The sequence below is a fragment of the Drosophila navojoa genome, chromosome 4, assembly GCF_054131105.1.
Source record: "Drosophila navojoa isolate 15081-1374.11 chromosome 4, UAZ_NAV_1.0, whole genome shotgun sequence".
NCBI classification, from domain to species: domain Eukaryota; kingdom Metazoa; phylum Arthropoda; class Insecta; order Diptera; family Drosophilidae; genus Drosophila; species Drosophila navojoa.
Window position 1 is genome coordinate 22,330,448 of NC_142892.1, and position 101,522 is coordinate 22,431,969.

The following is a 101,522-nucleotide window of genomic DNA, read 5'->3' on the forward strand; positions in this document are numbered from 1 at the left end:
AATTTTTAATTTCAGCCTGTTGTTTTGTGTCGTAAACGTAGATTACCGGTTTCTTGGCCTCTGAACCGAAACACCCACCTAAAATAAAAATACCCTACATGTGAAAAGGTAAGGATCATGAGGAGACTATTCAGATTTCAGATTATTACATAATTAGAAACTTTATATATTATTCATATGCATATTAATAAATATCTTCGCATTTTCAAGTGGATTACTGTATAAAATATATATATTTACATATAAATATATTAATTTTTTTTTTTTAAATTATATAGGTAATTCTCACAATGTAATTTGTAAGCATTAATAGAATTATATTTATGTATGTATGCGTATGTAGGGTACTCAGCACAACAATATGCCCGAACTTTCCCGGAACTCGATTTGCTTCCGCTTGGCGCTAAAGCAACATGTGTGCATCAGAGCGGCTTTGCTTGAATGTGTGCCTCAATGTTCGTCTATACATGAGCGTATATACATATGTATGCGTTTGCCGGCGCAACCCCTGTTGCTAGGCATTCCAATTTCATTCATAAATGTTAGGCTGGCAACAAGTAATTTACATTTTCTTAGCGCTGGTTGATTGCACAATTCATTTTACAGAAAACTGTTAAAATGAAAGAAAAACGTGAGAGGAACAATAATGGTATCATTTAAGGTCATACAATTTGCAACTATTCATGCCTATTTTTTGTAATTCTTTATTCAAAAATATTGCGCCAATGCTCAGCAGTTCGATAACTAAAACAGTGTTAATAAACAGTATTTTTTGTGCTAACATGGTATTTTTTATGTTTTTGACCGGTAACAGAAATTGAATATAATTTCAGTTCAATAAAAAAAAGGAAAGCCGTTGTAAGAAATTGGAAATTTTCAGTTTTTGTATCGCAATTATCCATTTATAGTGTTTGAATATCGACATTTCAAACATGGCTTAATAACCTAACAGAGTTTGTGAAGTTAACAGAATGCATGCTCTCTCTCTCTCTCTCTGCCTTGCTTCTTCTTTTTCTGTTAGTTTGCTGTTCGCTCTCCATTATCGTTTCACTTCTCGTAGCAGACGGTTGTGCGATTTGGTGCGCGTGTAGATGTGTAAGCATTAAACTAACTTGCTAATCGAAATCGAAATATATTTCAGTGCTTTGCGTTTCATATACCTATTCGTTGTCGTCGGCTTTTTACAATATTGAATAGAAACCCAAAAATAATGTGTATTTATGCAAGTACTAATACACACAAAATGCGCGAAGCAACAATAAAGTGATGTTAAAAGCATTTAAATACAAAAATCAACAGAAAAAATTCTGGAACAAAACGCATACGTCGTAGGTCGTAGTCGGTGTCGGTTGCGGTTGCGGTAGAACGAAATCGAGTTATTTTCATTTACAATTATCTAAATGCAACACTGTGAGCCAGCACTAACATTATGCTGTTGAAAAAGAAGCGATATATGTGCGAAGAGCAGGACGACACTATCGACGTCGTTGCTGTTGTCGAAGCAAGCAACAACAGAAACACCAACGCGAACAACAACAGCAGCAGTAGTTATGGATCCAACATGGCTGAAACACGCGAAGTCCGAATTGAAGAGCAATTAAAAGTGAAAATTGGTATGTAAATCTGTGCAAATCAATGAAATCTTCCGAACAATTACTAAACAAAGCCAATAAGTGCATAAACTAATTGCAATTTACACGCGTTTGATAGTTTGTCGATGTGAAAAGTGTATTGGAATGTGAGTGCGTCGCTATGAGGTGCCCAAGCAAACTTACAACAGTAAAATGAATAGCAGCTTTTTGAAAGAAAAATGTGCAGCAAAGAGAATAATGAATAAGTGATTCCAAAAATCAAATAAGTGCAATAAATTGCTTAGCAAAAACAAAATACAGTAACGAATGCTATTTTTTTGTTGGCTGAAAATGCATTATTGTGTATGAGTGTGAGGCAGCAGCGTGCGGTGCTGTTTTCGCGCACGGCACATTCGTATCATGCCATCTCGCTCTGGCATCACTCGCGTGTGTGTTTTTTGATGCAGCAAGCAACAAACGAACATTTTACATTGTGTTGTTACTGTTGCTGGCAAAGCCAACACGAAGCTAGTTCCGCTGTTTTGTCTACCAGCCGACACTGACTGGCTGTATGTTACGGCATCGCCCCCGCTGCCGCGTGCAGTTGCCCCTTTTTGTGAATGAATTTCGCTTGTGTTGTGTGTGAGTGTGAGTGACGACGCTACAGCTACAGCGCATGTGCCAACACACTTACAAAGGCTCACATGCATACACACACATACATATGCATATTGAGCGATGTGTGGGTTTTTTCATGAATGGAATTCGAATTCGGTGTACTTTTCTCTGGGGCTGCCGCCTACCACACGCACGCACACAAAGATACATGTCATATTACCAACACAAACGCAAATGATGTTTATGAATGATTATCAAGAGCAGCTGGATTGCGATATACGATGCTGATAACCTCGATTTTGCCATTTGATTGCACATCCAAGTCCCGATAATAAAACAAAGTTTCTTCTTTATATCGATTAAAGTTTCCGCCAATATAAAAAAAGGTCAACATTGTCACTGGTTCATGAATGGGGAAGAGTCGCATCTCTATACCTGAGTGTCTCTCTCTGTCACACATACTCTTTACCTCCCTATATCTTCCTGTCTGGTCATAATTGTAACCACTTCAGCATTTGCGACTAGAGGCGACAGATTCTCGTGCTTTTGTTGCGGTTATTTTGTGTACTTGACTGGTTTTACATTTCCTGTATCGCCTTTTTTGTCGCTCTTTTTGGTATCTTCGTCGTGTGAATAGAGAATTATGAAAGCAACAAAAAAATTCAAAAATAAAACCACAGCCACAACGTGAGACACAAACAACAACTACATAAAAAGGGTTACTTCTATTTGTGTGTGTGTGTGTGTGTGTGTGTGTGTGTTTGTTGTGTGGTGGCCTCATTTGCCTGCCGCCTGCCTGTGCTCGTCGCAGTCCGATCGCATTTCACACCTGCACGGAGCCCCAACGCTCTGCAAATAAACATATCTTGATACACATTTATTTATTTTTACCTCTTTTTCATATTACTTGTGGCGCGCTCTACCCGGTGCCGTGTTCGTCGCTTTACATTTTCATTTTCCACCCAAACAAATTCAATCTTTGCGCTTCGTCCATAAGAGGCTTTTGCTATGCTGCTCAGTTCCCCCCTTTTGCCTGCCCCTATCCCATGCCCTTGGGTTCATAAATTATATGCAAAGCTGCTGCAACAACAGCTAACATTGTAGCAGCTTTTGATTTCCGTTTCCCATCACATGAATTTCCTTTCTTGCGTGTGTGTGCACGGTTTCGGCTCGAGTTCTTTTGCCATAAGAGTTTTGCTTTTGCATTTGCTTTGCTCCCCTTTCCACGACTTTTTTGCTGCTGATATTTTTTCCTCTTTTTTGCATGCTTCAATTGTTTTCGCATGTGCTTGTGCTTGTGTCATTGTCGGCTTGAACTTTTTGCTGTCTGTCTTCTCCGTCCCTTTTGCCAGCCGTTTCCTTTCTGCTGCTGCTTGCACCACAAACTCTCAGCTGTCTTTTTCTCCTTTCTGCTTTCGACATTATTCTGCTACCTCAGCAGCTTTTCTGCTGTTTATTATCTTATACTAAAGTCACTAAAGTCGGCGGTTGACGTTTTTGATGAAGTACTGAAAGAAATTTTGCGACAAATATTATATAAATATGAGATATGAAAGGTGAGATTTTTTACACTTAGAACTATAAACATAAATGTACTTACATATGTAATCATATATAGAGGAAGGGGAGGAGCAGGTCAGCTATAAAACACTTGTTGCATCAAACCGATATATAATTATTATCTTAAATTGTATTAAATTAAAACTCCCATTTAAAGTAGTCATGCAATTGTCAGCTGATAATTTAAAATTTGCTTTTATTATGGATTTAACTGAAAAGCGATCGTACCATATAATTACAGTTCAACAGCATAGAGTAAATTAGGGTCACATTGTGACAGAATATTTCTTCTTATAATATGAGCACCGTTACACACCTAATGCAAGTTGAACGTTCCCTTCTTTCCGTTCCATCCATCCGTTCGTTCTTCGTATGCCCGCTTGTCTGGCTCTGTCTTAGCATATTTTTCTTCTCTCAAGTTTCATATTTCCACTTCATTATGCTTTGCATGCTTAATAATACTTCCACTTCGTGCTCAGTTTCAATTACACAAAGTTTCGCTTTTGTTTGTTGCTGGAGCTTTCCATTTTGTTGGCTGTTGCGATTTCTACACCACATCGCGCCAGCACTGACCGAAATTGGCGTAATACTTTTTCCACTTAATTAAAATGTTTAGCGCATAACCTAAATTTCGTTTTTCATGCGATCGCACATGTAAGCACTCTCTCCCCTCCTCATCCACCTATTGAACATTTAGATGCAAAGTTGCAAAGTTGCAGTTTTTTGTCTATAGAGGGCGCATGCAACGCAGCTGCCAGTGACTCATAACTGACTCATTTAACGGGGATGCTAGAGACAAGATACAATCCACGAGACAAGCGCAGCTATGCAATTTATGCTGAAATATTGATGACAATTTACATGACGCGACGCGACGCCCAGCTGACAACTCAGTTGGTGCTGGAAGTGGAGGAGGCGCTGGTGGGCAGGGCTGTGGTATGTGTTGGATTAACATGGGCCACACACGCACTGTGGATTCTGTTGAACTTGAAAAGTCTAACAAGTAGCTGACAGTTTGTTGTAACAGGCATAAATGAGCACGCATGCACGTGTGTGTGTGTAAGTGCGTGTGTGTGTGAGTATGTGTACAACAAGAAATAGTTTTGCCTAAAAAGGCAATTAATTAAAAGCCGGTTGGTTGTTGTTGGGGTCCGAGCAGCAAATCCCAAACTGGTTGCCAACAACCACTTGAACCACTGAGGAGAGAATTGTCCGACTGCCTGGGACTAAGTATTCTAGTCTCTGCTCTGATCTCTGTTGATCTTCGCTGCTTTGTTGACAATTAGTGTGCCTTGTCGTTTGTCGTGTTCCTTTTGTCTTTGTCGGTTGCTTTATTCCCTCTTTTTTCGTTGTTTAATCATTTTTCTAATACATATTTTTGCCTTTATAAGCTGTGTTCGCTTGGCCAAAGAACAATTAAAATGAAATTTTTTCATTAGAAAAACTCTTGAATGTTTAAGTCATGTGCTGTGGTCATATTTAAATACAATCTGGCACTGTTATCTTTTGCTTGGTATCTAAATGAAATGAATTACACTTAAAGTGCTCCAGAGATAAGTAACTTAGTAAATTTAAAAACATGAAGTAAATGTTTTTGGTGATGAGCAAAACTTGACAAAGTCACTGTTAATTGGGAGCTCTAGTTAGTATGTCATCACTAGAATCATTTCATTCATGTTACACCGATGTATATCGATCGATAACTATGGCATAATTGCCTTAGTTCATTTTCCAATTTGCGCCTTTTGGATGATTTATCGAAATGAATTGCAGCATACGTATTTAGAGTGAAGTTATAAAGTTATTTCCATTTTAAATACTTAAAAGTAAATCACATTCTTTAAATATTTAACTAACAGTCGCGATCGCATTTAGCAGTAATTAATTGCAATACTCTTTGTTAGGGAAGTGTCAAGTGTGACCAGCTGCATTGCTTCAGAATTGTTGTTAGCAAAACTTTCAGAATTGCTGCTGCTGCTGTTGTCCTTGTTGCCATTGCTGTTGCTGTTGTACTTGTACTTCCAAAGAACAACAACTGCGTGTAATTAGCGCGTTACTAAAATACTTTTTATTCAGGTCGCCAAGCTATGCACTTTTGTGGCAATGTTGTTCAACTTGTTGCTGCGTCGATTAGCTGCTGCAACAGCTGACAACGTCAACGACTTGAATGCGGCAGCAGCTCATCATGAGATGAGGTTGCAACTGTCGACACAGCTTGAGTGATGAACATTTGTCTTTTACTTTCTTACCCTACAATTGTAATAATAATAGTGGTAATAGTAATGCATTCACCGAGAGTTTAACCCGCTCTCGCTCTGAGTCATTCCCTCTCCTTCCGGCTGCCGTCTTTTATGACTTAACGCTTGACCTCGCCTCGCGTCACTTTGATGTGCTTTGACTTTGCTTGGGGTCAGCCCCGGGTTGATTGTCTTTGGGCTCCGCTCTGCACCCTAAGCACCAAGGCTTTGAACTTCACGCTGGGCTGGCACTTCTTTTTTTTATTTTACCAACCGACATTAATATATAAAAATTAACTCGTGTAATTTGTAATTAAAACTTCAAGTTTGCCTTTATGACGTTCGCTAACCATAACATAAATATAAATTTAATGCTCTCATTTATGTGCGCTTCGGTTGTTGCAAGTGTCGTTTCCGAGGTAGTGTGGGTCTATAGCATGAAAAGCAATAAAGGTAGCTCGGGTCGGAAGTGTCATGGTTATACGGATTTTTACAGCTTTACGATTAGCTCTACTATTCGAGGCGAATTTTTCGAAAGCACTTCAGTTCTATAAAGATCTTAGTAGAATGAAAATATGTAATATGCATATCTAATTTATATAATTAGAGATAGTAAATAATATTTATGTGATGACACGTCAATCTGGTCAAGTAAAGTAACTCGTGTGATATATGTATGAGAGTATACATATATAATATACATAGCTGTTTACGATATTTACAGTGAACCCACGCAACATGGGAACAATTGTTTGTTTGAGCTCGTGTCGCGCTGTATTGTAGGCGTTTCAGCAGTAGTTTACTTGTTATTGTTTCACGAACTTGGCGACACAGCAACCAACTTTGTCATTGTTTTTGCTGTTGCTGCGGCTGTTGTTTATTCAGAGGTTTGGCAAAGTTAATAGGCGTCTATTTTTGGTCACATCCAGAGGCCTCGACGTGCTTTATGTTGTCGGAGCGCTGCTTTAGATGCGAGTCGTGTGTCGCTGTCGTTGTCGTTGTCGTTGTCGAGAGTTGGTGACAAAGTCAGTGACTTGACTGATTGCCAGGCATGGTTAATTGAAGGTTAATGGCGCCAAAAATGAGCATCGCGGGCTGCTTGGCATGCCACAGGAGACCTGTCATAATAATACATTTATAATTAGTTGAAGTTGCACTGATGAAAACTCAAAGGAAAAACAGAAAGTCGCAGCCGTAGTCGTAGTCGTAGTTGTTGCTGTGTGTATTAAATGAAACAGAAGCGAAGCACTCCCATACGTCATTGGAACCAACCGCAACCGCAAGACACAACTAGCAATGACAAGGCAGAAATGCGGTTACTCATTGCCATATTGATTATACTAAGATGCTGACAATGGCTCGGACATGAAACTGATAATGAAAACATGGAATAAGCAACAGAAATCAACGGAACTCTGTCAGAAATGAAAGAGAAGACAGAGGAAATGATTTGTATATACAAATAGAGAATATTGAATTTGCTGCGATTTAATTTGTGTAGTTAGACGACCACGAAAATGTAATTCCCATATATAATCTCTGTGAAGTATAGCTACATCAGTACTATTATTGAAAATAGTTATACAAATTGAAAAGTACGCTGTGGTCTGCCTTGTCAGTTAAATTAAATCTTATGCACCTATTCTTATAAAAAAATAGTACATATAGCACATAACTGCCTTAATTTAATTTATTAGCTAATATTCAGTGTATCTACTTCAGTTAGAGTCAAATCAAATGCAATCTAATGACGATTGGAAGCTTCCATCGCCTATTAGTCGAGTCATACAGGTATAGGCTAGATAGCTGTTGGCAAGATAGGGCGCACGTTTACCGCATGTATCGGGCGACATCAAGTGCTTCATAAAAGAAACATCAAAACGGCGATCAGCGATCGATGGATCAATCGGACGAACGATGACGCTAATGAAAAGCTGTAAACACGCGAGCAGAAGCCAAACAACAGACGAAGCAACAGGCAAGCGGGGCAGGCCAGACCAGACCCGGCCAGGGCAGGCGAAAGAAGAAAAAGAAGAAGATGATCATGTGGATGAGAAACGTAATCAGACCGGAAATCGATCGGCACGTACAGCAAAGCAACACACAAAGACAGACGCAACAGATGAGAGACAGACAGAAAGAGCGTAGAAAGAGAAAGAGAAAGAGAAGACACCGTCACGCGGGGCAAACGAAGCAGTGAGGGAGAGGGTACTTTTCTGTAAATGATTAAAATGTACTCATTTCTTCAAGAACTGGAGAAGAGAGCATCAAATAAAAATTGGAATTGCATATTTGGCTCGTTGCTGAAGTAAACTGGATTGCACGCCGACTAACCAGTTACTTCCTTTGGCTCCAATTAGATTGGAGTGAAACCCTTCTTCTGGTGTAACCAAAAGGAAGTGGTAAACGGAAAAGGAAGTTGTTCGCAGGGCCCAGGGAAATGAACAGGCAGCTAAAATGCGAAACGATATTATGAATGCAACAAGAGGTACTAAGACCTATATCATAGATACACACACACACATGTTGGAGGGCGTACACCTTTGGCTGAAATCTGCATAAAGTGCAAGTAATCTTTGCTCGACAGGAAGCTGACGTTTAGACAAACGGCCAGAGACCCAGACGTCATCATCATCATCACATCAACATCGTTTGGTTTGTCTGTAAATCTCTCATCCGCTGACTCGGCAGTGCGATCAAAATATATATCCACTCTACATATATAGCGCGAGAGAATTTATCTCTATTTCCGTTTCTTTTGCATATTAATTTTGCTGCCTCTTTTTCTCCTTTTCTACACCCTGCCAAAGGGGTATTATAATAATATTTGCTTCTCTAACAAAAGCTTAATCTTATTTCTTCTAGCTATATCTAGGATATATTATAGAAATATTTATAGCTATTATATTATATTATTTATGTATAGCTGCAGATATCTGGATATATGCACATATATATATAGTTCTTGAAAGAGTATTTCATATTCAGTCTCTGTCGTTTTTCTTTGTTTTTAGAATATCCATAGACCGCACAACTTCTTTTTACCCCAGTCCAAAGTATCTCTCGTTTTTCTTTTGTGCACTGCTCTTGAAGTAATCGCCTCATTAATTCGCGGGCGTTTCACGCTGCACTGAATCAATTTGCATATTGTGCAAAAGGAAAAACAGAAAATGGAAAATACACACAGACTTATGTACATGGTGGACAGGGATAGGCAGACAGCCAGAGGCAAGCAGGAAAAGCGTAGGAGAGTTGGCATCAAATGAAATCTACTTACAAAGCCCTTAAATTTAATTTTCCTTTTGCCATTTCGGGGACCTGGAAATTGAAAGCATTTAATGAGTCTGACGAAACACGAGGCGCGCCTTTTTGCGTTAACATGTATACAGTATCATATATACATATAGAGAAAGAGAGTGAGAGAGGAAGGGATATTCCCATCTATGTTTAAAAAGCCGATTCTCTTGCTGCACGAATCGTGGCGTAATTTTCTGTGCGCCTGAATGACATTGATGGGGCACACTCCATGGGCAAATGTCAAAGTTGTTTTTGGCTTACGTTTTCTTTCTCTTCATCATCATGGTCTCGAGCGAAGGGGGAGTGTCGAGTACTCATTTGATGTTTGTGTGTGACTAGCCTTAGATGTTGCCACATGGTACACGTGTAAAACGGGCGCTATTATTAGATTCCTTCATCAAGCCGAACCAATTTTGGGGAAAATCCAAAAAGATATTGCTCTAATCATATGAGCATATAAGCTGATTCATATTACAAAATATCATACATTATGCTAAGCACTTTGTAAGTCTTGTTATCAATGCGTAATTTAATTTTCAATTATCTCGAACCACTCGAGATGAAGAGCGAAGAACTTCATCGTTCCCTGAGTAGTTGAAGTTCAATTTTGTGAACTAGCGCAGATATTTTAGGGAAAAATGTGTAGAAAAAGATGGGAATTACCTAATTCATAGCTTGATTCTTGGTAATAGACAATGAGTAATTTTTTCTATATTTTATATATTATAAGATCTATTTCATGATAACTCTTTTTTAAATGCTATACAGGTAAAGCTTAATTTCCGTTAGATTTTATAAAAACTCGCCATCCATTGAAAGATGATATGACCTATAAACCGATTTCAAGGACGTATAATCGAACGGAAAGCAATTATATTTCGAAATATATGTGTACATATGTGTGTGCCTGTGTGGATTCTCTATAAATTCGTTATCTGTTTAACGCGCTACGTTGGGCCCATAGACTTTCCCTGCGATTAAATAAATTCGGTATAAAACCCAATTATAACGCTTAAATTTAGCCAATGGGGCAGCTCATTCAAATGGAATTTCACTATGTATATCTGCATATGTTAGCAAGTGTTTATATTGTCATATAAACAAGCCAAACATTATATAGAAACATAAATATAAAGCGAGAGGAAGGAAGCAAAACATGCTTTAATAAATTTGGTAAAAATAAAACGTCACAGCGCGCGCGTATAAGTAGACATAGAGTAAAACCGTACAAAATTCGGCAGTTTGTTTGGCTGGCTGCGAGGAACGTGGAATTCCCTCTGCCGACAAAAACAGCGGCGAAAAAATGTGAAAACGACACAAAACAACAAAAACAACAGAAGAAGCAGCAGCAGCAATAGCGCGCGATGCCAATTCATGAATCATGAATGAATGAATGAAACTGTCTGTCTGTCGTGGTGCGGTTAGCAGGCAAGTCAAAAAGAGACGGAGAGAGCGAGCTTGAGTAACGGCAAGCAGCATGAATAGCAGCCGCCGAACGGGAGGGATGAGCAAAGAGTAAAAGTATTTTGTTTTTTTTTTGTCATTTGATTTGTATTTTATTTCATTTCATTTCGTTGTCGCTGCTGCTTTCGTTTGTATTTTTGCATATAAAATCTGACTCTGTATTGTTTTTCTTGTAGCATTTGCGTAGCCGCTGCCATTCATAAAACGAAACTTGGAATGCCAAGACGAAAAAGAAAAACAAAAACAAAGTAAAAGCAATGACGACAACCATCGGCTTCATCGTCTCTTGTTATCAATCGTATTTGTTGGTTTTGTTTTCCTTACGACTAAAGCGTGAGCGCACGAGCGATCGTAAAAAGCAGCGTTATTCTGTCACTAATACACAGGCAGCCAGAGTACGCAAATATATATGCACATATATGTAATTGGTCTCTCTGCCAAAAGAGACATTCGCACACACGCGCACTCACTTAGCTAGTTCACCTAGTCCAGCCGAGCCAGCTGTGTTAATGAGAAGGCCGCAGTGGCACCTTCTCCACTCGCCTCATGGAAAATCAAGAAGAAGAGTCGCACAACACAATATTTTTGCGCATTTGCCTTTGCCATTGCCTTTGCCTTTGCATGCCTACATGCTGCCTAGCACGCACACACATGCATAAATATTCATCATACGCATTATATTTCCGCTCGACTGCCGCTGTTAATTTTTATGCTCTGCACAATGTCAAGAAAGGGTATATTCGCTTATTGCATCAGGTTGTGAAATTTATATTATTACTATAAATTTATTTTTATAAAATGCCATAAATTAAAACGATCAAAAGTGTTGATTTCAAAGTCAAAATTGTAAGTTAACAAGTCGAATGGAATGAATTATTTCTATTATTTTGACACTGCTAACAGAGTATAGCGCAATCGATTGCAAGGTTTTAGATTCATTGAGTATACTTTGCCAATGCCTTCCCGCTGGTCATTGCCTGATTAACTTGGCTTATCAAGGCAATAGCAGCTACAGCGAACTCTTATTATTTACTTTTAACACTCAAAAACAGGGACATGCCGTCTATTCAAGCAGCTGGCATTGTTTTTGCTGTTGTTGCTGCTGCTGCTGCTTGTTTTCGCCCAGGTGGGGCTGCGCATCGATAATGCAATTTATCGGCGCACAGGAAGTCACGTTGGTGTCGGCCTGCCCTTTGGCGGCATCAAAGTGAGCCGACCAAACGCTATGCTGAAAAAGTAGTATTTAAACTGAAATGATTTGTTAAGTGAACGCATAATTAAGCAACTACATGCAATAAGATTTTGCAATATTTTTTCCTCAAGCCGTTAATCGTATTTATATCGATGTTAGATATGATATGATTGAAGCCAAAGCTAATTTATTGCAATACAAAGCTGATTCACTTCACGATAGAGCAGCAAGCATAATGAAGTAACTATCAATGTCGCAATGAGATTTTTTTTTTTTTTATTTGAAGATGTCAATCGTAATCTTATCGATGGTAGATATGATTGAAGCCAAAGCATATTTATTGCGATAGTTAGACAGGAAGCTAATTCACTTAGCATTAGGTTCAGTTCACGGAACAAGTGCGTTCATTTGAAGCTTGAGATTGTGTTATTATTGAAGCTAAAAGTTATAGAGTTTGATATTTAATATATTAAATCTTTGACTTGCAGGTGAAGCAAAAAACCTGAGCAGTCGGAATGCAGCGAACACTAGTTGCAGCACTCAGGGCACTCGAGATGTATACTGCACCATTGCCTTGGACCAGGAGGAAATATGCCGGACGCCCATCAGCGAACGCACTCTGTCGCCTTTTTTTGGCGAGGAGTATCAGTTCAAAATACCGCGACGCTTTCGCTATCTTTCGGTCTATGTGTGGGACCGGGACATGAAGCAGGACAAGCCCATTGGCAAAATAGCCATCAAGCGGGAGGAGCTGCACAAGTACAATCACAAGGATCACTGGTTCTCGCTGCGTCCGGTCGACGCCGACTCGGAGGTGCAGGGCATGGTGCACATACAGGTGGCCTTCGAGGAAAGGCCGCAGTTGCTCACAGAAAGCATCGAATTGGTCCAGCTACAGCATCACTCGCATCATCAGCGCGCCCATCTGAATGACTACAAGGAGAACAACGAACTGAGCAACATTCAACGAGCCGCAGCAGCAGCCGCGAGTGGCGCCAACTCTGCGGGCATGACACTCAAGACTCGGGCGGCAGGTCTCTTTGGACATGTGGCCCATCACCAGCAACACCAACCGCAGCTGCAGGCGCATCTGGCCACATCCTCCACGGATCAGCTGGCCAACTGGAAGAACACGCATTCCAGCAACGTGCGCGTGGCGATTCGTGTGCCGGCGTGCATAGACCTGGCCAAGAAGCAGGGCACCTGTGATCCGTTCGTCATCTGCACGGCCTACTACAGCAACAAGCAGGTGATCACGAAACGTACAAAGCAACGCAAGAAGACCGTCGATCCAGAGTTCGACGAGGTCATGTACTTCGATCTCTCCATTGACTCCGAGGCGGGTAGCACGGGCACAACGAATAGCAACAAGTCTGCGGCGTCGCTGGAGTCGTCCGCAAATAAGGCGTACGCGATTTACCCACTGGGCGGGGCCGATCTCTGCGAGATTGCTGTCACGCTGTGGCATGACGCCCATGGCGCCATGGCCGATAAGGTGTTCCTTGGCGAGGTGCGCCTCCCGATGCTGAACAACCAGCAGCAGCAGGCGGTGCAGCCCTCTGCTTGGTACTATCTGCAACCACGGACTACATCCAGCAGTTGCCGTTCCCTGAGTGCGACACCCCGTTCCTGCGCCACGCCGCCTGGAACGCGACTCAGCGTGGATTCCACCATTGGATCGTTGCGCCTGAACCTAAACTACACAGCAGATCACGTGTTTCCACTGGCCACGTACGATGACTTGCTTAACTTACTACTGGAGTCGGTGGATCAGCGGCCCATCACGCTGTCATCGGTCTACATTCTCGGCGAACTGGTGTCGGGCAAGACGGAGGTGGCCCAGCCCTTGGTGCGCCTCTTCACGCACACGGAGCGCATTGCGCCCATTATCAAGGCCTTGGCTGATCATGAAATTTCGAATCTGACCGATCCGACGACCATTTTCCGTGGCAACACACTCGTCTCCAAGATGATGGATGAGGCCATGAGGCTATCGGGTCTTCATTATCTGCACCAGACGCTACGTCCGGTTCTGTCGCAAATTGTGGCCGAGAAGAAACCATGCGAAATTGATCCCAGCAAGGTGAAGGATCGCTCGGCTGTTGACACCAATCTGCACAATCTCAAGGATTATGTGGAGCGTGTATTCGAGGCTATCACCAAGAGTGCAGAGCGTTGTCCCAAGGTTCTGTGTCAGATCTTTCACGATCTGCGCGAATGCGCAGGCAAACATTTCCCACGCAATCGTGAGGTGCGTTACTCGGTTGTCTCTGGCTTCATATTTCTGAGATTCTTTGCGCCCGCCATACTGGGTCCCAAGCTGTTTGACCTGACCACAGAGCGACTGGTAAGCACATAATTTGACAATTTGTTAATATTCCTGATTTAATTCCGCCCGATTTCTCTGCAGGATGCCCAAACAAATCGCACGCTGACACTCATCTCTAAGACGATACAATCGCTGGGTAATTTGGTCAGTTCACGATCGTCGCAACAACCCTGCAAGGAGGAGTACACCGGCGAGCTATACAAGAAGTTCTGCACAGAGAAGCATGTGGATGCGGTCAAGCACTTTCTGGAGGTCATCTCCACGCCAAACGCCTCTGACACGCCCAGCAAACAGTTGCAATCAATGCCGCAGTTGCCATTAGAACCAGTATTACTAAAGGAGGGGTAAGTTTTATTTGATATTGATTAATTTATACATATGTTTGCATAGTGGAAAACAATTGATAGTTTTCCAATAGATTCAATATCTTGCTATCGATAGTTTTCCATCCTTGCCATTGCTCTCAGTACAAACATATCTCAAAGTTTTGTATACACCACATTTGGTTGAGTTATGCTTTATTTTATTCTAATACCAAAACTTTCTTTGTCTTTCTCTTCTTTTACGCGCGTGCTGCTTTATAAAAAAAACCAAAACAAAAAAAAATAAATAAATAAACAACAATCCATATCATCACATCACGCCCAACAAATTCCCATCACCACACATTACACATCCACAACAAAAAACACACACATATGCACATACATCTAAACCATTTGCACATACAAATAAAAAAAAATACTAACGTCTAGCGAGGGGTAAGAGAAAATTTGCTTTTCATTTTGGAACTACTAAAAATATTGTTTTGTTGTTTGTTACATTTATATTGCAAACAAAAAACTAACAACGAAACATTAAATGCATAACATTTGCTCATTTGTTTTCGTTCTCTTTCTTTCTCTACTTGCTACTTATTTATATATGTGTGTCGTGTATCGCGGTCTGTCTCTGTATCCATCTGGGCGCACAGCATGATGACCAAATATCCGACAAGCCGCAAACGCTTTGGAAGCCAATTTAAGCAACGTTACTTTCGCCTGACAACGCACTCGCTGAGCTATGCCAAGTCGAAGGGCAAACGACCCATCTGTGATATACCGCTTGAGGAAATCGGAAGCGTGGAGCAACTGAAAGACAAGAGCTTTAAAATGCAAAACTGCTTCAAGGTGAGTTGCAACTGCAGATCAGACAATATCGATAACTATCGGCTAATTTAAATATGAATGGGACACGCCTCGTTGCATTTGGCATCACGAGGTGGAAAATGCAGACATGCACATACAGTGACCAGCTGAAATCTTAGACACAAGTTTTTCTTGCCCTCTTGACATACATAGTTCATGCATAGCTAATATACCCAATTGCATGTAAGACAATAATACCGGAAATGCACAATTCTACAAATGAATTTTTATAAATAAATTAGGTGCAGGCAGCCCACACATGCTCAACGCGCTAGTTTCGTTGCAGTATGTGTGTGTGTGAGCAAGGTTGCCATATGTCTTACATATGCATGTATGTACATATGAATGGACCACAGCTATTAATACAATAAGAAACGCTATCGTTTAATTACATATTAGGTTTGTTTTAAAATTAATTAATATACATAGATATGCATATGTTTTTTTTTTTTGCTTTTATTTATTTTTTATATTTTCATTAAAATCTAATCAAAAAGTATATAATTTAAAAATAATTTGATTAATATCATGCGCTGAAATTAGTATTAATTGCAAAGGGCAGCAGTAAAAGCAAACTTTCACTTGTCATTTGAATTTCCATCTAGACGCGTTGGTTGCGTCCATGCAAATGGCAAGCGCGCAATTAAAAATAATTAACATTATTATGAAAATGAGTTGGCAACATTTCCACACTTCTGCACTTCCCCCTCCGGCTGCGGCCAACTATATTTTCCAACTCCAACTCGGAACTCCGACTCAACCGAGCCATTGTTATTCGTCTGCTTCGCCATTTCATTTGTGTTTCGCGGCGACAAAAAGGGAAATTTCCAAACGCTTCAAGAAGTCGAGGGCGCGCTTGAAAGCAAAGAATTCGGTTACGTTGGAGGAGGAACGCGTGGGACTTTTGGCCGTGTGAAACGACAATTGCGACAATTGGTTTCACTGTGGCATTTATATAGGCTGAAAGTGAAAAGAACGCACATAATAATTTGAAAATATGTTCACATCTTCCATTCCACAGATCGTGCACAAAGACCGCCCGCTTATTGTACAAACGACGAACTGCGTGGAGGAGCGCGAATGGTTCGACCTACTGCACAAGATTTGCTTGATGAACTCCATCCGGATGCAATACTTTCATCCCTCGGCATTTATCAGTGGCTACTACAGCTGCTGCGGGCGCTCCGACGAGAATGCGCCGGGCTGCAAGAACGTGTCCGCCAAGGAGATGGACTACTTCCAAATGGATTTGGTCACCGCGCTCGATCCTGCTCTGGATCTGCAGCGCATACACACGCTCATCATGTCCAATATGAATCTGCTGGACGCGCTCCTCGACCCACTCGCCTACCACCAGCACCTGTCCATGCCCCTGCCACAGCACACCCAGCAGCAACAGCAGCAGCAGAACAATCCGCTGGTCCCGCTGGCCAGCGCCCTGCAGCAACAGTCGCCGCATGCATTTGTCGAGTTCAAGAAGACGATCGAGAAGCTACGCGACAAGGCCTACGCGATTGATAGGGATCATCGCGACTACAAGCAGGACATCACACGGCAGCTGAAGTACGGCAGTCGGCAGGCTCCGATCGGCGATGACAACTACTGGCACATGATGCGCGCCGCAGGCCAATTGAATCTGCAACATCATCACCAACAGCAGCACCAGCAACAACAACAGCAGCAGCAACAGCAACAACTGCAGCCGGTGCTGCCGCAGATGCAACATGTGCGCGCTCTGCCAGCGACAACGAACAGCAGCAACAGCAACATTAACGTGAACGCCTACTTTATGCATAATCTGCAGCACCAGCATCAGCGATTGCAGCTTCACCAGCAGCACCATCAACACCACCAACATCAACAGCAGCAACAGCAACAACAACTGCAATATCAGCAGCAACTGCGCAACCAGCGACACAATAACAACAATAATATAAACAACAATAGCTGTGGCAACGCTTCGTCGTCGAGCCCATCGTCGACAGCGTCAAGTGTTGTGGCAGCCCCGCCCAGCAGTGTAGCGAACGCCCCCGTCGCTGTGGCAGCAACAGCTGCGGTGCTGCCAAAGCCAGCGCCGCCGATTTATTAGCGTTCAAGATTATGCGTATTCGCCATACCCAGAGCGATAATATTGACTCGGTGAATGCGCATAATTGCTCTACTATTGCTCTCACCCCACTCCCCCAGCACAAACACACCCCCAAACATTCACAATCACATACACACACACACACTCACACATATATATATATACATAAAGGTACTTCGAAACACTTCCAGCAGCAACAGATGCGTTAAGCGTGTGCTTATTTTAAACTATATTTTTTTTGTACGAATTACAAGTTTAAAGTGTGTAGATCTAAGATTTTTTAATTAACTATTTTTATACACATTTATATACTATGGAGTAACAAACAAGCGAAATCTAAATGTTTAAGCCTATTTATTATTCTTTTGTATTTATACAACACCCACACACACAAATTTTTCTACTTTGATTTTGTGTAACCGAAATATCCATACAAAGAAAACTGATAACTATGTAAGCTGCTAACAACTTAAACGACAACAAAAACAAACTCCCAAATTGCTAAGAATTTTTAATTGCTAACTACTCGTAAGTTGTGTAATAAGTTTAAAAACTTTAATATATATCTAGAAGAAAACGTTGTATATAGCAAAAAGCAAAAGGAAATCGAGATATGATTAAGCCTAAACATACTCTAGCTCTATACTATACATACATATATATATTATATATATTTATATATGCATATATAATACATATACCAGTTATGCTAGGCGTAGATAAATTGCAACTATCTAAATTAGTTAGATACTTAAGATTGGTCTAGGCAACACCCACACATACACTTAACTCACATGCAAGAGAAATTAATTGTAGCGAATTGTGAAAGCCAATGCTACAGACACATACATGCAAACATATGTACATTTACATATACTTACACATTACACATATATATATATATTTAACTGTCATACAGCTAATATTATACATATATTCTTAGGTATATGTATTTGAAGCTCTGGCACACAAAACAAAAGCAAAACAAAAATCAAGCGTTGTTAAGAACAAATTTACTTCCATTTTACATACACATACATATTTATTGAATGCATTTAATTTCTCATGTTAATTTAAACAAAACAAAAACAAAAAGTAAAAAAATGTAAATTGTTAATGCAAAATTATGTTTGTTAGCTTATTAACTTACTTCCACCGATTTGTTTCCAAAGCTCTTCCAATATTGCATAATCGTTATATTTAATAATACATAATTACATTACGTACATAATTCTTTTGTCAATTGCCATATTTAGAATTGTTTTTAATTTCTGCATTGCATAAATGTCTTCCTCTTCACAAACTTTTCGTTTTGTTTATGCATTCCAATTTCTTTGTGCATTTCTTTGTTTTAATGTTGCATAATGTAAATATTCACATAAAAACACTAAGCATACGACATTTAAATCTAAACAAAATTTAAAACCAGAAAACATTTTTTTTTTTTCTAAATTCATTTGCACTTTGATTCATAATTTTGTTATAAGTGCTTAATTTTAGTATAATTTTATTTACTTATACTACGTAGGTTAAGTTGTTGGTACAAAGAATCGAAAATCATATGTTTTAGCGAAAAAATAAAGCGTATCGCCAATGATTATCTTTTGTTTTTTTTTTTAGCATTGCTACTATTATTTGGATTATTTTATTTAGATGCTTTATTTATCACCCCATTCTCGTGCTTTAGGAAATTTTTGGCATCCTGTTGTGATATCTTATACGAAAAGAAACAAAAACAAAAATATAAATAACACACATATATTAACTGTGTGTTAGTTGGTTGATGAGTATATTTGCAATACATTTATTGTACGTTAAAGCTGTTGAGTATTTACATATATATTCGAATTGTGACAATTAACAGAAAAGCAATTTTTTTCAATGACTACAAAGAAAACACGCGGACTCGCAAAAATACATACACATATGTAGCTCTATTTTCTATTATGTTTGATAATAAAATTCACCCGATCACAGTCCGAAGGATACACAATAAACGCAAACAAATGAAAACCCCTAACTTATAAGCCTGAAAGACAAATACTGACAAGTGTTGTGTTTGGTTTCAATACCATGGAACAGACAAAAACGGATAACTTCCCTATTTTTTGTAAGCAAACCTTTTTAAATTAACTTTTACGTATAAATAAATATTTATATAATTATACAGCCGACGGTTCGTATTTTAATACCGATAGTTTTTCATTTGAATTGCGCGCGCATGAGGGCTGCGCTGGTATGTATTTTTTTTAAATGCCGTCGCCTACACGAAAATACATCTGCTTGAGCTTTATTCGCTGTGTGTCCGCGTCGCGCAGTGAATGGTTACACACCGTTATCGCTTGGAAAATGTACAAAAATACTTTTTTAGGATAAAATAAAAATATAGAAAAAGTATTAAATGCTAATGGAGTGTGTGCCGAGTATTTACATACGTGCAGCAACCGAATAATGAAAGCATAGCCTTCCATCATACTGTAATACCCACACTGCTGTTGCTGGCTTAGCAGAGTAAAAATAGGAAAAGGCGGGTAGCGGAAGAAGAAGCAATCAAGTGGCAACAGCGATAACAAAAACAACAACAGCAGCCAGCAGCCGTTGCGGCAGCTCCGCAGGCAAAATGCAGAAAGTTAATTAGCGTGAACAGAATCACCGCTCCGTGGGTGGTCAGTCGCAATTTGTGAGTGTGTGCGCGTGTAGGTCAAGGAGGGTGGGCGCCTGGATGACATGGAGTTCGCTGATCTGATAAAAACACCCAAATTGGATGGGGTATTCTTGCATACTAATGCAACAAATGCAACAGTTGAAGGCACCCTGTGCATTACGGGTCACCATTTACTGCTCAGTGCACGCCAGGAGAGCACACAGGAGCTATGGGTGAGCATCCAGTGAAGCGATTAATTGCTTTTTGCCAGTTAACGGCTAATTGAATTGTGTGAATTTTCCAGCTGCTGCACAAGAACATCGATTGCGTGGAGAAGAAGCCGAGCATGGGCCAGAACATTGTCATGGGCGGCATCATAACACTGAAATGCAAGGATTTGCGAATTATATCTCTCGAGATCAAGTACGCCAAAGACTTCTTCAACGTGGCTGCTTCCTTGGAGGCGCTAAGTGCAATACAAAACGTGGAGCTGGAGTATCCATTCTTCTACAGGCCCATGTACTCAATACTGGAAGATGGCTTCACCATGTTTAGGTTCGTTCCAATGTAATTATTAAACTACGCATAATAACGGTCTTTATCGCAGGCCTGAACTGGAATTTGCACATCTTATCAGCGGCATGAGCATGGGCGGTGCCTCGTCACCAAATGTGGCAAACATAACAATTTGCACGCCTTCCACATCGTCTGTTAGCATCGGGCTTAGCAATATACCCCATCCTCTGCAAAATGGATTCGCATTGGACGCGGCGACTGCATTGGTGGGCAGCTGTAGTGGAAGCGGCAACTTTGTGTCGGCCTGCGAGTGGCGAATCAGTCACGTAAATAGTGACTTCAGCGTCTGTCCCACATATGGCGCCACACTGATTGTACCTAAAGCAATTAGCGATGAACAAATCGCACTCTCCGCTGCATTTCGAGATGGCGGACGTTTCCCATTGCTCAGCTACAGGCATGAGAACGGCGTCAGTTTAATTAGATTGTTGATTTGTTTAAGGACATAATTGAATTAACCTATTTACTCTACTCAGGCCATACTGATGCGCAGCGCACAGCCGATGTCCATACAGGGTATCAAGCGCTGTCGCGCGGACGAGGCGATACTCAACCTTGTGCTGGGCCGAAGTAAAAAGGGCTTCATTGTCGACACGTGGGGCAAGGGCAAGTCGAACACGGAAACTGATCTGCACTACTCGCAGTGGAAGAAGGTGAATCGCTCAATCGGCAATGTCAGCTCACCCGCCTCCATTCTGGACAGTTTTGCGAAACTCATTGAAGCCTGCAACGATATTGGATGTAGTACAGACAAGTGGCTGTCTCGACTGGAGAGCAGCGGCTGGCTAAGCCTGGTGCTCAATTCCTTGAATGCTTCGTGTGTGGTGGCCCAGTGCTTGGATCAGGAGGGCAGTCCTGTGCTGGTGCATGGCGCCAAGGGTCTGGACTCCACCCTGATTGTCACATCGTTGGTGCAAATCATCTTGAATCCAGACTGCCGAACTGTGCGCGGGTTAGTTGTGTCTTACCTTATTTTATATATTATAGCTACAATTATCGATGCATTGCAGCTTGCAAGCACTGATTGAACGTGAGTGGATACAGGCGGGTCATCCTTTCGCAGCGCGACATCGCTACTCCTGCTACACTCCACATCAGTTGAGGAACAAGCACTCGGGCGCCACCTTCGTTCTCTTTCTGGATTGCATCTTTCAACTGTTTACACAGTTTCCGTGCAGCTTTGAGTTCAGCACGCAGCTTCTTATTTTACTCTTCGAGCACAGCTACTTCTCGCAGTATGGCACCTTCTTGTGCAACTCGGAGCGTGAGCGACACGAGCTGCAGGTGCACACAAGGACCACTAGCTTGTGGTCGTACCTCAATCGGCCAGATGTGCTGCAAACCTTACTTAATCCCCTGTATGAGCCGAATTCCAGCGTGATTTGGCCCTCTGTTGCGCCTATCAGCTTGGAACTGTGGAGCGGTGGGTCTTTGTATATTATATAGAATTATTCACTCACATTAATTTGGATTTTATTTAAAGAACTCTATTTGCGCTGGGTGATTGATCAACGCAATTTAGCAACTACCATGACACAAATACAAGAGCTGATAACATGCGAAAAAGAGCTTAGAACCCAGGTGAAAGCTGTAACTTTAAAGATATATATTTGAATTGAATAAAACAATTTGCTATGATTCTATTAGGCATTCAAGCTGCGCAAACAGGCTGTGGAACTATGTCAGGAAGTTGCGGCACAAATACATGATGTGGATAATGCATGAGTGGGTTATCTACCTCATTGCGCAGTTATCTCTGTGTCTCTCTAACCATATTTTATATACTATATATATATATATATATATATATATATATACATACATATATACACTTATTTTTGATACTTTCTGTAGCCATTTTGAATCAATTGTTTAAGCAACTTTTATTTTGGATGAAAGTTCAACACTAATGACTAAGTCTCGAAAAGTTCCATTTATAAACATTGCTGAAACAAAACCAAGAAACAAAGAAAAGAAAAGAAAAAAGATCTGATTTTCGATCAAAACAGAGTATCCGAACATTTTTTCCTAAATGTCCATTGTAATTTATTGAAACGACGGTCTAATCTGTAAATCTGAAGCGCTCTCTCTGGATGTAATTAACAAGCGATCTCCTTTCCCTATGTACTTGAACGAAGCTCTCTTGAAACTATCTTGCACATAAGATTATCAAATGTCTAACAATTTGAGTCAATTTTTGACGCATTTACATGTATGGAATTTTTAGTAAAATAAGTCTTTAAATTTACAATTATTACTTAACGATAAACACAAATCTCCGCTAAGCAGCTGATCAAATGTAAAATTGTTCAATTTGAAAAAATTTGCCTTTTTCGAAAAGTTGGTATTTTGTAAATTTTGATTGAATCGCGTTCATTTAATGCTTTTAAAGCGTTAATAAATGAAGAGAATATGTATACATAAATATATATATATACATATATATTAATAACGTCAAAAGCTTATACTGTCTTTCCCTATTGCATGTGTTAATATAAATATTTGTAGTTAGTATGGTAAAAATATTGTATGTTTCTTTCGAATTGTGATCGTATTTGAAATCATAGAAATTCTTATGTAATTTGTATGAAAATATTTATATATATATATCTATTGTGCGTATTTCGAGTATACTATGCTAATTAACATTTAAGTGCAATAAATGCGTATTATTTTGCCAACTCATCTATTTGATAAATGCATTCTTTTCAAACATCTGGCAAAACTTGCCACCTGCTGCACCTGAAGTCCCAGTTTTAGTATCAACAATTGAAACGCAGTAAATTTGCCGTTTTCTAAAAAGTAAATTAATTTATTTTGACTATACAAAATTGTTTTTCCTATTGTATTCATATTTGTTTTTATATATAGTTTGTTTTCGGTGTTCGTAAAAAAACTCACTTTAAAGAACCCTTAATATGCTCGATTGTTTGTAATTCTGCACAAAAAATAACGAAAATTATGTTTGAAGATGTGTTCATTGTTAAAAAATGCAATAAAAAGATAAGGTGACTTTTAAAGAGAAAAAACGCGATTGGCTTGTACAGTAGAACGAATAAATCCGAGTTCTCTAACAAAGCTGACGGCAATCAATTCTATACACAATTACGCAGCCTCATCTTCCAAGAAGAAGAACTGTCCAGAGCGTTTCTGTTCGGTATCCTTGACCGAATTATTCTTATTGATGCGCGGCCTGAAGTTGTTGGGATCTCGTCGGAAAGTAATGCCCAACAGCTCAAGGAATCGATTCATGCCATTGAGCAGAGATTGGGGCGAGTACGCTGTGGTCTTCACCGAGGGCTGGCCCTCAATAACAATGACACGATCAGCAAGGTATGTAGCCATAATGAAATCGTGCTCCACTACAAAGCCAGTCTTCTTGGCGTGAAGAATGTAACTGCGAATTCGAAAATCGTCTTCAAATAAAATTGAATGGAGTTAAGAAGTAAAATACGTACCGCTTTATCACTTTGGCGGCGACCAAACGTTGCTCAGAATCCAGATATGCAGAGGGTTCGTCGATAAGATATACGTCAGCTGGCTTGCCCAAGCAGAGCACCAGGGCCACACGCTGTAATTCACCACCAGAGAGGTTCTGCACCTCCTGGTCCATGATCTCCTCGATCTTCATGGGCTTCATGACATCCGCAATGAACTGCGGATGCACGTAGGCATCGCGAATCTTCTCGTGCAGCAGATGGCGCACATGATTTTGGAACTTGGGTGAAATCTTTTGCGGCTTGTACGAAATGTTTAGCATGGGCAGCTCTACCTCACCATCCGGCTGCAGATTGCCAGCGAGCATACGAATAAACGTTGTCTTGCCCGTGCCGTTCTCACCAAGCAGTACCAGGATTTCCGAATCACTGAAATGACCCTTCTCTACGGTCAACTCGAATTTGCCCAATGTCTTAACCATCGAGGGGTAAACGTAATGATTCATGCGTTTGATCTCCTCCTCCGTGGCCGACTCGGATACTTTGAAAGTGAGCGACTCCGTACGGAAACGCATGTTCTCCGTTGGCACAAAGCCGTCCAGAAAGATGTTGATACCTTCACGAACCGAAAAAGGCATAGTCACAACACCATAGCAGCCGGGTACGCCATATAGGCAACAGATGAAATCTGACAGATAATCCAGCACAGATAAATCGTGCTCCACAACGATTATGAACCTGTTGAAAAAGATATACTTTAGCATGGTACATGGGCTTCTGTAATTCATTTATATACTTGGTAGGATGCAGCAACGAGCGAACAGTCAAGGCAGCATTTAGACGCTGCTTTACATCCAAATAAGAGGACGGTTCGTCGAACATGAAAATGTCAGCATTCTGTATGCACACCATCGCAATGGCGAATCGTTGAAGCTCTCCACCAGAAAGTTGCGCAATTTCTCTATCCCGAATGTGGGACAGATCCAACATGTCGCAAATCTTCGTTTGCAGATCCCGTTCATCTTTTTTATCGAGCAGGTCGCCAACAGTGCCACGAACCGCTTTCGGAATCTGATCAACATATTGAGGCTTGACCAGGGCTTTAAGGTTATCTTCCAGGATCTTAGTGAAATAGTTCTGCAGCTCGGAGCCCCGGAAGTAGGCCAGGATTTCCGTCCAGTCCGGCGGGTTCGCATATTTTCCCAAGTTTGGTTTCTGCTTGCCAGCAAGAATTTTCAGCGCCGTGGACTTGCCAATACCGTTTTGGCCAACCAAGCCGAGGACTTCACCAGGTCGTGGGATAGGCAGGCGATGGAGCTTGAACGAGTTTTTACTATACCGATGCGTTGTGTGCTTATCCAAATTGCTGGGCAAGTTGATGATTGTAATGGCTTCAAACGGACATTTCTGTAAAGGAATTCGATTAACAGCTGTCGGGCAGGTAAACGCCAAGAGAATGCATACCTTGACACAGATACCGCAACCGATGCACAGCTCCTCGGAAAGTGATGCTATCTTCGACGTGGGCGTCACTTCAATGCACAGTTTGCCCATGCGCACCACCGGACAGGACTTCTTGCACTCCTGCCGACAACGCTTCGGCTTGCACTTGTCATCGCTGACGATGGCAATACGCGTCTGCTTGTCCGTTTCCTCGTTTTCTTTCCTGCGCGACATGCTGGTGGAAGCAAAATGTGATTTGAATTATAAATGTTCAAACTATAATTCGGCTCCGCGCATTGGACACTGTCAACGTTGCAAATGTCAGAAGCAGCCGTCAAAACAAAACTAGTGCAATGCGGGAAGGGGCGACGGACAGGGCAATCAAGTTGCGTGCAGTGAAAGTATAACCTCAAAACAAATGCTTTGTAGCAATATATCGAATAAGCCCTGGCACTTGCCGCGATTTCCAATGTGCCGTGATTATGTTTAAACACAAATTTACTTGTAATTTACCTGCGAACTTGTCTGAAATTTATTTAAAACAAGCAGAACGTCAACGCACGCTCTTGCGTTGTCAGCCAACAAGTTTCAAAGGGAGTGCACGATAGTGATTGTTAATGGTGGGTAAGCTCCAAGAAAACCGATAGCATCGATATATGCAGGTGTAGATAATTTTTGCAATTAAAAACAAGCACCTAATAAATGAACGCTTCTTAAAAAATCGAATGTAACTGTTCTAACAAATAACTAATACAATCAAATTTAACAATCACTTGTTTACTGCTGAAATAAATGAAAAAAGTTGTGTTGTAAGATATCGATACTTTTATTTCATAAAGTTCCACCACCGGAATGGAAAACAATGATGACGTTTACGTTTGACGACCCGACCGTCGTGCATTCGTATATTTCTTAAACATCCGTGAATATTTACACGTTGTAGGTGTATTGTTGGCATTAAAATATTAACAATGGTTGTTGAGGAGCCAAGTCCAAATAATGTAGAGGCTGTGGAGAAAAGTGACAGCAGCACTCTGGTGCCAGAACCAGTGAAAATCTTCACAGTTGAAAGTGAGTCTAAGTACCCCACCACGGGAGCTGCGAAGATAATTAACCTAAAAATGGATGTAAATTGAAAACAATAATTTTTTGGTGCAATTATTGCAGTCCTGCATATGATCAAGGACGCCCAGCAACAACATGGTCTCCGACACGGCGATTATCAACGATATCGTGGATACTGCACACGCCGCATTCGACGTCTACGCAAGGCTTTGAAGTATCCCCAGGGCGACAAACGTCACTTTAAGCGTCGCGATGTAACATTATCCCAACTGACAGGGAAAAAAGCAGACGAGCGGTTCATACACATACCGCTGATAAGTGCGGAGCGTGCCTGGGCCTATGCTATGCAGCTGAAACAAGAGGCCAACACGGAGCCGCGAAAGCGCTTTCATTTGGTAAACAAGCTGCGTCGCGCCTGCTTCTACGCTCTTCAGTTACAGGAGCTGTGCAATGTTAGTAAATCGGCTACTTGTTGATATTAGATTATCGTAAATATTAATATTTATACCACAGACGGAAGCGTTCGATGCGCGCACAAAACTTGAGTGCGAGGCATATGTGGCCTGGATGCATGGTACATTGCACTTTGAGCTGCAGCTATGGAAGTCGGCTGGTGAGCATTTAAAGAGAGCCCAGGTGGTGTACGAGAACCTGGCGAAAGCGCTGCCTGACGACGATCAGGAGCTGTATCGTGCCAAGGTGAATGAGTTTACTCCCAACTTGCGCTATTGTGCGTATAACATTAGCGGTGGTGCCAGCGGCGGCAAGATCGATGAAATCCTAGAGCTGCGAGCTCAGGGCGTGTTGGAGAACTTGGATGTGCTGGTTAGCCAGACGAAATCGGAGAGCAGCGAGGGACTCCAGACGATCGATTGGCGTAGCCGCAAGGTCACCGTCCGTCCCGAAAAGGTACGCCTATTCTTGCTTAGCGCCCAGGAGCTGGACAAAGCACTGGCCAAGACAACGAAACAGGATGCCAAGATTGAGTTGATTGAACGCATATTAATGGATTGCAAGGATGCCATACAGGCAGTGCGGGATGAGATTAAACAGGATCCCAAGCTGCGGTCGCTGACCACAGGTCAAACTGTTTCGGGCGTGCAATACTTGCTGGCATATTTGAGTTACATACGCCACAGCCGTACTCTGCAGCGCAATTTGTGCTTGGTTGATCAGGTAATTACCCACATCCAGCTCTCGTGTCGATCACTTTAAAATAGATTTATGAATTCATTTACCCAGGCCAAGCTGAACTTCGATGATCCCAATCAGCAGCAGGGGCAAGCTCAAACCGAAGGCAAACGCGTACGGCCACAGGATTTGGCGCGTCTGTACGAGATCATCTTACAGAATGTTACCGAAATGCAGCAAATCAGCGGCATGGAGGAGGATACTCAGTATCAGAGCGAGGTGGCCAACCTAGCGCTCACTTTTAAGGCGTTCCGCTGCTATTACATTGCGCTCACTCTGATCGATATGAAGAAGTGGAAGGAGGCAGTGGCGCTGTACGAGCGCGCGTCGAACTACGCCAACGATGCGCTCAAGGGCAAATCCTGCGCTGAATTCGATTTGCAATCGGAGCTCAAGAAAATTGTTGCCTCAATCGATGGTAGCAAGTTTTCGGCTCTTGCATATAGTGTGCTGGAAGATGACAATAGCGAGGATGCGAGTGGAGTCTCCACCAAATCGCAGAAGACAACGAAGCCGCTGTACGAACGTCTCTCGCAATATAAGGAGGATCAATCGCTGCATACCCGGTCGCCTAATGTGTTCAAGCTGACGCCCGACATGGAGCCCATACCCTGCAAGCCCCTGTTCTTCGATCTGGCCATGAACTACTTGGAACTACCATCCCTGGAGGATAAGCTCGAATCGCCCGGAAAGAAGGGCGCCTCCATCACGGGCTTTGTCAAGGGCTTCCTTGGCTGGGGCGGAGGTGGCAATAAATGAGACATTGACTCGTTTGAATAATCAGAAGTCTAGGACCCCTGCTGAAATTCCATGTTTGCTTTTATAGGAACGTGCAACAAGCTTGTGCGTTCATCTGTTTTTTTCTTTTAGATCATGGCTTTTTTATTATAATTACCAACGACCAGCCAACACAGAACACTTATCAACAAAATTCGTTTAAGCTACAATAGTGAGGAATCATTGGTAATAAAGGAAGCAACAAATGCTGCAATTGTCCCTTTTTAACTGCTAAATCTCTTGATCAACTACATCGCACTGAGATAACAATAAGAAAGTGGAGTCAGGGGAATCGCTTGTGTTCGTTTATTGAGATGAAAACAACTTGGCTTAAAGGGTATAATAACTACTAGTGGTGCACCTAATCACACGCCCAGGTAGCCATGCTCGTAGAACTCCAGGGCCAAATCTCTGATGCGCAGATGATACTCGGGCGTCAGCTTCTGCGTACAGTTAATCTCTTTTCCATTCAGGTTCAGCTCACTTATCACATCCAGGTCGGGTATATTGTTGGGATCAAAGGTGACGGCAGGCAATATCCACATGGATATGGCCAAACCGTAGTGCACGTGACGCACGTAGTCCTCGCTGAGGCGTTGCAAGGAAAAGATCTCACAGAGGTCTGCCAGCTGGTTGGCCGCTGGCGTATGACGTAGCTGCTGGCCAAGCTCCTTGCGGAGCGCCTCTGCGTAGGCAGCCAGCAACGTGTCCGTATGCACGTCGCGGAGCTGGCGGTGCGTGCTGGTATATATGAAGTGCAATAGATCAAACACGGGAGAGGTGCGTCGCATGGCTTGCAGATCGAAGAAGATTACCTCCTCGGGCTGTGAGCGAAACATTAGATTGTTTAGCCAGAGGTCGCCGTGGCAGATTACGCTGAGCGGCGTTGCGGCAGCCGCATTGATGCTCTGGTGGAGCTGGCCGAACAGCTTCGGCTGCAGCTGCTCGATGAGACGTATGGGCGCCGAGAGATAGCCGTCCGCATTCGAGGCGTTCAGGCTGTCCAGCGCCTGCTGCACCGATGTGTCCAGTATGCGCGAATAGAAGTCGGCGGCATCCGGGCAGTAGACAATCTCGCTCATGTGCGCGCACTGCTCAGCGAAGTGGGCAGCTTCCAGATGCTGTGCGGCCAGCGAAGCTGCATGCAACTGCGCCAGTTTCTGCAAAATTATTGATGTACATTGGACGCTGTCGAGGAGGCTCCAACATGCTGCCTACCTTCATCACGAGCAGGCAGTGCCGCAAGTCGAGACCGGCCAAGCGGTTCATCATGCGGAAGCCCAGCGCCTTGAGGTCCTGCAGCACGATAATGGGCTCGCCACTCGGACTGCCATCCGTATGCGATGCAATGTGGCACTGCGGAAACAGCGGCTGCTGGCTGTAGCGGCAGAGCAGCGGCACCACATGCTGATACACGTTGATCTCGTTTGTGAACGCCTCGCCGCAACGGTAAAGCTGCCGACGCGAGATGCTCGCAATCTGACGCTTGATGATGACTGAGCAGCTGGCAGTTGCAGTCGCGCTCTCAGCAGCAGCTGAAAGAAGCAAAACAAAACGAAACAAAACAGAATAAATCAAAGCCAGAACACTGCAAAGCACACACACACACAGAGAGAACATCGCTTGCGCCTGTCTCACGCTCTGCCTCTCCCTCTCTCTTTCGCAAGCTGAACAGCTGACTTTTGTTTACGCGGCATAGTAAATTTTATGAATGAAGTTGTTTGCTCTTTGTCAGAAAGTGTGTGCTTTTGTATGGATGTGTGTGTGTGTGTGTGTGTGTGTGTGTGTGTGTGTGTGTGTGTGTGTGTGCTGAGAGAGTCGCTCAGTTGCCTGCTGTGTGCGTGTGAGTTTACGTGTGTATTCGTGTGTGGGCGAGTGTGCGTGTTGACCTTTAGCAAATGTATATTACATATACATATATATGTATATATCTATATTGCATTTAGAATTCGTATAACAAGGTCAGTTGACGTCGCCGCTAAAAGTGTAGCAGCAACAACTACAACAACAACAACAACCACAAGAGCTACGCGAGCAGCAAAATTAATCAATAGGCTGAACGCAGCTTGACTTCAATTTACTGGACGATGAATACAAGTCTGCCCAGCAAATCAGCAGCTTCTTTACCCGCATCATGGATTGTCACCCGCTTCACCAAGGACATGTAGTTGTCGCCGCTGCTGCTGCCCGCGCTGCACGAGATGTGGCCGATGCTGAACTTTGTTAGATTCTTCGATCGAAACAGTTTGCGCAAACACTCGATGTCCTCCACATATTGATTCGCTGCTGTTGTGCCGGCCAGATCAGTGACGCCATTCGGTGCACCTGCCGCCATGGCAGTCGTCGTCATTCTGCCCGCAGCCCAAACGCAACTGATTCGAAGTCTGGAGTGGAGCTGAAGCTAAGTTGTGCGCCCAATTTATTGGTTTGTGCAACTGCAGCATTTTAGAGACATTGCACCACTGGCATGAATTTCCGAATTGGACCAGGTCACTTGATTGCGGCTCATATGTTTATTGTCTTGTGTTATAATTTTTTATATTTATTTTTGCCTATGCCATTGATTTTTGCTAATTTATGTGCACTAATTGAAATTTCTGTTTCAGTTTCAGTTTCAGTTTTATTCTGACTTTCGCACAGACGTGCAAATGCGCTGAAATAAACCGATAGTCGGACCGCACAACGACAACTGAACCACAACGTCAGAACGATTTTCCACTGCATTAAGAATGCACTCACCAACACTCAGACACACACGCACACACACACATGCAGACGCACAGCTCACAAGTGCATTTGCAATAATAGAGAACGAGCGAGTGAGCGATTGCAAAGTTTCTCTTTAATCCTCTATCTCGCTCGCTCTTTCTGTTTCTCTTTCCTGCAGTTCGTTTGAAAGCCGGTAGGCACAGGAGGCAAGGGCCTCGCTCGCTCTCTTACTGTAGTTCGCCGTCGCCGTTGCTGTTGCTGTTGCTGCTGTTGTTGTTGTTCAAGGTGGGGTCAGTGCGAACTTTCGCGCATTTCACGAGAGTGCACTGTGCGTATGCTTAACCTCAGCAATGGCAAAGCGGATATGATGTTGCTCATACGTCGTGTTGTCCATAGTCGTTTGCATTGTGCCAGAATTACGTGCACTTGAAACTGCATGTAAAGGCCTTGGCGCCACTGCGCCAACTGAGTTTTGTGTGTGTGTGTGTGTGTGTGTGTGTGAGCTTGTGTAGACTTAGGTGTTTAAGTAAATAAATCGAAATAATACTTGAAGGTTGCTCAGAAGCCACTCAAAACATAACTGTTATGTGAAAGTGAGCTATTTGTAAATATTTAAAAACTTAAATTGTGTGTAATTTATCATTCATAGCAATCAAATGAGTGTTTTCAGTGCTATAACAAATGCAACACTTTACTCATGAAATTAAGTACTAATTGATGTTCCTAAAAAAAAGTCTCTGGTAGGTGATCCCATTGATGGAAAGATTAATAACTTGTCATGATGAGATAATTAGAGAGAAATGTTGACCTTTGGTAAGTATAAACAGCAAATGTACGAGGATTTGTACTATGACTTTTATCTAGAGCACAAACTTTTTATCTTGCCTAAAATTCTCTTTATTCCATTCCCATATTTTCGTCGATTTCAAAAGTGTAGAGACGAAATCTTCGATTAGACCACCTATAAGGTATATGTAAATTTTGACATTATCAGAGCGAATGATTCAAGATCATAAAAATATAATAAAGTGTAAATATATAACTTGATTCACCACATTACTATCTCATCAAAGCTAAATATATTAAAGAGCACAAAACCATTCGAGAGGTTTCGCTGTTAATCCCATGCAAACAATGCAGCCATATACAGTGGTATTTGAATAATGTCTCTTAAATATGCATCTACAAATCACTATTCATTAAAAATCGAATTGGACAGGGCCAACAAATAAACACCAATTTGTTAGACCACACCCTAGACATGAAGCCGAGCTAAGAGTCAGCCAATGTAATTACCACAAAGAAATATTGAGCCACGCACCTGTGCCGCCTACGCGCTTAAGTTCAAGGCAATCGAAATACTAGCCCAGCCAGAGCCCAGCTGCTCCCGCCGCCACAGCCCCCCGGGTGGAGAGCTGCTTCCGCATCAGCTGACACCAGCGGTTGAATAACCCCAGCGTTGACTGCGAGCAACCACAACAAATTAGGGTCAAACATGTGCAGCTTCACGTTCCGCTCCAGTCGAGACTGAGAAGCTGAGAGATTGAGCTGGTTGAGCATTCAGTTTCAGATTCAGTTTCAGGGTCAAACAACACTTTCAAAACTCGAAATCGCAATCGCAATCGCACTTGGATTTGGATTCCGATTCTAAGCGAATTACACATATAAATAAGAGAAACAATAAATATACCCTGTACACACAACAGACGATAGAGTCGTTTGAGTTGCATTAACTGGTAAAAGCTGATACAAATGCTGAACGTACTCTGTTAAACTCTCTATATTAATTTATAATTATATTATTATATAATGATAATATACGAAGCTGAAATATGGAATATCTCAGAAAAAACACTTAAAAATTAAATTACAACGGTATCACAGTAACAGCTAAACCCCCCACTATTACATTATCCATAAAATAAAAATATTTTGTAATCAAATTAATCCTAAATTTCAGATACTTAAGTCGATATTAGCTCTGTAATTAAATTATGGAAATAGGAAAGCATAATAGAAATAAAAAACATTTAAATTACAAAATCGAATACCCTGTGATGATAGACCAGATGGATATGGGCATAGGAATTAGCGAAATAAAAGAAATAAAAGTAGTTGGAATGGAGATCCGAATGCAAATCCGATTTCCTTGGATATGTGTGCCTGTTGGCTTATTCCTACTCAACTCTTCTCAGTACTTGTCCAGGGTGTCATCCAGTCGAGCAGTATTGCCCTTTGCACTCTGTGCACAGCTGTAAAGCAACCGGCAACAGGCGACCTTTTTTGGCGGGCATTTTGTAGAGCATGAGAAACTTGACGGCAGTCTGAGCAAAAAGCTGACGCATTTAATTGCACAAACTATGGCCTAGGCCTAGGTCGACACGCAATTGTTGCTCTTTCATCCATAATTAATTGAATACAAAATAAATACACCCGTGTGTAGACGCCTTTCCAGCCACTCAAACTTGCAGCGCTCGGCTCACCGCTTTGAGTGTTTCTCGAATGGACTCGGCTCAACGCGCGTTGAGTGAAACTCGTTTGCTGTGGCATTCAACGTGAAACACATAAAAGTACGCCACCTCGTTATTCGAATTTCAGTTACAGTTTCTGTGTCAACTTTGCCAGCCAGTCAACCGTCAACCAGAGCCAGGTGCAGTGTTTGTTCCAATTCCCCCGTGTTGAGTCAAGTGGTGGGCGTCACCAAAGAGATCGAGATTAAGATCACAATCAACGATCTTTGTTGCTGTTGTTGTTGTTGTTGTTGTTGTTGTTGTTGTTGTGTGGGCTGTTAATGTGCAACCTTGACTTTGGCTCTAGTTCTGTTCAAATGCCAAGCTGTGCGCCTCTCGTTCGAATGCCAATTTTGAATTGTGACTAAGACTGTGAAATATTTCAGCCTATGTGGAGCAGACTGACAATTAAGTCGCTGCAGCTGTCCACTGTTATCATTCAGCAAATACAAACATAAGTAAACAAATAGAGAAAAACAAACGTCAATTGCGAAAAGTTCATGGATAAAGCGCCAGTTACTGCCAGTTACTGCTGCTGCAGCAGCAACAGTTGCTGTTGCAGCAGCAACAATTGCTGCCAGCTAGGCCAGAGTCGTGCTCATGCCTGTGTCTAGTCGCTCCACTTGTTGGCGCGATAATTGATTTTTCCGTAAATAATTTATGACGCACGTAACTGACAGTTTCTGCTGAAAGATTACAAATTGCCACTGACCAATGGCCAACGCACCCAAATTATTAGCCCCATAGCCATATCGTTTATTAGCCTTCAATTAAAACAAAATGGAACGGCTCACCTACAATAGGTTCTCCTCTCTTGCAGCGCCTACGATGTGGTCCACCCGCCTGTTTAGTGTGTTCGCCTGCCTAGCCCTCGCCCTGAGCACAGCTCGGGCTCAGTTCTTCTATCACCAGGCACTGGGGCTGCCAGCCAAGGCGGCCTATGAGCCAGAGTCGCCGTACACGGGATACGCCACAGCCGAGGCGCATCCTTCGGTGGTGAAGAACGCACAGTGGGAGTCGGAGCTGCCTCACGAATTATCGAAGAGTGCCCGGTTCTATGATGACCCCGTCATTGCAGCCAATCTGGCGAAGGAGTCCCTGCTCACCCGCAAGGAAATGGCCGTTATCCACCGGGAGGCGGAGAAGATTCCCCGCGAACAGGTCTACAAGCTCTTCAAGAACGCGGGCTACCTGAGTCGCAGATAGATGGGAAAACATGTCCCGTATCTCCCGTGCCTTGTTGTATTCTAGTTCGTACTTTGTTGCTTTGTGTATTATATAATTTTATGTTTGTGAATATAATCAACAATTTTTAATCGTATAAGTCGAGACTCTTGTCAGATAAGGAATTATTAAGGCTATCTCAGCTAAACTGCTAAACGGGCTAAATTGTTGCAACTTTATTTGTTGACCTAGTAAAAAATAAATGTGTTTAAGTTAAAATAATAATATTAAAAATAATACATGTCAAATGAAATTAGATAGCTTGGATGTTGTCAATCATATGGAAATCGAAAATGTTCTTAGATAATTTTAGTTGTTTGATACATTCATCAAGGATTCAGAAACCTTAACAAATTACTTTTGCTTTCTAAGATAAAAGGGTTCGCGAGGTCATCTGCTAGTCGGAAACTTCTGACTAAAACATTTCTGATCACTGTTGGGGTTTTATTGGCATAAGGTGTTGAGCTATAAAGCTTTTTCGAATAGCTTTGAAACAGGTTTTAGGTCATTTTATTACTAAAGGCATACTTTCTTGTTGCTGTTAACTATTTTACACAGTTTCCTACAAACGTGAGTAAACGATTTTAGGTGTTGTGCTTTATTTTGTGCATTTAAATTGTAGAGATGTCAATGCACGAGCATCTGCATTATTACCACTTACCATTTGATGCGCCGCGAGAACCAACACCCACTCAAGGATGCAAAGAAATCGGTATGAATGGCTAATATATCTTAAAAGCCAATATATTGGACGAATTGTGCCTCGAGTATTAATAAAAGTGTGAGCATAAGAGAAAAGTCAATATATTGAGGATTAAACATATTAATAAAAATTCAAATAAAAAAATATAATAGTAATAATAAATTCTTTAAAAAAGCGAATTCTTGGTAATATGCATTTTTATTAATTCCAGATTCTTGTTTATATACATTCTTCTTACATCCTTCTGCTTGAAGGAGTCTAATTTGCTATTTTCAGCACACTAAATATTTGTATATAAGTATACAAATTAGTCTTGATTCAAAACAACTAAATTTTAAATTCCATAAAAAAAAATCATGTTTTTTTTATATTTAAAGCAATTTTACAAGCAGCTATAAGTAGTGGAACAATGATATGGCAGAATGTGCAATAGCTCAATAAAAAAAGTATATGGAGTGGAGGTGCTATATTATATACAGGTTTACAAAAGTGTCTTTGATTATTGTACAAACAGCTCGGCACCGTTACTGGGGAACGTGGCAAAGACGACTTCATTGAAGTCGTTGGGCTGATAGCGCTCCAAGAGATGAGCAGGCAATTGAGCGTAGTACTCGCGCTTGAGTACGTTGACGTAATCTGAAGCAGCCTTTACTGAGTCGCACATGGCCACAATGCAACCGCCCCAGCTGTAAACGGAGTTGAATGCATTTTTGTTATATATTAGATGAGAGATTAGCCAGATTAAAAGATATCAATAATTGCTCACCCCGCGCCCGTAACACGCGCGCTGACGCCTTGCTTGGCAGATAAGGCCACGAGGCGCTCTAAATCCGGATGCGAGCACTCGTAGAGCTCGCGCAGGCTGTGATGGGACTCCTGCATGAGTTGACCCAGCTGCTCAATGTCCTGTTTGCTGGAGCGCCGTTGTAGCTGCTCGCAAATTTGACGAAACTTGACTACTCGACCCGCCTCTATGGATAATAGTTAGACAAATATGTATAAATAGTACATAAATAATTATTGAAATGCATTTAAAACTAACCCTGGATAACATGCAAAGCCCGTTGGCGCAGTTTGAACTGCTGCATGTGCTGGGTGCTGGGTGTTAGGAAGTCTGTTTCCAACTCTTGTTCCGTGATCCCGAGGCCCTCGCAAATGTCCTCGCGTGTGTAAATCGACTTTTTCAACTGCTGATCAATGAGCTTCACATATGCATCATTATCCAAATGACAAGCCTCCTGGAGATCTACGAATCTGATAAGATCCTTCCAGTTGGGCAACTTCTGCGACTTTGCTAGCCAACGCGTAGCCAAGCGACATTCGACGACGCGTTCGTTGTAGTCGGAAGAGGCTGCTTTCCGCTTCTGCACAAGGCTATTGGCGACCACAAAGCAACTTCCGGCGGGCAACGTAACCGGCGTTCCCTTCAGCTTTGGATGGAATTCGATGTGTTGGGCGCAGCCCTGCTTCGCCAGATAGGCAATGGCTTGATCCATGCCACCGCTGTGTGTGCCAATATATTGCTCACAGCTTGCCGAAATCGAGGCCAGCTGCTTGCGGTCCAACGGCATGCCCTGAGCATGTCCTGTAGCCAGTACAGCAGCGCTGACCAAAGCACTGGAACTGGACAGTCCGGCGGCCAAAGGAACGTTGCCACTGAGAGCAATGCGCATACCAATTGGACGCCACTTGTCATTCAGCTCTTCCTGTATGCCTTTAATGCCACACAGAAAGTAGCTGTACCAGCCCGGTCCTCCAGTCTTGGGCAGCTTGATCCTAGCAGTGAAATATATTTAACTCGCAAACAGAAATACATCTGATGTCAATAATTTAACCTACTCAAGGTCACTTAGATCGCAATCAAAGCTTTGAAATTTGCCCTCATCCAGATGATGCAGCTCTAGTTGCGCCCGTTGCTTGTTTGTGCCCACGGCTAGAATAATGCTCTGCTCCACGGCCATGGGCAGCACCGAGTAACCACAGTAGTCGACATGTTCGCCTATTATGTTGACGCTATTGCAGAACACAAACATATAAGGATCGGGGTGTATATTATATAAAAACCGTTGTTATCCTCTTACCGTCCGGGTACACGCACATAGAACTCTGGTTCATCGCCGTATTGCTGCTTGAAAAACCCGCTCAGTGTCATTAGGCGGTCATAGATCTTGGCATCGGGCTGAAGCTTTTGCACTGCGACATGCTCATCTCCCAATTTGGAGTCTGGGACTGTACCATTTCCACTATTTAATGCCATTATTTAACTTGCGATTCGATAGAAAAAATATGTTTTTGTTATACGAATGTGAACGTGTCACAATACCCCGTTAAGCCGTAATAATAATAATACAGGCCCATTAAAAAGAAAATACGTACGTAAACAAAATTAGCTACACACACACTCACTCACATATGTATGTATACATATGTATGTACATGCATATAGGAAAGGTGTGCAAAATGACTGTTATCAGAGCGGCTCTCACCTTATCACAATGTCATCGGATCGATTAAAAATGCAACTATTTGCTAACTGATAAATTCGGAAGTATATTAACGTTGCATCACTCGTTAAATTGGCGCAAATTGCATTAATTAAATTGACCAAAATGACTGCAAAGTGCACGAACTTTTGGCTTACATATTGCACCGGCAAAACCTAACGCGCTCAGAGAGAGAGAGAGAATAGCTAAAGATAACAGCTGATATGAAGGCGTTGCCAGACATAAGATAAATATGTATTGCATTGGCGGGTGTTTTAAGTGTGCTTCAGCTGATATACTTTCTCTTTTTTTCTACAATTCCATTAACCGAAAGTACTTTTTGTACACATACCAACTGTTATTATCAGGCTTTCAGAAGCGAAGAACACTTGTATTGTTTTTACGTTATCAAACGAGCAACTTAATTGTTGTAGTTGATTGTGTGCGAACGCTACGACCGCTAATGGGCAACTGAGAGCCCAAGCCAGTCCAGTTTCCGTTTTGTTTAGGCAGATATCAAAATAGTATGCGTTGCGTCTCGTTGGTGCGACGTCTTCTAGAGTTTTGTTTACATTAGCTGTTCGTTATCAGCCTGAATTCCATATAGGTCATGCTCACTGTAGCCCTGCTGTATGGCTAAACTTTTTAAATAAGACATTTAGATGAGCTTTAAGAAACAGGTTTGTCAGATAATGTAAATTTATTCACAACGTATGTATTTATACGCAAGAAAATATTCAAAACGGAATCATCAAAATTCGTGCAATGGTGTATCCAATTATGCTCTCTTGTATTTTGTTTAGATTAATATTTTTGTGTTTATTATGATCACTAACTATGGCTAGTGCTATGATAGATTGTGAATTTAAAGTTTTTTTGAGCCGCCGATATAGTCGATATGTTACTATCGAGCAATTTATTCGATAGTCATAAAAATACTTATATCCGCCATTATTATTATTAACAAAAAATACTATAAGTATCAAATAACTATGATATTTAAGCACGTATTGATAGCTTTCAAGGACTAGTAAAAAAATATCGATAAGGATTAGGCAACAGCTGCTCTGTTATATTTATATGGAGGTACTATATAGTTACTGTGGTTAACATAAAATAAATTGTTACAAAGTCACCAGTTTACCTGTTTCAAGGTGCAAAGTTAATCTTCGCGCAAAGAAATAATGCTATTTAAAACAACGTTTAAATAAAGCTTATGCGTTTATGCAGTCAATAATTGAATAATTTGTGAATGATTGAAAACTCAGTATTTTTCGTTGACACTCAAATTATATGCACTGTTAATAACATATCAGCAAATGTTAAAGTCTTCTGGCGCCTAACAGAAGCGAAAACATAACGAAAAAAAATACAAAGATTTTAATATATCATCTTCAAGTACTTGACAGACAATCCGTAAGCAATGTCAAGCTTACAACGTACAATGCTTAAGTCCAAATTGCCACCCACCATTCCGGGTGGCCGGATTGGCCGAGCGTAAGTTTTTTCCGCTAATTATAAGCGTGTGGGCGGAGGATGAAGGACATGACATCTAAATTATATGCCATTGCAGAGATTCATTTAAAAAATCACGAATCAGGGACTACAAGCCATGCATGTGGAACGAATTCTTCGCCGAGAAAGAAGACGTCGTCGTGGACGAGCATCGAATGTTTCGAGTCTACCGTACAAAAAAACCCGAGAAACCAGGCCCCGTATTGTTGTTATTGCACGGAGGGGGCTATTCCGCGCTTACTTGGGCGCACTTTTGTGTATGTATTGTGCGCTGTACATGTGAGCAATTATCATATCCCATCACTATCCGTTTTACCTTCTAGTCGGAAGTAACAAGCATGATACACTGTCAGTGTCTCTGCGTCGACCTTCGAGGACACGGCGACAGCAAAGTGGATGATGAGGACGACTTGTCGGCAGACACGCTATCACAGTAAGTGTTAGCCTGTTGCTTCTCTGACTGTGTGTGTTACATGTAGTTTAGTGGATGCCTAAGTGCTTTGCTCTGTATGTACTTATAGGGACATTGGTGATCTAATCACAAAACTCTATCCCGAGGAAGTACCGCAAATCTATGTGGTTGGTCACTCAATGGGCGGAGCCATTGCTGTGCATTTTGCTCATATGGCATTGGTGCCGACTCTGATTGGCATCACCGTAATCGATGTCGTTGAGGGCACAGCTATGGAAGCTTTGGCTAGCATGCAAAGCTTTCTGCGCTCGCGTCCTAAGTATTTTCAGAGTATACCGAATGCCATTGAGTGGTGCATTCGGAGTGGACAGGTGAGGAATGTGGACAGTGCCAAAGTCTCAATGCCTGGACAGATAATTAAGTGAGTGACGTCATTGCGAAGAGAGCTTTTATTTATAATTGATTTTCCGTTTTAGCTGCACAACGAATAAATTGGCAACGAATGATCTTCCCCTGCCAGAGGAGGTGCTAGAGGAAGCGCATCACACGAGCATGTTTCCCAATGCATTTAGCATTTCTGAAGATGAAGAGGTAGGCAATGCCGGGGAAGAAGGAGCTGAAAGTGTTGACTTCAAGAAGCCCACGACAACTAAAGCTGCAACAGATGCGGCCAAGAAGTATGTACATATTTGAATGGTAACTTAGCAAAGCAAGGCCCACATTTTTAATACTTGTAGCTATACCTGGCGTATCGATCTGGCTAAATCGGAAAAGTATTGGGTCGGCTGGTTTTCGGGTCTCAGCGACAAGTTCCTTAACTTACGTCTACCTAAGCAATTGCTCTTGGCCAGCATTGATGGCCTCGATCGCACACTAACCGTTGGCCAAATGCAGGGACGCTTTCAAATGCAAGTTTTGGCACGCTGCGGTCACGCCGTACACGAGGACCGTCCACACGAGGTTGCTGAGGTCATCAGCGGCTATTTGATACGCAATCGCTTTGCCGAGGCCGCCGGCGAGTTTCGATGCCACATGCCCTCCTGTTAAACATCAATCTTGTACAATTGTAGCACAAAATGTCTATTTTTAAATGGAGCATTACAGACGTGTATACATATATATATATATTAACTTACGCAAGGAAGCATAAGGAATAGGAACAAGAAATACACTAGCCGTATTATCTATATATAAACATATACTCCACTAATTTATTCGATTACTTACAACAGATTCATACGTATGTATTTTCAATCGTTATAGTATTCGCTCATTTAGCCAAACGCTCGATTACAGAAACTCGTAATTTCATTGAATTGCGCTTCTTAAATTCTTAAGCTGTGTGAGTTTTTGTCTGTATCAAAAATGTGCCACGATTCAATTTGAACTTATACAAACGATTATATTATATCAAGTAAATAATTTTAATAAAATTATAAAATTATTACAACATACGCCCTAAAACTATGCTCTTTAGTTAATTAAGTAGAAAAGATTAATGTGCTCAACGGTTCGCTCAATTTACTTGTAAAACTATTTCTACACGTTAAACATTCAACATATTTTGCTTCTCAAGTTAATTCTAGTCGACAAAGCGATAGCCTCCATCGGCCTTCATTTTCATCTTGGTCTCCAAGCTGCGGATGCGATGTAAGCGCTCGGAGATTTGGTCGTGTATCTCCGGACGATATTTTTTACCCTGTCCCAGAGCCTCCATTTCGGCCAGCCATTCGGCACGTTCATTGATTTGATCCAGTACTGGGATGACATTATATATGAAGTGAGAGATTTAAATCGAAAAAAAAAACTGAGCCGGACTCACGTTCATTGATTAGATCATTCTCGGTAACCAAACGATCCTCACGTGTACGTCGTAGCGGCTTGATAGCCGGATCCGGCAGCTCAATGCCAGCCATGGTGAATTGCAGCCTTGACTTGGCCTTATCGCTGACCATGCGATTGTCCACTTTGGGGCGAAAGTAGGACCTCTCATAGGCGCCGCTACTCTCAATCTGGCGCAGATTCTTGCGCTTGGCGTTGCGAGCACGTTCCAGTATGGCCAGGGTCTCCTTGTCGATGTCGTTGCTGGTATTCGGACGAGGAGGCTTAGGCAGGGGCAGTGGCTCACCACTACGCAAGCTTTGATCGATCTGCTTGCGCATAATCATGGACATCTTCGACTCCTTCATGAGCACTGCAACGCAAACGGGGCAAGCTAAATGGCATCCCAGGAATCCTTTTATACTTACGCTTAAGTAAATCAGCAGTTTCCTTGCTGTACTCCACTTTGGGAACATGGAAGGCACCGCTGCCGCCAGGGGCAATGCGTTCACTTGGCCACATGGGCAACTGCTCATTGTCCTTGTCTTTGTCAGTTATATGCCCTCCTTTGGGCAACGGCATCTCCGGCTGCGGCTGATGCTGCTGTTGGTGCCTGAGCAAGCCCGCAGTCAGCCCATCGAGTTGTACGTTATTATAGCGATGCCTGTGCATATTGTTAATAGTTCAAATTTTGCTCTCTATAAATTTTAGTTTTTATCTATAATATGTATGTATAAATAATATGTTTCGATTCCTTTTCAACAGTTGTGTGTGCCCGATATGTCAGTGGAAAGGTCTCGCACGTTAACTTCAAACAACCTGAACACGCATGGCAACCTTTGTTGTTAGGCAACCAAGTGGGGGTATCACACACACACACACAAAAACACTCAGTAAAAATAAGCAGTTAGTTTTTGAAATAATTTATTTAAAATAAATAAATATATATATATATATATATGCTTGTTTGTATATGTGTATTGGTAATAGGTACACTCTGAATGTTCACATTTGATAATTCGTTCTATGTCTGCGCCGGACCTCTATCTTCCTTGACTCGATTTATTAACTATTTATTAACTTGACTTTATGCACAATATTTTTAATAGTTGAACTTTTACTTATTAAACCGTTTTATTTTTTTTTTTTTGTTTTTTTTTTTTTGTATTTTGAACTTTGCTATGGCTATCAATTTTGTTTATATATAATATGTTCAAGCTTCAACAGAACATTTTCTTTTATTTTTTTGGTTGATGTGTTTATGTTTGTGTGTGTGTGTGTGGGTGGGTGTATTGTGTGGATGTTGTATTTTATAATTGAAATAAAAATCAATTTGTTTTGTATTTGTTTGTCAAGCATCAGCCATATATATATATATATATATACAATCCTGCAATTCTCATGCATTTCGTTCAGTTTTCACACACAATTTTTAATTTAAGCTAACAATTTGTTTAAATGTTCTTATAATTTTCTATGGCCTACAGCGGTCCATTCTCGTTTTTTAGACTTAGCTTAAGCTTAGTTACAAAGCATTCTCGATCGACATTTGACAAATATGCATATATACATATATCAACATATAAAGCGATTATCAAAACAATTTAAAATAACATAACATAATCGATTGCCATCATTACCGTAATATACAGCACAATGTTTACAATTGAACAATTCAGTAAGCCTAAAAGCAAAACAAAACATATTTAATATTTGTATATATGCATACATACATACATATACGCAATATATGCAACACAATGCCCAACAACATGTGTATGTTTTTGGCTTACATTCTTACTACTTATACAAAATACAGTATGTGTTGCATTAGCTTACTTAATATGCTCCTAAACCACTTTTGCGTTTCATTACAACTCGAACTTAAGAAAATTTCTTTAAGTGTTTACAATTACAGTTTACAGTTTTGTTTTCAGCAATTATGTTCCTTTAAATTTAAAATAAATATGTGTATATATTTGTTTATATATTTTGTTTGTATATATTTATATATATATCTATAGTTCATTATGTGACTTTCAGCAAGCAACGTTTTTGATTCGCGTATGTTGTGTGTCTCGTGTGTAGCTTCAAACGTGTTTCATTATTCCAGCTTTTCTAGTTTTTACATAGTTGCGAATATAATAATCTTAGTCAGTCTCATGGTCACGATGCAGAGTTCAATATATAATTTATTAACATATGCATGCACATATATATGAATAATTATATTTATACATATATATTGTATGCGATTTCGTCGTCGACGTCTGTATTAGCGGGTGCAGCCGTCAAAATAGCGTAAAGTGTTGATCAAATTTGGCCAAATTTTCCTATAGAGAGAAAGTTGTTGTTGTTGGCTTTGGATGCTGGTTTTTGCTTGGGTTGTTGCTGTTTGCGATTAGTTGGAACTACATTTTGACATATTCAACTTAAATATTAATAACATTGGCAGCGTTTACAACTGCGCCTCTGAGTCGTTTCTGAAGCTGTGCTCTAGCTGCGCCAATGGCTTTTGAGGAGGGGAATTATCTGCCAGCTAGACCCTGTCAGTTTAGAACGGCCAGCCGTTTTACTTTGGTTGCAGTAGCTCCAGACTTACACAGCGGTCGCTTCATTTAACAAACAAATTCAAACACATACACACACGCACAAATACCCTAACATTAGATACAGAAGATAAACTTAATATTTAAACAAACTTTTCAATATCTTACAGAACTAAAAACGATTACAAAACACGGTAAAACATTTTCGGCTACAATATACACACAGACTCGCACACACACGCTCACACAAACAAACAGACAGACACAACAATTTAACATTGAGTTTAAAAAACATTTCAAACACATTAATTGCCAACAGCCTAATTCATTGCCTGCTCAGTCATTTGGCGGCAGAGCGTCTCCAGCTGCTCCAAGCTCTTAAAGTCATTCAATTTGTAATCATGCGGCGGCATATTGAAGCCTTCCTTAAGCGAGGCCATGCTTAAGTTAATAAGCTGCGGCTGAGACAGGCAGTGATCTCTATTGTTGTTGTTGTTATTGTTATTAGTAAAATTATTATTGTTATTGTTATTATTATTGTTGTTGCATATTGCGCTACAGGCAACGACGTCATCGCCACAACCATCACCGGGACACAAACAGCCGCCATTACCTACGGCAGCGGCGGCAGCAGCAGCCGCCAGCAGTTGCAATTGCTGATGATTAATCGAATTGTTGTTCAATAAATTATTGTTGTTGTTATTATTGTTGTTGCTGCTGTTATTGTTATTGCTATTATTATTGTTGCTGCTGATTAATATTTGCGGTGGCTGCTGCTGTTGCTGCTGCTGCTGGCTGGATTCAGTTTGATTCGCATTACTAACCATTACCACAGCGGCCATCGTTTTCTTTGGCTGCTGCTCCACAGTTGAAATTAAATTGGACCCAGTGGTGAGGCCATTCAAGCTGGGCTTGCGCTGCTGCTGCTGCTGTTGCTGCAGATTGTCATTGTTGTTGTTGCTGTTGGTAAGAATCCCTTGGCCGGGCTTAAAGATCATTTGCTGAGGCTGCTGCGGCCCGCCTGCGACGACAATTAGATTATTCAGCGAGCGTCTGTGATGAGGCGGCGGCGTCTGCTGCGGCAACGCTGGAAAATGTTGGGCATGCTGCTGCAACATCTGCTGCATTTGCTGTGCATGCTGAGAATGATGCTTCGGCGGTGGTTGTTGCTGCTGCTGCTGCTGTTGTTGTTGTTGCTGGGGATTATTCATAAAGTTGGGATACGAGGAGCTCTTGTACTGCTGCGTCTGATACCCGCCGTTATAGTCAAATTGCTGCTGTTGTTGCTGTTGTTGTTGTTGTTGTTGTTGTTGTTGTTGCTGCTGCTGCTGCTGATGATGCTGAATGGGATGCTGCAAACAGTTCAGCGAAAAGTTCAGCATATCATTTGAGTTCTTGCGATGATTGATGCGATCGTTACTGCCATTTTTGGGATCACATTTACGACCCTTGCCGTTCCACCTAAGCAGACAGGATAATGTATATTAGATGGGTATTACAGGATAGATTATGCGTTTTACCTGGGCTTATTCATATTACTGGTTGTGGCACTCGTTGTCTTCACATGATGAAGCTTGGGCACCATGGACATCTTGATCTTGGACAACTTAAACTTGAGCTCCTTCAATTGATTGGCATGATTCACAAATGCCTCGTTGTGTATGGAACGGTCCAGTATCCACATGAATACTCCCAGTGTTTCCTCATCCGGTACGCAGTAGGGATCCTGTTGCAATGCATTGCTAACCAAGTCGATCACTTTAAGGAAACGCAACCCAATGTTGTCCTCGCCAGAATTCGATTCCAGTGGCTTCATGGGCGTCAGCACAATGTTGGTGAGCTCCTCGATAGCGGTGCTTATCTTCATCTGACCCGTGTGCAGCTCCTGCTCCACCCTGCTGAGAATGTGCGAGCGCTCCTTCAGCTTCTCAATGCACAGCGCCAACTTGTGAGACGCGCCCTTTGTCACACCCACACTCTGTAGAAACTCCTCGCTAATTTGCAGCATCTCCTCGTAGGTCATATTCTTGAACAGCTCAATGTACTTGTGCAGCCGGAGCGACTTCAGCCACAGGCCGATTCCAGACATTCCCACATTGCGCGTCTGGAACTTAATGTAGCTGGGCTTGAAGTCATCGAGGCGGGTGTCCGAGGTGCTGTTCGGCAGTGTACTGTTGGCGCGATGATGCTCAATGGACAGCGAGAAGCTGCGCGGTTTGTTCGCAAACTGAGCCAAATTCTCCGTCGAGTTGGAGCAGTTGTCGTTAACCGTAATCACAGACGAGTTCGATGAGTTTGACGAGCAGCTGGAGATCGTTTGAGTGGTCAGGCTGTTGGAGCGCCGTGTCTTCAGCGCTGCAATCTTGCTGTCCAGGCTCCAGCGATTGACATCACCAAACTGATCGCCCACATATCCCATTAGTATGGAGGAGTATGCCAGCTGGTGCGGGGGAGGCGGCGGAGGTGGCTGCAGCAGCTGCGGAAGAATTGCAGCAGCTTGCGAAGGAGTCTGCCAATAAAGATGTATACAAATATTCTATTAGCTTTCGAGTTGATAAATATCGAATATCTGTTCGAGATATACTTTGTATTTATTCTAATTATATTTTGTTAGTCATTGTTAGGAAGTGTGTTCATTATTTTCGACCTTTAAACGCAGGTGTTGCGAATATTAGTTCTGCTCTCTTAAGTCCGAGCTGTTCACCTACCTGTTGTTGGCTAATGCTGGCGCTGCATACGCCGCTTGTCTCGGCAGTTCCGTTGCCAACGTCGTCACTGTGCAGTGGCTCAAAGTCAAGGATTTCGGTGCCATTCTTGCTGAAGGAGGTGTCATGGTCTTCGTTGCCGCCAAGGCCAATGATGGAGCCCGCCGCGGCGCCAGCAACTACGCCATTGACCAGGGACGAGTTGCTGCCCAGGGAGAGCCCTAAGCTATTCTGACTAGATGCTAATTCGTTCAGTGTAATACCATTTAAATTATCACAGAGTGGATTGATCGAGCCACAGGAGCCGCTCACGCTGCCCCGCCATTCCCCAGGTTGCCTGGGCAGCTGTTTGCTGTGGTGTCTGCTGGGCGGCGCAATCGTTTGCCAATCCACGTTGCGCGTCAAGTTGCCCAGCGATGAGGAGGACGACGAGGAGCTGTCCGAAATGGTGCCCGTGGCCATTTGCAGCTGCAGCTGAAGCGGATCAGGCTGCACAAAGAAACTGCTGCGCTTGTTCGCCTGTATGTAGTCCTCGAGGTGACGAAGCCACACATTCAGCGAGCGTCGATCATCGCTGCCGATGGCGGGATGTATAAGCATATAGGAGAAGATCTGCTGCACCAGCTCCGTGGGCACCAGCTGCTGAGCGGTGTCCTTCACAGCAAGCGGTATCAGCATCATGTAGGTCTGTTTGGCCTCCTCGTTCCCCGGTTTCAGCAGTGGCAACATGTTGAGCACCTCATGCAGGATATCCTCCTTGCGTGCGCACAATTTGCGCTCATCGCCGCTCAGCTGGGCGGCATTTGTGCTGCTGGTTATCTGAAAGTCGCTGCCATAGCAGTGCATCGAGTCCTTGTCCGACGAGGAGGACGACATGCCCTCAGCTAAATCATTGGGCTGACACGCTTTGTACGCACTCAACAGATTCTGCAAGTAGGCTGGATTATTCGCATTGATGTCAATGACGACGCTGTTCAGAGTCGACTGGCAGGTGCCCAGATTCTGTGTCAGATTGTTGTCTATGGAATACTGTAGAAACTTGAGGCTGGGATAGCGCAGTCGCTTCAGCAGTGCATACATGACCACTGTGCGCTCACAATCGTTCCACTTCTCGAACAGATTCGTCACTGTCGTCACCTGCTCGCAGAATAAAGCATTGCTTGCCGCTACAGTTGCCGTTGCCGTTGTCGCTGTCGATGTTGCAGTTGCTGGGGTTGTGCCGCTGTTGTTAGCAGCATTGGTATCAATTTGGTTGCTGTTGCTAGGATTTGGACTTGGGTTTATGTTGGGATTTGAAGCGGCGGCCGTGCTTAGGCCGCAACTTGTCGTTGCTGCGAGTTGTTGCTCCTGCAGTTGTTGTTGTGTGGCTGTGACACCTGATTGCAATTCATTTAATGCATTTTGAGGGTCAGCGCTGCTGTTGCTGTTGCTGCTGCTGCCAGTGGGCAGCGCGTTGTCTGTTCCTGCTGTGTACTTCATATCGTTGTATCTGCACTTCTTCAATTACTCAATTAATATTATCGTGTTGATCTCTTAGTTAATATTACAATCAGTTTTAGTTTAAAGTGTGTTGCTTATTTCGTTCAGTTGCCAGTACTGTAATGGGAAAAGAAAATCGTAATACGTAAGTGAAGGTATATGAATTTATGCACCTTTAAATAAATATACACATATAAACAAAACATCATGAAATAAATTATAAAAATTTAAATACAAATCTACTAGTTTATTATTATTGATTAGATCAATTAAATGCAAAAATGAAAGCGATTATGTATATATTTATATATATTTCATTTAAATAAATTGGTATATACATATACATACATATTTCATTTTTATATTTTTTATTTAGATACAAAATCAAAAAAATATATACAAAATATTAATATTTATATATATAGAATAGTATTGAAATAGAAGCTCCGATCAAATTCTCTACAAAAATAATAAGGAGAGCATGGGATTAATGTGATTTGGAGCCACGTGATCAGCACAAATCACGTCACCAATGGAAGCAATTTTTACCCCTCTTTAGCTGGTGCTATTGCTGTTTTTGCTCCCATTTCGGGCGATAATAGATGTCAAGCGACTATGTCGACGCCGACGACGACGACGCCGCCGACAACATTCAAAGTTAATCAAATCAATTTTTTGCTAATTTATTAAATTTACAAATGCGGCGACAATAACAAGAAATTGCAACCTGACAAATACACGACGGCGAAAATAAAAATTATGATTAAATGTGAAAAAGGAAAAAATTAGCATTCATTGTAGCCCGTTCCGAACGACCGTTTGCCCGTCCGTCTGTCCGTCAATTGGACGTCGGGCGGCACCTTCGGGGTGGCTCTTATCAGAAAAATAAATAAATAAATAACGAGTTTGGTACATAACACCTTTGCTTGGAGCTTCGCGGCGGTGATGGTGGCGTTCGCAGCGGCGATAAATCAATAATAATACTAGACATCAAATTTTTCAAAATCATTATTTACCTATTAGGTTAAAGCGTGTCTAGCTTTAATATAAAGGCGCGCGGGAGGACGGAGGCGAGCGGCCACGGAAAGATTTAGAATAAGTGTGGTTAGGGCAGGGCTTTTGTGATTTACACTTTTCATTTAATTTTGTTGCGCTTTATTTTATTTCATTTGTATTTTCTTCTTTTATACGTTGTGCTCATTTCGAACGGGTATAATAAAGCTTGTTACAGTAGATGTTGTAGTTGTTTCGCTAGCGACTTTCTTCGATTTTTTCTTTTCATTGCTGTTGTTGTAGTTGTTGTGTACTGTTACAATTTTAAAGCTCTCTCGGCAATGCAGCTGTGTCAATGTACATACCTACATGTATGAATATGCTCGCTATGTATGTGTGCACATGAGCAAGCATTAAAACATAACGGTCTCAATTACAGTATTAAAGAGCGGTCAAGTGGAATTTACTGTTTTTTTTTTTTTTTACTTTTATTTTTATTAATTTTTTTTTAAGGTGGGATTTCACATTTTTGTTTAATTGCAGCACACGATTACTTGTGTATGATATTAAAGCTAAATCAAACCTAATAAATACACATACATACATATGTATATATGTATATTATTACATGCCGCGCTGCCATGTAACGGTATCTAGGCATGCCTTGCTAAGTAACAGTTTCAAAGTTTGAGGTTATGTGTCAGTACCATAGTTGCTGTATATTGCACAGGCACCCACAATTAGTCAAAGTTCAATAAACGATACATATTTACAGAAATAAAATACACACACAGGCACATGAATCAACAATACTGTGGTACTCACAATTGTGCGGTGTTTCATATGTAGCCAGCAGCGATCGCATTCGCTTAGCATTTTCTTTTCGCGTATTTGTGTGTTTTGCATGCACAATATAAATTTGATTATCTGCACTCGAATAAACACAAACAGAAATGAGGATTTAACGAAACGAAGCCAGGCAGGCGGCACGGCCTATAATTGATGCAGCGGGCACGCTATGGGGAGCAGCACTGAGGATGGCAATGGCTGCGGACAACCCTAGAGGCAAAACCAGAGCATCAGCAGCAGCCGAGAGAATGACGTTGATTGGCGCTGGCGCTGAAGCTGACGCTGGCGTCAGTGGCGTCAGCTTATGTAGCTGGCGTTTTTAAAAATGGTGGAGCCTATAAAACTAAGTCTCAGCCACAGCAGCGCAAAGCGGGCCGAACGTGCGCGCCTTTTTCTGACAGCCGAAGGAACATGCAATGCTGCTACTGCAGCTTCTGCTGTCGCTCTACGCCGACAGCGGGGGAGAGCTTCGCAATATATTGTAAACACTTACACATACATCTACATATGTACGTAAATGCTCACCCGTCTGAGTGTGCTAGTGAATGTGTTTGTATGCCTGCGAATGTAGCGGAATGCAAGCGACAATATGTCGCGCGCTACAAAACGACCTACCGACCCCAAAGCAAAGCGCGCTCACACACACAACCATACGCAATACGGAAACAGCCAGAATATACAAGTAAAAATTGCGGCAAATTACATGAGATTACAAAGCAGCAACAGCAAAGGCAGGCAGGCATTTGCACTCTTCTTTTGCTTCTTCTTCGCATTGCCTCTGCTTCTGTTGTTGTTGTGTTTGCTTTCGGTAGTCAGAGCGCAGCACAATTGTTTTCATGTCGCTTCTTTTCAATTGCACACACTTTCCGTTCCGTTTTGGGCAAGTGCTTCTGTCGACCATCCACACATAAGCGACAAACACGCTCGCTGTTTTGTTTTGCTGCTGCGACAACCAGCTGCCCCCAAAATCACGCCCCACCCACCCATTCATAGACAAAACTTTAACAACACAATAACATAGTCATAGACTATACACTGCGCTCTGCGCTTGTGCCAAAATCGTTCTATTTTTCAATTACCTTTTGCTTTCTATTCGCTTGCTAGCGCTGCAAACCTTGAAATTATTTTCACACAGTTTTGATCGTTCCAATATATGAAATACGAGCATATTTCGTTAATTTGATATGCATATGCTATCGGATCACGCATCCATTAATTTTTGTATAATTTTCACCTTGACTTGGCTTTGTTATTCTCTGATTTTCAACGTCTTGCAAAATCATACTACATCGCCTTTTTTAGCTGACTCTGGCATCACCACGACATATTTGCGCGTGCACGCAACACATTTTGAGATGAAACGAAATAAAACTGTACACAACTGTATCCGCTCGCAGTTGTAGGCATTATTTTTGTGCAAATTTTTACTATATTTTTACAGTTAATTAATTATTTATTCCCGCAAACGCGACGACGTTCTCGCTCGTAGAAAGTGCTGCTGGACATGGAGATGACAAATAAACTTAAGACGGCTCGGAGCGAACTGGTTCACAAGAACTATCTCGCAAACTGATTTCTAATTCGATATACATAACATCTGGTATCATCGCATATCTCGTTAACTTTTTAAAATTTACTTATAATGTAATAATTAAGAAAAATGTGTAATGATGGCATTCTTAAGTAACTGCAATTAAAAAATGTTGGTAATTACTAAACCAACAGCACCATGCTATCGATGATAAATTCATCGTTATTTCTTCATAATAATGTTGCCACCTTGTTAGAATATTTCTTCAGCTCAACTTGTTCACATAAAATTTACAGTGGCAAAGGAAAATGAAAAATAGTTATTGGAAAATTGAGTGCTACTGCAAGCTGAAAATGCAATGCACATTAAAATAAAAAGCTTAAGCTGTAGATTGTTCAATTGCTGCGCAATATAACCCATCGAAATCACATTACAATAAGGAAAACAGCATTTTAGCTACTCCTATCTAGAAAAAAGTAACAAAACCACATAACATATTTGTATACAAAATGTTTGCACAAACGGAGTCATATAAAAACAACTTTTTGGAACACACAAAAGCTGCGAGGGAGGAGCGCGCCCTTGAGAAGAGGCGGGAAGAGGCTGCAATTTTGTTGCAAGCTACTCTTAAAGGATTCGCTGCCCGCAGAAAATATCAGAAATGCATAATGTAAGAATATACCCATATAAAAATATTTTTAATTTAAGCACATTCTTAAAATCACAGCAACGACTTCGACACCTTATTTATGAGTGGTCATGGGGGCGAACAGGAGGAAAAGGATACAGAGCTGCAGCCCGCTCTTAATGTATATCCTGTGCTGCGTCGCTATCTAACACAAATCAAATTGGATAAAAACGATGGGCGTATGCGAGAACGCCTGGAACGCATTTGCCGCTATATGATCCGCGCAATGGAAGCTGACAATCCAAAAATATCCTATGCCGCGTTGTGCTTGCACAAGGATCGCAGTTTACCGTGGATAGGACACATAAAACAGCTATTGGACAATTGCATGCAGTTGCTGCCAGAGCTGAAGCCAGAGAATCATGCAGACAGTATATCGCTTGCTCTGTTCTTACACACTCTTATTGTGTTCACTGCGCCCAAGTCTTGGGCTATATTGCGAAATGCCCAATTTGAGCGGCTGCAGCCAGCTATGCAGAAGATCTGTTGTAACATACAGGGACACTTGGTGCATCAGGGATTCTATAAGACCATGCGCGTAAGTATATCCGAAATGTAAGCGCCTAGATATAGCTACGATAAAGCCTTAATTTGCCGTAGCTCAATTATAATATATAATCATTAATTGCTATTCCCACATTTGCAGATTATACTGCTTAAAGGAACCGCACGCGAAGAATTGTCCGTCAAACCAGTGACGCTTGTGGCCATAATCACGCTCTGTCTGCGGCCGTTGATAGATGGAGATTTCAGTCGCAATTTGCTTTCACAATTTCTAAGCGAAATACTTTCAGTGCCAGCGTTAATTTATCACTTGCATCAGAGCGTTCCGCAGTGCGTTGAGCAGTTCAGCTCGTTGTCGTTGCTAAAGCGTGCTGTTGGCATATCGGAGGACTTGCAGTGGTTCGAGGAGTTCGCTTCGAGCATGTCGGGCACCAAAACGCTGGCTTTTTTGGGCAACATTGTAAATTTGTTCAATATAGAAAATTTAGCAGAGGCCAAGAAATTAGCCTATCCGTTGCTGACTGTGAGTAGAAATGGCTTCAATTTAGTATATTTGATTTGTTAATATATTTCTGCTATTGTTGTAGGAGACCGCCACATCGCTGCTGGAACTAATACCTAATACAGTGACCACGAAGGGCGTGTTCACCCAGTGGCACGAGCTGCTAGGCTGGCACACACCCTGCGCAGAGCCGGCTCAAAATCAGAATGTGGCACTCATTAAGAAACAGTTCCACATGCTGTGGGATCATCGATGCATTAAGTTGTTGCTGGGAGACTTGCTAAAGGGAATCAACGAAAACTACGAACGAATCGAGTTTCACTCACCGCAGCAGCCATCAACAAGCAATTTGCTGCGTCGAGCGCTCGAACGCAGCTCCACAAGGGGCAGTGGCCTTTTGGCCACAGCCGCTGGCAAGCAACCGAAGGCACAATGGCGTAAACTGCACAATAGCGATGTCGTTCAGGTGTCGCGTATTTGTGCAATGTATTATGCAGCATTAAGCACACTCTCCCAGATGAAGTTGGATATTCTGACGGGTATTTGCTATAATGACAATGTTTTGTACGACATTTGGTTATTGCTAACCTCAGTGGGACCCAACTGCGGCATGAAGGAATATCTGGACCTTTTGCGATGCGAGACATCGACACAAAAGCCACAGATAGCCATGCTGATGCTCTTTTGTGACTGCATGACGCACTATGTGACGTGAGTTTTATGAATGATTATAAATTATAATTGCGGCTAATTTAACATTCTTTGCATAACAGCATTCTGGACGAGTATGAGATGTATACCGAGCAGAATCCCTTTCGGCTTAATGACTACGTTATGCTTACGTATTTTCTAAATAATATACTATACAAGCTGATCAATGATAATATTATGGGTATGGCTAGAGGAACTTCTTTTAAAGTGTTACTCTATTAATTCGATATCTTTTAAAAGGCTCCAGAAACGTTGTAAATAATCCCGTATTTGTTTCGCTTCACACACTGTTGCTTTGTCTATATCGTCGTGACTGTCGACGGCCCTTCACCCCCGCCAATCACTGGCTCATACCGGAGATCAAGCCGTCGACTTTCATTAATGATCTGGAGAAGGCCAAGCGTAACGCAATGCTATTGCTGGCCAAAATGCCCCACATCATACCGCACGAAGATCGCGTCAAGCTGTTCAGAAAGTTCGTGCAGAATGAGAAAGCTGTGATGGGACTGACGGAGAGTGCGTGTGCTTCGCCGCGATCAGCGCTGATTGTCATACACCGGGAGCGGATTGTTGAGGATGGCTATCGTCAGCTGGCCGCTCAGCCGACACATGCACTGAAGGGGGTGATTCGAGTACGCTTTATCAATCAGCAGGGCCTGCACGAAGCGGGCATTGATCAGGATGGCGTTTTCAAAGAGTTCCTGGAGGAAACAATAAAGAAAGTATTTGATCCGTCATTGAATTTATTCAAAACCACCTCGGATCAGCGGCTATATCCATCGCCAATATCGTATGTGCAAGACAATCATTTGCAGCTGTTCGAATTTGTGGGCCGAATGCTTGGCAAGGCGGTTTACGAGGGCATCGTCGTGGATGTGCCATTCGCTTCGTTCTTTCTTTCCCAGCTGCTGGGCCAAACCCAGCAAGCCCTCTACTCTTGCATGGACGAGCTGCCCTCGCTCGACAACGAGCTCTATCGCAGCCTTACCTTTATTAAGCACTACAAGCAGGATGTGGCCGACCTAAACTTGACTTTCTCTGTGGATCAGGATGTCATGGGGAAGATAGTCACACACGAACTGCATCCGGGTGGCAAGGCACGTGTTGTCAACGATCACAACAAGCTGGTCTACATCCACTACATGGCCTATTTCCATATGAACACCCAAATTCGGGAACAAACACAGGCATTCAATCGTGGCTTTCGCAGCATTGTCAACCCCGAGTGGTTGTCGCTATTTTCTCCGCCGGAACTACAGCGTCTGATTTCGGGCGATACAGTGCCGTTGGATCTGAAAGATTTGCGTAAGCATACGCAGTATTACGGAGGCTTTCATGACTCCCATCGCGTTGTCGGCTGGCTGTGGGATATATTGGCCAAAGACTTCACGGAGGAGGAGCGCAAACTATTCCTTAAGGTACGCTAAACCATATATGTTTGTGAAAATTTGTTATAAACAATCACCTTTACAGTTCGTTACGAGTTGCTCCAAGCCTCCACTGTTGGGCTTTGCACACCTTGAGCCGCCGTTTTCCATACGTTGCGTTGAGGTGGGCGATGATGAGGATACGGGAGACACCATTGGAAGCGTTATACGTGGCTTCTTCACGATACGTAAGAAGGATCCGCTCAATAGGCTGCCTACCTCTTCTACGTGCTTCAATCTGCTGAAGCTGCCCAACTATCAGAAGAAGTCAACGCTGCGGGACAAACTGCGCTATGCCGTCAGCAGCAACACTGGCTTTGAGCTATCCTAAAGCTGCTTCTGGAGGTGGAGCTACATATCAGTTATGTATTGGAGACTACAGGTTGGAGTCATGGGTGTTATATCTATTATTATCTATTGTATTCTCATTGTTCGCGGTCCGAGATTCTTGCTGAAATGTTGTTAAATATTTATTCTAATCGAAAGGCCCTACTTTTTATATTTTTATCAACATTTTTTATGTTGAATTTTTATACCTGTAAGTTTCTTGCAATTGCGTAAGTGTACATGTATGTGAGTTTCTGTATGTGCTTGAGCATATGTTGGTATTTTATAAAACATACATAAAAAAAAGAAACAAAATAATGCAATTCAATTATAAAATATATATGTATATCTGTATATGTATATGTTTAAACTTATAGCTGTGATAAACAACAAATTATAGTAAACTAACGACAAATACACAAAACAACAGAATACGAAACTGAATTAATAACATGGAATACATAAATCATATAGCTAAATATAAATTACGATAAGATTTAAGAGTTATACCGTATAAAACGTGGCTTGAGTGTGATGAATTCGCATATTTTATAAGTTATGTGTATGTAAAACATTTAAAACCAAAATCCAAAGCAACAGCAACAATAAATCTATATGTCTGATTCATGTGCAAAACGTAAGCTTCGCTCTGATGTTTATCTTAGGGCGCTAAGCGCATTGCGAAACAAAATATGGTAAATTGAAAGCCAAGGGGCAGCAATTAGTGAATGAATGCTCAAATTTCCCTGGATTTTCCCGGGAGCAGGCAATGAAAACCGAGAATGAAATCGTTGCGCGACGACGCTAATGACGCAAATCCGTCTGGCCCGTGACTACTGTACAGGAACACTAATTGCCTGAGTCAGAGCTAGAGATAGGAAGTGCACTTAGTGCGGAAATGCTGAGCCTGGCTTCTGCAAAGCTAGTCAAATGACCGGATATTCAGCTGGCTAATGACTCGGACTGCGGATTTCTTCGTTGGATAACAGAAGGAGTTTCGGTTTCCATTTACAGTCATCTATTTTATGCATATTGATAGACAGTTTTATATCGGACAGGACCTCAGATGTTCCGGTTGACCGTTGCGGTTTTTTGTCTGCTCGTTTGTTTTTTTTTTTTTTTTTTTTTGTATAGAGTCTAGACAATAAAAATAAATTGTAGAGCCGACCCACAAACATACAATAATCTTAACAATAATATCCAAAATGCCCGATAGACAGTCGGAAACAGTCGGCGGTCGGTTGTTAGCTGTCGCTCATCGTTCGGCCATAAAGTGCGCATCTTTTGTGCCTATTGTTCGCAGCAGCAGCAGCAGCAGCAACAACGACAACAACAACATCAGAGCAGCAGCATCCCTTGGCACAAAGTGTGATCATTTTTATGACTCGCCTGTGAGATGATGCCGACAATGACGCCGTCGTCGTCATTTTTGTCATCCCACTGTTCCCAGGACAAGTGGCAATGCACACAGCAAAAGGTGACTGCGACTGCGACTGCGACTGCGACTGCGACTGCCAGTCAAGTGGATGTGGCGGCTGTCGCTCGGCCCTGGCGCCAGTTTGATGTTCCACAACAAATTGTTGCGCCCCTTTGCAGCCATGCTAAAGTACCGTTTAACATTTGATTACGGCAGCTTATCGCCAGGCCCATCTCTTTGCTTTCGCTCGTAGCAAACGGTAGCGAGACACAAGCGGTATCTTGTACGCTGATCCACGATAAGGCTTACAGACTAACTGATATCCTCTTCAGCCAGCTGGGAGATATATGATGAGTCGATTGTGATTTCAAGTCAAAGTCGAAACAGATAAATGTTGGAAATAAGCACTTTAAACTTTCATTTTGAATTCAAGGATTTAAATAATAATAAAAAAGACTATACTATATATAGTATTGTAGGTAATAAATTAAAATTACGTAAAGTAATAATATAGTTTAATTACTGAAACTGTTCAAGTTAAATATCATCATTATATATCAAATGCATTTGAAGTAATTTATTTACAGTGTTTGTTTAGTAAGCTATATAAATGTTGATAACAAAAATATAATAACAAAAATTATATTATATCAAATTGAATTAAGTTTTGTTAGTTATAACAAAAAAAAAGTATCTTATCTGTAAAGTTATATCAAATATGACTTTGATTGATTATTGCGTTCGTTCGTTTTAAAAATTTGTTTCATTCAAATTAGAGTTGAAGAATGTAACAATGTAAACTTTCCAAAATATTAAGCCTATTCATTTGAATGCTACTATTGTATATCTTGTCGATTATTTTCACGAAATATATTAACTGTTACAGATGTAGACAGTCTACAAATATGTGTTGGCTTTATTTTAGGCACAGTAAATTCATACCAATAATACCAAAAAAAGAAAAATCATTTAACTATTTCGAGTTTAGAAAATTCATATTACGCTTTTCACTATTAGCTATTTTGGGCTAATAGGCCATTTTTAGTGGAGCAAATGTAAAAGATTTCCATTTTTATTACCATTAAAATCCGAACGTTTAGTTCAAAGAGATTCCCCCAAATGCAATCAATGTTATCAACAACAATATGGGCGCCCATCATTTAGCTCCGCCGGTGAAGAACTCGCTTAAAATGGCGCAATCATTGACCCGAGCGAGACAGCATGCTATGCGTCAGCAGCAGCGACCAATGAGCGCTCCGTAGATGAGAGAGCGCAAACTGGAAGTGGCCTGAGCGGAGAAACAGGTCGTGCCGCTACCTGATACGACGGCGAAGACAGAAAAGTGAACTGACTGGATTCTGCTGGAATCGAGTTGTGAGCGAACGAATTTCAGAGCGCAACAGTTACAATCTGAACGGCGAGACGAGCAGTTCGTGAGTGAGCGAGCAGACGAAGAACAAGAAAAAAGAACTGATCGAGATTTCGACTTAACTCAGATTGAAACGCGCTTTGACAGTGAACAATAAACAAGTCGTAAACATTACTAATTGTCAAATACTGTGATTACAATTAAAAATATGTTGGCTCTGCCGAACATTGCGGATCTGCGCATGCAGCAGCAGATTGCACACGAGCTTTATCGCCAACAAATTATGCAACGTCTGCCAGGTAGGTTTGAGTGGTTTGAGTGTGCTTTGCCGACGGCTTTAACGTCTATCTTACCATCTTCCTGTCCATTGCAGATCCACTCTGCGGCCTTTTGCCCAATTTCGGCTCACATTTCGTGGCGCCTGCAGTGGCGCAGCCCTCGCTGCCTGGCGTGGAAGCGAAGCTCGAGAACAACGAATTGTGGCAGCAGTTCCATCACATTGGCACCGAAATGATCATCACAAAGAGTGGCAGGTATGTTGAGTTATAATTTGCTTAGCGTATCTTTGCGCCCGCTTATCTCAGACTCACAGCTGTGGCATGCAGAGCAGCGAGATAAGCCCTCGAATGAGATCACTTACCATGTTACTAACCGCCATTGTAATTGCTTCACTTTATCCAGACGTATGTTTCCCTCGATGCGTGTCTCCCTCAGCGGGCTGGAGGAGGAGGCCAACTATTGCGTACTGCTGGAGATGGTGCCCATTGGCGACTGTCGCTACAAGTTCTCCGGTTCCCAATGGGTGCCAGCTGGCGGTGCCGAGCCCCAGAGTCCACAACGCATGTTCCTACACCCGGACAGCCCCGCAACGGGCAAGCATTGGCAATCCCAGGCTTTGCTGTTCAGCAAAGTCAAGCTAACCAACAATACGCTGGACAACAATGGACATGTAGGTGTAGTCTTTGCATATAATCACCTCTCAGCCACTTATCGCAATATATTCGCTTATCTACATACAGATTGTCTTGGCCAGCATGCACAAGTATCAGCCACGACTGCATGTGATTCGCACAGCCGATCTGACCCAGATACCCTGGGCCCCGCAGCAGGCCTACGTTTTCCCCGAAACTGAGTTTATAGCCGTCACAGCGTATCAGGTATGTAGTCTTGGGCCTCAATTCATCAATTGATCAATTACTAACCTTCTTCTTTTCGCCCCTCAGAACGATCGCATCACAAAGCTCAAAATCGACAACAATCCCTTTGCCAAGGGCTTCCGCGAGACGGGCCAGTCACGCTGCAAGCGCAAGCTAAACGACTCCCCCTCTGCGCCTGCACATGCAGACGGAACAGGAACCGTCAACAACATGGAGCTCACAGCCTCGCCGTCGGCCAAACGGCCGCGTCTTCCCGAAGAGCTCTCCCTGCTGCAGCCACGGCAACAGCCGCCAGCAAACGGGCTGCTGATGCCGCGCCATTATCTGCTGGATACTCTGGAGGCCAATTTCTATCTGTCAGCGCCGCCGCCGCCCCTGCCGTGCATTGATTATGCCAGACACATCGCCAGCTATCCAAGTTGGGCCTATTCGCCGCCATCGCCCGATTCGTCGCGTGCCTCCTCCTCCTCGTCTGGCTGTGATTCCGCCGCCGAGCCAGAGACCGATACCTTTGTAGATGTGGTGGGCACCACGACAAGCGCACCAGAGCCCGACCTGGAATCCGAATCGATTAGCCGAATCACTGGTATGGCCAACGTAGCCGTTTCAGCTGCTGCTGCTGCTGCTGCTGCCGCCGTTGCTGTCGCTGCGGTGCCGAGGCCCAAACGGAGCAGCTTCAGCATCTTGGACATATTAGGAGTGAGCGTCTCGTCTTAGCTGTGGAGCTGCTGCCGCTGCTCCCATTTCAGTCGTTCAGCTGTTTAGTTGTCGCTCCTAAGTGCCTTATACATTTAATTAGCGTTTAGTTGCTTAGTCCGTAGGTTGTATTGTGATATTTTGCAGTTAATTAAGATTTCCAGGTATTTGCCATCAGTATTTATCCTAAGTATTTATTATGCAATTTTAATTGTTTGAATGATTTCGTAATGGATTTATTGTCTTTGGCATTTTAATGCGAGTAAATAAAGATTTTTTATAAGAATTTCAGAAAAGGCCTTTCTTATTGAAGCATTAAAAAGGGCCAAGTCGATCTTGATGCGAAACGCGAGACGCGGGGTGAACATGAAAAAGTTGTTAATCTTGTTGGAACAACGAGAGAAATAATTTTACTCAACTGCTGTGGGTAGAGAATATACCTATATAAACAGTAGTTACTTGTAAGGTGTCAGGTGGGCTATAATTGTACCATTAAATTGTTATGGCTTATGACGTGTTCAAGCAGACATCTATCAATAGAATAAGTATGTATATTTAGATGTACATATTTATGTATGTATTTTTCACACTGATCACATTATTCAATCATTCTGTTGAAAATGATGAGCCCACTGAGCTGGGGCACATGCAAAATTATTATTAATAATAAAATATTTAGAAATTATCAAGAGATCTTAGAATATTCAATTGCTATATTTTCTATGAATAGTCACTGACCATAGAACAGTCTAAGGCTTTTCTATGTTCATACATATGTATGTGTTCTCTTAGTGATATTTATTTACAAAACTCTATCACTATAACTATGAGAAGAAGAGTTGTCATAATGAACAATTAAATTCAGATTTATAACAATATTATAATAGTCTTTATGTTACTATTATTAATAACAATTATAATAAAGTATTATAAAAATAATATAATAATTCCTGTTAGCTTATGAACCGTTTAATATTGATTTTTTAATCAAGCCACTGACCAAACAGCTTAGTATTTGCAAAGAGTACTTGCCTGTAAAATTTGATGAACTGCGCCCATACAACAAAACAAACATGGAAATACAGATAAAAGAGTATGTAAAAATCGGTGTGTCGCATAATTTTACATGAGCCATTTTTATCTGATGCCCCATTATCTCTCTTGACCTTGCATATGAATACTAATTCTTCTTCTTCCCTTTATGTATATGCATATGTATTTATTTTGAAATTATTTGGTGTGCTTCCATTTTGTTCACTTTTTGTAATTGCGTCTTCTATCTTTCGCGTGCTGGCCACAAAAACCAGTTCTAACTCCACAAGCTCACGCTGGCTCACAGAGAGGGCTGCACAATTCGCTCTCCCGTTTCCCTGCGCCAGCAATAGCAACAACAACAACGAGCGCAGCAGAAGAAGAAGCACAGCTACAACGCCGACGACATGAGCTTATCAGCAGATCAGAGAGAGCCGCATCTTAAATGCTGGCGCCAGCGCCAGTGCCAGTGCCAGTGCGCTGATTGAGCGCGACGATCGGCAGGTAATCCTGGCGAGCAGTTGGCCGCAAGGTAAGAGCAAATGTAATTGATGTTTTCACGTTGTAGTTGTTTGCCATTTACATGCAAAATTGTTCGAGTCGTTGCCTCACACATGCAACTTGTTGCGCTGGCCAACGGAAATGCGGCGGCCCCTTTGAGTGCCCCAAACGGAGCTCAGGCCGAATCGATAACCGATAACCGGTAGCCGAGGAGCGAGCGAGACAGGGATATTGCCAAATTGCAAATCTTCGACGGTGGCATTTCGTTTCATTCCAAATCGCGTTAACAAACAATTGTTAAGCGGCTGATTCCCCAACTTTCAGCTCCAGCTCCAACCACTAAACACCACACACGTAGGCCGTAACCTGTTTTGTTTCTCTTCTGCTGCTCTTGGTGGGGACATCTGTTGCTTGTCGGACGCTGTGGGGCTGCAGCTCCATTCATGTTGCCGCTGGAAGTGTTTATGGGCTCCACATTAGCCACACTGCATATTCATGTTAAACGTCGCCAAAAAGACTGACGACGCCAAATATCCATTGTGTTGCTGTTGTTGCCGACTTGCTTGGGGCTATTTGCTAAAATTTATTGAATTCTCATTTGGGAGCCACGGCATCCGAGTGCCACAAACCAGAGTCAAGAAGAGCTAGCTAGGCGCAGGTTCAAAAACGTTCGCATGTCAAAGGCAAATGAGCGCCGTTGCAGGTCCCGATCCCAGTCTCGGTCTGCGGCTCTCCAGCGGTAGATAAGCAAACTTTTTATCCCAGGCCTTGTGTTTGCTGTATTTGCTCCAGCTCTTATTGTTTGTTATTTCCCTCTCTTTCACTCTGTTATGTATGTGTAATTTCGTTGGAAATTAATGTTATGGCGGTCAAAATCAAAGTCGTGGACATTTCGCTGGCGACAATTTTATCGGCATCGCAATGAAATCATTTGGAGTAGAGTTGGGCGCCGGCTTCAATCATCCCAATGCGACATGCTCCTTCGTGCCTCCAATTGCCACACGATGCGTAAGCACTTAAGGAATGCAAGACACTTTGGATGCTCATGATGCCCTCTCATTTGATTGAAAGTTTCAATTTATATTCTGAAATGCATGAAATTCAGCTGGGGATATGTAATCCTGCACAAAAAGCTTATATTCACTTCCATACAAAGCAAAAATAAAATCGTTAGTTGCGTTAGAATAACAGAGACTAATAACTGGGTTCTAAGAAAGATGTATCAACTGAACAAGAATGACATAGATTAATATATAAATGCCCTAAAGTGCACATGTCATATTTAAATAAACAATGCAATGAAAACGTAATTTATTCTCATGAAAAGTAATTTCACTATTTAGGTAAGCTTTTGGGATTATGCTTTACTTATAGCGAACCAGCATAATATATCAATTAGTAAATAGTAATACAAAAAGAATTTAACTCAATGCCAATTTTTCTTGTGTCAGCTACATATGTGATATAATAGTAGGATTCATAATCATTGTTACTCTAAATGCTAAAAAACAGTCTTTTGAACATGATCATCTGATTCACATGACAGTTTAATATTATTTTCATAGACACGATTCACTTCAATGTGACTTATTATTTAATGCAATTTCCGGCTTGCACTTTTATAATTATGGGTGATAATCGTTTCGAGTAGTGGGACGTCGATGCCAATGATTGGGATTTTTGTACTCCACCAAGTTAGTCAAATCAAAACCAGCTGGCACAGTAATATAGGCATTGGGTCCGGTCAATATCATATCTTCGTGTACTGTGGGCATGTCTTCGAAAGGCGACACGTACGGGGTGCTTTCGGAAACAGTTTGAAAGCTGGCCGATGTAGGGGTAGTTAACTGTAAATATAAATCTTAAGATACTATACAAAAAGGAACTAAGGCTATTTACTTCGCTGGGCTTTATAACAACTTGTGTGTTTAAGTTGCCCTTTTTTCGATCAAATTCCTCCTCGTCCGTCATACTTTTTAGTTTATTGACTGTTTTGTCTTTATGGAAATAATTATCCAATGCGGCCGTAAATTCCCGGTGCAGCGAACGTTTTTTTCCCGGGTTGTTTTGTTGCTCCTCAAGCCAAATTTCTGTAAAGGCATACTTTTGCAATACTTCCGTGTCGATACTGACATTCATTGGATCGTTCTTGTTTGACGGCGTTGCATTCATGTTGAACAGATTCATATCAGGTATTTCCGAATTGCCTTCCACCATGTAATGAGACTTTTTCAAGCTCTCTCGCGACGGCTGCAATTCCGGGGTTTGATATTGAATTGGGCTTTCGAAGGGAGCATTTGCATCCAAGATACAGCTGTCAGATGACTTCGGAGTAGAATAGGCTGCCTGAAAGCTTCGCTTCATCTAAATGCGAGAGTTTTAAAATCAAATAATAATTATATAATTAAGATCAATATTAATTGCGCTATATATGTATATGTACATATGCTTGTGTACTATCTTTCTTAACAGCATTTTTCTCGTATTTCGGTGAGTCAGTTGTGGTGGAGTTTTCTATGTCGGTAAGAGATTCCAAGATGACTGAATCGAAATCGCTCTGTGCGAAGGAGTGGAACGAATCATTGTCGTCGTCAATTTCTTCGCAATATTTTTGCTTATCTTTATTGTTAAAACTCATCTTCTGTCTTTGTTCTTTAAAAATAAGAAATGTGTAATTAAAGTGCAAATTATCATAGAGATGGGCGCGTGACTGAAGATGTGTAAGAGCACTAATGATCAAAGCTTATGACGGACCGGGTGGCTTTCGATATTTAGAAACTGCAAGGGAAATTCAAAGCAATAAAAAATAATATTTAAGTATTCAACCACAAATTTAAATTGAATTAGTTCAAGCATAATAATCACAATCTTAAAAAAATATTGAGAAATAATTGTGACCCAACTTTTTTCACAGAACAATATAAATTACTTAGATATATATTTTTAAAAACTTTTGAATATTTATCTGAAGATATCACAGTTGTATTATATATCATTTAATGAGGAATTTATTTTTTGTGAAAACATAGATACTTTTGTTAGCTGACAATTGCAATTTATGTATCGACTATATGATTTTAATATATTATCGATAAATCAATGGCTGCCGATATGTCTGTGGTTAATTTAAAAACGCCCATTTCAGGTAGCGAGTGTTTGGACAAACAACAATATGCAAATTATGCAGAGAACTTAAATACCTACATCTATAGTTTGCACTCAATAGACTTGTAGACAAAGGGCACGGACAATGTGCACAACAACGGAGAGCAGCACACGCACTTGACAGCGGGCATTGTTGGTGTTGCTACTTTGAATTGTTCTCATGGAATTGCAAAACTGAAGCATGGGTCGTATCGGACCGGCAAACCTTTGCCGTTAGCCTGCATGTGTGTGGGTGGATTTTTATTATCCGGTAATTGTTTGTGCCATTGTTCACACGCTACGATCGAAAAATTACACTCTTTGTTAATTGTCCCATCCCCGGACACGGACACGAACGCGGCGCGGTCTCGCGCCCGGCCCATATGTGAGCCCATTTGCATAAACTGCTCTGCAGGCTTCTAAGTGGGCTTGGCTCCGCTCTAGTTTAAAACCACGGCTTAGGACTACGCTTAAGAAAGTGTAAAGATATATATGCGCATGCATAGATTATGAGAGATTTGGCATTTATGGCTTGGCTCCGGCGACACACGACGCTGAGCCTTCTTCCTGCCGCCGACCTTTGTTGCATTCTTCTGGCCTACAAAATATGTTTATTTTCGGCGAGGGATTTATGTGGTCGACAGTCGCTTCAGTCGTTCAGCGAATCAAAAACTAAACACAAATAAGGTAACCCTCTTCCCCCAACTCTTTCCCTTTTCCTGCTAATTAAAATCTTATGCGCAACTGCAATGGCATCTTTTTGGCAGGGAGTGCAAAATGTCTCGCTTGATGTCACAAGGCGCGCTATTTGAGTGTCTTATAATGACTTATGCCACGCGTAAAACGTTTTTCTTTCACATTAGCACTTGTTTTTGTTCGCCGGCAGTCAAGCAATTAACTTTCGTTTAGGAATCGGTAATGGTAATGGTTCCGTCATTGTTCGGGTGGCTCCCCATTTTGTGTTTACACAACAGCAATTGGCTGCAGAGACACAGTGTATCTAATTTCATGGGGCACACAAAAAGCAACAACAAATGTCGAGCCGTAAAATACAACAGCCAAATGCATTAATTACGCACACGCCGCACAACCTGCGACATCTGCCAGACGCCGAAGTAGATGCAGACGCAGACGCGGACGCAGACGCTGTTCTAGCTATTTAATGAGGCATTCAATGCACTTACAACCTTGCGCCTGTCAACACAGCCAGAATGACATCTGTCACCCGTTCGGTGCGCTATAAAACCGCAGCTCACTGCTGCTGCTGCTGTTGCTGCTGCTGCTCCCTGGTGAGTACAATTTTGAAATCGATTTGGTGGTAAATTGAAATTGTTTGTTTTTTCTAGATATTTTTCTTCTGCTTTTTTGCTAGCCGTCCTATGGCCGGAGACTACGCTGCACACGCCTCCCTCGACGTCCTCTGTTCGACTTCAGACGTGGGTGGTGACGCATGTCATCGTAAACTTCATCATTGGCCATCGAAATAAACTAGGCAACTACAGCAACAAGCAACTGCAGCTTACATAACGAAATGAGTCTGTTTCTCTTGTTTTCTTGTTTCTTAGCTGCTGTTGCCGCCGACGCCGCCGTCGCCCTTAGTCTCAGTCTCTGCCCATTCCATAAACATCTTTAACCACTATGAGTCTCCAGAGTATTCTCATTGGGCTGCAACCGAATTTCATGCCCTGTCGAGCTATTTAATTGCAAACAAATTATGTTCTGGCCACTCGCTGCTGCGCGTCTCAGTCCGTTGGTGCAGTGTAGCTAATGGATGCTGCACCACCGGCGTCATCTTCGTCGGCTGATGATGTTGTTGAAATTCTAGCGTTTATCTTGTAAATTGGTTGGGATTAATGTTAAGCGGAAGTTGTGATTTGAGTTGCGTCGTCTACTGGCTGCCGCTGTCGCTGCCGCTGCTGCTGCTGCTGCTAGATGCTGCACCACAGATAAAATCCCAACTGACTGACAACATATTCATTTACCTACAGCAAAGTGTAGGGGCGTGTTGGCTATGAAACATCCTTTAGATCTGCCAATTATCCAAAAGGTATTTAGGCTGTCTGGCCTAAATACTTGGGATCTGCTTGCACTAAGTAAGTTAGTAATCGAAGAGGCGCCTTCGAGTGCAGAGACTTTTATTAATATAGTCATAAATATTAGAAAGGTATGTAGATCTCTTGATATCTGATTTAATTTTTATTTATCTATATCTATATCTAACCTTAACCTTAACCATAGTAATATCAATTTTTCTTTTCAACTGCATTTTGATGTTTTCGTTTCTTTAATTATTCTTAATCATGCAATTATGCAAGTATTATTTTTAATGCATAAAACACTTTTCAAAATATAATTAAAATAGTAATAATTAATACCCGTACGATAGTGTAGATGCTTAAATGGATTCAAATAGGAACTTATCTATTTCAGGATTTATAGTAATATCTGTATACCCTGAACCCATTGAAAATGTGGAGGGTGCAATGACAGAGGAGGCGTGGCAGTTCCCATAAAGTATGTATGTAAATTTTTAACCAAGATGACAAGCCGAGTCGACTTAGTCCTGTACGTCTTTTGTCCAGTTATCCATCCGTCCGACCATCTCAGACCCTTTAAGAACTAGAGATTTGATTTATTTCGGCTTTTATGAACATATCAAGGTTGTTTAGAGGAATATATAACTATTCCCGTTTGAACGCCATCAGCTATAAACTAACATCTTTAGATCTACAGGCAAAACATTTTGTATTTAGTTATATGTATGTATGTAAATATGTATATTTTATAGAGCATTAATTTAGTATGTGCTTTGGATGCAGGCTCCAGATATTATTAAATTCAATATAAATTAAGATTAGCTGATTACTACTTACGCATTTAATTTGAATTTAATTTTCACTCTCTCACTCAGATGACTCAAATCAAATAAATAAATGAAACAGGTTTATTATTGATATTTAAGTATTTATTAGGCAAACTTAACGTTAGCTTATGGACTAATCAGGCAAAGTTCAGCTTAAATTTGTACACTAAATAATATCAAAGGCATTAGCTCGGCACTCTCAGGCTGCCACAGGCTGTTGCAACTAGCTGCCTCCGCCTAGAATTGCAGATATGCTGAAACCTTTTCGCTTGACGGGTGCCTCGGGGGGTGGATGATGTTGATGTTGATGTTGCTGTAGTGTGGTTGTTGTTGTCATTGTTGATTCGCTGCCAACATCTAGCTCAGCATCGTCCGTTGTCGATTCCTCGTCAGTGTGCTGAACGGAAACGCTGTGAGGCAAGGCGAGGGCCGGAAGTGCTGGCAATGCGGCTTGCAAAATGGACGTTGGCGGATACAAATGCGACGCCGGCGTCGCTCCATTGTATTCATGTGCGGGACGGCCGAAGTAGGTGCAGGCGAGATCGACCAGCGAGGGTCGCAGCAGCGTCTGCATGTTCTGCTGAAAATGTTGCATGAACGAGGCGGTGGCGGTGGCGGTGGCGGCGGAGTTGGCGCCGCCAGCAGGCGAGCCCAAGGAGCTGGCGCCAGGCCCGGCAACTGGCTCAGCGCCATCGAGCGATGACGATAACGAACAGGCGGAACCATTTGATCTCAGGCGCTTAATTTGCGGCCCATCCTGCTCGCTGTTGTTCGATGTGAATGTTGCTTCGGCTGTCGCTGCCGCTGCCGCTGCTGCTGCTGCTGCTGCTGCTGCTGTCGTCGTGGATTTGCCTGGCGACATGTCAAGCGAGCCAGAGGACTGCGAATGCGTCTGAGGCAAATCTTGATCATCATCGGTTGGCGATGAAGACATTTTGCGTTTGCAGCGCGACTGTCCCGTTTCGCGGAAGCCCTTGGCAAATGGATTGTTGTCGATCTTCAGCTTCGTGATGCGATCATTCTGTGGAAAGAGCCAAAGGATAAGGAGTCAATGTTGCACCAGTTGCACTATTGTTGTAAATTGCATGAAATATGACAATTGCCAGTTGCAGACGCTTAAAAAAAACGAGCCCGGAGACGCAGACAGTGACGGAGTCACTATCACAACATCATCTTCGGAGCAACGGCCAGTAGCTGGCGTTAAGTAACAGGGCCACTTGACACCGCTGCCAAGGAGTCGTCTACTTGAGCCTTGGAGTCATGACTTGACAACTCTGTGAGGATGATCTTGTGGAAGCGATCACGCTAATTAGAGCCCAGACTGCCGACTGACAGCCGGAGGACTGGCGACCTGCAGGCGCTGTCAATGGGCCCAGACATAGACAAAAACACAGCAAGAGTCAAAAGGATGTGGCTATCCAACTTCCTAAAATAACAAGCAACAACACAGGCAACGTGACACAGGCCGCCCGCCCGGGCCACTTGTGGCATTTGTAGACAAAGGGCGTTGCATGCTAATTTGAGACGTTGGTCAGGCTGCCCACGGCGTGAGCGATCGTTGCCGAAATTAACCAATTAGTGTGCCCAGCTCAATGAATTGGCAAATTCTGATCTACCAAGCCAACTACATACATACATGTATGTATGCATTCTCTCTCTCTCTCTCTCTGTCTCTCTCTCTCTCTTTCTCTCTGTGTTTATATCTTGAATCCATTGGAAATGTGAAATCGGGGTATGATAGTTTTGTTCAAATGCATGTGACAGGCAGAGGGAGGCGTGGCAGTCCACATGAAATATATGTATACATTCTTCATCAGGGCGCCGAGCTGAGTCGATCTAGGGATCTGTCGGATCTCTTGAGCCAAAAACCAAAGAGTTAACATTGTAAATGAGCATAATCTGTGAAAGTTTGCTTTTTGTTTTCTATAACTCATTTGCTTTCCCATTTCTTTGTATAGATCAAAATTAATAACTATTATCTTAAATTTACGTTTTCTATCACGTCCTCCATTCCTTCCGAATTAAAAAAGAGATGTCAAATCGGCATTCGAAAATTCTGGTCTGCAGACAAATTTAAATGATTAAACTCATATTTTTGTAGCCACTTTTGGTTACAACGACGGTCGCTTGAGCATCGTTTTTAAAATCCTCTAGTATTTAAGCAAATGCACACATATTGACGTAATTATTAGCTCTTCAGTTATGTCTTTAAGAAAAGCTCTAATTAATTGCTGTAGTGTCGCCCACATTGCAGCCCGAGCGCAGTCGTGTCCACTGCGGAGTAAGCAGAGCGAATTCTAATGTGTGTGTCTGTGTGAGTGCGTCCTTTTGCATTTGTGTGTTGTGCTCGCATAATGGAAACGTGGAATGACTGGAATACCAGCTCTTCGCTGGGTTCAGGGTATCTGCTAGTCGAGCAGTTACGACTTGCTTGTTTCTAGTTTGCTTTTGCACTTACCTGGTACGCTGTCACGGCCACAAACTCTGTCTCGCCAAACACAAAGGCCTGCTGTGGCGCCCACGGAATCTGCGCCAGATCTGCGGTTCGTATCACATGCAAGCGCGGCTGATACTTGTGCATGCTGGCCAGCACGATCTGCTTGAGTACAGTAGAGAGAGAGAGAGAGAGAGAGATAGAGCGAATGACATTACATTGACTAACTGACATCGAATTGCATTTGGTGGGAGGTACTCACATGACCGCTATTGTCCAACGTGTTGTTCGTCAGCTTCACCTTGTTGAAGAGTATGGGCTGTGCCTGCCAGTGGGCGCCCGTAGCCGGGCTGTCCGGATGGAGGTACATGCGCTGTGGACTTTGGGGCTCGGCGCCGCCGGCGGGCACCCATTGGGAGCCGGAGAACTTGTAGCGGCAGTCCCCGATGGGCACCATTTCGAGCAGGATGCAGTAGTTGGTCTCGTCCTCCAGGCCTGAGACGCTCAGGCGCATCGAGGGAAACATGCGTCTGAAATCAGTGGAGAGAGTCAGAGAGTTAGGGCGATATTTTGAAATAAAGTCAACAACGGTTAAATGAAAGTGAAATCGAATTGAGGCATCCTTTGGGGGGCGTTACAAATATTTAATTGTGAGTTGCTCGTGGCCCATGTAATTAGCCTAGGCAAACGCACCGAAAAGGGCAAACAGAAAGGAACAAATAAAGATCCAGATATCGTCCATAGCGCTGGCTGTGTGTGTGCGCTGTGCTAACAAGGATCGCTCCGACCCTGCGCCTCGGCCACCGCCTCTGCCACAGAGGCGCAGCAGGTGGCCAGCGCGCTTGGCGCCAGCCTCGAAATGTTCTCTACGTTGTTTAGAGTTTCTGAATTCGAATTGTTGTTGTTGTTGTTTTTGCTTTTTGGCAATGATTTTGTATTTTTAATGCCTTTTCAGTTTTGTTTTTTTTTGTTTCGTCTGTGCTCTGCTCGATGATTAATTAATTTAACTCGACTGCGTTGCGTTTGCCTACATTTAATTTGATTCCTTTTCTGTGTGTTTTTGTCCGTTTTTCTTGAATTTCATTAGATCGCAGCGGAGGCAACTGCGACGCTTGGCCAAATATTTCGACATTCGTGCGGTTTAGAATTTCATTTTCAATTTGCCCATTTTTTCATGCTCTGCTTCTGGACGTTGTTGCTGTTGTTGTTGTTATTGGAGAACTTCTCGTGCATTTTTGACAAACGATTTGTTAAGATATTGATCTTTGGCGCGTCTCCGCATAATTAACAAATGCAGGCATTTGTGTAGACAACACACAGAAATAAATAAAAAGAAAAACAAATAAAAAACGACCAAGAATATATCTGTGGCATTTTAGAGTATTTTTAGTTAGCTGTCAAACAGGTGCAGTTGAAACTATCCAGGTGAAAATCGGGTATGCTGATTAGGATCGAGCATTCAAATTTGATAGAATCGATCAGCCAAAGGCCTTGAAATTGATATTGTGTTAGAAGCGGACTAATAATACGCATAATGATTTCGATCTGGAATATATATGTATGTATACCTTTGCTTTTGCTTGGATGTTTCTCATTCCATAGCATCAATAAATGAGATAAAAGCCGAACTACTAGTGAGTTAATGAATAAAGTAAAATTAAATGGATTCTGATCCATTATCACCAAATAGGGGCGAGTCCTGAACATTCGAAACGACTGTTTTCTTTTTTCATTTTACACAGGAATTATCCAAAATTATCGAGAAGAATTTCTTTTCTTCAAGGTGATAGATTTTTTTATTTATCGTGACTCTAGATATTGCGGAGTACAAATTATTATGAGTCGACTGTATATATAACATTTCATTTTTGTACTTTGGGGACAAGGACAATGCAACTCTTTTATTTCAAAATATAATAAACAGTATCATTTTGAAATACAAGTATGACACACGCACACCGTTTGTTTCAAATCATAATATTCTATGATAAACCAAGTCACTTTTTTTTCAGAAATAAATTTATACATTCTTTACTATAAATAACAATCATTATTTATTTATAATAATATTTTTGTATTTGATAGATGATCCTCTTTATAATTTCAGAGCATACTTGTTTTTTTTTTTTTCAACTCAATTCAATTTATTCAATTCGATATTTGAATTAATTTTTGTATTTGTAAAACGAATTGTTCAGTTTATTATTTTAAAGCATAATTCTTGTATTAAAAAATAATTATATACAAATTATTTTCGTGCATTTTAATATGATTCTTTTAGTCGATATCCAGTATTTTCAATAGTCTGATCCATTTTCACTATTTTATCAATTTCCAGCCTTTTCATAAGCCAGATGCACAATGTTTTCATGCTGACTACTTTGTTGCTATCTCTGCTCTCAGGTGGGTCCCTTCTCATAGTTTTTCTTACTCATTTTACATGGAAGTGTCAGCAGCGACGCTTTAACGTGATTCACCCGTATTACGCCGTGTGTCCGATTGCATGTCAGCTCATTTAGTTGGGCCTGTGTGCTGCGCCGCGCTATGCGATTCTCATGGGGCGCACTAAAAGCTTCGTGACAGAGAGATTTCAGTTTGAAAAACTGATGCATTATACGCTCTGTGATACGCTTTGTTCTATCTATCTATCTTTTATGGCCGTCTGCGCATTTGCCACCCATGCGAACCGAAAAGCGATGCAATCTATGAGCATTTGACTCGGGCCAGGGCATGGGACAGTTGAGACAGGCAACTAATTAGTTTTTATGAGCGCCACTTGGCGTTGGCCATCCAAAGACACAAGCACACACACATACACACACACACACATAAACGCAGTGCATACCACACGGTGGCACTGTGGCGCCTAATCATTAAAAATTCAAATCGATTGAACGCACAGGGGCTACAGAGTCGCCATCATTGTCTGTCCGTCTGTCTCTCTGTATCTGTGGCTGCATTTCACATAAAACATTTTTGATGGGCACAAAAAGTATTTAATACGCAGCCTTTATGAATAATTCATGGCATATACATATGTATGTATGTATGTATGCAAGGAGAAAGAGTTAACTGCAACTGCGACTGTCCCAAAAGTTTATGCTAATGAGAAGGGAATCGCTCAGTCTCTCAAAGGCTGCTCCGTGTTCCTGTATCTCGATCTTATCGCCACTTGTGCATCTCGCCGGCAAAAGTGTGAAATCGCTCGTATCTGTCGACAATGTGGACAAGCTGTGGTCATTCTGAACGCGCAACGCTCAGATACCGATACGAAATTGAATAAGAATACAAATTCGAGGGCAAGAGCAGCTGAGGCTGCAGCCGGGACTGCAGACAGGCGCCACAATAAAAACGCCGCGAGCAACAAAGATGACGACAAAGTATCCTTGACGCGAAGATTTATGCCACATGCAGCAGCAATATCAGCGGCATCAGCAGCCACAGCAGCAGCAGGTCAAGCCATGAGGCTTGCTCGCATTCGCTCCCTCTTAAGAACGCCGACCGGCCAAGAGACCGAGACCGAGAGGACGTCACACTGAGCTCTCTGTCCATACTAGGCCTACAATAAATTACGATGACGCCACTTTACGCACATTTGAGCAAGTGCCGGACACTTTTAGGTAGTTTACAACTACAACTACAACTACCACTCGAGAGATACAGCTACAAGATACAATATCTATGGGCGATTGGGCCAGCGCTTTGATATTCCGTGCCCGAGTTTCCTCCATCATGCAAAGAATGCAGCGCACGCGAAGTGGCACTGAACTTGTTCGTTTTACGCCTCGCCCGAGATACGACTTGATGCTTGATTGCTGGCCGCCTGTACCTGGCCACCAATGCCTCTCACATCCTGCAGCAGCCGGCATCCTTCCGCCGCTTTGTTTGCCTGTGAAAATTGTTGTCGCGACGTCCCTGTAAATAATTTCGCAGGCGCCTGCATCTAATGAGCATTTAACAGCGCCGACGTCGATCGTCGATTGTCGATTGTCGATGTTGATGTTGACGGAGAGCCTCAAGCCTGAAGCTGAGACTGAGACTGAGACTGAGACTGAGGCTAAGTGCTGACTGATGAGAGCTAACAGCTCGGCGCTGGCGGCGCTTTAAGTGCCAACGCCATTGGCAATGAATGCACATTGTTTTTCTTTACCCAGCGTATTTTTTCCCGTCTTTTTTCGGGTATTGTTTTTCACATGCGTGCTAATGCATCGGCCGAGGAGCAGCCACTTCCATTACATTCCAAAAGTTGTTTTGGGCGCGACTCTTATTTTTTATTTACCAAAAATGCTCGAAAACATTTTATTGGCGTTGCATTTCAGGCATATTGATTTTGTCGATGTATATATTTAGTTCGGGCACCTTACCTGCCGCTCTTTGTAATGATCATTTCCGTGCCAATCTGATGGAACTGCTTCCAGAGCTCGTCGTTCTGCAGCGTCATCTCCACGCCGGGAAGCGAGACGCGTGGGGGCATTATCACGTGTCGCGGCATCGGAATGGGCAGCATCGGTGGAAATGGATCTGCATGGATGGGGGGAATACAATGTGATTAGATTTTAGTAATAAATGCTCACAATGAAAACAATATAAGATATTGTTCTATGTAAGTTGAACTACATGAAAATTTTAAATTAATTATGAATATGATAATAAGATATATATGAAATGTGAATTATACTCAGCGAGAGACAACAAACATCTCTAAGTAGAAATAAGTTATCATGATTGAATTCTTAAAGTTATTGTCTCTATGGTATACAGAAACCCCTAATAGCTAGTCATCGCTAGTCATCGAATTCAATTCAAAAGACAATATCAACAAATTATCTTCGATATGGTGAATAGCACCCGATTTTGGTATAGTAAATTTTACATGTATGCTTCATTAATAAATATTTGTATACCTTGGGAAAATCAGTATATAATGGTTTTGTTTAAATTGTTAAAACTAAAGTAAATATCGAATACTTGTTGCTTTAATGCAAGTTTTTATAGTTCCTATTCATTTTGAACACTCTAAGCCAAGATTAAACTAGGCATTAGAATGCGATTATATATAAGTATGAACGAATACTGTGATAGTTGAGTTCTCTAGAAGAATCCAGCATTCTCTCTTTGAAGAGGGTATATATAGGGTATATATCAGAGTATAATTGGTAGAGTTCATTAAGTTCTCAAGATTCTCTAGAGAATTTCAGCTATAAACAGTAGAATTCGGTCCCCATATAAACTTATATGATTATATATTGAGCATATTGAGCATCGTTATTATTTGATTCTACTGTATATCTATTTAGTTATATTTAAACAAGTAAGAAAGCTCTAGTCGAGACTGCTCGACTACGAGATCCCCTGAACCCTCCAAGCAACTGATATTTCATTAATAATTCGGACACACACACGCACACACGCACACACACTCATATACAGGCGTTTGCGCTTGTGTTGCGCTGCAATGTTGGCAATATTATGAGAACTTATTTGTTGAATAATTTAATTTCTAGACGTACGATCGTAATGAAACTTTCAGAACGTAATCATAATGTTTAAATGTATGTGTATACCGAAGCACAAGTCTCTAGTATTTGATATAGTTTTACAAAGATGAGGGTGAGGGGGTGGATTTAGGGGTGGGGGTGAATTTTAACAAAAATCGAAATTATATAAAATACACATAAGTCTACAATTAAAATTTGGAAGCTCTAGCTCTAAAGGTGTGGAAGATATAATTAAAAAACTAGCTTTCGATAAGGTTTTTAATCGATAATAAAATATCGGGAGTTGTTATCGATTTTTTGTGATAAACTCGATATGCGCGTGATACACACAGACCTAGAAAAACAAATTTCGAGTCTCTAGCTCTTATATCTTCTGAGATCGACGCTTTCATACATACGGACGGACGGACGGACAGACTCAGCTCGTCGCCCTGATCAAGAATATATATACTTTGTGGGGTCTGCCACGCCTCTTTCTGCCTGTTACATACTTTTAACAAAACCATTATAATTATACCCTGACTTCCCATTTTCAATGGGTTCAGGGTATAAAAACAAACTGCGAAAGATATTTAATCAAACTAAAATGCAAACCTTTCTAATTCATGGTCTGCTGTAGTATGTATGTAATTAGGTCTATGCTAAAACTCTTTTGTTGTCTTTGCCATATTTCAAATGCAGACTGTTTTTAAGTGACTTCCCTGCTGAGTTATGGCAGCTCCAGCAGGTGCTATCAGTTGCTACCTTGGGGGCCCCGCTGTGATCTATCGCATTTGCTTATGCAAAATCGACAAATGCTGTTGCCATATTGGTCAGCTTTATGGGTTAGTCGTCATAAAAGCGCTAATAGCGAGAATGCCCGCTGATATGGCCAATGCGACAAAGCCAAATGTGGCTGTCATTAATGCTAATGATCCTTAACAGCTTTTGTGCCGCCGGCAGTGACAAAATGGCGCCTTGGCTAATCTGCAACTGGAGTGCGGGGTGATCGAAGAGGGCGGTGGGGGTGGGGGAGGGGGACAGCTGCACTTACCCGGAATACGTTGCATTATCTGGTGGCGGTAAATCTCGTGCGCGATGTGCTGCTGCATTCGCAGATCGACGAGCTCGTTCATGGTGATCATGATTTATATATATTTAGGTGGTGGGCACAATATGTTGGTAAACAGATTTCACACTTTAATAATTTGTTTAAGTTTTGGCGCAATTCAATCACAGATAACAACAAAACAACACACGAAAGCTGTCAGCATGAGCTCTCAGTTCTATTGTGCGGGCCACGAGGCAAATTCGATTAGCGTCAATTATGCAAATCACAGCTGGCAAAGTGGCGTAGTTATGGCAAATGTCTCATAGGCGTGTGGGTGTTAATTTGATTATGACCACAACTGGTTGGGAATTGGAAACGTGTCTGGTCGACTCTGTCAAAGATTTACCGACGCTCGCGTCTTGCGCTCGCCAAGTTCGCATTTCAACTGAGCAAGTTCGACAAAATGTCGCTGCCGCCGTCGCCGTTGCCTCCGCCGCCGTTGCCGCCGCCGCTGCCGTCGTCGTTGACCGAAAACGAGCTTGACGAGTTCGAGCCATTGATCGACATTACCTGCAAGATCTGTTCCGTTGTGAATGCTGTTCAGCAGCTCAGATCAGATCTCAGGCCTCTTGCAGGTTGCCCTCAGCAGCACTGCGATTGGCTGCAAAACCGCAGCGAGAGTGCACAATGAGTGGCTAGCATGCCGTCTCTGTCTCACACAGAGCACTCGCTCGCGTTGTTAGCGCCTCCATTTTGAAATTGACACCAGCTGCAGGCGTTTTTGTTCGCTCATTGTTAGCTCCGCCCTCAACCGATCGATTGCTTAAGAGAGAGGCAGCGCTCTCTGTCTCGCTCCCGCTCTCTGTCACTCGCTCGCTCTTTCTAATTGTTTTTAATTTTGAAGTGCGAAGTTGCACAGTCAGCAGCCGCTCCAGCTGAAGCAGACAACCACATGCTCCTCCGCTACTACCGACGGAGTCTGTGTTTGTGTATGTGTGTGTGTGTGTTTGTGTGTGTGTTGGCGTGGTGTTGCCTTTTAATTATACACCATGATCGAAATTGTTTTTTAGAGTTTTCCTTTTTTTCCATTTGGCATCTTTTTTATACTTATTTATGCTTTGCCCATTTGTAGCCTCTGCCATCATGGTGGTCCTCTTGTCTTTGCCACAGTTGCTGCTGCTGTGGCTGCCGTTTTGCTGTTCATTTATTTGATTTTGGTTTTGACGCTGCGTCATTCGGCGGCATTGATATGGCGGCATACGCATGTACCCGAGCACCGATATGGGCTGGATCTCCTACTCGAGCTCGATATCGAGCTCGGCACTGCAGATGCAGCTGGCTGATTATAGTATTTTCTTCTTCCTCTTCTTCATCTTCTTTAATTGTATCTCCTCGTTCTGACCTTTTCGAGATTGACAAAACATTTGTTAAGCTGCGGAAACTCATGTCGTCTACAAATTTGCTGGCCGCTTCGATTGGATTGCATTGGTGCGAAGGCGGCCAACGGGAAGCAGATGAACATTTTGTATGTCCATGGCTGTCGTTACGTGGGGGATTTTACAGCTATAGATGTTCAAATAATCATCAATAATAATTAAATAAATACATATATGAAACGACCAAATTCAACATTCAATGATAAATTATTCATAATAACCAAAATAATTATTCAATTTTTTTCATATCATTGACGTACATTGATCATCATTGATACATATATGCTTATTATATATACACATACACACGTATATGCATTTATGTCTATTTCATTATTATACTATTACTTAATAAAATTAAGTTATTTCCTTCTTCAGCTGATTTCTCTATCAACTATTTTTACTACGCTTTCAGTTTTTTATCGTTTACTTAAATACTTTAAATTTATTTGCCAAAATTTTGTATTCCGTCTTCAGATATTAATATTAGTTTTTAGTAAATTAATCTAGTTAAGAGAAATTTTATAATATGCCATTAAATATACTTAATATGTCATTAAATTTATATAATTACTTTGTAATGACGTACATTAGTTGAGGAATATGTAATATCTACAAAATAATTGATATGTATATAAGGGATAAATTATATATTAAATTAATAAATATGGTACAATAATATATCTTTGTTTTTTAATTACTTTACATTCGTTTTCCAGTGTCCTTCTATTTAAAAAATAATTAATAAATGTATAAAATATAAAAATTTACAAAATAATGTACAGTATATAGCATTTAATGTTACAGTAAGTTTCAGTTTTGTATGCAGCACTACTATTTTCATTAGCATCATGTCTGGCACGTTAATCTATTTACTCTGTGAGTATTTTATACAATTAAAATTTGTATATTTGTTAATAGAGCAAATTTGAGCATCTGTTGAAAACTAATTAAGCTAATCATATTGTTGGATTGAACTTTAGCTTTAGTGTTAAGTATACGCCACCTGCGATCGCTGCTAACACAAGAGAATAACTTTCGCTTTCAGTGCCAACATCTCGTATTTCCACAGCCATAATACTGGGCAAATATTGCAGCTCCAATCTCTGGGCAAACAGAACCACTTCCGTTAGGCTGGCTCAAGTAATTAAACATTGCCATAGCTTTGGGCTCTTATCTGACTGTCCTGCACTACTGCGAAATACTTGAGTTTGCATGATAAATAGTTCTGCCAGCTAATTTACACAGCACTTTACTGGCTGACACATCCACTTGGGCTTATGTTGTGGCAGCCAGCGGCGATAAGCGATAGAAATTAATTTACTATTAGCTGTTCGCTGCTCGCTGTATTCCGCTGGCTGTTGGCATTGGCGTTTCGCCCAAATTACGTCTGCATAGTGTATGGAGATACCCTCTGCCCAGCAGTCAACCCAAGGCACCGCACCGCACCCATATGCGTGTCTGCGTTAATTTATGCCTCGTGTTTTCACATTTGGTCGCGCACGCTTCCGGTTCCTCTTTCCATATGCATTGGGTAAACAATTAGCCAAAGGTTCGTCTCTTTCGGCCTGTCTGTCTGTCTCGCTGTCTCGCTGTCTGAATGGCTGCCTGCTGACCAGCCCGGATCTAGGCCTGCGAGACGAGCTCGCCAATAGCTGTGCAATTTGTCAGCACTAAGCTAATTGGTGTTGCCCAAAATTATCTGCCTGCTGTTTGACTAATGCTCTAGGGCCTACTTCCGTTTCGTATCAGGGGCGGCTTCGGCAGCCCAACAGGTAGCTCGAGCTCTCGTAGTTCTCCTTGCTGCATTCCTTACCGCTGACTCAGGCAGGAGTGTATTTCATTTAAATACCAAGTTTATCAGCCAAGACACGATAACTGACATGATACTTGACTTGATATTGCTCTAGGTAATGGTGAAAATGTAAAAACAAATTCAAAATATCTCCAATTGTATTCATTTTTACAGTTGAATAAACATTATAATAGGTGTATATAAAAAGGAAAGACAAAAACAAAATATATAGATAACTTTAATGTTTGTGTAGTTGAATAAACAATAGATATGACTGTAATCAAATTTTTTACAAATAGAATCAATGTTAAAATCAACATTTGAATAGGATCTCTTATTGCAGCAGTAGATTCAATTCAGTTAACAGTCAGCAAATATTCCTGATTTGTAAGAATATTATAGTTTGTATTGTGATTTAAATCTGAACAAAAAATAATTAAAAATTTTTTGTCCTCCAAAGAAGTTGAATAACTATTAATAATCTCATTCAATATTAAAATCAACATCAACATGTCAATGGTATAAACAATTAAAAAATATCGAATACATAATGTCATTTTAATCGATTTGATTTAACAAAATATATAATTAAAAAAAAAAAAATAAATGTATATAAGTTTGTAGTAAATTTCAACTTCAAATTCAAAACATCAAGTTCAAGTTCATCCAGAATATATGAAATATTAATATATTAATATATGAAATATTAGTTAATCGAGTTCGGTACAACCTTTCATGAGATAGAGAAATTAATTAAAATTGGAATTAATCGATCATTCATATTCAAAATCTTAAGTACTTCCTTTTCAGACTTGTCTTAAGATTCAATGCAATCAATATTTAAAATTAGTTTAACAATTAATTGTTTTGCCTAATGACATAGAAATATTAGTTGCATATTAACCATTTAGCTAAGAACGATAAAAAAGTGCATTGTACTATCATATTCATATTTTACATATGTATGTATTTAATTGACTTGGCAGTTCAGAGCCTTGGATATTCTAAAATTAGACGTAAAACTTCGTTCTCGCACGACTATACAAATTAAAATTAGCATACAACAGCCGTGCGAAGCTCATGTAATTTTCCATGGAAAATATAACGAGGCCCAGGCAGTACTTTTCCCATTTTATTGGTTTTCATTGTGGACTTTGAGTGAACCGATGCCAAAATTTATTGATTTAAACTTTTAGCTACTCGATTGTTGATTGAACAAGCACCCAGCTCCCAAGCGACTATTAACGGCTGCCACTTGTTGAATCTACATTGTTACAGCACCAGCCTCGATGAGGACTGAGGACAGAGGACGGATGATGGGGATTGGAGAGTGGAGACTGAAGGATGATGTCTTCGACTAGCTCGATGCTTACTTGTTGACGCTCAACTGTCTGTCTGACTGAGGCATGTAAATCTACTTTTGTATGCAAATTAAGTCACTCAATCAACAGGGCGACAGCAACAACTATATGAAATGCGTTCACAATTGAACGATCCAGTTGTACCCTATCGAATTGAGTTTTCAGATAAGAAACCTTTGGTGGTCCCTCCATATATTTTGAAATTCGTTCGTCTATAGGAACAACTTCTTTAAAGAGCAATATTTTAACTAATATATTGTTAAGTATATAGGTTATAGCGTATAAGCTTTTTGTTTTCTATATTTATTGCACACTCTTACAGGGCATAATTATATTTTCTATAATATGGTGCTATTTTTCATACACTTTTACAAAGTATAATCGATGAACTCATTTGCTTCATTGAACGATGAACTCATTTGCTTTCGACCCATTACGTAGAATATCATTTTATAGGATACAATCAGGCTCTATCGTCTTTCTACGATTATATACAAATACCACCTGACTATTTGTTATTCCATTTTACAAGGTATATGCATGGGCGATCATATCAAATGATAGCCCTGGTCGGGGACAGTTAAAAATAAGATTTAGCAGGCAAAAGGCATCATAATCATGTGGGTCTTTTGCTGTAGCTAGACGACTACAATGGAGCATAGCAGCCGGCCCACTTAGCGTCGGTTGGAACAGGTAGCCCCAAGACCTCTGCGCGAGACCCCACAGCATACTCATATATGTGTCTATCTATGCAGATGTATGTGTATATAATTGAGAGGTGTTTAATCGTGTGTTTCGCTTTTTGTTTTTCTGCACATTCACGACCTATGGCGAGACAAGATTTACCTTTCCTTAACATCCATTGCCTCTGCTCCACTGTCGATTGCTGTTTGCTCTCAAATTATCATAAGCAAATACGGCCCAAAACCGAGCCCGAGACGAACGGACGGAGAGACGGCGGTACGGTGGTACGGAGGTACGGAGGGGCTAACGGGCTGTCCGACTGGCTGACTGTTTCGACTTTACGCGCTTCAGACTTCAACTTAAGTGCTAAAGTTGCCGGCGACGCGACGCGCTGAGAGGCGCTTCTGTTGTGTAGACACTTGAGTTATTACAATATTATACATATATTCAGAACTCAAGTGCTACTGGAGAGTCGGTTATTTTTTGTCTGCTTACTCTGCTGGCATTCTTCAACATCATTCACAGTCTCTATGGGAGCCAAAGAATCTGCATATATATATATATATATATATATATATATATATATATATATATATATATATATATATATATATATATGTATGTGTATGTATACATTTAGAGCAGTGTATTTATATTTTTCGACAATAATATTTGTTTATTTACCTTCGCTGCTCAATGAGCTGGCACTTGAATGGCTCGAACTGTTCGAACAGGGTTTAGTAATAATAACAAGATCGCTCGATTTAAATGTGATCGGCAGCTGGCCTAATCAGCGCGCTAAGTATGGTTTTTGGCATTCAGTTTGTTGGTTAAGTCAATTCATTAATATGCGATTTTCGATTCGGTTGAAAGTTCAATGGCCACGCGCTCTGGGTGTTGACATCAAAGCCAAGTCAACAGATCGCCGACAAACACAATAATAGCATAACAATGGCCCAGATCGAGCAACAAAGGCCGACCCAAAATCTGAATCGAAATCCATATCTGTCTGCCAAGTCGCTGCCCAAATCCAAATCCAAAGCCAGAACCAAATCCAAATCCAAGTCCGAGTTCGAATAAGAGTCCAAGTCCAGTAGTCGAGAAATCATTTCGCCTGATAAAAACATCCATTATGCGTAACAATTTGACGGCTTCTTTGGCTACCTTATTTTCTCCACTCGGCTATTGTGTCGGTGTTTTGGCTTTGATTGAGTAGCTAGCTGACCGGCTAGCCGCGGGGTAATTGTTGTCGCACAATCCCTCTCTATATCTCAGCCCCTCCCTCTCTCTCTCTCTCCCTCTTACCATCTTCTCTTCTCTGTCTTTCCCTCTTTGGTCCAGGCAGGGCAGCGGGCATGAGTGCGCAATTACAATGCTCTAGGCGGCTTGATAAAAAACGAAAACGAACAAACCTTCTAAAAACATGTTTGACGTCAAATAGGAAATGCCTTAATCTCTTGCACAGCCCAGCCAGCTCAAACTCTAACTCAACTCCGATTCCAGCTCCTGCCCTCGCTCCCTTGCCCTCCACTATCTATCTTGACTTGTGTTGGACATTTGTTTATGCTGGCCAATGCCTCTCGTATCATCATCTGCTCTTATTTGACTAGCTGTGCCATGGCTGCGCTTCTACTGAGTATATCTCGACTTTTTATTGCTTCTCCTATTTTGTTCTTTTTTCCCATTTTATTTTATGTGTACTTATGGCACTAGTCACTCGTTGACACTTGTTGCCTCAGTGCTGTTGTTGTTGATTGCTCTAATGGCGTCAAGACTTTCGCTTTTATGGAGCACGTACTTCCACGAAGCGTATCTGCCTGTATTAGCTGGAACTTGATTCTCGGCTGGCAATCCGATTGTTTTATAAATATTAGAAATATCTAAAAGGAATTTACATGAAAATAAACGGGTAAATTTCTTTGATATTCAATCTACAGAACTTAAGGTTTTCTGTAACATAACAAGATTACTTCAAAAACATGCTAAGCCATATGGTAAAACAGCTTCGAGACAAATCTTTATTGTTGGTATTACAAAGCTAATGGACTTATGATATCATAAAACTAGACTCTAATCTGGCAACAGAAGTGAGAAGAAGCTACCGATATCAAGTACACGAAACCCTAAAATATCGTATGCTTAATGCAGGCATTAACAGTCCGTGATGCAAAAATGATAGAACAGAAGATACCCAGTAGTAATTAGGGGCGTGGAGTCGGCTGTGCTTGATCGCAACTTGAAGTGTTGAAGTTCGTATATGGTAAACTATTGCGTATATATAGGAATAATCATATGATTCCCAATCAATATAGGTCGCTGCGTTGCAGGAATGATAGAACACAAGATAACCAGTAGTAAGTAGACTCGATTATGTCCTATTGCATCGTACAGTTTCAATTTGTAAGAGACTTTGGGGTTGATTCTCAGTCAATATAGGTCGTTGTAATGCACGAATGATAGTAAAAGATATACCCTGTAATTTTAATTCTATATAATTAGTTTTTTAGCTATATTTTAAAAATACGTGACACATGATGCAGAGCTAAAATGGTTTCTTTTCATATTCTTCCGCTCTTCATATTATCTAAGAGGTATAACAAATATGGCGTTAAGTCAACAGACACACGGCCATTACTCAAAGCGAGAACAATTTATGCCACCACTGCAATGGACCTTCTTTTTTATTGTGTCTCCAATTCAGAGTCAGCCTCCCATCTAAGGCGTCAAAAGCTCAAATATTTACAATTAGCCCAAAACACACACACACACACACATACACAAATATACATTGTCAGAGAAGAAGTGAAACGAGATAAGGCGAAAGCGAAAAGCATGAAAATATTTGTTCAAAAAGCAAATAAATTGCAGCAGATAAAGATCTAATTTTGATTAAAATTTAAGCTTTTTCACAACCTTAGCTGCTACCGTGCAAGAGCCTACATAGAGCATTAGAGCGAGAGAGGGGGAGAGAGGGAGTGCGGAGCGGGAAGAGAGAGAGGAAGCGACAGCTGGAACCTAAGCTAAGAGTCAAAGAAGAAATTTGAAGATGTCGCATCTGGATTTTATGTTTAGATTTTTCGCTGACAACGCACACAAAATATACAGAGGGTGGGAGAGGGATAGAGAGATAGAAAGAGAGAGAGAGGGAGAGAGTTGAAACCTTTAATAAATTAAACTCTGGGACACACGCCTGCTTATCGCTATCTGGAGTGAAGTCGCACAGCATGCTGCTTCTCGTTTTTTATAATTTTTGTAGACTTTTAGTTGGCATACATGGACAAACAATACGGTACTCTTAACACCAAAAACACGGCCGCCTTAACAAAGGCCAAGACAGCACAGAAGCGACAGACGCGTAGCTGCCGTTCGAGCAGCAGCTGGCCCTTAGCTTAGTTACATATACATTTCAGCCACACACACACACAGATACAGACACAGATACAGATACAGATACAGATGCTGATACAAACACTGTGGCACAACTAGGCACATGGAGGAAATCCATTTGCATATGAATGTGGCAATGATTACAAATTTCGCTCGTAAAATGTTTAGTTTTTTTTTTGTTTTAATTTTTTTGGTTTTTGGTTGTTTTTTTTTACCTTTTTTCGGAGGCATAATTAACTATGGATCGATCGAGCGTATGCGTTGCGGTTGCGGCAATTTATAGGCTTGTTGTTGTAACTGATTGTGAGATACGATCTTGTATCGGTTTTTATATACGTATCTATGTCTATATATACTATATATGTATGTGTGTGTGTGTGTGTGTGTGTGTGCGGAGACGCATGCGCTGTGTCTGCTGCCGATAAATGAGCAGTCGAATAATGTCAATGGACTTTGGTGGGAAAGTGTTGAGCCGTTTGCGTTATGCAGATGAAGCTATTTTATTGAATGAACTGAAACTGTAGCCAGAGCTGAAGCCGAAGCCGTAGCCGTAGCTGTAGCTGTAGCTGTAGCTGAAGCTGAAAGCCGAACCTTTCACAGCCAATTAAAAGCGACTAACAAGATCGATGCTGCTGCCAGATAAGCTAGCACCTAATAGCCTAACTGCATACTTAATAGATTAGCCATGCCTGATTCCCACCAGCACCTTCGCCTTGGCCGCCAACGCCCACTGACAGAGCAGACCATTCCAGACCAGGATCACACACTCACATGAGTCGTGTTGCTGAGCATCTGCGATCTACAGCAGCGATCCTACAGCCTCCACTCGGCACTCCGCGCCGGCCGTCGTTCCTCATCTTGTGTTTATTATGGCGCGTTTCGTTAATTTCTTGGCGCCATCATCATCGGCTGCGACTCCGTCTCCGTCTCCGTCTCCTGTTCCCTCTCCGTCGTCTACTTTGTCCCAGGCTTCTCTCTCCTTTGCTGCGTCATAAAATTAAAACTCTTCACTCCATCATTTTTCGTGTGCGAGTGCAACATTTGACAGGTAAACGTCTGGGAAAAAAACAACTTGCCGTCTGACCGCCCGGTTAGCGCAGCCGCGCCCTACTGCCCGAATCTTTGCATACTCAGGCTTCAGAACTCGAGATACACTCTCTGGCCTGCAAATACTCGTATCCATACAGCTCATTGTTAAATATATAATATATACATTTGGATTATTTATAGATTTAGAGAGAAAGTAAAACACTAGATCAACGAAATGAATACTGTATTGTTCTCATTGATCTATTATACTATTATATACGGAATTGATCTCACTGATCTCCAACAGAAAATATGGTATACATATGTAGGTAGTACTTCATAAACATTTATTTATTTATTAGACGTTAGAGCTTATATAAAATAAGTCATGGCTATTGGAATATTAAATATTTATTATATCTTCCCATATTCCATATTCATAGAGTATATAACAATCGCTGTTCCTTCAAGTTCAAGTTTTTAATAAATTATAAAAAAAAATTCAATTTTTTTCTCAGCCTTTTGTGTGTTGCTGCTGATGTGAAGTTAGCCATATTTTTGACAGATTGATTAGGTAATATTAATTTTTTATATGTGCAGCAGAATGTGGCATGGGAGCTGTCATTATCACCTGCACGCCCTGGAAACTGGGTGCCTGCTGTAGGTCGGAGACAAACGCCCAAAGGAATTAAGTAAATATTTATATGGGAAGCAGAGTGGGCTCCAGTCTCCAGACTTATCAAAGGGGGCAGAGAGCAGCACACGCTGCATGGCATTTTTGTATTCCAATCTGGATAGGAACCGTTGGACACAAGTCTATTTACCTGTGTTGAACGTGTGAAATCGCATTTGCATATTCAATCAGCGACACAATAAATATACGAATACTACATACGAATTCATATAGAGTCGTTAAACAACATTTACATACGAGAATCACAAAATTGTTAACAGCAACCGCAGGTGGATTGACTCAGAGACGACAGACTGCGAGACTGAGGAGGAACATTCCGAGCGCTCGACTCGAGACTTTTGCATTCGAATTGAAAGTGTCAATAGTTGGTAGCGCTTCTGGAAACGCAGCGACCCATAAGCCTTTGTGCCCAAATTCCAAGTGCAAACTTGGAAACAAATTACAAAAGACTAAATAATAAAAGCACGTGATCAAGTGGCTCACGACTTCCATATACCCTGTGTTTCATCATTGTAATGAATAGTTGGCCTTAATTATATGTAACGGTTCAATATACTGATATATACATGAAAATTATTGATATAATACTATATTAATAAATTGATATGTTGATATACTTATATAGATATATATTAATAATCTTGTATTCTGGTATATTGATGTTTTCACATTGATATACTTCTATATTAGTATCTTTTTTATTGATATATTGACATTCATTGGCTACGTCTATCATCAGAAACCATATGAATTAATTGGAATAGCCTTTCGCTGCCTGCTACATACTGAAATCCATCGTAAGTACATACAGGGTATTGCAAATAAATACACATGAATGCGCACATCTGCGAACTGGAATAGACACGATGACTCGGCGAAGGCGACGAAAAATATTTGCGTGGGCAGATGGAATATTTCGATTTGAAGCTTCTCAGCTATTTTCGACCCGAATTTGTACTAAAATTAACAGCTTGCCCAATTTGACAAAATATACTAAAAATATTGTTATGGCGGCTCTTAAAAATTCCATTATGCGCCAACAGAACAATGGAGGCAGCTCTCAGCTCTCAGCTCTCAGCTCTCGGGCTATCTATGCTGCTGAATATAAGCAGTTTAGACGTGGCGCCACGCGCTGCGGCACAGTTGACATTTCTGGCTACTGCTGCTGCTGCTCCTCCTGCTGCTGCTCCTGCTACTCGTTGCAGTTCACTTTCGGTTTCCGCTGCTATTGCTGATAAGCGCCAGTTGCAGCTGCTGGGCTACGGCTGTGTACTTATCAGGGTGTATGCCGCAAGCCACATGCCCCGTGCCCCACACCCCCTGCCCTGTACCCCGCCCCACTTCGCGCTCTAATGCATAACTATAAAAACAAATTATGAGCGATACGCTAAATCAACGAAGTGCATTTAAGCGCTGCCCGCCGCGGGGCCAGCGACAATCGAGAAGCAAATCTTTCTTTCTCTCTTTGTTGGGAGGTACGTGGCACATTTGACTTAATGAAAATGTTGGCACTACAAGTCAAGTGCTTCGAGGCGCAGTCAAGCGCATACACACACACACACACACACACACACACACACACACACATGAACATACTCGAGCTGCCGCGCTTGCAGCACGCAAGAGAAAAATGTTGGCGCCAGGCGCCACTAAAAAATCTTATGAATGAAGTAGACACATTTTTTGTTTCTACCGCTGTGTATGTGTGTGTGTGTGTCTGTATACTTGCCCCAAGCACCAGGCCGTGCCTTTACCATGCCCCCTCCCTCTCGTTTGTTTGTTTGGTGTCGAACGGAATCGCGTTTGAAGTGCATAGACAGAGAGCTCGCCTCTCGGTGTCTCAGCCTGTCTTCTGTCATTATAATAATTTTCTTAGAAAGTTCTGGCATTTATTAAGTTATTAAAATGAAATTAGAGCCTACTTAACAGAATTCCACAAATTCTTTGCTAATTATTATATTTATTTCGTTGGCAGAGCGCAGACATAGCTTGAAAGAGAATATTGAAAGACTAATTTATATAAGTATAGTAATAGTAGTAATAATGTATTGAGCTAGGTTAAAATAAATATTATAGGATTATTAAAAATGTTGAATGTAACGAGACAAAAGTTATGTTGATTTTTTAAAAATTGTATTTTTATTCTGATTTATAATGAGATGCCCTGTTCGGGCCTTACCCGTTTATGAATGCCAAGGAGTGAGGTATTCGGATTTATAGTAGATCCTTTGGTTGGCGTTTTATAAAAGTTTTAACAATTTATAGGATCCAAAGTTACTTTATGAGTAGATAGATCATATTGTTTTTCCAATATTTATAGCAAATAAACAAATCATGATACTCACATTATTTTCCCTATATGTCTGTTAATGTAACTTCATTTTTCAGTTCCTTTCAGATCAACCTACTTTATATACATTCATTATTATGTTTATTAATATAATATTTTTATACATCAGTGGAAACAAAGCAGTGTCTCTCTTTTCTTTAGATCCGATCTCATAATGAAGGTATTTTTCCATCAAATCCATTTCACATATCCTTTGTAAAATATATTATACAATAATTAATAACCAATTATAGACAGACTTTGAATATCAATATTCAAGATGTGCTCCATAATATATAATTTATTTATTGGAATTCACAGAAACTATTTATTGCCAAGCATCTAGCGCCCTTTATCAATCGCATTTATTAGGGACTTTCCAAGACCGATTCCATTCCGTTTTGGGCTACCTGTTGATCGGCAGGCGAGCGAGCGTGCGATCCTTATTAAATCCACGCACTAAGAGCATTAATCACCGTTTTCACGCGACGCGCCTGTCGCCCGGGAAGGGGAAGGTGAAGGAGGCAGAGGGAGGGAGGTGAGCGTGGTGCCTGCGGCGAGTGCTTCCTGGAAAAGTGCAGCGCCTGCGCCGCCGCGTGTTGACTAATGACGCGCATTTAGCAGCGATTAATGAATTTTATGGGCCACCATAATTTTATGGCACATCAACAGGGCCGGCGGCTCGTTGGCCCGGTGGAAATTCCAGCGAATTTCCCAGCGGCCGGGCCATTGACGAGGCCGCGGGCTGGAAAAATGAAAAGCTGCAGTCTGCGGTTTTATTATCCTACCTGTTCGCCCGGCTGGCACCGGCGTTACGCGCACAATGGCCAAGGTACTTGAGATTTTATGGTCACATGCGCACGGGCATCCTCACTCGGCCTAGGCGTACTCGAGAACGTATTCAAATGCATTCAGATGCTAATCAAGTGCTCGGGCCGGTTGTGTGCCGTGCCCTAGGTTTGAATAGGGCGTTTGTATGACAGCTAATGTCTCGCATAATAGAAATCACCTACTTAAGAATCAAGTGCAAATTGTCCAAGCCAACCCACTTGAGACTTCAACTATGGAATCTGGATCGCTCTACACATGCGCGCATGCACACATGCACACATGCATACATCCCTGTATGTGTAATCCTTGTATAATTGAAACAAAATGAAATTTGTTTTTACAGTTTGTCGCAGGCTTTAAGATCCCATTTTTGGGTTTGTTTTCATTCCACTGCAAGAGACAAGACACGAGAGGCCAGAGACGAGAGACGAGATATATAGGAGACAAGAGAACGAGCATGTCGTTTGTTGTTCTCAGCAAAGATTTGCTCAAAGGATTTGCCTCTGCCTTCGCATTCAACGGAGACTTCTTTCTTTCGCATGCGTATGGCCGCAGTCTCTTTTGCTCTTGGTTTATTTTTACTGCTGCTTAAACAATTTTCGCTTAAATTGTTTGTCGCAAATGGGATTTGGGCTCACCACAAGAGGTTTGGTTAAAGGATAACAATCATTTTGCCATTGTTGACAATTCGTGATCATTGTTCGACCCATGCGGGGACAATTGAAGGAATGTTGTCATCTGTTTGTCTAACTGTTTACTTTCGTAATGGATCCTATCCAAGCAGCTGCCAACGATCACAATTTTGATCTTGGAGCGTCATGGGAGTATCAAACGAGAATCTACTTTTGTTGATGTTTAGTGAAAATATACATACATATTGCATTTTAAAGATGTACACATCAATCAAAAGGGAATATTTGAAATTACATTTGATCAATTTTGAACAAAATTGAACAAGCCGTATAGAGAATGATTTGGTCTCGGATTTATGCTGTAAATAAAAATATTTATTATTTAATATTTATTACTAAATGTATCATTAGTTTCTACTTAAGTAGTATTTTCTATAAAAAATTGGTTTTATATAATATATCATGTAATCAGTTTATATGTCTATATACAATATATGTATGTATATGTAAAATCTCAGCACGTGTGAAATACATAAATTTATTAAACGTAAAGGGTTTCATTATTTTAAAATACTTTAAACGATAATTATTATTATTATTAAGAATAGTTTTCACTCTTTCCGAACAAATTATGTGTTACAATATCTCTTTAGTGTTATCTGGAATATAATAATGTTTTGAGTAAATACATCGTAATAATGTATGTTATGAAAATGTGCAAGAATTTCGTGTAGGAAAAAACTAATAGATGTGTAAATACCTTTGTTCATGTGAGATGGAAGATCACTTTGCACTAGAAAATAAATAAGAAAGTCTCTTTCTGTTTCTATTAAAGCATGTACAAATTTTCCAATTTCAGTACTTGAATAGATCATACGGGTGAATAGAAAGACAGATGTACCAATAGCAGTGCTAGGTATTCTGTCATTTAGCGTAATTGCAAATAATTTAATATTAAATTGATACGTCAGTTTCGAAATGCCAGTTAACTAGATTGATTAAAATCTAGATTAGTTAAATACGAGAGCTGCTTTATCAGTTGTCTCACAAGAGCCAACTTCTGCAAAGACCATTAAAAATGTTCGAGCGTAATTAAAACGCTTGTTCACATGCTGTTTAAAATTTTCCCAGTCCAGGCACTTTTTATCCATGATAATCACGCCCGTACTGCTGCTTCTTCTACTTCTGTTTTTTTTTTCGGTAATGCATATTCAGATCTTTTCGGCATACCACAAACGATTATCTGCATCGAAGCACACTCATCGAAACGCGGCAGCGTCCTCTTCTTTGGCCACTGGACAGAGACAGCGCCGAACAATGGCAGCGGTTAAAGTACAAAGCATCGCACTTTATTAACTACTTGAGATTAAGTCTGATAAAGAGATAATCCCCGACGGTCGGCAACTAAACTCAAAGTGCACCGCATACTCCTACAACGCGAGAACTCTCTCGTGTCTGAGGCATAGGTGGATGGAGTAGAGAGGGAGAGAGAGAGTGAGAGAGAGGGAGAGCGAGAGTTCCAACATTTCGGTAGCTGTGCCAGTGTAATAAGCATAACAATATCGTTGTCCGCCCAATTGACAAGCCAGACCGTGGTAGTTGAGAGGCTGAGAGATCTGGAGCGCTGCCGTGTAAAATAGATCACAGGTAATGTTGCTGTCGCAGCTCAGGTGAGATCAATAGCAGCCAGCCAAAGACATAGATGAGGCTTATCGCTTGTATTGACGGGCCACTGCCTCAGCTCGACTCTCTCCGCCCCGGAGCCAACCATCCACACGTCACTGCACTTTTGCTTGGCATCGCATCTCATCAGTCCGTCAGCCCGGCATTCCGACAGCCCGACATCGTCATCGCTCGTCGCTATCGGGCGCAGCTGCCTTTGATCAGTGTAGCGTAATTTTAAGCCAAATTGGGCAGCCTTTTGGTGCTGCCGCGTTGCCTACGGGCCGGGCCAATGGCTCTTGGCCTCATGCTGGGCTCTATTCGATGTCTCCTGGCTGCCGTTTGGTGCCAATGTCCTGGTTCCTCTGGCGTTGGCTGCCTCACTTTTTCAATGCTTTAGTGTGAAGATGTAACATCTCCTAGTTAGGGTGGCTTTGCTGTACCGACTCCCTTTCTCTCTCTCTCTCTCCCTCTTCTGTTTTCTGTTCTTTTGAGGCGTGGAGCTACTGCTGTGTAATGGGATTTACCTTTGATCCATTGTGTATTCGCATATTTTATTAGAATTCATTGTTCCTTACATCTTTTGCAATTTGGAGATGGAACATGCGTTGTAGTTTTTCTTTCTTTACATATAGCAAAAAATTATCCGGTTGTCATTTGTAGAGATTTTTATAAATATTTGATTCATCTTAAATTTTTCAAAAATTATAAAGGATTTGTTGGTCATATTGAAAATGGTGTAATTATTCGAATCCTTAGCGAGTTTAAATTCAATAGTAAAAGAATAGCTAAGGGACTTGATTATTTGGAACTTCATGGAATGCTTTTACATAGAAAGTAATTCTTGTATTAAAAAGTTATGCAAAAAATATTTGAAATATTTTATATTCATATTTATTTTTAAAAGTAGGACAGCGTTCAAGCAATCCACTATAGTAAATTGGTTTTGTGATGGATTTGAAGGGATTTGAAATTAGTAATATATGCTATCATAGAATATAGTATATAGAATATAAAATTGAAATATTTATAAATACATATACGTCTATTGGAGGCGTGGAAAGCCAGGAAAATTATAACCTCGACAGTTTGAAAATCAATAAATTCTGTTGAATCCATTTATTACCAGGAGCTTGCTCACACTTTTGTAGTTTTCAGTAACTCTATATACATATGAAGTGAATAAGTTCTTAGACTAATAGAAATGTAAGCGTCAAGCCTGCATTAGATTATTGAGAGTTCGACTTGGATCAGAGAACTGTTGAAATGCATTGGTCCAGCTAGAGGCAGTGAGTCTTTCGTTTGCGAAAGACCAAACGAGGCATGACAACGCTTCAAGTGTTTATGCAAATGCATTTTAACACCTGGCTGCACAAATATTATCTAACTGCTCATAATAATATTGATAATTTTTATAAATACCACAGAAGAGAGAAAGAGAGAGAGTGGAGATGGAGATGGAAGAACTGAGTTCAATACATATAACTGTGGGGTGAACGTGAGGCGTAAATTAATTCTATTGAAGTCGCTTAGAGTTCCATGAAACGGCAGCCGGGTCCGGGAGACAACGACAGCCAACGGATCGCAACTGAAGCGCTGAGCAAACAGTTTCATTGGCTTGGAAAAAAAAGTGTTGAATCTGTTGCTGCTGCTGTTGCTGCTGTTGCTCGTTGTGTTTACTTGGTTGCAAGTTGGATGATCGTGTCGTGGATTGTGTTTGTAGACGCAGCCGGGCCAAGCTCATTATGCGATCGCGTTAAGCTGTGAAATTTATTGTTTGTCTAGCCATAATAGGGGGGCAACAACAGCAGCCAGAGGAGCCAGAGCAGCCAGAGCAGCAAGAGCAACAAGACCAGCAAGACCAGCAGAAGCAGCCAAAGTTACGAGTCTCTAATCTCCGACTATTGACAAAAACTCAATACCAGTAGTTGTTGGCAGTTCGCATTGGCATTTATGAATTATGGAAATGGTAACTACGCTTAGAAGACGCCACTTCATGCTGGTCAAATGGAGCTGGGACTGCGACTCGTCGGGTCTGACTCGGACTCTTCGGGCGAACAAATGTTTTATTAATGAAACGCTGATCATCAGCTGCATTTGTTTGGTGTGGGCAGCAGCAGCAGCGGCAGCGGCAGCGACGTTGGCGAGTCTCTAAGCGAGACAAATTACCACATTTCAACACATACTCAAAACTGGCGCTGGAACTGCCCCCTACAGTCCATGTAAACGGTTGCAGACGGAGTCTGCGTCTGGCTCTGGAACTGGGTCTGTGTCTGCAACGGGGTTTGAACCAAGTGGCCCTTTTGGCGCCCATTGCAATTGTGTGGCATCGGCTATCGTTGTTGCTGTTGTTGTTGTTGTTGCTTTCTTGTTTCAGTCTCGCTCGTTCGGTGGTCATTAATAAAAATGTTTTTGTTGCTTTGGGTTAACTCCCATAAGCCATAAGAAAAACAAACAAATGGACAGGCGATCGTTGGATAGTTGAGTGCCTGACTGGTGGGCCAGACACATACAGAGATCGAATATGTATATGAATATACATATGTGTATGTGGCCAGACCCCTACTTTAGGTCAAATAAGCCAAGTCAGCGACGTGAGCATGAATCAACCTGTCAAAAGTCTCGTTAACGCCAACAGCAACGATTTTCGTTGCTTGGCCTTCTTTTTGCTCTGGCAGGGTCACAACGAATATGCGATGAGCTACGAGAGGTAGCAACACAAAAAACTAAACTACAAAACATAAATTCATACATATGTGAAAGCTAGAGCTTTATCTATGACTAAAAGTTTGTTTTTATAAAGTCTGCTTTCCTATTTATTTATATCCTTTTTACAAACATTCCTAACAAGTCGTTAGATCCCAGGCGCAGTCAGGCGGCCTGCTCTCCTACAAGACCTCCACACGTTGGCCACAGCTTAAGACCCTAAGGGTCTGCCAAAACCTTTGTACAGCCCAAGAAGCAGGAACAACAACGCAGAGCAACACAATAACCATAACAATAAAAACAAAAGCTGGGAGGGAAATTTCATTAAATGCCACATTTGAGGCAGCCAAAAACTGGCGCCAGGCACAGCATCAGCATCAGCTTCAGCAACAACAACAACAACAACAACATAGCCATATCCATGTTCACATATAATCTCGACAACGCAACGCAACGAGAGCACGAACAAATAAGCAGCAATTTCTTCATGTTGCGAGCAAATTTGGCTGGAATGCGGCGCACGGCTGATGTGGGCAGGGCTGAGTCGGCAATGAAGTGCGCCGTCGCGCTGCTAAACGATCTTGCCACCGCCCGTCCACACCATGCCACACACAAGCACACATGCAGAGAGTAAGCAAGCGAGAGAGAGAAAGAGAGAGAGAGAGAGAGAGCTGGTTAAGGACGGGGCACACGCACGAACTACGAACTTGATGCGGAGCCAGTTAACCAGGGTCTGGACTTTCGGGCTCTGGGCTTTGGGCCCTTCACTCGACCTGACTGCCGACAGACGACAGACGACAGTCGACTGGCGCTATCGTCGTCTGGCTCTTGGCCAGGTTGTTGTTGTTGCAGCCACTGCTGCTGTGCCCACACCGAATTCAGAGGTGCAAATACGTTCGGACCAGTCTCCAATTTGTGCTGGCAACTGATTATTCATGGTCCAAAGATGTTCCACAGTTGTTATATGCTCATGTTATCATACCCATTACCAAAACTCTGAAGGGACTGATTGCGGGAAAAACGCTATGGGAAAAATTGAAATGCAAAGAGAAAGTAATGAACATAGTTTCTATTATTATAGAACAAATTATTATTTTTATTAACTTTTATGTAATGTATATCTATACTGAATATTTCCATTATTAGAAAACAAAATATTCGTAATAATTTCTATGTAATGGAATACATATATAATAAATAAAAAATTAAATTAAAAGGTCAACATATCTTCTTTTAAGTGAAAACTTTTTGAAATTATTTAAGGGGTTTAATATTGTCTTATAGTCTTATGGTGTGATTTTTTTAAATACTGATGCTATTGTTATAGCACTATAAAACGGAATTTTTCAAGGCACTATATTTATTTCTATTTGTATTTTCCTCTATGAAAATATTCTCATATATAACATTCAAATTTATTTACTTGTGTTTCATTTTACAGATTAAAGACTCTTTTTGAAAAAAAAAACTTGATAAGAAGTTAAAAACTGAGGATGGGAAATACGAGCGAAAATAGATAAACAATTTGAAAATTCGATTGGTTTATGATTATTACAATATACAAAATGGATTAGTGTTTCAAAAATATGTATTTCCATGTAAAATTGTGTCAAATTTAAGAGAGCTCTTTTAAAATGATTGCAATTTGATCTCTGCATAAATCAAGCACCTAGGGCTATGGACATCATATCATTGAGTACAGATTCAATATAGGGTATACAATTTTCGTTGCCTTTTAATGAGTATGTCATCTGGCTTTTACTTGATGATGATTTTACGTTTCTGCCTTTCTACTCCGTTCTTGTCGCTGTCGTTGTCGCCGTCGACGTTGCCGTCGCCGTAGTCTAAGAGGAAATGAAATATTTGGCTGGCATAAAAGTTATCATTTTATTAAAAAGCAGACGCAATCAACGCATTCACATATTAAAACCGATTTCCAGCCGACTTGTGGGATCTTGAGCTGAGAGCTACAGAGAGACCATAGGAAGCACGATAAGTTTGTAGGTCGCAGCATACAGACCCAGAAAGAGAGAAGGAGAGTGCGATAGGGAAAGAGAAAAGAAACTGATTCATTTGGGTTTGGGTCAGCCGACATTCGACTACTGGAGACAGGGGCGTGATTAAGAGAGACGTCGCGCCAGTCGTCGGTCTCGTCAACTGACCAACTGACTACACAATTTTCCCAACATATATGAGGATATATGTTATGTGTGCATGTCGTTGAGGACTTGTCCTAGTTAGGACGACATTTAGTGGGCGTGTAGGCAGCATACATATATACATATATAGTATCTGGTTCTGATTGAAATGGTCTGGTTAAGAATTGATTAATGCACAACATAAACAAGCATCAGATCCCGCTCAAGTGGTGCAACCGAGCCACATTCAGTAGGCGTTGTGTGCGCCTGTACCATGTCGAAGTGCAGTTTCGTGTCAGTTTTGACTATTTAGTAGACTTTGCATAGGCCTAGACATAAACGTTCGTTGCTCGCGGTTAGAGTTTTCCAGCTATCGAGCGCTGTCATCGCATCTCAGCTTTCATAACTCAATCACGTCCCATAAAAAGCCATAAACAACTTTGATAACCCCACGGCATTTGGTTGGGGCTTCATAAACTGCCAATATAAATGTTTAAATTAATTACAGTCTTGCCATCAAAGATGCTATTTTGTCCATGTGAGACAGGTCAGTGGCCAACAGGACCCACCGCGCGTCTCCAACTTCAACTAGAGCTGGGCCGCTGTGGGGCTGCATAAAAGACAAAACATTGAAATCCAATTAAATGACGGTCATTAAACTGCCAGCATGATGGTGCCACAAATCCATTTTTAATTGCTTATTTCATAAAAAGGAGAGGGGGAGAGAGTGAGAGATAGAGAGAGAGAGAGAGAGAGAGAGAGAGGGGCTGGCAACAGGTACTCCGCCTAGACAGAGGTGCATATTATCATATTAACGCGTCTGAAAACCCAAGAAAGCTTCGGTTCCCGCAGCTCATGGCCATCAAATGGGGTCCACACTTTATTATTGTGTCAATGCAGTTAACAAACAACAAATGAACAGCCCAGCAAGAGGAGAGCCAACAGAATTTTTGATTGATGTCCTTGGCAGTCAAACGCTCGCCTAAACGGCTGCAATAAAAAATTTACCACGTTTGGGGCACAGCGGGCGGTACGTTGGCGCCAGTGATATATTTCACCCTTCGCTGATGTGACTGCGAAGCATCGGCCACAAGCCGAGTGGCCAGAAGAACTCCGAACTGGCCTGAGAACCTCTGAGACAGAGACGGAGACAGAAATGGAGATGGAGATGGAGACAAAGACGGAGGCGACATTCGCTGCACTGCGATCGCAGCCAGAGACAAGCAAGCGGATTGGAAACGGAATATAAAAAGTTGGAAATGTTAAAATTTAATTATGGGTTCAGTTTTTGGCCTCTCAGCCAGACCACATGAATACATGCACACATGTATGTGTGTGTGTGTACCCCACCAATATCGAGACATTAAAACACAGTGTGCGAGTGGAGAAAAGTCAACAGAAATTTGTTTTTAATTTACAATTTAATATGCGTTATAAAAAATTGGTCTCAATGACGAGTTATAAATATTTATGAAGGCAGCGCCAGAAAGGCAACGGCTAAGGAATACCAGCTCGAGTATTTTGTTTCCCTCAGAGTTTACGAATGCTCTACAGGATCTACATTGATCAGATTGTGTGTAAGAAGTATAACTTGATGGATAAGATTGAACTGAAGCTGACTGTGCGATATATGGTGTGAGGATAACAAGCCGACAAATTTAAGATAATATAATATAATTAATAATAATATATTAGTATTTACTAATATATATATATTTTTTATATTCTAATATTACACTGTACTAAATTAAATTTAATTAATTAAGTTCCAGACCTTTTTTGTGTAGTTATTAATGTATGAAAATATATCATTTAGATAAAATTGTTAATAAAATATACGACTGTATAACCTAAGAAAAAAAAAATAGCAGACACATAAAATAATATTATGATATTGTTATTATATAGAAATAAAATTATGATCTAATTTAATATCACTAAACTAACTGCCAAAGCAAAATCTGGTTATCTATAATTAGCAAAAAGTTTTCGATCCGTTTCAAAATTCTTGTTATAACGAGAATGCCCCACTCGAAGATTTCTCACATGCAAGTGGACACACTCCAAATTATTTGTCAAACATTTTCGTCTCGACTCGTTCCAAATACTAATGCCACACACACACACACACACACACACACACAGGCTCAGATCACACATCGTGGGGCTATCCTAACTCGCCAAATTGCTGTCCGCTTAAATTGCCAAACTTGGTGGCACTTGGAGTCATCAGTTCCATGCGAATGTGGATGTCGACTCGTCGACTGTTTTGACATCTTGGGGCGTCCGTCGTCGCCACGTTAGCGGGGCAGGGAGTGCCACTGCGCCACTGCGACTGCGCCTCATTATTTATTATGAATTCTATAAATATTAATGGATTTTTAAATGCAATTATAACAACTAATTAATAATGTGCATTTTAAATCGTCCCGGGCGAGCGAACACGGTTTGCGCCACCGTCTCCATTGGAGCATTTGACGTATTACCTGACGTATTTATTGCATGTTTTCTCGCTTCGACTTTGGTACTTTGTGTGCTCGTTGGCTCTACTCTAATGGAGGGTAATACAAACATTTCAGACGATATGTAACATTGTCTCCCTCTCTCCTACTGAAATTGATGATGTTCATATTTCATCTTTCTATTCATGATAATTTTTTAATGAGACTATTGATTAATAGGGTCTTTTTTTGACCTTCCATATCCCATGATCCACATTAAGTCATCTCATAATAATCAATTTCAATCAAATCTGGAATTTAACTGAGTTCAGTACATTTGACAAGTAATGAACACATCGCCGCATTCCCACGAAATGATCGTATGTTGATTTATTTGCGAAACTGAAATTTTAATGCAGAACGGTTAAAAAACCTCTATTTGACATACTTGAAAAAAAAAAAATCAATTTAAATTTAATCGTTTAATGCAATAACACAATTCCGAAAATGCTTCTCCTGTAAAGTTACATTTTCGACATACGATCATTTCGGGGGAATGCGACGATATTATCCTTAAGATTTCTAATTGGCAGAGTATTTGCCATTCGGCTGTTAGAAAATCACTTGTAGTTTTTTATTCATTTGCTGCTGTTATGAAATGGGCAACGAGTCCAAATGGAGGTGCGCGAAAAAATTAAACGAGAATGTCTGACAGAATTTATTTTAATTAGTGCGATGAAGTTGTGAGTGGCATGCCAAATGAGGGGCAGCCCAACTGGCTGGGCATTCGCGATCAGCTCATGGCCGAACGGGTCCATGCAAAGCGACTGCCAAATGGCCAATGGCAATCGTTGATCAATGACAAGCTCGAGTGGATTTTAGCCACCCTAGCTTGACACAGAGATCACAGAGTGGAAGGCCGCCAGATGCTATACAT

At 41.4% G+C, this 101,522-nt stretch overlaps 14 protein-coding genes and 2 long non-coding RNA genes across 26 annotated transcripts; 7 read left to right on the forward strand and 9 right to left on the reverse strand.

Annotated features, from left to right (window-relative positions):
• Window positions 1–1,034: 1,034 nt before the first annotated feature.
• On the forward strand, window positions 1,035–19,141 carry RasGAP1 (Ras GTPase activating protein 1). Of its 2 annotated transcripts, XM_018102149.3 has the most exons (6): window positions 1,035–1,613; window positions 12,428–14,286; window positions 14,350–14,612; window positions 15,024–15,029; window positions 15,242–15,437; window positions 16,477–19,141. In XM_018102149.3, exons 1-6 carry the CDS (start codon window positions 1,430–1,432, stop codon window positions 17,542–17,544), a joined length of 3,576 nt encoding a protein of 1,191 aa, XP_017957638.1. In that variant the 5' UTR covers window positions 1,035–1,429; the 3' UTR covers window positions 17,545–19,141. The 2 variants fall into 2 exon arrangements, with proteins under 2 accessions (XP_017957638.1, XP_017957639.1); XM_018102150.3 differs by lacking the exon at window positions 15,024–15,029.
• LOC149091507 (uncharacterized) lies at window positions 9,053–11,994 on the reverse strand. The gene is made up of 2 exons (XR_016196721.1): window positions 11,218–11,994; window positions 9,053–9,304 (listed from the first exon to the last, which is right to left on the reverse strand). It is a non-coding gene; the product is annotated as an uncharacterized LOC149091507 (long non-coding RNA).
• A 687-nt stretch (window positions 19,142–19,828) lies between the features above and the next one.
• Window positions 19,829–23,449, forward strand: LOC108652087 (myotubularin-related protein 9). Its single transcript, XM_030391210.2, has 7 exons — window positions 19,829–20,421; window positions 20,493–20,743; window positions 20,796–21,174; window positions 21,241–21,716; window positions 21,775–22,187; window positions 22,248–22,345; window positions 22,412–23,449. The coding sequence occupies exons 1-7, from the start codon at window positions 20,272–20,274 to the stop codon at window positions 22,487–22,489; spliced, it is 1,845 nt and encodes a 614-aa protein (XP_030247070.1). The 5' UTR covers window positions 19,829–20,271; the 3' UTR covers window positions 22,490–23,449.
• A 99-nt stretch (window positions 23,450–23,548) lies between these two features.
• pix (ATP-binding cassette sub-family E member 1 pix) lies at window positions 23,549–26,421 on the reverse strand. Its single transcript, XM_018102442.3, has 5 exons — window positions 26,158–26,421; window positions 25,666–25,879; window positions 24,998–25,608; window positions 24,223–24,939; window positions 23,549–24,161 (listed from the first exon to the last, which is right to left on the reverse strand). Exons 2-5 carry the CDS (start codon window positions 25,876–25,878, stop codon window positions 23,870–23,872), a joined length of 1,833 nt encoding a protein of 610 aa, XP_017957931.1. The 5' UTR covers window position 25,879; window positions 26,158–26,421; the 3' UTR covers window positions 23,549–23,869.
• A 57-nt stretch (window positions 26,422–26,478) lies between these two features.
• Srp68 (signal recognition particle 68) lies at window positions 26,479–28,891 on the forward strand. The gene is made up of 4 exons (XM_018102434.3): window positions 26,479–26,715; window positions 26,812–27,161; window positions 27,223–27,885; window positions 27,952–28,891. The coding sequence occupies exons 1-4, from the start codon at window positions 26,616–26,618 to the stop codon at window positions 28,657–28,659; spliced, it is 1,821 nt and encodes a 606-aa protein (XP_017957923.1). The 5' UTR covers window positions 26,479–26,615; the 3' UTR covers window positions 28,660–28,891.
• Window positions 28,757–31,027, reverse strand: LOC108652293 (uncharacterized). 2 transcript variants are annotated; one of them, XM_018102435.3, is made up of 3 exons: window positions 30,805–31,027; window positions 29,896–30,212; window positions 28,757–29,837 (listed from the first exon to the last, which is right to left on the reverse strand). In XM_018102435.3, the coding sequence occupies exons 1-3, from the start codon at window positions 31,025–31,027 to the stop codon at window positions 29,043–29,045; spliced, it is 1,335 nt and encodes a 444-aa protein (XP_017957924.1). In that variant the 3' UTR covers window positions 28,757–29,042. The 2 variants fall into 2 exon arrangements, with proteins under 2 accessions (XP_017957924.1, XP_089115857.1); XM_089259731.1 differs by having other exon boundaries at window positions 29,896–30,201; window positions 30,764–31,027.
• A 712-nt stretch (window positions 31,028–31,739) lies between these two features.
• On the forward strand, window positions 31,740–35,346 carry LOC108652294 (uncharacterized). 5 transcript variants are annotated; one of them, XM_089259733.1, is made up of 2 exons: window positions 31,740–31,979; window positions 34,717–35,346. In XM_089259733.1, the coding sequence occupies exon 2, from the start codon at window positions 34,725–34,727 to the stop codon at window positions 35,100–35,102; it is 378 nt and encodes a 125-aa protein (XP_089115859.1). In that variant the 5' UTR covers window positions 31,740–31,979; window positions 34,717–34,724; the 3' UTR covers window positions 35,103–35,346. The 5 variants fall into 5 exon arrangements, with proteins under 5 accessions (XP_089115859.1, XP_089115861.1, XP_089115858.1 ...); XM_089259735.1 differs by lacking the exon at window positions 31,740–31,979 and adding an exon at window positions 32,393–33,079; XM_089259732.1 differs by lacking the exon at window positions 31,740–31,979 and adding an exon at window positions 33,572–34,036 and having other exon boundaries at window positions 34,717–35,344.
• Window positions 35,347–36,155: 809 nt separating this feature from the next.
• Galk (N-acetylgalactosamine kinase) lies at window positions 36,156–38,816 on the reverse strand. Of its 3 annotated transcripts, none has more exons than XM_030391207.2 (6): window positions 38,659–38,816; window positions 37,905–38,087; window positions 37,663–37,836; window positions 36,866–37,599; window positions 36,590–36,794; window positions 36,156–36,509 (listed from the first exon to the last, which is right to left on the reverse strand). In XM_030391207.2, exons 2-6 carry the CDS (start codon window positions 38,078–38,080, stop codon window positions 36,323–36,325), a joined length of 1,476 nt encoding a protein of 491 aa, XP_030247067.1. In that variant the 5' UTR covers window positions 38,081–38,087; window positions 38,659–38,816; the 3' UTR covers window positions 36,156–36,322. The 3 variants fall into 3 exon arrangements, with proteins under 3 accessions (XP_030247067.1, XP_017958134.1, XP_017958135.1); XM_018102645.3 differs by lacking the exon at window positions 38,659–38,816 and adding an exon at window positions 38,310–38,515; XM_018102646.3 differs by lacking the exon at window positions 38,659–38,816 and adding an exon at window positions 38,200–38,256.
• Window positions 38,817–39,394: 578 nt separating this feature from the next.
• LOC108651954 (protein phosphatase methylesterase 1) lies at window positions 39,395–41,683 on the forward strand. Its single transcript, XM_018101902.3, has 6 exons — window positions 39,395–39,803; window positions 39,880–40,078; window positions 40,145–40,254; window positions 40,343–40,654; window positions 40,710–40,910; window positions 40,971–41,683. Exons 1-6 carry the CDS (start codon window positions 39,730–39,732, stop codon window positions 41,278–41,280), a joined length of 1,206 nt encoding a protein of 401 aa, XP_017957391.1. The 5' UTR covers window positions 39,395–39,729; the 3' UTR covers window positions 41,281–41,683.
• LOC108651955 (UPF0193 protein EVG1 homolog) lies at window positions 40,145–42,896 on the reverse strand. The gene is made up of 3 exons (XM_018101903.3): window positions 42,483–42,896; window positions 42,056–42,427; window positions 40,145–41,991 (listed from the first exon to the last, which is right to left on the reverse strand). The coding sequence occupies exons 1-3, from the start codon at window positions 42,724–42,726 to the stop codon at window positions 41,816–41,818; spliced, it is 792 nt and encodes a 263-aa protein (XP_017957392.1). The 5' UTR covers window positions 42,727–42,896; the 3' UTR covers window positions 40,145–41,815.
• A 414-nt stretch (window positions 42,897–43,310) lies between these two features.
• Window positions 43,311–52,160, reverse strand: smg (sterile alpha motif domain containing protein 4 smaug). 3 transcript variants are annotated; one of them, XM_018101897.3, is made up of 5 exons: window positions 50,606–51,055; window positions 47,312–48,904; window positions 46,124–47,112; window positions 45,428–46,064; window positions 43,311–44,387 (listed from the first exon to the last, which is right to left on the reverse strand). In XM_018101897.3, the coding sequence occupies exons 2-5, from the start codon at window positions 48,785–48,787 to the stop codon at window positions 44,346–44,348; spliced, it is 3,144 nt and encodes a 1,047-aa protein (XP_017957386.1). In that variant the 5' UTR covers window positions 48,788–48,904; window positions 50,606–51,055; the 3' UTR covers window positions 43,311–44,345. The 3 variants fall into 3 exon arrangements, with proteins under 3 accessions (XP_017957386.1, XP_017957385.1, XP_017957384.1); XM_018101896.3 differs by lacking the exons at window positions 43,311–44,387; window positions 50,606–51,055 and adding an exon at window positions 51,709–52,160 and having other exon boundaries at window positions 44,481–46,064; XM_018101895.3 differs by lacking the exon at window positions 43,311–44,387 and having other exon boundaries at window positions 44,481–46,064; window positions 50,606–51,059.
• A 237-nt stretch (window positions 52,161–52,397) lies between these two features.
• Window positions 52,398–56,960, forward strand: LOC108651950 (ubiquitin-protein ligase E3B). The gene is made up of 7 exons (XM_018101898.3): window positions 52,398–52,830; window positions 52,888–53,386; window positions 53,495–53,875; window positions 53,940–54,565; window positions 54,628–54,746; window positions 54,806–55,983; window positions 56,039–56,960. The coding sequence occupies exons 1-7, from the start codon at window positions 52,670–52,672 to the stop codon at window positions 56,321–56,323; spliced, it is 3,249 nt and encodes a 1,082-aa protein (XP_017957387.1). The 5' UTR covers window positions 52,398–52,669; the 3' UTR covers window positions 56,324–56,960.
• Window positions 56,961–58,695: 1,735 nt separating this feature from the next.
• Doc3 (Dorsocross3) lies at window positions 58,696–61,254 on the forward strand. The gene is made up of 5 exons (XM_018101901.3): window positions 58,696–59,404; window positions 59,479–59,638; window positions 59,787–60,054; window positions 60,125–60,262; window positions 60,329–61,254. The coding sequence occupies exons 1-5, from the start codon at window positions 59,314–59,316 to the stop codon at window positions 60,977–60,979; spliced, it is 1,308 nt and encodes a 435-aa protein (XP_017957390.1). The 5' UTR covers window positions 58,696–59,313; the 3' UTR covers window positions 60,980–61,254.
• A 2,817-nt stretch (window positions 61,255–64,071) lies between these two features.
• Window positions 64,072–65,226, reverse strand: LOC108650312 (uncharacterized). Its single transcript, XM_018099429.3, has 3 exons — window positions 64,935–65,226; window positions 64,391–64,855; window positions 64,072–64,338 (listed from the first exon to the last, which is right to left on the reverse strand). Exons 1-3 carry the CDS (start codon window positions 65,127–65,129, stop codon window positions 64,117–64,119), a joined length of 882 nt encoding a protein of 293 aa, XP_017954918.1. The 5' UTR covers window positions 65,130–65,226; the 3' UTR covers window positions 64,072–64,116.
• Window positions 65,227–68,578: 3,352 nt separating this feature from the next.
• Window positions 68,579–79,079, reverse strand: Doc2 (Dorsocross2). The gene is made up of 5 exons (XM_018101899.3): window positions 77,464–79,079; window positions 75,297–75,453; window positions 71,195–71,462; window positions 70,957–71,094; window positions 68,579–69,519 (listed from the first exon to the last, which is right to left on the reverse strand). The coding sequence occupies exons 1-5, from the start codon at window positions 77,552–77,554 to the stop codon at window positions 68,722–68,724; spliced, it is 1,452 nt and encodes a 483-aa protein (XP_017957388.1). The 5' UTR covers window positions 77,555–79,079; the 3' UTR covers window positions 68,579–68,721.
• Window positions 79,080–92,821: 13,742 nt separating this feature from the next.
• Window positions 92,822–93,999, reverse strand: LOC149091508 (uncharacterized). Its single transcript, XR_016196841.1, has 2 exons — window positions 93,879–93,999; window positions 92,822–93,809 (listed from the first exon to the last, which is right to left on the reverse strand). It is a non-coding gene; the product is annotated as an uncharacterized LOC149091508 (long non-coding RNA).
• Window positions 94,000–101,522: the final 7,523 nt, after the last annotated feature.

Coding starts and splice junctions, on each gene's coding strand:
- RasGAP1 (XM_018102149.3), top strand. CDS start 1,430: ATGCTGTTGAAAAAGAAGCGATATATGTGCGAAGAGCAGGACGACACT. Junction 14,287..14,349: donor ACCTGACCACAGAGCGACTG/GTAAGCACATAA, acceptor ATTTCTCTGCAG/GATGCCCAAACAAATCGCAC. Junction 15,438..16,476: donor AAATGCAAAACTGCTTCAAG/GTGAGTTGCAAC, acceptor TCCATTCCACAG/ATCGTGCACAAAGACCGCCC.
- LOC108652087 (XM_030391210.2), top strand. CDS start 20,272: ATGGAGTTCGCTGATCTGATAAAAACACCCAAATTGGATGGGGTATTC. Junction 21,717..21,774: donor GACTGCCGAACTGTGCGCGG/GTTAGTTGTGTC, acceptor GATGCATTGCAG/CTTGCAAGCACTGATTGAAC. Junction 22,188..22,247: donor CAGCTTGGAACTGTGGAGCG/GTGGGTCTTTGT, acceptor TTTTATTTAAAG/AACTCTATTTGCGCTGGGTG.
- pix (XM_018102442.3), bottom strand. CDS start 25,878: ATGTCGCGCAGGAAAGAAAACGAGGAAACGGACAAGCAGACGCGTATT. Junction 24,940..24,997: donor TCGTTGCTGCATCCTACCAA/GTATATAAATGA, acceptor CTTTTTCAACAG/GTTCATAATCGTTGTGGAGC. Junction 24,162..24,222: donor GCCGCCAAAGTGATAAAGCG/GTACGTATTTTA, acceptor TCGAATTCGCAG/TTACATTCTTCACGCCAAGA.
- Srp68 (XM_018102434.3), top strand. CDS start 26,616: ATGGTTGTTGAGGAGCCAAGTCCAAATAATGTAGAGGCTGTGGAGAAA. Junction 26,716..26,811: donor GAAAATCTTCACAGTTGAAA/GTGAGTCTAAGT, acceptor CAATTATTGCAG/TCCTGCATATGATCAAGGAC. Junction 27,886..27,951: donor ATTTGTGCTTGGTTGATCAG/GTAATTACCCAC, acceptor TCATTTACCCAG/GCCAAGCTGAACTTCGATGA.
- LOC108652293 (XM_089259731.1), bottom strand. CDS start 31,027: ATGACGACGACTGCCATGGCGGCAGGTGCACCGAATGGCGTCACTGAT. Junction 30,202..30,763: donor TGGGCAGACTTGTATTCATC/GTCCAGTAAATT, acceptor GCTGCTGCTGAG/AGCGCGACTGCAACTGCCAG. Junction 29,838..29,895: donor ACTGCCTGCTCGTGATGAAG/GTAGGCAGCATG, acceptor ATAATTTTGCAG/AAACTGGCGCAGTTGCATGC.
- LOC108652294 (XM_030391203.2), top strand. CDS start 34,677: ATGGAACGGCTCACCTACAATAGGTTCTCCTCTCTTGCAGCGCCTACG.
- Galk (XM_030391207.2), bottom strand. CDS start 38,080: ATGGCATTAAATAGTGGAAATGGTACAGTCCCAGACTCCAAATTGGGA. Junction 37,837..37,904: donor TATGTGCGTGTACCCGGACG/GTAAGAGGATAA, acceptor GTTCTGCAATAG/CGTCAACATAATAGGCGAAC. Junction 36,510..36,589: donor GCGCGTGTTACGGGCGCGGG/GTGAGCAATTAT, acceptor CTCCGTTTACAG/CTGGGGCGGTTGCATTGTGG.
- LOC108651954 (XM_018101902.3), top strand. CDS start 39,730: ATGTCAAGCTTACAACGTACAATGCTTAAGTCCAAATTGCCACCCACC. Junction 40,655..40,709: donor ATGCCTGGACAGATAATTAA/GTGAGTGACGTC, acceptor TTTCCGTTTTAG/CTGCACAACGAATAAATTGG. Junction 40,911..40,970: donor GCAACAGATGCGGCCAAGAA/GTATGTACATAT, acceptor TAATACTTGTAG/CTATACCTGGCGTATCGATC.
- LOC108651955 (XM_018101903.3), bottom strand. CDS start 42,726: ATGCACAGGCATCGCTATAATAACGTACAACTCGATGGGCTGACTGCG. Junction 42,428..42,482: donor AACTGCTGATTTACTTAAGC/GTAAGTATAAAA, acceptor TTTGCGTTGCAG/TGCTCATGAAGGAGTCGAAG. Junction 41,992..42,055: donor GAATGATCTAATCAATGAAC/GTGAGTCCGGCT, acceptor ATGTCATCCCAG/TACTGGATCAAATCAATGAA.
- smg (XM_018101896.3), bottom strand. CDS start 48,787: ATGAAGTACACAGCAGGAACAGACAACGCGCTGCCCACTGGCAGCAGC. Junction 47,113..47,311: donor CCAGCATTAGCCAACAACAG/GTAGGTGAACAG, acceptor CTTTATTGGCAG/ACTCCTTCGCAAGCTGCTGC. Junction 46,065..46,123: donor AGTAATATGAATAAGCCCAG/GTAAAACGCATA, acceptor CTGTCTGCTTAG/GTGGAACGGCAAGGGTCGTA.
- LOC108651950 (XM_018101898.3), top strand. CDS start 52,670: ATGTTTGCACAAACGGAGTCATATAAAAACAACTTTTTGGAACACACA. Junction 54,566..54,627: donor TGCATGACGCACTATGTGAC/GTGAGTTTTATG, acceptor TTTGCATAACAG/CATTCTGGACGAGTATGAGA. Junction 55,984..56,038: donor AGCGCAAACTATTCCTTAAG/GTACGCTAAACC, acceptor TCACCTTTACAG/TTCGTTACGAGTTGCTCCAA.
- Doc3 (XM_018101901.3), top strand. CDS start 59,314: ATGTTGGCTCTGCCGAACATTGCGGATCTGCGCATGCAGCAGCAGATT. Junction 59,639..59,786: donor ATCATCACAAAGAGTGGCAG/GTATGTTGAGTT, acceptor CACTTTATCCAG/ACGTATGTTTCCCTCGATGC. Junction 60,055..60,124: donor CGCTGGACAACAATGGACAT/GTAGGTGTAGTC, acceptor ATCTACATACAG/ATTGTCTTGGCCAGCATGCA.
- LOC108650312 (XM_018099429.3), bottom strand. CDS start 65,129: ATGAGTTTTAACAATAAAGATAAGCAAAAATATTGCGAAGAAATTGAC. Junction 64,856..64,934: donor AAGATAGTACACAAGCATAT/GTACATATACAT, acceptor TCTCGCATTTAG/ATGAAGCGAAGCTTTCAGGC. Junction 64,339..64,390: donor TTGTTATAAAGCCCAGCGAA/GTAAATAGCCTT, acceptor TTATATTTACAG/TTAACTACCCCTACATCGGC.
- Doc2 (XM_018101899.3), bottom strand. CDS start 77,554: ATGATCACCATGAACGAGCTCGTCGATCTGCGAATGCAGCAGCACATC. Junction 71,095..71,194: donor CGTTGGACAATAGCGGTCAT/GTGAGTACCTCC, acceptor GTACTCAAGCAG/ATCGTGCTGGCCAGCATGCA. Junction 69,520..70,956: donor TGGCCGTGACAGCGTACCAG/GTAAGTGCAAAA, acceptor CTCTTTCCACAG/AATGATCGCATCACGAAGCT.